Source organism: Miniopterus schreibersii, assembly GCF_964146895.1.
Source record: "Miniopterus schreibersii genome assembly, chromosome: 2".
In the NCBI taxonomy this organism is placed as follows: domain Eukaryota; kingdom Metazoa; phylum Chordata; class Mammalia; order Chiroptera; family Miniopteridae; genus Miniopterus; species Miniopterus schreibersii.
The window spans coordinates 106273353-106414861 of NC_138102.1; the positions used below are offsets into that span (position 1 = coordinate 106273353).

Here is a 141509-nt window from a genome sequence, read left to right on the forward strand (position 1 = left end):
CGTCATCCCCCAGGTCTGTATGGCTTCACTGTACCAGGTTGGGGGGCACATTGCCAATGTCTCAAGGCTCAGGGCAGAGAGGGTAAGGGGTGCCATGTACTGGGGCCTCGGGACAAGCTCTAAGTAGAAAAGTTTTATTTTGCTACCTTCAGCCTTTCTATTTGTTGTCCTTTCCCCTCCTTGGATATGTCCTCTCCCTTCTCACTCAAGCATCCAATGTCTTCCTGATTGTCCCCTACTCCTTTTCAAAACCTGTTCTCAGAGAGGGTCTGATGAATTCAACCACAGTGAGGTGTAAATGGCTGATCAGTCTTAATATGTTAAACCTACTTAGCAGTATCTGGTTTTTAACTGGGGAGAAATTTATAAGCCAAAGGAATGACTCTTTCATGGTGGCATTTCCTGCCTTAGTGACCAGAGGGGAGATGTTTTTTGGTGAGGGGAGGCTAGGGGGTCTTCTAAGTGTCTAAATGTCAGGGGTTCTTCACTTCTTAGGAGACAGAGCAAATGTGAAAACCTGAGGACATTAAACAAAACCAGTCATTGTTTTCATGCACACAAGCCAACCCTCTCACCATGCGTCACTGAGAATGCAGAGGGTGTCCTCTGGAGTCTAGAGTCAGACCTCCCAGTAGTGATCTGGCCCAATCCTCCCCTCCCCTTCCCTGTAGTGATCTGGCCCTATTGGAGCTTGCCAGATCTGCCTGAGCAGTGGCACGCTTGCTGTTTTGTGTTTTGACTTGAAACTGAATTCATCTTTGCTATGCAGATAAACAAGCATCTGCATAGCGTTGAGCCTCATTTTAGGCTCACATCCTCCTCTGTGGTTAGGGCAGTGGCATCTTCATCCCATGACGGGAACAGAGACTGCACTAGGAAGTTGGGTGACCCCAGGGCGGCCCCCGGTTTGTTGGTGGCAGCTCCTTCTCCCTCCCCAACTCCCAGTACTGTGTCTGGGGTGCCAGGGACTCATCTCATTCACAGGGTTGGGGGAAGAGCACAAAGCAAAGTGAGTCCTTCCCAAATACCCATGAGCTCACCCTACCCTTCTGTTCTCACTCTTCCCCCACTGTGCCTGGGCAGGGGCAGACCGTTTCTATGACAACATTGAGGACATGATCGGGTACCGGCCATGGCCCCTGGTAAAGATCTCCTGGCTCTTCCTGACCCCTGGACTTTGCCTGGTATGTGCCCACCCAGCTACCCCTTTATTCCCTCCTGCCTCCAGCAGGCTCGCAGGGATGAGGGATAGGATGCCTGAGTTCTGGTGCTCTGAACCTGACTGTCCAGTGACCTTGGGCGGCTGGTCCATTCCCTCTGATGTGTTACCCTGGCCCTTCCTATCTGGGGCTATCTCTCCATCTGGTTGCTTTACCATCATTATCATCTATTTCAATTCCTGCTCCTTCCCTTTCTCACAGCATCCCCACCCACTTGCTTGATTTCCCAGTTATTGGTCTCTGTCTGCTTAGAGCTCCTCCGTCTCCCTTCCTTTCCTTGATATCTCCTCCTGTCTCAGTCTTTGACATGAGTGATGCCCGGGACCACAAGTTGCAAATGGCTTTTACTCTTCCTCCTCATAGATGTACCACAGTGTGTTTAACTTGTCCTCTGTCATTGGGTATTTAAATAGAGAGGAGGGAATTTCAGTGACTCTCTGTCTCATATGTGTCTACCCCCCCCCGCCCCATTTCTAGGCCACTTTCTTCTTCTCCTTGAGCAAGTACACACCTCTCAAATACAATAACATCTATGTGTACCCTCCCTGGGGATACTCCATTGGCTGGTTCCTGGCTCTCTCCTCCATGATCTGCGTCCCACTCTTCATCATCATCACCCTCCTGAAGACCCGGGGTTCCTTCAAGAAGGTAGGGGGCTGGGGGAAGTGATGCATTAAAGAGGGTACTGAGAGAGGTGGGATCCAAATACCACCCAGCACACTACAGCTGGGGCCCAGCTCTGAGTGTGGGGCAGCCCTGCAGTCTAATGGAGTCTTAAAGAGATGGGTCTTTGAAGACCAGTCGAATAGTTTCATTTTCAGAAACATTCTAAAGTCCCAGAGTCCTAGACCTCCAGAATCTGACCTCTAGAAGATTACCTGGGCAGGTTATCAAAGGGTTAAGGGGAAACTAAGTCCCAAACAAGAACATAAATGGGCCCAGACAAAGAGGTTTCTAGAACACTGATTCCTTGCTCTTGGGAGACTGATAACTAGCTATCATGGTTCATTCCAGACACAGTCGCCTGGCTTCTTTTCTTGTCTTAACCTTGTCTAGGGAACCATGTGCAAAAAGCTTCCTGTTTAGAGTTTAGGACATGCCTTCCTGGAAGGATATATAGTCAGTGTCTCACAAAGACATTACGTCTATAGAAATCTATCTGGCCTACTAGTAGCAGAAAACTCAACCTGCAATAAGCAAATTGGCTTATGTCTTTTCTTACATATCAAGATCAGAGACAGGGGTTGCTGGCATTTAGTTCAGCTGCTTAAAGAGGCCATTAGGGACCAGATTCTTCCTATATTCCTGTACTGCCATGGTGACCATGTTGTGTCTTTATTATATGCTATCACTTCATGGTCACAAGAAGGTTGTCATGATTCCAGCCATCACATCAGCAATCAAGGCAAGAAGGGGGGAACGATGATACCAAAAATCCCAATAATGATAGTAATGTACTTCTATGACTAGTAAAAACAACAATAGATACTTATTGAACATATAATAGTAATAGTAAGAAAATAGTAATAATAAGAAGAACAAAAATAGATACTTATTGATGACTTACCCTGTGCCAGGCACTGTACTGTGAGGAATGTACTCTTATTATCCTCACTTTACAGATGAGGCAGAGAGGGGTTAAATGGGTTGCCTAAGATTGCACAGGTAACTGAGCCAAGAGTGGAACCTAGTTCACACTCTTAATCACCATTTATTGCTGCTTCTCTCTTCTCAAAATACTTATTTATTTATTTATTCGTATGGCACTGAGCCACCAGTCCCATGTTCCTGGTTCTGTGCAGGGCCCTGGAGATACAGATACGAGGAAACATCTTTGCCTCTCTCACCAACAACATCCACTCATTCCCTCTTCTCTCCACAGCGCCTGCAGCAGCTCATCACCCCTGATCCCAGCCTGCCACAGCCCAAGGAACACCTGTATCTGCATGGCAGCAACGGCCAGGACTGTGGGCCCTCCCCAGTGAAGGAGGGACTGATAGTTGGGGAGAAAGAGACCCACTTATAAGATGTGGCTGAAAGCCAGGTGGCTACTGAGCCAAGAACCTGGGTCAGGGCCACCCTCTCCCCCCCAGTGGGCAGCCTTCACCTCTGTCCCCATCACAGCCCTGCTGAGAACATCTGCGATGTCTGTGGGCACCCCAGTGGAGGCAAGACCCCCTCCTCTCCTCTCCTCAGCTGATGGTCCCACTGGAACATGCCGTGCTGTGAAGCGACTCCCTGTTGGAACACACCATCTTATTTATAAAGGAGAGTGGTCTTTTTGGAGTTTACCATGTGATAATAACACATTGCATTGTGAGGGATCTCCCGCTGCAGGGATGTTCCCTGTTCGAGTTTACTATGTTTGTGCATTGGAAGATAGTGCCAATTGGAATACATATCGTGATCTGATTCAGAGAACATGAGGGAACACACTGTGCAGGCAGGGGCAACTGAACACACCACGTTGGATTCTGACATTCCATTAGAGGGGGTCCTTCACTAGTTTTAGCGTTCTGGAGTCCAGGGGAAGGAGACTAGAGAATAGGCCAGGAGGCAAACCTTCACAGGCCATCATTGCATTGACTTCTCCAGGAGGCAGTCTCTCCAGGTGTTCCTAGTTCCAGTGCTAGTTCTACACTCTTCTTCAAATGTTATCAACTCATGGAGCGTTCAAATGGAAGGGACTTACAGATGATCCCTGGACTTTACAAATATGTGGCATGTATGTCCTATGTCCAAGACAGACATTGCTAATCAATCACCAATTCTTTCCCACCTCATAATCCTTCCAAATATAGTGCTCCAGGCAGTTCCATTTGCCATCCTGATTTTGTCCAAATCCCTGATGTCATGGATGAGGGCCAAAGAGACAAAGTGACTTTTTCAAGTTCACACAGCTCCTCAGCACTAGAGATATGACTAGAACCTGGTCTTCTGGTTCTCAGGCCAGTGTGCCTCCCATCACCCCCTCCTGCCTAAATTAACAAGCCTGTATGTATCGCCTGCCCCATATACTGCCTTCATTACCTCACCCCATTTCTGTTCAGTTACGCTGTCTTGGGCTAGGAGGGAGTGAGGTCCTTTCTGTGAAGGGTGAGCCCTTTTCCCTAGATTGGGGCCCCCACCATAGTATTTTCTCTGCCAGTCCTTACTCATGTGACCAGACTTCCTCTCTGGACCTTTCATTCTTGCCACTTTCTATGTCTCCTCCCCAGTGGAGGCCTTGGGGTCTGCAAGAGCCCTCTGGTTTCAAACAGAAAAGAAGGTGTGTGGGTGGGGTGCTGTTTTCCCCATGTCCCTACCAATCATGCAGATTCTTCCCTGGCTGGAGAAGGCTTTCTAGAGGAGGAAGGCAGGGCTTGTGTTCAGAGGGAAGTGAAGAGAGGAAGTGGAGGTGGGATGGGCCACTCAGGATAGTTTCTTGGGGTAGCACCTGAGAGCTGGAGGAAAGGAAGTCACCTGGGGAGACTGATGCGTAGGCAGATATTACCAAGAGTCAATGTCCAGTGGCCAGAGTAAAATATCTATGGTCTGGCCCGGGTGAGTTCCATCTCCAACAGCTCCAGGCCATCCTCAGATCACTCATCACCCTTTGCCCAGATATGTAGGTATGTCTCAGCTTGTAAGAGCAAGTATATTGGCACACTGGGCACAAGAAGATGCCCAGACTTCTGGGTTCTGGCATTCCCCTTCTGCATCCCTCTGGACTGCTCCATTCACCTGCGTTCCCCTTTCTTGGACTAGTCAGTGGGTGAAGAAGGAGGTACAGGAGGAAGGGATGGAGAGAAACTGCTTCAGTCAGATCACACTCACTGATGAGATGGGAGCCTGAGTTTGGGCAGGCATAGTGCTCTCTGCTGTCTCCTGGTGGCCAATAGGAGCAGTGCCACCTCCCCAGATCCCTGCCTCAGACCTCCTCAGCATCCTTTACAGACAGAAGGAAAGAGCCCTCGCCCCTGTCCTCAGGATGGATGGACAAGCTGAACAGCTCTCCTTCCCTATGTAAGCTTTCACGATCTGGAACCCAAATGCTTCCCTCATTCTTCTCCCTGTGGCTCCAGCTGGGCTCCCCAAGAGAGGCAGCTTGCTTTGGGCAGCCAGCTGCAGAGGACATGCAGTGGGCCAGCCAGGCTTCTCAGCTACCTGTCACCACCCACAGTGTGTGTGCTGTATAACCTCAGTTCTGTCAGCCTGGAGAACAGCATTTTCTGTTGTGGGCAGTTCTGCACGTTGGGGCACAAGTCTTCCCCAGCTCACGGGGCCCTAAATCTCTCTCGGTCTCTGCAGCCTGTTCACAGACACTATTGTCTTCCCATCCTCCTCACCCCACATAAATCTACCAGATCTCCTGGCTTTGAACTCACAGCCTGTCTTAGGAGGTCTCTGCTTAGGCAGAGGGACTGCTGGAGGCACTCAGTATAGAACCTCCATGGCCTGTGGGTCCACGGGATCTGGGTGGGGCAGCTCGGGGCTGGAGGAAACAGAGTCAGGGAAAGGGATTTTGGCCAACTTCACAGCTCATGGAACCCATTCATATTGGGTTCACAACATGGGCAAGGAGCAGCGATTGGACCCTTTAAAGTGCCCGGAGCACTGATACAGGTGTGTGTGTGTGTGTGTGTGTGTGCGCGCGCACATGTGTGTATACAGAGAAGGTGTGGGGTTAAACTGGGGTTCTGTTTTTATCTCATCTCCTAGGTTGTTTTATACTGGTGACCAGAGTCCTAATCTGGCAGCCATGATTTGTTTGGCCAATATGGTATTTAAAAAAACTTTTTTTTCAAGTGTATGCTTTTAGGTACTACCCAGTTTGCTGCAGCTCCATCACTCCCAATTACCCAAACCTGAGCTTTTCACACATTTGTGTCTAAAGCCATTTGAATTCATAACCTGTGTCCTAGAGGAAGGACTGGGAACCTTTGGGCAAGGCACGGAACCAGAACCCTTGCCTGAGCAGGAGGGGAACCAAAGGCTAGTAGTCTCAGGATCCCAGTGCTCAGAAGGGGGCAGTCGTAGAACAGCCGCCAACTCTGGCTTGTTCATGTGTGGGTTTCCCACTCGGTAGACTCTCTGATGTTCATGAATCCTGGTCAATTCTCACCCCTCCCACCCAGGCTCTTCCCTTTCCCAAAGAAGGGTGGTGGTTGAGTTTACTTGCAAAGATAGATCTGAAGTGTCAGGCCGTAGTGCCCCCTGTGGCACAGTAGATACCAAAGCCACAAAGACCTGTTGGATTTTCTGATGTTTAGGATCACTTCTGCCTCCCAATCTCACCAGTTCATCCAGATGTGCTTAGGACTCATCACTCCCTCCCCCTTATTTTAGGCAAAAGCATTTAGTCTGACTGGCAGTCCTCTATCTGTGAGGCTGTCAGTCCTGCTTTTCTCAGCATCCTGAGCTCCTCCTGGGATTCCCCCCATACCCACTCCCAGGATGGGCTTCCTGTGGAGCTGACTCTCCAAGGCTGCTGGTGTCTTGGGGTTTGCAGCCCCCAGTCACTCACCTTGGTTGTTCCCTGTGTCCCCCTTGAAAAGACTGAGTCTGGGTTTGGACTCTCCCCCTCTTGTCTCAATTGGGAGCCCTTTCTCCATGCAGTGTGTGGGTTGCCTGTGTGGGGAGCTGAGGAGTAGGCTAAGCTATGCTTGTACCCTCTCCACCCCCTGCCCCAGGCCAGGAGAGCTGGGGGAGCTGAAGAGGGCCTTGAACTCCGCTGAGATTGGAGCCCCAACCCCTGATGAATGGACTTCCCATGTGTAAGACTGTGGTCTGTGTGTATTAGGTCGGAAGGGTGCCTGACCAGGCAAAAGTGATCCCTGGCCTCCCACCTTTACAGCTTCTCCCACCTCCTTCTGTGCAGGGCCCAGAAGGGGCCTCCAGGCATCGCCTGGGCTTCACCTCCAGCTGACCTCCTGAACCACCCTCCAGGTCCAGGGCACCTCGAGGCTGACCCTTAACTTCAGGTCAAGGTCTCATGTCTGCTGCTTCCGTGGGCGGGAAGCATCCGTTGTGCCCTTCTGTTCCATCCCAGTGTTACCCAGGGATGCGGGCCTTGGTCTTCAGGTAGAACTCCTCCCACCCCCATCAGAGAGAAAGGGAATGTAAGCCACCCAGCCTATCAGCCTTGTAAGCCAGGTGAGGGGCAAAGCTATGGGAATGAGATTTGGGGCAGGAGAAAGGAACAGAATCATATGGAAGACAGAGGGATATAGATTAGGAGGCCTGGAGGAGAGAGGTATGAATTTGGGAGGAAGGGGCCAGGACTGGGGTCTGTGGGGAAACATCATGATCAGAGGGCTAAGCTTAGCTCACTGGACAGGCCATTACCTTGTCCTGAAATAGCCAGAGCACAGAAGGGGCTCCTTGGATCCACCTTTAGCCACCTCTGCCGCCTCCTCCCCTCAGGGCCCCGTGACCCTCACTGCCTGCCATTCACGCCCTGATGCACAGCATATGTGGAGAACCATGGTGAGGGACTAGGTCATAGAAGGCACTAAGGCTTCCACCTTGGTCTCTTGGGTCACTTGTTCTGGGGGAAGCCAATCAACATGCCACGCGGACCCTCAAGCAGCCCAATAGAGAGGCCCACGCAGAAGGAGCTGAGGCTTCCGGCCAAGAGCCATGACCAACTTGTCAGCCACATGAATGACCACAGTGGAAGTGGATCCTCTGGCCCCGGTCAAGCTTGCAGATGACTGCAGGCCTGGCTGACATCGACTGCAACCTTAAAGGGGCCTTGAGCCACAAACACCCAGCCAAGTGGGCCCCGAATCACTGATCCACAGTGAGAGAGAATAAATGTGAATCATTGTTTAAGCCATGGAGTTTTGGAGTAATTTGTTAAGCTTTCCTAAGTACAAGAATCGCCCTTTTTGAGGGGGGTATGGCCCCCTCATCAGGGCATTGTCCTCAGCACTCTAGGAGGGGAGGCCTCGCTTGGGTTCTTCCTGTCTGAGCCCTTCGCCTTTCTCCCACTTCCTCACCACTTCTGACCCTCCATAGGCCCTGGATCCTGGGCCTTGCCCTCTTCTCCCTGCCCTGAGACAGGCGAGGGCTGCCTGCCTCTCTCCCTGCTACTCTAGTCCTCACGCGCCTGCTCCCTGGTGACCCAGGGCACGTGGCTTCCCTGCAGGTTTAGCTGTTCAGGGAAGTAATAAGGGCTGATTGGACTGGGCAGGGATGAAAAGCTTGTTAACCACCCATCAGTACAGGGAGGCGGGGTGGGGGAGGACAGCAGAGGACCGATCTGGGCCAAGCCTGGCTGGTCACATGGGGCTGAAGTGGGTTGGTGCCCTGGGTCCCGGCACCTTGCATTCCAGCACATTCAGCTTCCAAGGTGATGACCAGCACTGTCAGGTCACTGCTCACATGATCTGAGGAGCAGGTCGGGGAGGCGGGCACATAATTGCGAGGTGATGCAGCAGACAGGGAGGAGGGCTCTCGGCTTGGGTTCCTCCACAGGGTCAGTGACCAACCCCATGGCTGTAGCAAGAGTTCTGCCAATACTCCTGATGCAATCGCACTCCGAGGCTTTCTTTGCCCACACCATGTCACCGGCCCTGGGGCCAACTGCAGTGCAATCAAAGGGCCCTGGTCCTGAGGCCAGACTCCCCCGTTCCACGTCAGCAACCAGCAGTGGACAAGTCCCTCCCGGCGCCACTCATTCCTTGTCTCCACTCCGCAGGTGTATGGGAAGGTGGCCTGCACCCTCCCTGGCCCAGCTGGTCCAAGTGCAGCTGGAATGGGGTGTGTTGATGAGAGGAGGGCTCCAGAGGAGGGCAGAGATGGGGACAGGAGGCCGGAGAAGGCTCACGGCTCAGAGGGCAACAGCTCTAACCCACCGCAGGCTTCTCCTCCGTATTAATTCTAACACTGTTTTACCTCTATATTCCTTAGGGCTTTTTACTTAGATAATCTGTCGGAAACAATGACAATTTTAATTTCTTTGATCATCATGCCTTTCAGTTTTTTCTTGTCTTCGGTCACTTGGTAACTGGGAGTGGTGGCAGGAGGCCTCCTCATCTCCTTCCTGATTTGGAAAGGAATTCTTACATTTAACTATGAAGTGTACTAGTTGATGAAGATTTTTGAAAGATACCATTTATTAGGCTATGAAGTTTTCTTTTGTTCCAAAGTTGCTGTTTTTGTGTTTTTTTTTTAAAAAAGAATGAGTGTTGACCAGGTTACGGTAACTAGACTTACTGTGGTGGTCATTTCACTATATATACAAATATTGAATCATGTTGTACACTAGAAACCAATGGTATATGTCAATTATATCTCAATTAAAAAAGAATGTGTTAAAAAAAATGTGTTGAATTTTATTGATTGCTTTTTATGCATTTATTGAGATGATCATATTGTTTTTTCCCTTTAATCTGTTGATATAATGAATCATATTAATAAATTTTCTAATATTTAACTATCTTTTAATTCCTGAGACAAACCTAACTTGGTTATGGTGCATCACTTTTTGTTTGCTAGTCATTCAATGCTAGATTCAGTTTCTTCACAATTTGTTTAGAATTTTGTATTTATGCTCTCAAGTGAGGGTGGCTTACAGATTTCCTTTCTCACACTGTCCTTGTCTGATTTAGAGTTTGTTTTTAAGTTTACACTAAACCTATAAAAAGAAGTTTGGAAAATTTCTTTTTCTTTTCTATGAAAGAGTCAATAAGAGACGGAAATTGTCTGCTCTTTGACTTTACAGTAGAATTTTATAAAATCATCTGGTCTGGTGTGTATTTTTTAGGGGAAGGTGTGCAGGTAGATTTTTTAACTACACATTTAAATGTCTTGAGGGGGTATACATCTCAAATTTTCTATTTGTTCTTGAGTGAGTCTTGGTAAGATATTTTTCTTGGATAGTGTTCATTATGTGAAGGTTTTCAAATTTACTGTCTCCGGTTTATAGTTTATTTGTCGTATTTTATCTAAAAGCAAATCCACAGTATAGATAGCATGTCCCTTGGTTATCTATGCTGACTCTCTTTTCATGATTAGTCTTATCAGAGGTTTGTAAGTTTATTTCATTTCTTCTACTTACTTTGGGACTATTCTGATGTTCTTTTTGTTCTTCTTAAGTTAGATAGTCCCCTTATCCATAAAAGGAAGCAGTTGGACTAACTAACCCGTCTGCTTCCAGGCCTGACATTCAGGGGTTCTGTGGCTCCCTGTACTGGTGGAAATGGCTCCCTCACGCTCTGCCTTCTGTTCCCTGCGGAGTTAGGGAGGGAGGCTACTTCCTAGCCCAGATGTCTTGGAAGGAAATGGTCCTGGGGATTCATGGCAGGGTGGGGGGCAGCAGGCCTGCCCAGGGAAGCTGGGAATATGGGAACAGGAGCCAGCTCTCCTGGTGGTTCCTGCCTTCCTTGCAGCTGGTTCCCACAGTTTTTCCAGGGCTTGCCTTGAGGTTCTTTAGGGTCATGGGAGCAGGAAGCACTGAGGTGCTAGGGCCTGGCTATTGGGGTTAGGGTGCCTGGTTCTCTAGGGAAAGAAGCCATCCAGACCTGCAGGGAGTAGGGGGAGGAAATAATTCCCATCCCTCCTTCCCATCTCCTGAACCCAGTTCTCTCATCCTCCAGCCTCTTTGGAATGGAATTTTCCCATTAGGACCAGTTCTGACTCAGAGCTGGTGTTTGAGGCCCATCCCTGGGCTTGGCTACCTTCCTGGGAAGGGGTGGGGAACAGATAAGGAGTCAGCCTGCAACTCCAGGCCACTAGGCTGTGTCTCGGCCTCACCTTCTCCTGGAGGAAACACCTCCCTTGCCCCATGAAGGGTCTCTCCCAAGGCCAGCAGAGCCTGGTTGTGGCCTCTCTGGGCCATGCTTTGCCCTGGGATGGAGAGCCCCTGAGTGGCTTCTCTGGGGCATCCCTGACCTACATCTGTGACCCGGCTGCCATCTGTACTTCAGGGGCTCTCTCTCTGGGCCAGAGCAGAGGCAGCTGGGGGGAGGTGAGTGGAGCAAGTGAGGGTAGTGTGGCTGCCAGAGTAGTGTGGAGTCCTCGAAGGAAGCAGTCCTGAGCATCCCTGGGCAGAACGCTGGTGAGCCAAGGAGCCAAGCAGAGCGCTTTCTTGAGAACAGTGGGCTGGGCCGGAGCAGCCCCTGCGCGCTTCCTCGAGGAGCTTTTCTTCCTGGGCTCATGGTCTCACAGCCAGCAGCTTCCCAAATGCCTTCCTTCAAGGTGCCTCAATGAGGATGACAGCCGGGTGGCAAGTTGATTTCATCCCAGGCGTTGACATACTGATTGATGGTGACTCTTGGAAAGCCGTGATCAATTAGGCGTGACTGTGGAGGCTGGGAAAGGAGGGAGGTGTGCGGAGGTGTTCTGCCCGCCCTGCTGTAGTAGAAATCAATCTTACCACAGTTTTATCTCATGCACGCTGAGGTGTGAAGGGTTGTCAACCCCAGGAGCAGGTGGGTAATAGGCTAGGAAGTCCACCCGTTATTTTAAATAGTGAACCTGATCCGCTTGGATTGGGGTGATGGGAGGCGGCGGACAGGGCGCCTCCTGCAGGCCGACCAGGCCCCGGGTGGCTCCTCCTCAGGACCTGCCCTGACAGCTTGTCCTGACTGTGGGCTTTGTCTTCCGGGGTCTGCACTGGTGGGCTGGGCCCTCCTGCTGCGGCCCAGCCTTTGATGTTACCTTCACCCCACTGCCTTCTCCAGCTGCCTGCTGCTTTCGACCCATTTCCTTCCCCACTGAGTATGGTGACCATCTGCCTTGGGCTTTCTAGAAGCCCAGTTTTATTTCTTTAATAAAGGTGATTGTAAAATGCATCTAAGTAAGCTTTAGCAAGAGTTTTCATGTAAGTACTTTCACATATCAGGAAATAGTCCTTTGCAGACTATCTCTGTAGACGTAGTCTCTGAAAGACTCACTGGCCCCAGGACCTGCCCTTCACTTTGTTGAATCCACCTCCTTGGAGGGGCCTTCCTTGAAAGTTTACTCTACAGTAGCCCCTCCCCATCACCTCTGTTGCACCACCATCTGCTGTGTGAAAATAGTCAGTCTACTTGTTGATTTCTGATGGCACCACCCAGTGGGAACTCCTCAAGAGCAGGAGCGTTGTTTGTCCTGTTCACGGCCTATCCCGGCACCTACCCAGCACCTGGTACACGCCAGGTGTTCATGACTTGTTGAATTTCCCTGATGTCTAGCACTGGCATCTTGTTCTGGTCCATTGCTCTCAGTCAGAAATTGCAAATCCCAGGCACCTACTGGAAACATTCCAAGTCAATGCTTGACTTTGAGTTTCCCCATCTAAAGGGTTTTATAAGGGAGCTGCCCTGACCATAGCTCTGCATCCCTATGGCAGATGGACCCAGAGGGGCCTGCAATACCAGGGGGCTCTATCAGGGCCAGAGGCTGGAGGCTGGGAGAACGGTGGCACCGCTCCACATCCCGCACAGACAGCAGCAGATCTTTTTTTTCTTTTTAAATCCTCACTCCAGGATATTTTTTCCATTGCTCTTCCAAGAGAGTGGAAGAGAGAGACAGAAACTTTGATGTGAGAGAGAGACACATTGATTGGTTGCCTCCTGCATGGGCCCCAACCAGGGCTGGGGATTGAGCCTGCAACCAAGGTACGTGCCCTTTGTTGGAATCGAACCCAGGACCCTTCAGTCCTCGGGCTGACACTCTAATCACTGAGCACACCAGCTAGGGCAGCAGCAGGTCCTTTTGACCCTCCATCCTCTCCCAGGCCTGAGCTGAGCTGGGTTTCCTCAGGGGTGCTGTCCAAGGGCCAGTCCTCAGCTTCCTGGGTCAAAGAGTTCCCAGGATGTGACAGGTCATAGCTCGCCCCAGGCTTCTCCTGGAATTTCCCTTTTCCTGGAAGGAGGGTGAGATCATGTTCCCTTTCATTTTAACAGGGAGTAAGGGGACCCAGCCTGGGGTGCTGTTGAGATTTCTGGGTGTTCAGGTTTCTATTCGCCAGGGGAGCTGGGTGCTGTCTTTGTGGGTGTCCCTGGACCAGCCATCCTGGCCAGTTGCTTTTCTCCCACAGTGCAGTGCTCTGACGCCTCAGCTTGGCTGGAAGGCTTCTTCTCTCCCGGCCAGAAGAGGTCACCCTGTGTCAAGCCAGTTTGTGGAGGCTGACTGAGCATTGACGTACCTGTGAATGCTCGCCAAGCACCTTGTGTCTCTCTCCTGCCCTGATTTCAGTCTGCTCTCTCTCTTGCATTGCAGCCACTTGGCTGTTGTATCCTTCTGCAGAATGTTGGCATCCCTTCCATCAACCAGCAGGGCACCTGGCACACCGTGGGGCTCGGTAAATGTTTGCTCCATTGCACTCTATGGCTCCAAGCACTTTCCCAACAATTTTCCCCCAATCCTTTCACCCGAGTCTGCTGCCCCCTCCATTGCAGGAAGAGCACACCCTAGGTCTCATCAAACCAGACGCTGAGATGAGAAGGTCAGGCTTCTGGAGCTGATGTCTGGTGAAAATCACCTAAGGGTGATGATCCAACATGGTCAGTAGTACCCTGACCCCCCAACATACCCTCACTCTCATGACAGAAAGCCAAGCAGGGCCCATGGGTTCCTGGCCCCTCACGTCTCACTCTGCTGGGTGCACACTGGCAGTCATGGTGATCCTACCTCCAAAGCTGTCCCTGGTCTCCACTGTCACCTGCTCAAAGCTGAGTGTGAGTGAGCGTGTGTGTGTACGCGTGTGTGTTAGGGGGCCCTGCACCCCCAGCTCTGACCCAGTGCCCACCCATCAGATGACTCCCTATACCCAAGCCTCATTAACTTTAGAGCTTCCTAGTCGTGTCACAGCATGGCTCAGAGGGGTATCACCCTGGTGTAAAGGGGTGACACCACTATGGCCAGAGAAGAGCAGCCTAGCAGCCCAGCTGCCCCTAGAGGCCCCAGGGTTGAGTGCATTAGAACTTCCCCTTGCTTCGGACTTTCGCCAGTTTGTCACTCCCACTTGCAGAACAAAAACACAACCGACACAGTTTGCTCAAGTGACATATTTCAATATAATCTCTAAAACTCTATGAATTGAACAGATAAAATACCTCTGGGCTATTTTGTTACAAAATATTTGCCATTTGGATTAGTCGCTGGGTGCAGCCACCCTGCCTTTCTCTAGAGAGGTTTCTCTCCAGCGGGGTGAAAGTTCGTCTGCAGGGAGGAGGGGTGCAGCAGGAACGTATGTTCAGCAGAACACAGGACAGACAGACAGATGGTTATCAGGATAGCCTATCGGGTACAAAGAGACATTCTGGCAGGCTGTGGGGGAACAGGTGGGGTGGGGGTAGGGTTAAGGATTTCAAGGGTCAAGGTTCCCGGGGATGATACGCGCGTGTGCCTCAGGCAGGCAGATGGGCTTCCAGGTCAAGCTGCCTGGGGCAGCGTCTCCCTCCAAGTCTGGAGGTGAGATTTGCCCAAAAGTGGGTGGGAAAGCTAGTTTCTTCTCCACTCCTGATTCTGGAGCCAAATGGATAAAATTGAGAGAGGGGTTCAGATTCCCCAAAGTAAGGCCTAGAGTTAATAGAGTGGGGCCATGTTGGGGTAATTGGGCACACAGCCAGGAGGCTGTCTGGGGGCTCAGTAGCATTCTACTGCTCCTAAGCCTTGGGAGAGCAGGAGGGCCCATGAGCATCTCCAGCTGGGCCCTCCGCAAGGGCAGGAAGCTTGTCCAAGGTCTGAGGGCTAGGCTCTGGGGATGGGGACAGAGGGGTCTTAGCCTTAGCCTGTTGGCTGACGAGGGGAGGTGGGCTACTGACCCTGGGAATTCTTGCTTCCCTAACAGTGAGGAGGGCCAGCTGTACCTTGTCCCAGGCCACTGGGGATTAAAAGCCTCTCACAGCTCAGGCTTGGCTCCAAGTGCTGCTGAGCTCAGGCTGGTCTGCTTCCTAGGCCAGGACTCCCCGTGCTGCCAGTGGGGCCCAGGGCAGCCACAGCAGTGCCCAGGGGTAAGTCCCAATGACCTGAGCATCCTGGTCCTCAGAGAAAGGGTTTGCATGCTCGAGTCCTAAGATCTCTGCTGGTCCCCATCTGGAAAGTCAGGGCCACAGCAGAGGTGGAAGGGAGGGGCCAGCTTGCTGTGCCCATCTACAGGGGGAGGGCACTTTGTCAACTAGAAGCACTATGTGAGCAGGTCACAAAGGGCCCAACTGTCAGGACTGTGCTCCTTCCTCACCAGCCCATGGCATTCATGGTCCCCATCCCATGAACGGGTTTAGTAATCTCAAAATCCCTCTCCATTCATAACTCATACTCCCTGCTGCCCCTCTGTAACTTCCACTCTATGTCCAGCCCCCTTCATTCAAGATTCATTCACTCCCATCACAACTCTGCTCCTGCTGCCCCACCTACACTCTTTCGGGGTGATCCCTGCCCTGGCCAAGGGCATCAGAGATGTGTGAATTTGTGTGCCCACCTGTCAGCCACTCCGTTCCAAAAGGCTCTGACTGGAGTGTCCCTATTACAGTAGAGACACAAGAGAGGGGCCAGGACAACAAGGATAAAAGCTGCTCGGCTGGGAAGCCACAGTGGGGGAGACAGCAAATTGGTCACAAGTTATGGATCCTAGGTTGACAAAGACAGGGCCAGAAATAAACTCACTGGGTGACATCATAATGACGTTTGGTGACCACACACATACAAATGGAACTAGGTCATCTGGAAGCTCAGAGAGGGAGAAGAATTGGGGTCTCCTAGCTGGCCCAGGGGACTGCAGTTGGGGCCCAGGGTAGGGGTCGGGAGAAGCACATTCACTTTAGATCTGGCCCACATTCACTGCCACCTCTTGGGACACTTTGATAATGGGTCCAAGTGGGAGCGGAGCTCTGTGAAGGACAGCAGTGAGCTGAGGGCACAGGGAGGAAGAGTCAAGCTTGGCTTGGGACAGACACTTCCTGAAAGGGCATGATTGGGAACCTCTTGAGGTCTTTGAGGGGAGCTGCCCAGGCTCTGTGGGGTGAACTAAAGGTTGACTCCCCAATGCTGCTTGGCCCTGAGGAGGTCAGTGAGCCCCACTTTGCTCTTCTTTGTAATTTTGAGGGTGTAGGGGCTCTTTTAGTGCCCCCCTGCAGGAGGCAGGCCTGTTGCCTTCCTGGAGGAGGCAGGAGGTGGGAGATTTAAAGGTGAGGGGCAAGGTTGGGATGGCAGCAGGGAAATGCAAGTGCCTGTGGAGCACCTGCTTCTCTTGCCCACGTCTGCATCCAAATCCCTCATGGAGGCCACAAAAGCCGTGCGAGAGGGAGCCCTGACTCTCCCAATGCACCTCCACTGGCTGCATTTGCTCCTGGGCAGCCCACTGCCCCTTCTCCCCTTCCACAGTGGAGGAAATTAATCACTTCTCACGCATGTTTATGTTTATGCCTGGTGTACACTTTGCATTGGCTGGGTATTATTGGAGGCTAAGAAACTAAAACTCTAAAAAGGTTCATTTTGTAGATAAATGACCTCACAGTTCCACAACCCTGTTGAACTGACCTATGGAGAGCTGAGACCGGTCCCCCTTCCTTCCTCCCTTTCTCAAAGCTTTCCTGGAGTCTGGGCAGCCCTGGGCAGGCAGGACCCAGCTCCAGAGAAAGAGCAGGCCCTGGGAGGAGGGGGAGGATGTGGTCAGGACAACCAACATCCTTGGGGACAGACCAGCAGCCTCCTGAGTTCTGCCAATTTTGGGGGGGCAGGTGCAACAGAGAAAGTCCCCTCCTCACAACTCTCACTTCCTTGGTCCCTCCAGGGATCCAGGGCCGACCACCTTTCAGCCACTGCAGCATCTAGAGCTGAACAGGGAGCCAGGCCACTTTCTGTCCGGTGCTTGGATACTGGCCCCCAGCCCCTTGTACCTCAGGCCCTCCTAGCCTGAGGCCCAGGGCCCAAAAAATTCAGGATCCAGAAGCTGGGTGGGTCTCAGTTCCTGTTCTCTCCAGTCTATGGTCCACGTGGTGACTGGTGGCAGGAGGATGAGGAGGCCTGGCCGTGCTGGCTGTGCAGGGCCCAGGAGAGTGCGGTGGGGTCTCCAGATTTAAGGGGCGGGGTGCTCAACTGAGTAAAGAGGCATGGTCAGGTGAGGCAAACCCAGGTGCCAGGGATTGGGGTTCTCTTTCCAAAATGATGGTGATGGTGACCAGGAACACAGTGTGCCAGGGTGTGGGGAGCAGTGAAGTGGCAGCCGGGGCTCCTGGGCACAGCCCAGGGACCTGGTGGCTGCCCTCCTGGGAAACAGTCTACACCAGGCTCCTGGAGCCACTGGAGTAGCGGCGCTGGTGCAGCAGGGAGCCTGGTGGGCAGTACTGGTGAGGGTGGTTGTAGGGGGGTGGCGGGGGGGGCAGTGGGGGCTGGTGGATGACCTTGACTGGGGAGCTTGGGCCGCCCAGGGGTGTGGAGCCGCAGGAGTCAGAGGAGGAAGAGGCGTAGCAGGAGAGAGCCTGGCTTAGCAGGGGCTCCATGCGGGCCAAGCAGGGCTTGTCCAGGACAATGACCTTGACAATTTGCTGACACTGCACCAGGGTCCCTGGGGGCGTGGGCAGTGATGATGGCAACTGCGGCAGGGCCTGCTCTCTCAAGGGGCTAGGCTGCGGGTCTGGCAGTGGCACCGGAGCTCCCCTCTCGGCCCCCAGTCCGGAGTTGTGCTGGGACGTTTGAAGCCTGTTGTGAATTGACACCTAGTTTAGAAACAGCCAGAGAAGCATGGAATGTTACAAGACTAATACCCAGCTACTAGGACTGGCTACCCTGAGCCTCCCTTCTCCCCTTCCCTGGCTCCTGTGCCCATGGGGGCTCTCAGCCTTCACTTTCACTCACTCCCATGTCTCCACCCGAGGAAAACTGGCAGCTGACGGACGTTCCAACCCTGCAGTCAAGAGACTAATGGGCTCTGCCACTATGAGCAGCCTCAGTTCTCTAGGCCTCAGTCTCCTCATCTGTGAGACGAGCAGTTGTTCCAGACTCTCAGGTTCTGCATAGCTCTGCAGTCTGATCTCATGGGCCTGCTGGGTGGCTTTGGGCCATGGGTAAACTTCTCCCTACCTTCCTCTCTACCAGCACCTGAGCTTGAAAAGCAGGGGTAAGGGTCTTTGCCCCCTCCCTGCCTCCCAAGGGTGTGTTGAGGACCAAGGGAGGACACAGGGACAGGGTTCAGCATCTGGACCTACCCCATCCCCCCGGGCTCCTAAGGCCATGATCACACATTCAAGAGCGGCCCAGAGAGCAAAGGCCAGAGTCAGATCCCCAGCTGCCTTTATGGCCCAACCTGGGTCCTGGTTAAGTTTATTCTGTTGCAGGAGCGGGTACCCAGAAAGACTCTGATCCTTGTCTCCTAGGTGGGGAATGAGGAGGCAGCTCCCTTCCCAGGCCATGGAGGTTACTAGGAACCAGCCTGGCCTCCTCTTGACAGCAGGGGGAGGGGGAGGAGAATCTAGAGGATTCTGGAAGGAGAGGGGTTTAATTCCTCACCCCTAAGTCTCTAGATACTACAACGCTGGACACCTGAGCCCTTTGGGGGTGCCTGAGACCCTTCTCTCTGAGGATGATTCCTACTGTCCTTGGTTCAGGACAGGCTGCTCAGAGTTTGGGAAAGATCCAGGTTATAGGGAGGGGACCTTATCCCCAGGCCTAGACCTGGATGGCCCAGCCCAAAACTATTTCAGATCCCTAAACCAGCAGATCTTAACCTTATTTATTGGCAAAAGGTGCAATTGCAGGCACCCCCCTTCCTGGGTCTGTGCACTGCCAGTAGACTGTGTCTCTCTCCACAGCCCCTGAGCCCTGGTTCTTTGTCTGCCCTTCAATATTCACAAGCCCCACACCACGCTCAGCAGGTTGCAGGCTTTACTCTTCATTCTCAACCTCCAGCCTTGGCAGCACTTTTCAGGCCTGAAATTCCCACAAACTAATGAAGGGGCCCCTGAGCCCTGCACTGCCCTACCAAGACACAGGGCAGGCAGAGAGCTTGGCTGGGCCTCCTTCCTCTTGGGGAGCCCTTCGTGGCCCTCACTTGGGCAAAAGGCCTCTGTCCACTGCTGCTGGAGGGGACAGGCTCCCGCCCACCATTATTCTGACCTATTTCTCAGGAGGAAAGTGGCCAAGACAGCAGGGGCAGGCTTGTGCCCCTTCCGCTCTCTCCTCTCAGACTCTACAACTGCCCTGCCCCAGGCAAGTGCCCAGCTGCCCCAGTCCAAACTCGCTGAGCGCTCCTCCTCCTCCCCAGCTGCCCCCACGTAGCCCCCAGCTCTTGGCCTCATCCTGCCCCTCCTTTCACCTCCTGCTTTCTGATTCCACCTCCACTGTCCCACCTCCCTCCTCCCCACCCCAGCCCGATCCCTTATCTTTAATAGTAAGTGAAAAGCAGGAAGTGACAGCAAAACATTCTCTAATTTTGACCCTCTTCTCACCTCCCTGCTGATGAGAGAGAGAGAGAGATTGAGGATGGAACATGAGTAGCAGGTCAGAACAGCTTGGAGAAGATGGAGAAGCGCCTGCCAGGGGGATTGGGCCAGGCAATGAGGAAATGTCAGAGAGAGGGCAGGGGACAAGAGAGCTCAGGGTCCAGCTGAGAGGCCGGGGCAGCGAGGCTGCCCTCTGTGCGGGGGAGCAGAGATTGGCAGGGCCCTGGGGCTAGCTGGGGGTGGCAGCCTTGCAGATAGCCACATGGCCCTCTGGGCAGGGCAGAAGGAGAGAACGCGCCATCAGATTGCTTGTCCTCCCTATGCAGGTCAGGCTAAGGAGCGGGCAGGGCTGGCAGAACAAACCCGAGGACTGGTAACTCCGTGTGTTTATCTGCAAGGCTAGAGAATGGGCAGCTGCAGGAAGATGGGGAGAGAAGGGGACGGGATGGAATACCCACCCTGGGGGCTTGTCAGCTGCTGGGGCAGGAAGCTCCTCGGAGTAAAGGTGCCTCCTCCAGATACAGGTGTGTGGGAGATGGGGGCCGTGGGGAAGGGGGAAGCGAGGAAACTGGGATCCCCTGGGGTATCTTAGGGCTTTCCGGAGCTTAGTCAGGCTGGTGGGCAGCAGGGCTCCTCCCTCAGACCTATACATGGGGGCTCCTCCAGCTTGGGGGGTGTGGGAAAGGAGGTGTCTGTGTGAGCAGCTAGTGGTCCCTGAAGGCTTGGCAGAAAAGGAGTGAGGGGGCTCATTGGGGCTTGAGGGGAGCCAATGCAGGATGGGCCCAGCAAGGCTTGCAGGGGCAACTCCATGCCCCCCCCCAGGTGACACTTTGAGGCCTGGGAAGGACTGGCTGCTGCTGCTGCTTCCCCAGTGCCTTCCTATGTGGCTTGAGGATGGGCTGCCCTTCCCTCTGACATGGACAGTCTTCAGAGAGATCAGCTCTCCCCCCAGGAAACCCTGAAGACCCCAGCCCTACTCTGCCTCATTTTTTCCAGCACACACCCCTACCCCATGGTCAGCTTTCCAGATGGACCAGCTATTTCAGGGAGAAGCTCCACCCTCCAACATCTCCAAGAGGCATCTGGAGGGCAGGGTCCACCCTAGAAGGGGTGACTCTCCGGAAAGGGTCCAGGCTCCCTCATGGAGGATGGGAGAACTTGGGGGAGGGGAATATTGGGCTCTCTGATATAGCAAGTATTAGGAGATTAGTGTGCTGGGGATGTGGGCTTGGGGTGTGTGGGAGGGATTGCGTGGAGGGCTTCATCTGCATGGTGTTAGTCTGAGAGCTGGACCCTGGAGGGCAATCAGCTGGGCCAGGCTAGGAGATGGGAAAAATGCTGCAGCTTAATTAGGCGCTGGAACAGTGGCATTACCCATGCTAGCAGTAACTTTTAATTGTATCTCTTGAAATTGGTAAAATGGTGAGTCGGGCTGGGGAGGCATTGATTAATACCTGAGAAGAGAAACAACAGAGACGGTGAGAAGGACAAGCTGGGGCACAGAATCACTCACCTGGGCAACCAGGCCTCCACTTACCTCCACAGTGCTCTCCGAAGGCCTCTCACCAGGTGCAGCTTCCCTTTTGGCTTTGAATGCAAAGAGCACAGGGCTCATTCTCCACCCTCCCAATACAAACCCCTACCCCCTCCTTACCCCCTCAAATTGAGCATGCCTGCAACTAGAGTACGGGGTTGGTGTGGCTGGGTGCCACACCACTCCTGACTGAGATGCAGCCAGGTCAGTGGACTGGCAGTTGGAGCCTAGTTCTTCCACTTAATAGCTGTGTGACCTTGGGCAAGATGTTACACCTCTCTGAGCCTCTGCAGACCAGAAGATCTCTGAGATTCCTTTGAATGTGGGCATCGTTGAGTCTAATTTACCCACAGTCAAAGCTTTTCCCATAGGGACTGTGTAAGTTGGTTATGAGCTGGCATTGCTTCTTGGCTCCCAGAAACACAAGAAGGCTCTACTGGGCATTTGTGGGCACCACGTTTATCGGTCTTCTTCAAACACAGGCTCCTTGTTCCTTGTTTGTTCCCATCCCTGCTGCTTAGCCCATTGCTGGGGATTCAGTGAAGTGAAGTGAGGCCCGCACAGCACTCACCACAGGGCCTGGCGTGTCAGAGGCGATAAAGGCTCTGTAATTGCTACAAGGGTGTTCTGACTGGCCTGGTGCAGCACCAGGGACCCTTTGGACCCCCAGGGACAGCTTGATGACTTTCTCTGGCTTAGTCATCTCCCTTACCCCCCCACCCCACCCCCACCCAGCAGACATTCCAGGGCTCCTCTGCTGGAGACCCACATATTTCTCACACCCTCTGGGGTGGGGGAGGTTGCCAGTTCCCACGCTGTGCTCACCCCTGTGCTCTCTGTAGTACAAAAGGGAGCTGGGCCAGCATTTGGCATCAAGAAGTACACCATGTGGAGACACCTGACAGACAGGGCCCTAGAGACACGTGGCCTGGCCTGACCAGGGGCTGCAGCTCAAAAAAGGCAGGCTGGAGTGCAGAGTGCGCAGCGGCTGTCAGGGAATCAATCACAGCTGACATTCAGCTTTGGAGTTTAAACAGCTGTGAAAACAAGCAGCTGTGACCTGATAGAAATAAAGGGGCCGGCTGAAAACCAGGCGTGTGTGTTGTGTGTGTGTGTGTGTGCGCGTGTTCAAGGAGGATCATGAATGCATGATGGCAGGTCAAATTCAAGCACAGAAGGTGACATCACAGTGAGAATCTCCACAAAGTTCAAAGAGCCCTAAGCCCTGCTTAGAAAATGAGTCACCTCTTCCAGCCGGTATGCCTTGTCCTGGGGTGCTGTGTCGCAGCATCCTGGCGTCCTGGCCTCACTGAGAGCTGTGGACCAGCATGAGACCCACTGGAGCTTCTCGGCTCAAGCTGGTGTCTTGCTAGGACCCTGGCTTTCCGGGCTTAGCTCAGGGCACACAGCAGGCACTCAGTAAGTGTTTGTTGCATGTAAGAATACGTGCCTGAATTAACTAATGAGTGCACAGTTCTGGGTCCTTTGCTGGGGGTTTGATGGGATGGGATTTAATTCTCATGCCACCTCTCCTAATTCTTTTTCGTTCAGGACTGTAAAGGTGGAGGCAAGTCCTCTCGTGCTCCCTGAAGGTGGGGGTAAGGGCAGGGCGAGGTGTAGGAAGGTAGAAGGTGTCAGCGGGAGGAAGGAAGCAGGCCTAGAGAACGTGGCCAAAGGGGACATAAAGCCTAAAGCTGGCTTCATTCGTCCGGAGTGAACAATTAACCCCCCAGTGAACAGCGGTCTCCGGAGAGCCTGGGTGTGTGAGGACAGAAGTCATCGTCACCAGGGCCAGGATCATCAGGGCTCAGGCCTGACTCCTGGGGGGGGGACAGGGATGTAGCATGTGGACGCCGGGCCCTGGTGCAGTCTCTCTCCTTCCTCTTCACTCCCACCACTGAGGCCCCATGAGACTAAGCCTGGAACTCCTCAGCAGGAAGAAATGGCCATGGAAACGAGCACTTCCCTTACCCAGATCTCCCGGAAACCCAAGCCCAGGGGCGGCAAGTGGCGTCCATGCCACCTGTGCCCCAGCCATCCAGGCTTGGGGTCCGAAACTCAGAAGCAGAGCCAAGGCTCACCTGTAGGCGATCCCTGCTTCGGCTGTGGGTCCACCTGGGCTCCTCCAGACTTGAAGGAGAGTGTCTTTGCTCCCTGCTGCTTCTCCAGCTCCCCTAGGGAATGGAGAGGCTCGTGAACAGAGAGGAACCCTAACCTCAGCCACACCGAGGTGAAGAAGGAAAGGAGGAAACAGAGCGGGAAGAGGGCAAATCCCTAACACGCTACAAAACATGGGCCTCAGGGTCGGGCACCCCACTTCATGGCAAGTTAAATACCTTCTGGAGCCTCAGTTTCTTCATCTGTATATGGGGATGACAATATCTACTTGAATGTAGAAGATGTTAAGAAGAGGAAGGTGGGCTGTGTGGGTTTGAATCCTGGTTCTGATACTTTCTCTCTGTAGCTTTAGGCGAGTCACTGAGCTTCTCCATGCCTCACCTGAGGGACAGCAGTGCCCACTTCAAAGTGTCCTTAAGGGGATTTCCATGAGGAAATACATTAAGGCACTTAGAACAAGGCCTGGCTTGTGGCAAGTGCTCACTAAATACCTTTTATTACACTGTGTAAGACTCCTTTGGCACAGTAGACCTTAGAGATGGCAAGTGAGGTCTGGCCAGCCGCCACGCTCCCCATGGCACTGAACCCCAGCCTCTGCTGCTCCCCAGGAAGAGACCCCAGTGCCCAAGGGTCTGTGGGTGCTGCACACCTGCGTGGCCAGGGCATCTGTCTTGGTACTCAACTCCAATTTCTCTCTCTTGACTGTAAAACCCGTTCCTCCTTGTTCTCTGGGTATTGCTAGAGAACTGCCAGTGACCATCCTTGGAGATTTGACAGTCATTATTAAATCACTCCTTCAGCTTCTCTCTTCCAGGGACATAACTCAAGTTCCTTTTATTAAAGCTATTCTCCTGGGTCCCATTATCTGCCTCTCCGGTTGTCTATAATCCAGGGACACAGACTGCAAACCCCCAAACCAAAACCATTTGTCCTGATTGCCTGAATCACAGCATCAATCAATGTGAAATACTTGACGGAACTGAGCTTCGTTCCTCTCCCCACAGAGCTGCTTTCTCGGCTTTGGGAAAGTGAGCAAGGAGTCCAAGGAACCTGGGTACAAGTCTTGTTTTGTCACTGACTGGTGAACTTCACAACCTCCTCAAGCGCTGTTAGATTCAGTTTCCTTATCTATAAAATGAGAACAATGCTACTCACCTCATGAAAGTGTGGCAAGAATTATATAACAGTAAGTTCAGCATTCAGCCCTGGGCTGGGCACGGAACCAGTGCTCAATAAACTGTAGCTGTTGCTGATTTTCATTTGCTCCTTTCTACTTGCCTCCCTGACTGGCCCTGCCTGCATCTTCCCTCAGCTGTTCCTTCCCTCTCTCCCCATCTGAAGACAAAGGGCTAGATGTGAGCCTCTCTCCCTACTTCCCTGCCCTCTAGTCAGCAGAAGAGGATATTCGCCTCCTGACATACAGATTCTGGTGATATCTACTCCTTTGTACTCTGGGGAGATATATGAGGTGCTGCACCCAGGCTGAGGGGAAAAGGAGCTTCTTGCAATAATGCTGGTGCCCATGGGCCCACTGTGGCTCCCCAGCTGCTCCCCAGGGCTGTGTGGAGCCACCTGTGACATTTTTTTCTTAATTTATTTTGTTGAAAATATTACAGATGTCCCCCCTTTTCCCTCCCATTGACATTTTGACAATGAGAGAAGTGAAGCCATTTCAGGGGGTGTTCTTGAGAATGTTCAAGATCAACAGTTGGCAGAAGCTGCATCTCTGAGCATCAGCCCAGTCCTCTCGAAAAGGTGAACTGGTGAACTCAAGTATGTTGACGGAGTGCAGAACAGGAATTTACACACCCTCCCTTCACCTAAGCAGTAACTGGAATTATATAGTCTGGTCTGGTGGGTTTTTTATTTTAACTTGATTTAGCTTTGGTTGTTTTCTTAGGAAACTATCAACAAAACCTCTTCTCTCCTTCCCAGAGTGGAAAGTACATGAACCTCAAAATCAGACTTAAATGCAAATTCCAGCTCCTCTGCTTTTAATATGCATGACCTTGGACACACCCCTTAACTTCTCTGAGTCTTATCTGGCAAATGGGGACAATGCACCCACCGTGCAGCATCAGTGTGAGGATTAGTGGAATATAAACAAACTGCCTAGCACATAGCAGGTGATCCCAAACACTGATTAAAAAGCAGCACTCCGTAATATGGTCCCTGCTCAAAAACTCCCACTGCCTTTCCTGTTGCCTAATGGATTTTTATGAATATATTTTAATCCTCACCCGAGGATATTTTTATTGATTTTTAGAGAGAGAGGAAGGGAAGGAGGGAGAGAGAGAGAGATGTGAGAGAGAAACATTGATAGGTTGCCTCCTGTACGCACCCCCAACTGGGGATCAAACCTGAAACCTAGGCACCTAGGTATGTGCCCTGACTGGGAATCGAACCTGCAACCTTTTGGTGCATGGGACGATGCTCCACCCAACTAAGCCACAGGGCCAGGGCAGGTTTTTATGAATTTAGATATGTTTTTCAACTAATTGGTTGTATAAGGCAGACCTGAAGTTTAGTTTTATTTTCTGTTTTACTTTCTGAATCCATTCTTATTTGTCTTAAAGGCTATCTGAAGCCACAGCAGTGCTTAAACAGTAAAAGCCTGCAGATGGACATAGGTTGCAGGTCAGCACTGCTCTTTTCTTAAGCCGAAAAGCAACCAGTAAACCACCCGGACATATGAAGAGACCGTGTTTTCTAAACCTCCTGAACTGGAGCCATCAAGAATCAAGGTTTTCCTTAGAAAAACAGAAAGACCAAGATGAGGGACAGTCAGAAACCCAGCCTGGGCTCTTCAAAGCACAACTTTATGAAAATTAAGTCGGGGGACTATTTGAGATGAAAAGAGATGAAAGAAACGAAACAACCAGCTATAATGAACCTGGACTGGATCCAGAGGAAAAGATTGTACAGGGAATTTGATGGCAGAGAAACTAGGCTCCGGACCTCTTTGGTTTGCATGCCTGCCTTGGTCAGCTTGCTCAGCGTCCTGGTCCAAACAGAGGAGTTCTCAGCTCCAAGGGGCCCACATGCAGCCCCATGGCCTGGCTAGGTGCACACACACGCATGCATGCTCTAGCCTACCTCGATGTATTGAGAAGAAACAGAAGAGCAGTGCACCCACATGGGGCCGTGATTATGCAGTGGGCTGGGGAGGGTTCAGGACTGTAGGAGGGTCCTTGGCTCACCACACACTCCCTCCAAAGTGGGGGAAGGAGTCAGAGTGTGTCTGTCTACAAGCCAACTCCATCCCTTGTTGATTGGGAGCTGGCCCATCCACCCTGCCAACCGCCTCAGAGAGCCTGGGCTGCACTGTGTCCTTACACTCTATCCGGATCTGCTCCAGTTCTGTCACCTCCGCGATGGACTCCTTCAGGTCCTCCACAAACTTCTGCATCTCGTCTGAGCCCAGGGCACAGAAATGCAGCACCTGCTTCTTCTCGGATCCCGAGAGTGGGGTCACCAGGGTGATACCATGAGAGTAATCTGGAAACCAGACCCCAGGCCCATGGGCCGTGAGCAGCAGCAGGTGAGGCTGGAGCCAGCCCAGCATGCTTCCCCCTCCACCCTCCCTACAGCCCTCAACTTCCCCCAACCATCCTCCGCCACATCCCTGGGTCCCACAGGGACTCACATTCATTCTCAAAGAGGTGGAACTGCATGCCCAGCAGGCCAACTGACTTGCAGAAGGTGTATGTGGAGGAGCTCTTCTTCTTAGGGCAAAGTTTGAGAATCTGTCCAGGAGAGGGAGACAGAGATGCACTGGCGGGTGTTCACATGCATGTGCAAGCCTGGATGCATGAACCCCAGGGACAATCCTGACCACACAAGCAAAGATACATGCACACACGTATACACACATGCACACTTGTATACTTAGGATATGTTCACACATGCATACACATACATGTGCATCTACACATACACCACACATATATAAACACCCACTATATCAAAATACGGGTTGTGTGTTTTTTACTGCAGAAAACCCTCCAGTGGCTATTCCCACTGCACTTAGAAGAAGCTAAGCCACACTTCCTGCCTAAACCAATCTAGTCCCAGCCTTACTCTGGCTTATGCTCAAGCCACACTCTCCTCCTTTCTGTAGCTTGAACAGGGCAGGCTCTGTCCACCGCAGGCCCTTTGCTCATGTTACTCCCTTTCCACAACTCTCCCTGCAGCTTTTTGCACAGTGGGGTTACTCTCATTACTTAGATATTAAATGAAATGCTACCTCCTTAGAGATTCCTTCCTTGACTGCTCTATCTAAAAACCAAACAAAAACAAAATAAATAAACAAAAAGTCCACCTTAACATCAGTCACTCCCTGTCCTATTACTGTTCTATTGTTTTCATAGCACCTTCCTCTCAATTTGATATTTGTCTTCTCAATTACTTTTTTATCTCCTTACTCTACTAAAATGAAAACTCTGTAAGCCAGTTGCTCAATACACAAATATTTCTTGAGCACCCTCCATGAGCTGGACTCTGGAGACACAGGAGAAGGGAGATATAAGGCCCTGCCCTCAGGGTGCTTATGCTTTGGTGGAGGAAGACAGTCAGGGACAATACAGCACAATAAGCAAACAAACAAACAAAAAACAGATACGGTAATTTCAGAAACTGAGAAGTGTTTTGAAGGAAATGAAGGATTAGACAGTGACTGGCAAGCTCCCTTGCTAGGTGGGCAGGGAGGGCCTGTGTAAGGAGGTGATGCTTGAATTGAGACCTGAATGAAAAGAGGGTGGTGGTAGGGCAAAGGTGGGGGGGTAGGTGGAATGAGGGGGAGGAGCTTTTCAAGCAGAAGGACCAGCAAGAACAAAGGAAGGCCTGCGATGGAATTGTGGGGGTACATGGGAGGGGCCCACGGGAGCCAGCCTGTGGGGCAAGGTGCCAGAGCAGCTAAGGAAGAAGCCAGGGCATGAGGTCAGAGGTCAGAGGTCCTGGAGCCCCGGGCTGGAAGGTGGGACTTTCTTTTCCTGCATGGCAGACAGGCCTGAAATGCATTCTGGAATGATCACTCCTGGCTCTGTGGAAGATGGACCTTAGCGCAAGATCGTTAGATTTGGGGTAATTTTAAAAGTGGTACCAATCAGATTCATGGGTAGACAGGATGTGGGATATGAAGGAAAGACAGAAACCAAATTCTGTTCACCATTGTTTGCTAGCACTTAAAACAATGCATGGCACACAGTGGACACTCATTAAACATGTGTGGAATAGATACCTGTCTTCAAAGAGCAAAGAATGAGTACCATACAGATGTGGGCATGCACACGTGAGCACACGCACACACATGCACACACACACACACCAGCATCTCTTCAGGCCCAGGGACAGCGCTTAGGTCCAGGACCAGCACCATACACCCTGGCTGTGGGACATGAAGCACATCCCTGTATCCTGCCTGCCCAGGCTTCCTCTAATACTGGACTGGAGCATCCAGGATCTAATTCATTTCCACCATGACAGTGGAAATGATTTAACCTCTCTATGCCTCCACTTCATAACTTATAAGGTAGAAATGATCCTATCCACCTGAGCTACCTCACACCTATGATGTAAAAATGCCACAAACAAGGTAAATCAGCCACTAAGTACACAGCATTTGGTGTGAAACTCTTCTGCTCCTCTTTGGGAGTCCCCGCTAAGGCCAAGCAGGCCAGCAGGTGCCTGGGCCTGTTGGCTCACCACCAGCAAGTCGTTGAAGAGGAACACCTCCCTCTGATGGGCGGCCTGCTTCTGCAGCTTGTTCACATCCGTCACCTCAAAGAGCCGGCTGCAGCAGACCAGGCGGCGATGGGGCACTGACAGCACCTGGAGAGAGGCATGTGCTCAGCAGGAGATGGCCCAGAGCTCAGGGCCCTGCCCCCACCCAAAGCACCCATTTCCCAGAAGAGCAGATGGAGGCCCAGGACACTATTACAGGGCCTGTACTTGACCCTAAACCTCCTCTCTCCTCACTGGGGCTCTTTCCCCTTCCTCACGTTTCTTAGGGAGCAATGCTGGGGGAGAAGGGCTCAGTATGCTGGAGTAAGTGAGGAGGTAAAGGAATGGGAAAGACAGTTGATAAGCACTTCCAGACTGTTCACATCCAGTTGCTGTCAACCTGTTTCCCTCCAAGACCTTCTCGAGGGCACCCCATTTCCCAGGCTGTGGCCTGTAAGATGGCACCCACCCATTTTCCACTGCACACCTAAACGCAAGTGTAGAAAATGGGGGACTACAGGGACACCTCAAGGTGTAAAAACCATCTACTCCAGTGGCATCTGTAGACCAGAGAGATGCTAAAACCTCAGCAATATAGGCTCTGGGCAGAAAAGGGCCAACCCTGTGCAGACTGGGTGGAGGAGCCAGTGCACAGCCTCCAAGGAGGTCCCCAAAGTGCCCCCAGCAATTCAGGGAGGAGGAACTGGAGACCGAACCCAGAACCTGCTCCACACCCTTTGTATTTATGGCATGAAGAGCCTCCACTGTCATGTAAGTAGAGTAGTAAACCAAAGAGAATGCTTACCTTAAAAATAACTGCAAACTCACAACATATTGCCTGTGACACAGGTCGCAACTAAGGGGCACCCCTGTGGTTTGAGATACCACAGTCTAAAGCCTACCTCAGCCTGTTCTCTGTGTCTATCCAGTGGGACTAGCCAGGAATGCCCAGTAGCCATCCTCATTCTAAACCCCCCTATCTAGCCATCCAGATGCTTCAACCCTAGAGCACTGGGCAGTCTTGCCTGACAACTCACCTCAGTCTCCCTGCTGCAGCAGCTGGGAACAGAGGCAACAAGGGTGCAGTGCATGGCACACGGTAGGGACTCAATAACTACTAAGTACACGAGTAATAAAAAGTGTTTTTGAAAGGCAAGGAGGAGAATAGGAGATGTTAGGGAGAAAAAAATGAGAGGAGATTGGCAATGGGGGAGCTTAGCAGACACAGAAGAGGACATGACCCTCCCCGAGAGATACTGCTCTGCAGTGGGCACTTACTGTCTTCATGCCCACAATGGACTTCTCCACCTTGGTGACATACGTGACGTGGTCCTCATTGGACTTGAGCTCCTTCTGCTGTATCCTTTCGTAGATGCCTACCACCAGTTCTCTGGGGATGTCTGCGCCATCATCCACGCCTGCAGTGTGAGAAGGGAGGTGGGCAGGTGGAGGAAAGATGTGTTAGAAGCCTGCAGTCAGAGAGGGGAAGCCCCTACCAGATTGATGCTCCCAAAGGGTGGCCTTGATTTTGCCCTGTCCCTGTTCCAAAGCCTTCAATGGCTGGCTGCCCATATCCACTAAATTAAAGACAAACTCCTTAGCCAGGCACTAGAACTATTATAATATGATCCCAACACACATTACTAGCCTCATCTCCTATTGTTTCAGAACCTCCACTCCCACCTCCAAATACAGCCTCCCTGCACCTGCTATATGACCTTGTTTCTGCAGTCTGTCCTCCATGCATTTGTCTAACCCCCTCTCCCCTGCCCTGCCACGAGAGCATCTTAAAGGCCAATGTTCTGTCTAGTTTCCTTTTGAATTTTTCCCTTCTTGGGCCTCCCTTCCCTTCCAATAAGGAGCACAGTGCTCAGTGATTAGTTGCTGAATGAGTGACAAGATTGTTCCCTCGCTGGGAACGTTGGGAGAATTAGACATTGATTGAAGAGGAGCAGGGCAGCCCATGTGCAATGCAGGTAAGGAGGCCCTCTATCCACCTCCTACTTCATAGTAATGGTAAAACTCTGGTAACAAATATTACTAGCAGGAAATGTATCAACATGAAAACAAATTTCTTTGGAAGTAGAAACAGAGGCAATAAAGAACTACTTTTTCTAAATCTTTAATGACAGTACACTTCTTTGATAAGAGGAAAAAACTGAAAATAAAGCAACCTTGGCAAGTGTCCTCAAAGGAGTTTTCTTATGACTGAAAGGACATTCACCTTCTATGAGCAACTCTCTGTATTGACCCTGTTTCTTCCACATCTGTACTTGGCTCTTAAAGGTGGGCTAATGGGCCATGCAGCACCCCTGGGGGCCTGAAAGAAATCAAACCGGGGCAAGAAAAAGCAGGGATCAAGACTGATTACACAGAGGCTCCCAGGTAAAGATGGTAGGTTGCACACCTGCTCTTTCTGAATCTTCTGGTAAAAAGGAATTTTTAAAAGAGGATACATCCACAATATAGAGATCCAAGATGGCAGTGGATTGAATGAAAGCTACACCGACACTCTTCCAGGACCAAAAGGGAATCACAACTGAAATATAAAAAAACTACCCTGAATAATCAACTGCAACTGAAGAAGAGCTGGAGACTACCCTCATAACCAAGGACCTTTAGGAGTCTGCATAGACTGGTAGGAAGTGTGGAGGCACAATAGGGCTAGCCAGGCTCCCATAGGCAGCAGCTGAAGGTCCAGAGGGATATCTTAGGTGTTGGGGGTTCCCCCACTGAGGACTCTGGGGTCTAAACCCCAAACTGGGCTCCCCAGCCCAGGGCACCAGAACTGAGAAAGATGCCGACATAACACCTGGCTGTGAAAAGCAGAGGAGTTTCTGTCTGTCAGGGAGAGATGTCTGGAAATGCAGGCACCCTCTTAAAGAGCCAACACACAAAGTTTTGTGTGAACTCACTCACCTTGGGTGCCAGCAGAGGAAAGGCAGAGTGGACTAGAACAATATGAGGAGAATCTAGGGGGGTTGGCTGGGGGAATGGGGTTCAGAGGGCAGCCATCCGGACCCTGGTGCTAAGTCTTTCTCCCATACAGCCAAGGACATCTTTCCTGGGCAGACATTTACCTTCCAAGCAGCTTTTGGCGAGGGGGGGTGGGGAATTGCCTCACCCTGCTGGAAAACCTCTGGCCCCACCCTGTGGCCTTTCTACAGCCTGAGGCTTATTAAGAGACTGAATAACAGCCTCTGGGTGCTTTGAGTCTTTGCCTAATTTGCTTCTGGACCCAGGGCTTGGAAACGCACATCGTGGTCCCGTCCAAACACACTCAACCTCAGCAGAGGAAACCAGAAGCTGTGGAGTGTGGAAAACTTCAAACAGGGTACACAAGGCTAGTCACAAACAGTGTTGAACATTGGTCTGCACTAGAGACCATCCAAAAGACTGGGAGTCCTAGCAGATCTACCTAATATATAGAAACAAATCCAAACAGGCAGCCAAAATGGGAAGACAAAAACAAGCCCCAAATGAAAGAACAAGAGAAGTCTCCAGAAGAAGAGCTAAGTGAAATGGAGATAAGTAATCAATCAGATATGGAGTTCAGACTACTGATCATAAGGATGCTCGACAGCATGAAAAAATATAAAGAAACTATGAAGAAAATTAGGAATGACAGGAGAAATAAAAGAAAAAACATTGGAAGGAATGAACAGCAGATTAGGGGAAGCTTAGGATTGGATCAGCAAATTAGAAGACAAGGTAGAAAAAATCAATCAATCAGAGAACCAAAAAGAAAAAACAATTAAAAAACAGGAGGATAGTTTAAGGGAGCTGTGGCACAACATGAAACATAACAATATTCACATCATAGGAGTGTTAGAAGAAGTGAAAGCAAGCAAGGGTTAGAGAACCTGTTTAAAGAAATAATGGCAGAAAACTTCCCTAACATGGTCAAGGAAAAAGTCACTCAAGTTTAGGATGCACAGAGTCCCAAGCAAGAAGAACCCAAAGAGGCCCACACCCAAACACATCATAATTAAAATGCCAAAATTTCAAGACAGAGAATCTTAAAGGCAGTAAGAGAAAAGTAATCTGTTACTTACAAAGGAGCTCCCATAAGGCTGTCAGCTGATTTCTCATCAGAAACTCTACAGGTCAGAAGGGAATGGCATGAAGTATTCAAGGTAATGCAAAACAAGGATCTGAAACCAAGAACAGTCTATACAGCAAGGCTATCATTCAAAATAGATGGTGAAATAAAGAGCTTTCCAGGCAAAAAAAAGGCTAAAGGAACTTATCAGCACCAAACCAGCATTGAAGAAATGTTAAAGGGACTGCTGTAATAAGAAGTTGAAAATGTCCCAATCAAAAAACAGAGGGTAGCTGAACAGATAAGAAAACAAGATCCAAATATGTGCTGTCTACAAGAGACCCACCTCAGTACAAAAGACTTACACAGACTGGAATAAACCCACAAACAAAAACAAAACTTCTGGAGACTTTAAAGGAGAGATCATCAGCAGTACAGTCATAGTAGGGAACTTTAACACCCCACTGACTTCACTGGATAGATCTTCCAGACATAAAACCAACGGGGAAACAGTGACTCTAAATGACACACTAGATCAGATGGATTTAACTGACATTTACAGATCATTCCACTCCAAAGCTGCAGAATAGGGATTCTCCTCAAGTGCAAGTGAGACACACTCAAAGAAAACCCAATTAGAACACAAAACAAGTCTCTACAAGTTCAAGAAGATTGAAATCATATCAAGCATCTTCTGGGACATTTACACAATGGAACACTACGCAGCTATAAAAATGAAGGATCCTTTACCCTTTGAGACAGCATGGTGGGACCTGGTGAGTATTATGCGAAGTGAAATAAGCCTGTTGGAGAGAGTTGAGTGTGTATCTTACTCATATGTGTAATCTAATGAACAAAATAAACTGATGAACAAAATAGATCCAGAGACATAGAGGCAATGAACAGATTGATGAATCTCAGAGGAAAGGCAGGGGTGGGTGGGTGGGAAGAGATTAACATAAGAACTTATATACATATATGCAAGTGTATATACACAGACAATAGTGTGGTGAAGGCCTGTGGGGAGGGGTATATGGTAGAGGAGATCAATGGGGGGGGGGGGAAAGGGGACATTTGTAATAAGTTCAACAATAAAGATAAATTTTTAAAAAAAGGAGGCTACACCCACAAAGACAAAGAGGACAGGGAAGAGCGATGGCACCATGGAGCCTGGAAAGCAGACAAAGGAGTAAATGGGTAAGGAAACCTAAGAAAGTAGACACTGAAGCGCCACAGAACCTAGAAAGGCTCTAGAATTGGTGGCAATAGGAACTCTTAAAGTGGAGGTGAAGGTGGGCTGGAAACAGAAAAATAGTTTGTAAATCTAGAAAACATTTAGATTTTCCTATCCCTTCCTTTACTACAGCAAAACACTCTAGGTTAATCCTCTGAAAGGGATGAACCAGGAACTCTTGTTGGGGGTCCCCCAACCCAGCCAAAGGTGGGAGTCTGTGTTGAAAACTGGAAGATGGAACTGATGTCTAAGTATTAAGAGACCCCCTCAACCCTATTTATCCACAAAGGTCTCAGAATTTTGGAAGCCAGACTCATAGCCTCTGAACAACAGATTGGACATTTCTCTTTTGGGGAATCAACCAGCACAAGAGAAACATTTAGAGATACTGCAGTAGGGGCCCCCAACAAAACAGCTCAACTAAACCACCCTATGAGAAAGTCCACTATTCAGCAGCCCGCCATACTCACAGAGTGTTTAATCAGCTATTTAATGGCTCACTCTTAAAAATAAAAGGACAATCAAGTTTTGTCAACTATATATGAGAAAGAAGTATGGGAAAAACAGAAAACAAAAGCCAGGAGAAATAAAGACAAGCAAGAAGAAACGGAAACAATCAAATAAAAACATATCATTAATGTTTTCAGAGATAATAAGAAGATATCGCATCTACAAAACAAGAATAAAATGCTACAGAAGAGGAACATTTAGAGAACAAAAAAAGAGTTATTTAAAGTGAAAAATATGACAACAGAAATTAAAAACTTAGTAGGAGACTGGAAAGGTAAGGATATCTTCAAGAAAGTCAACTAGAAGACAAAGACGGCAGATAGAAAATTGTAAAAATTAGAAGATCAAACTAGGAGACCTAACAACTGAATAATAAGAGTTCCAGAAGAAGAGTACAGAGAAAATGGAGGGGGAAATGAACAAATACAATATTTAGAAAACTTCCCACAATTGGAGAACTTGTGTTTCTACACTGAAAGAACAACTCAGTGCCTAGTACAATAGAGGGGGTGTGGAGGGGTGGGGGAGAAAAACTTAACAAGGCACGTCATCATAAAAATTCAGAAAACAAAGGACAAAGAGAAGAACCTATGCATTTTCAGAGAGAGAGCAAGAAAAAAATAATAGCAAAAGATCAGGAATTGGAATGACAGAGCGTTCTTTAACATTGTCAGTTAAAAGACAATGGAGCAACACCTTCAAAATTCTGAGTTCAATGTTTCCAATCTGGAATTCTATTCCCAGCTAGACTCCCAGAGTGAAGATAGAAAAAGATACATTCCTTCACACAAGTTCTCAAAATGTTTGCCTCCACAGTGTACTTTTCTTCCTGGGGGAAAAAAAGTGTGCCTTTCTCTCTCAAAGAAGCAGCTATGAAATCTAGGCAACATGAATCTAACACAGGAGCAAGGTGAAGGAGATCCCCAGATAACGGTGAAGGGAGATATCAGAATGACAGCTATGCAGCTATCCAGATCAGAGCAGAACTAGAGGCTCCAGGAGAGACAACTCCCAGAAGATGAAACTCATGGAATACCTGCTGGGACTCAATGTGTGTAGAGGAACTTGACACTTAAGGTGGAGAGTTTAGAGATGAATTAATGGTAGGTACATAGAGAGCTAAGCAAATGGACAAAGAACACAAGTATTCATTCCAAGGAAAATAGAAAGGATGTGTAATCATTATATACTTCAAGACTCAGCTTTGGATGTGTTTACCTAGTCTTAATAACATAAACACTGATGCAAACAAAATGATGCTATAACTATACTGAGAGCATGGGGCTATGACGTAGTTTTAGTGGGAGTAACTTGGGGAAGGTAAATGAAAGAGAGTTAATCTTTATAGTCTATAAGGGGAGATTGCTGTGGTCTGAATGTTTGTGCCCCTGCCAAATTCATATGTTGAAATCCTAATGCCCAAGGGTATTGGGAGGTGGGGCTTTCAGAAGGTGCTTAAGTCAGGAGGATTGAGTTCTCATGAATGGGATTAGTGCACGTATGAAAAGAGACCCCACAGAACTCTCTCACCCCTGGCACCACATGAGGACACAGTGAGAAGCATCAGCTAGAACAAGGAAGTGGGCTCTCGCCAGACACCGAATCTGCTTGTGCCTTGACCTTGGACTTCCAGCCTCCAGAACTGTGAGAAATATGTGTCTGTTGTTTATAAGCTACCCAGGCTGTGGTATTTTGTTATAGCAGCTTGAACAGATTGAGACAGAAATTAATAGATAACACTCAACATTTTAAAAATGAGTAAGTAGCAGAATGTGAAAGAAACCACATACCAAAGTATATATACTGTATAATCCCATTCATATGAAGTTCAAGAGCTGCCACAGCTAGTCAATGGTGATGGAAGGTCAGGAGAGTTGTTACTCAAGGGCAGGGGTATTGAATGGAATGGAATGTGAGAGAATGTTCTGAGGTGAGGACAGTGATCTATATTTAGATCTGGGTGTGATTATCTATCTGTATAGGAACATAAACATTCATCAAGATCTCAGATTTATAGACCTTACAGTATGCATTTTATACCAATAAAAAAGGAGTAAGAAAAAAAGAAGCAGAAAGAAGCGTGTTATTTAGTGAAATAGAGGAAACACAATAAAGAAGGAACAGAATGAAAGTGGTTGCCCCTAAGGAAGGAGAGTGGTGACAGGGGCAGGGACTAATGTTTTTAGTAAGCCTTATAGAACTATTTGACTTTATTAAATTATATTCATGCATAACTTTTATTTTCAAAATGCTAAAAATAGAAAAAATCAATTGAGCACACATCACAGCCTGCCGGGTGGTGCCCTGTATCCTTTAGAAAAAAACTTGGCCGGCAGATTCCATTGGTTATCTGCAGGGCTGACTTAAATGGACCCAAGACTGAAGAGCCCTCAGAAGTTGTGAGGTGGGAAGGGCTGCTACCACCTAGGCTGCAGCTTCGTTGTCAGGGGCCTAGAGGTCAGCCGATGGAGGACAGCATGCAGGGCAAAGGACTTTGCCCAGGGGCTCTCGCTGCTTAGTACAGGGAAGCGGCAGTGGCTCCCGGAAACTCCCCAGACATCCGGCATGCAAGCAACTCTCCCAGGCTGCTACGCAAGACCCGGCCCAGAGAGCAGCGTCCAGCTCCTTTGGCTGCTGCAGTGACGATCTACAATGGGGCTCAGACTCACAGAATTAACACTGAACAGAAGAGGCCAAAGTAGTGGCCTGGCCCACCCCCTGCCCCCACCTCCTCACCTCGAAGGTTCCGGATGAAATCCTCCAGCATCATCTTCCGGTCAGGCTTGATGTTGGGGCTGTACATGTCGGTGTTGAGGAGGATGATGGCAAAGGCCAGGATGAAGATGGTGTCAGGGTTGTGGAACTGCTGCACCACCTCGGGGTTGCACATGCAGTAGCGCTGGCTGTGGTGATGGACACAGAATGGGGACTGAGGCCCCTCCCCAACCCTCCCCAGCCCCAGTAAGTAGGGGGGGTAGTGGGGAGGGGAATCCGGCTCTCTGCGTGCCTTAGATCCAGGCAGCACCCCCTCCCCCCGCTCCACCCTGTTGATCTTTCCGGCAGCCTGGTCTTCTTCCATCTGAGGGGACAGGGCAGGTGTCACACACCCACGGGTCCTACAGCACCAGCCTTGCACAGGTGCTCAGTAAAGATTTGCTCGTTGATGGGATGAGTGAGGTGCATCCAGGCCACCTGAGGGCCCAGTGCTGTTCCAGCTTGGGGAGCTCGAGGGATCCTGTCCCTTTTCTTTCCTTTCCTCCTTTCTATCCAGCCCACCTCTCCCACCTCACCAGGAGGGCTTCTCCCAGCCTTTGACCCTCCATCATCTCCGGACCCTCAGGCTCACAGCAGCTCTTTTTCCCCACCCCAGCCTCTCCCATGCCCCAGGTGTGTGTTTTGAGGGTGTATGAAGGAAGGGGGCTGCAGAAGGGGATCCTACCTGAAGGCCTCTATGAGCCGCTCCACCTTCTGGGCTTCCCCCTGCACACGGATGTGAGCCTGGAACTTGCGCAGGGCCTCGTCCAGCTCCATGCCGGAGAAGTCCATCTCATCCACCACGCAGCTGAGGATAGGTGGGAGCAGGGTCATGAGGAGTCTGCCCCCAACTTCCCCCACCTCACTGGTGGCTGGAAGACCCCACCTTGCTGGGGTAAGGGAGGAGCTTTGCTCCCTGGGACCAAGTAGGAGGGGACTGGTGGGCCTCCCAGGCTTTACTCATCCCCCAGGGGTTTCCCTTGAATTAACTTAAGAGACCTTTGTCATACCTCTCATCTAACACAATGGCCTGCGGGGCCTGTTGTTTCCAGTTCACAGTTAAGAAACCGAGGCCCAGAGAGGTCTGTTGGCTGCCCAAGGCCACAGAGCTAGGTGGAGGGTGAACCTCCAAAGCCCAAGTCCTTTCTTCTCAAGTTCAGAGAGTCTCAGTGTTAGATTAAGGTCTAAGACTTCCATAAATACTACTACTCTCCTATTCTTCCAGAGACCTGTTGGGAGTTTGCATATCTCCGGAGCTTCTCTTTCCAGCCCCCATTTGGGTTTCAGGTGACAGAACCTCCTCCTGCATGGCCCTCCCAGTTCTACCATGGGCTCCCAGGCCCTTCGTTTGCAGCCATGAAGCCCCAGCTCTCAGGGGAGGCTGTGGCCATTGAGAGGAAATGACATATAGTCTTAATGTGGGAGGGGACAGTGTGGAAAACACAGACTCCTGGCCAACCACTGGATTTTTTGTGACTTTAGTTTGCAGACTCACCACTTGGAGCCTCAGTTTCTTCTGAGAAGGTCAGAGTCTTGTTCCCTAAGGTCACTTCCATCTCTTAAATGCCCCCTCTAACCCTGGAGAGTTTGCCTCTGAATGTTCCCCTTTGGTGTGTGGGGGAAGAGGAAGTGGGGGACATGTGCAAATCACTCCCACTAGGCAGTGTCGTTCTTTTGGCTTGGGCTGCTCCTGGGAGCCCTCCCTTCCCCCGGGTCCTGCTTTACCCGCTTTGGGGAGCCTGTCCCCAGGGCTGTGGGCAGTGAGGCAGGAGGCTAGGCCTGGTTCAACCGAAGACCTGATTCTCCCTAAGAATTGCAAAAACTCACACAGGCCAACGAGGCTCTCCGCGCTGATTCCTCCCCTTTCTGCACCCATGCTCTATTCCAATCCTCTCTCTTTGTCCTTTTATACCCAGCCCTCCACTGCCCTCTGGAGGTGAGCAGCCCCCTCTCTGCTCCCACAGCCTCTGGAGACTCCACTACAGTGTCATGACCCAGGAATCAATGCCTTGTCACTGCCTGCCAGTCCATGGAGGGCTGGAGTACAGTGTGTGGCTCAGGACCCAGCTGAGGGACCCAGGAGAGTGGCTGCCCACTGGCAGGGATGAGCCCATTAGCAGGCCCACTCTTGCCATCATCCTGGCTCCTGTGTTGGGCCCGCTGCTTGTGCAGATATCTCAACTCAACCCTGGCTTTGCTCTCAATTTTTAGGAGAAAGCAAGGGGAAACATCCATGTGGTGGTGGTCGTGGATCTGGTGGTCCATGGGCTCTACCTCTCCCACTCTTTTCAGGGGGACCAAGAGGAAGAGAGCAACACCGAGGACTCCTATAGAGGAAGGGCCTCTCCTTCTCCCACACCCTAAGGGCAGGGAGGATGGCTATCTTCGTGCTCGGAGCCCTTCCTGGCTTGGTCCAACCCAGACTTCTCTCAGGCTCATCCATCTGGGTAGTGAGTAGGTCGGAGGGTGGGGCTGGGAGAGGAGGCAAGAATTTGGCGCAAGCATGAGAATTTGCAAAGTCAGTGTCTGAGCACTTGAGACGGACAACTGGGTAGTAAGGGCCAGCAAGTTCAGCCTGATTTCTTGGCAGCTCTTGTCACCTCCTCGTTGACCCCCTCCCCAGTGGAACATGAGCTGTGAGGTCAGCATGATGGGGCCCACATCTGCATGTCCCTGTAGCCCAGCCTAGTCTGGAGTAATAAACCCAGCACTATTGAGCCATACAGGGATGCCCACTGTCCGGAGGAGGTGAACCAGTCATTCCTGAGCCAGGGAGATAGCAGAGAGAGGGAGGAGACAGAGACAGTGAGAGACTCAAAGAGTTAAGTGAGAGAGACAGAGAACAAAGAGACAGAGGGAGAGAGACACACAAAGAGAGTAAAAGAGAAGCAAGGAGGTGGAGAGAGACAGAATGACAAAAAGTGGGGGAGAAAGAACAAGAGAAAAACAGAAACAAGGGGAGAAAAGGGAAAGGAAGGGAAGGAGAGGGGGAGAGGGGAGAGGGGAGAGGGAAGAGGGGAGAGGGGGAGGAAAAGAACATAGGACAAGACAGAGGCAATGGGGGGAGGAAAACAGCAAAGCCTGGACCTGGTGGGCCTGGGAATGAAGTGAGGGAAAGGGGGAAAGCAACGCTGCAGCCTCTCACCCCAGGGGCTCCCACCCCGACTCTTGCAAGACCAAGGGGAAAGACAGTGAACTCTAGCTTGGTCAACCCTGTCTGTGGGGCCTGCCTCCCTAGGGGACCCCAGAATGCCCCCTGGTTCCCCTGGTCTGGCGTCTGGCTGAGCCCCAGGACCACTTGCTTCTGTGGTTTATCTGTTTACTCCTTACTTGGCCCATGACCTCTCCCTGCAGGCCCCTGAACCCTGAGATCCTAACACCCTGTACCCTTCACCAGTGTCCCTCCCAGAGCCTCTGTGCATTTATTATCTGCCCCAGCACCCCGGTCCAGGCCTCACCCATGATGAGGAGAGTGGGTGCCCAGAGGCCCAACCACTGTGGGCAGTCGACAGAAGGAAGCGGTGGAGCAGCTGGGAGAGGGTGGGCTCTGCTCCGCCAAGCACGATGGCCTAGTTTCCAGTCCTTCACTCAGGTGACACGAAGCCAGCTCACAAGCTCTCCGGGCTGCAGCTAAAGGCTCCAGTAATGAGCCCAGAGCCTGAGAGTCAAAGACTGAGACAGGAGATGCAGCCAGGTGGAAACACCAGCCCACGAATGGGGAGCATTACATAAATCAATAACTGCCCGGGGATGATGACTTCAGGGGAGGATACCTGGGCAGTGGGGCAGGACAGTCTCCACATCTCACATCTTTGAAAACCCCATGGAAGGAGGTTTGTTAAAATGTAGGTCCCTGGACCCCACCCCAGGTCTACCCACTAAATATCTGGAGGCGAGTCCTGGGGACAAGCATTCTTCAAATTTCTCCTGCTGATTCTTAAAAAATGTAAACTAATAGCTGAGCTGAGTGCAAGAGTAGAAGGGAATCCGGCCCATGTAGAAGCTTTTAAAATGTGAATCTAACAACTCACGGGCCATCAGGGCAGCAGCTCATGGAGGCTCGTGTGCCCCCCCCCCCAGCTCTCAGGGGCTGCTTTTGCAGTGGGGGTGGTGAGGGAGGGAAGGATGGAGGTACAGACAGACGGGGTCCCCCATCACATGCACACACACATTTCATGCCTTCCTCCTTGCGGTTGCCACCATGGGGCAGCCGTGGTTAATGGGAAGCTCGTGTCCTGGGATTCTCAGATCCTAGTGGGAAGAAATCTCAATGTTTTCTGCAAAACCCCCAGGTATAAGGAGGAAGCCATGCTGAATGGTGGAGACAGGCACTACTACCCCCCAGCAGGCAAATCTCTTCCTCTGTGTAGAGTTGGAGTTGGGCCAGGTGACCTCTCAGGGCTCTCCCCACTCTGACATTCTCTGGCAAGGACCCTGCCCGAAGCAGAGGGCCCCAGTCATTGTCTACGGCCCCATAGGGGCTCCAGGGATGGCAGGAGAGTGAGCGTCATTTCTGGCTGGCTTTGGAACACAGCTCCCGATGACTGCTTCTCCCCATGCCTCCCAGAGAGCCATCTCGTGCCTTCCTGGTGGGGCGAGTGTCTCCCGGGCCAGGTGGCTATGCTCTCTAACAAGCCTGCTCTTGTGGGACCTCACCTCAGGGGTCTCCATCACCCTGGGATCACCCATAATCCTTGCCTCTCCCTACAGCATGATTTTTTCTCACCCCCTAAGTAAAAATTTTGGCCTGTACCTTGACCTCTGCTCTCTCTCCTCTACTTTTACCCTTTTCCATTGCTTCCTTTATTTTGCAGTATCTACCAGCACTTAAAATCTCCCCCTCCCTATCTTCTTTGCCAGCCTGGAATTCTTGTGGGGAGCAGATTGTTGATAGTTCTCCAAATCCACCCTGTTGCCTCTAGCCTGGACAGTCAACTACCATCTCTCCTCTCTGATCATCTTTAAGGTGAAAAACAGCACGTTTCTGGGTGGCATTTTCTGGTGTATAATCTCCCCATTTTACAGAAGCCAAAACTGAGACCACAAGGGGCTTGCTCCATGTTCCCACAACTAGGTCTTCGCATCTCTGTGCCCTCTCCACTTTACTGGGGGGTCCTAACACTAGTGGGGAAGCTCCTCTGTGCTCTCATTTACTGAGTAGTGTTCTTAGTGCCTCACTAAGCTTCCAATGACAATCTTCTCAATCCATTGTTAATGCATTGTTAATTATCTTGTTATTTTTATCACACGTGGGAAACTGAAGCTCACAGGAGAGCTGGCCCTGCAGGGGGACTGCATACACAGAATTCCTTGCTGGCATCTCCAGGGCCAGGCAAACCTGCCCCCGGCCCTCCAATGCCTGGTGCTAATGTGTCTCTCCCTGGGGGCTGCTACCTTATCCAGAGGCATGATAGGAGCCTGTGAGGGGCCAAAGGGGAGGTGCCACTTCTCTGACAGCAGTCAAGATGAGGCTGTGCGGCCACCCTCAGTTTTAGAGCTGGCCTGGGCACACAGCCCACAGCAGGGGGCTAACTCCTTGCCCTCTTACCTTCCCTTTTCTTGTCTGCCCTCCCGCCCTCCCGCCCTCCCGCCCTCCCGCCCTCCCTTTTTTCCTTTCCCCCTTCCTTCCAAGAAACATGCAGTTAGTGTCTCCTGTGTGCAAGACACTGTGCTAAGGACTGGTATAAGTGCAAACAACATGAACACAGCCCCTGTCCTGATGAGAGACACATGGAATTTAAAATAATTATTTCTTTATAATTGTGACGAGTCCTATGTAGGCAAAAGACAGGGTTCCATGAGAGGACAAAGGAGACGTGTTTTATATTGGCGTATTTAGAAAGGCCTCTTTGAAGATATGGTATTTGAGCTGAGACTTGGAAGACAAGTAGGAGCTGACCAAGGGAAGATGAGGGCCAGGGGAGAGCTTTCAGGCAGAGTGGGGGAACCATATGCCAAGGCCCTGTGGTAGGAAAGAACTTTCAAGGACCTAGAAAGGGTGAATGAGGCTGCAATGCAGAGTTTAAAGGGGAGAGTGGAGAATGGCGGACTGTGGGGCCAGGGAGGTGAGCAGGGGCTTGACCAGTCAAGAGCCTTGTGAGTCAAAAGGAGGATTTTGGAGTTTATACTGAATGCAGTGGGAGACAATGGAAGGGTATGATCGGAGGAGTGATGTGATCCAGTTCGTTTTAAGAAAGCTTTCTGGCTGTTGGGGAGAGAATGAACAGGGGAGAGAAACAAGAACAAAGCAGGGGGCCCAGTTAGGGTGCTACTGCAGAGTCCAAGTCAGAGGGGATGGAGTGTGGGCCAAGGTGCAAACAGTGGAGACACACCGAATGCACAACCTGAGATACATCTTGGAAGAAGAACAGATGGAACTAGGTGAGGGAGGGGATTCGGGAAGTGGGACAGAGGAGTCAGCGATGAGTCTCAGAGCTCTGGCGTGGCACCTGGGGGCCTGGGCTCATGTTTTAGGATGAGTGGGTGACAGGGTGGACGCAGATGCTGGAGGAGAGGTGGGGACTTCAGTTTTGGACACATTAAGTTTGAGATGTGCTTTCATATAGTATTAGCTTTTCCCTCTCTACTAAATCATTCTCATTAACACCTAAATTATTTTCTATTTTACAAATTAAAACCCTGCTCTGACCCTTCTTTGCTCTCTAGAAACTTAGTCCTTTTCTCTATTTCTCTTTAGAGCTAAACTTCTAGAAGGTATCCCTTCCATGCTGTCTCCACGTTCCCAATCCCATTCACTTTCAGCCAACTCCGGCCATGCATCTACCCGCAGCATTCCACGAGAAGTCTCTTGCCAAGGCTGCCAAGTCCAGTGGCACCAACTTCTGTCCTTGTCCCACCAGCCTCTTGGCAGCATCAACCTGGTTAATGCTCCTGCTTAAAACGCTCTTCTCTCTTGCTTCCTCCACACCGCCCTCCCCCAGTTCACTCTTTCCTCTCTAGAGGCACCCCTCCTCCTGCTCCTCCCTCCTCCCCCTTCCTCCTCCCCCCCTCTCTCCCCCTCCTCCTCCTTCCCCCCCTCCTCTTCCCTCCTCCTCTTCCTCCCCTCTCCTCCTCCCTCCTCCACTTCCTCCCTTCTCCTCCCTCCTCTTCCTCCTCCCTCCTCCTCCTCCTCCTCCTCCCTCCTCCTCCTCCTCCACCCCTGCCTCCTCTGCCCAACTTCTAACTTCCGGCTGGGCGGGCCTCTTAGCAGCTCTTCTCTAGGTGGCCTCACCCATTCCAATCGCTCTAAATGCTGACTTCATGCTGACAACTCTTATGTTTATCTCTTGTGATGAATTCACCCTTATTATTTTATTACTAGTCCCTAACTAGTTAATGTCCTTTTTGGTGTTGGTATATTGTTTATAAAAGACTGTGTTAAGTAGTGGTGTCGCTGAGCGTGGAGGGCTCATGTAAACTATCAACTCTGTGCCTTCGACTGGAACTTAACCAGTCCCCTTCTGTGTTCCTCCTGCTGTCTGAATCTGGGTGCTCTTATCTGAACATCATGGGCAATACTCCGACGACCACAGGTGGTGCTAGCATCTCTTGCAGAGAAGTCAGGTTGTATATATTTTATGTTTTACTTGGTATTTAATATTTTAACTTGTTCTCAGTAAATATCTGACAATGTCTGGTTTGAGGAACTCTTCAGATTAAAGTCCCCAAACCCAGCATCTTCCTCCACCCCCAAACTGAAAATATATGCATGTTTATTTAGCATGATTTGTGCACATTACTGCACTGGGCTTGAAACACAAACATATTCATATGCAAAGACTGAGTATTCTGAGTTCTCAGCAGCTCAGGAGGCTGCCCACCAGGATCTGGCCACCCCTGTTCTTCTACACTGGTCACCAGGCCCACTGCTTTTCCATGCCTCCGGGCTGCACTGACTCCTACCCTCCCTGAGGCCACTCCTGAGATTTAAGGCATCATTCCCTCCACAACGTGTCTGCAATAGCCTCCTAACCAGCCTCGCTGCCTCCAAATCATACTCCAGAACAATCCTTCTAGGACACCATTTGGCCCTGTCACTCATTCCTCTGCTTATATTTTTTCAAGGGCTTCCCACATCCCTTGCAGGAAACGCGACCTCCTCAGCAGAGCAAGCCAGGCCCTGTTAGCTTCCCAGCTCCCCCTGCCCCTTCGGCACACTGGCTCCCCTCCTGCCGTCTCACTAACATGCCCCCCCACTTTTGCACACACTGTTCTTTCTTCCTGCCACCCAACCCCAACTTTGCAGGCCTCTGTTCAGTGGGCAGTCTCTCAGTATTCCTCGACCCCTGCTGAACCCTGGGCACGCCTTCTGCTTGCCACTGTAGTTGTGTTCTAACATTCACCTGCCTGTCTTCCCTCTAGGCTATGCCCTCCTTCAGGAAGCGGCAGTGCTCAGAATCTCTGCATCCTTATGTATGAACCCAATAAACATTTGTAGGATGAGTGAATAAGTGAGAGACCAACTGAGTAAATGAACGAGAACTCGAGCAACGTGGTCAGCTGGGGAAGGAGTCCAGTAGCTTGTGCCTTTGGAAGCTCTGCCTGGTTCCCCACGATGGCTAGGCCCACCAGCCTGCTGTGCAAAATCATCAGGAGTTGACCTGACACTTGGACAAGCTGCCAGGGAAATGGCCCCGTGGATTCCGTCGTGTGGAGTGACATCCTTCCCTCTCCCCTCAGCTGCATATACGAGTGAGTGAGTGATGAGATCCCGGCACACGGGGGCTGACTAGACAGCTTCCAACAGTGCTCGTCTGGACCTGCCTCTGCAGGTGCCGCTGAGAGGTGCGTCACGAGTGTTGTGAAGCTCCTTCTGCGCAGGCCTCCCTCTTTCCTGTGGGTGTCTGCAGGGGCTACAGCAAGTACCCCACAAGGTGGGGGAAACATCAGCACAGATGTTCCCTGCATCTGTGTAAAGAGGTACAGTCGTGTATAGAATGGCTCAGCACTGATCTGTGCGTGGAATCAGTTTGTGTTGCAGGGAGTTCTACATGATCTGTGATCAAAATGAATTTCGTCATCTCGACTTTTTTTTTTTTTTATGACAGTAAAACAATGTCTGGCAGACAAAGGAACTGGTTGGGAGCTGAAAGTAGGTAATGACAGCAGCAGGGATTTCTAATTGGCCAGAACAGACAGTAAAGATCTGGAAGGTGAGGTGCAGGCTGAGGCAGGGAGGAGGTGTGTGCATTACAGACCTGGGACTTGTGCTGCTGGTAGAGACAGCTTTCAGGTTTCAGAATGAGGGTGGAAAATGAAACCACCCACTGCCATGGGATGTAGGAACCCTGGTTTTATTTCTGCAGTTCTTGGCTCATACAATTCAATTAAAAATATCCGCATACGCCAGAAAGTTATTTTTGTTAGCCGGAACTCATAACATGCCCAACAAAGGTCAAGGCTTTTTGGAAAAGTGCAGTGTGGCTAAGAAAATGAAACAGAGGGAAGCTGACGCAGGAGGATCTGCCAGTGTTCCTGGTGATGACATGAGGACAAATAAAATCTTATTTGAGGGGGACCCAGAAGAGATGGCAGCCAGTCAGACCTTGAGAATTTAGGAACCGAAAGAACTCCGTGTAAACTTCCTAAACACATTAGAAGCCAGTGTGGATGCCCAGAATGATTTTCCTTTTTCTGGGCCTGGCAAGCATCCCTGTTTGCCAGTGGATCTCAGACTTGAGCAGGTATCAGAATCAAATGCAGGTTTATTACCACACAAATTGCTGTCCCCAGACTTTCTGATGCACTGGGTCTGGGCTGGAGTCTGAGAAGATGTTGCTAACAAGTTTCCAGGTGCTGCTGCTGCTGTTCTGGGGCCCACACTTTGAGAACCACTGCTCTATGCCAGCAACAGAAGGTGGAATGAGAAGGCAGGCCTCTGGTGTCAGATGCCCTTGGGTTTGAATCTTGTTTCTACCATTTAGCTATTCAGTCACTCAGCCTCTCTGTGCCTCTCTTTTCCCATCTGTAGAATGGAGCTGATACCTATAACACCTCATGGGCAGAGTGGTTATAAGTTTTAAAGGAGATAATGTATGTAAAGTTCTTAGTATAAAACAAAGCTTAATAAATGATAATTTTCTTTATGTACCTGGAGACCAAGTCTGGATTGACATGCCAGGTAAGTAAGTGGACTTGGAAAGTTCCTTCCCTCTAGCATAGGTATTAAGACCCTTTCCCTCACCACCAAATACTCTGCCTGAAATTATACTACTAGACATTCATCCACCAACCCTTTAGAGGAAACTGAATCTAGCTCAGTCTTCTTGAGATTTATGAATCAGTTTCTTGGCTCTGCTTCCTTCTCAGATGAAAGGGTCAGAGCATAGCAAAGGTAAGTCAAGGGATAGTAACTGATACCATTCATTTTCTCTTCCACTGGCCAGGGAGCTAGTCATTTCTTCTTTCTGGGCTTCAGTTTCTGCCTAGGTAAAATGAGGGGGCTGGACTAGTGGACCATCCAAGGGATCTTCCAGTACCACGATTCACACCTGACAAGGACTATAAAGGCATCAGGTTCACACTGGTCTTGGGATACAGTACAGAGGTAGGAAGATGTAGGCTTAGAAGCTCAGGTTATGGAACCATGCTGCCTGGCTGAAGATCTCAGCCATTGATTAGCTCTGTGATTGTGGACAAGCTACCTAACCTCTGCTCTTCAGGTCCTTCATTTGGCTCAGCTTAATAGCACTCACCTGGCAGAGTGGCTGCGAAGATGAAATGAGGTTTTGCATGGTATGGGTCTTGGAACAGTGCCTGCTGGCACACAGTAATTGCTTGATACGTACATGTGAGCTGTCACTGCAATGTCTCGAGGCCTGCTCACTCAGAGCCAGCCCTCCTAAAATCCCAGGAGAGCATAGCTTCCAGGAAGCTTCTTCTAAAGTCCCACTTCAAAGAGTGGCCAGTCTCAGCCACACCTGAACATCACACAGGGATTAGGACAGACCCCTCCAGAGCTAGGGCCTGAGTAATTGGGAAGGAACTGGGGGGTAGGTATGTTCATTTTTGTGTAAAAGCCCAGTTTGTATGATAATGTGACCAAGCCAAGGGGAGTCTGAACTCTGGACTTGTTCACCCCACACTCGGGGCCCCAAGATCTCCAAAGGAGTAAGTAGTTCTTCAGTGCTCATGATTCTTTACTGTTAAGGGGTAGCTCTCATTTATGTGTGTGTGGGAGGGGGGATAGGTGGGTGAGTGGTTGGGGGTTTGGGGGAGGGCACTGGAAAGGTAAGAGGTCAAGGCCATAAAATCCCAGACATCACTTTCAGAAGAGATCCCCTCCTTCCATTCCTCTGGGTGGTGGCAGCGTGAAGTTTGCAGAGCAAACTTGGGAAATAACCCCAAAGTCTATCCCTTTCTGCCCCAGGCCTCTCTCCACCCTCTCCCCACACTTAAGGGTTTGCCTGGGCCCCAGTGGACTCTCCTCTTCCTCGCAGAATTCCTCAGGAATAAGGCAACAGTTCTGAGGCACACACGGCACTATGGGCAGAATGTTCTCAAATAATTTCTTCCTAGTGATGAAAGGCCGAAGCTTTCTAGCCTGTTGAGTACGACAGACAATCTGTCTTCATTTCTGAATGTCCCCTACGAACAAATCTATTAAATTCTGGCCAACACATTTCTATGGAAATGAAATCATGAAGTCTGACTAAAATGTCAAACTCTAATATCTAACAAAGAATGAAGTAGACAAAGTGAGAGTAGGAACATTTGGGAAACTTCCTTCTGGCAGCTCAAACCAAAACCTGCCCTTCGAGCATTTCTGGGGAAATGACAGACACTAATGCCCTCCATGTGTATGAGATGCCCATTGCAAAGATCACTTGGGCCAGAAAAGAGACTACTCACAGCCAGCACAGAACAGTCCCCATTCACAGCCTTCAAACCTGCTGAAGCAAACATTTCAGGAAGGAAATAGAGCACAGCCAAATTTCCCAGCCATGTGAAAACTGCAAGGGAGAAGCTTTCAGCCCCAAAAGATCCTAATCCCTGCTGCTGTCTGGCTCCCGCTGCTGGGCCAGCCACTCCCCCTGTCTCCTCAGCACCCAGAGGACTTCCTCAGAGTATAGCATGGTCCCCAAATGAGCTCCCTTCCTTCCTCAGAAGTTCTTGCTGTCTAGGGAGTAGAACTGAAGAGTCTTTGGTTTCCCTGTGTTGGGGGTGGGGTGTATGTGGGGTGGGTTTGGGGGACGTATATCTAATGCCCTGTGCTTTCAAGTGGGAAAGATAATAATAGAAATAGCTAACATTTAAAAAAGAATTTACTAAGCATCAGGTGCTGAGTTACGCATTTTATGTGCATTGAAAATATTTCATTCATATTAGATAGGTACTATTTCCCCATTTTACAAATAAGGGAAGTGAGGCTGGTTTCTCCTTAAAAAGAAAAAATGCCCTTTCCAGGTAAACACAGATGGACATGATCCTTTGAGCTCAGAAGGCCTTCTATTATTATTTGAATAAAGCCTGGTTGAATACGTTCCTTCTTGGAGTGTGTTGTCTATGGAAGTAGGGCACAAAGGGATGGGAGGTCAGCTTCTAAGAGCCCCGAGGGCCTGATGCTGGAAGCAAATGTTACTGCATCTATGATGCTCAGACACAGGTCAGCGCGGAGGCAGATTCTGCTCAGGCTCCCCTTCCTTCTCCCACAGGCATAAGAGTTGGGAGGGGGTATCTGGGGGTCCCACCCTTTCCTCTTCCAGAGGCCTCTCCCCTTCCTGTCTGGCTGCTCCTTGGAGAGTGCTGTGGCTTGTCTTGTCTCAGTCTCCAAGGGGATGGGTGATTTATGTCCTTTTATTCAGCAAACAGCCTTGTATAGAACGGATGTAAGTTGCTGAATGTCACCAGGCGGGGGCAGGGGAACTGTGTAGAATCCCAATGAAGCCTTCCAGGCCTGGGCAAAATGGCACTGGTGACTTGGTTATTGTGTGTTTTCTCTGGTGGAAATAAGGAAGAGGCAGAGGGTCCTGAAAGGTACCAGAACAGCTGGCTTGAGAGGCAGGGATGTGTCAAAACCCCAGCATGTGGCTCCCCTGCTAGTGCCTGCCTCTTCCTGCGTCCCCACCTTCTTCCTCCTGGCACTTTGCAGGAGACAATCCAGGTGGTCAGCAAACTGTGGCCTTGGGGGAGGAGGGCTCCTTTCTGTGTGCAGAGGCTGAATGTGCCGAGCCCTCCGAGCCCAGGGCCCGCGTGGCTGCAGAATAAAGCATGAGGGATGAGGCATTCACTGGGGCAGAACTGGGGCTCAGCTCTGTACTCAGTCTCCCCCAAACCCACAATGCTGGCTGGAGCCTGCTTGGTCCTCCTGCCTCCTTTTCCATGCTTCTCCATTCTTCTCTCCCAATTGACACCTGGGCCTGTAAGTTCCCTGACGCATGAGCCATTCCTATTCTTCCCCCATCCACATACATACACAGGACAGCTAGCTCAGCCCCGTTTCCAACATGTGGTAGGCACTCGGTGTTCAATGAATGCGTGATGAATGGTCATCTTGTTCTCCCATGAACTCTGGTGCCCTGCACTGCCCTGGAGCCTGAGGAATGCTCTGGCAGGATGACAAAGCAGGGCCCCCATGTTTAAGGTGAATGATTCTGCACGATGCCAGTGTGCTACAGATGCAATGGGAAATGGGGAAATTGATAGATTCACAGGAGTTGTAGGGACCTCTGAGATCACACAGCCTAATCCTCTGGTTTTACAGATGGAAAACTGAGGCCTAGAGGAGAAGTGCCTTCCAAAAGCTACATAGTGTGTTAGGAGCAGAGCCAGGTTCAGAGATGGGCCCTTCCTCTCAGGTCCAGCCATCTCTCCTACCCCGCCACTGCCTCCTGGGCCCAGGCCTGGCCCTGCCTCAGCTGCTAGCCCAGACCCCAGCCCAGGTCTCCCGCCAGCACAGGCTGCACGGCTGGTCTGAGTCTCCAGCCCACACATTCCATCTCGCAGGGAGGGTGGCAATTAGTTTTCATTGTGCTGCTCAGCGTGACCTGGGCTGGAGAAAAACCGTAGGTTCCCAGTACTCCAGGTCAATGTGAGCCTGGCAGGTTAAAATTCCAGGGTCAGGTGACACGGGGACTAGGGAAGCAGAAGAGAGAGAACAGAGCAGACAGTCAGGGCCTGTGAGTGAAGCAGTCGCCCCTGTACTCAGAGCACAGAGACAAAGCAGGGCCCCCCGGGGGTGTGGAACAGTCCGAAAGAACAAAGCCATAGGGCACAACACCTCCACTCGCCCTCCTACAGAATGGAAAGGGGACAAAAGCCAATGAAAAAGCCAGAGAGGGGAACCAGATGGAGGAAAAACAGGGGAAGGGAAGCGTCTGAAAAACCTGATCTTTCTCCTCTTCAGCAGGGGTGGTGGTGAAGGGAAAGGGGAGTCAGAGGCAATGGCAGAAGAAGGGAGGGTGACAGGGAAATGCTGCGCATTCATCAGTTTATTTTCCTTTGTGAGGCACTCAGAACATCTCAACCATCGATGTGAAAGGGACAGCAAACTGTCCAAAGCCACTGAGAGTCAGAGGCAGGAGCTGGGTTCTGGGGATTTCATGGTCCCTCAGATGGACCCAAGTCCCCATTCTTCTGACTGTATGCAGTTAGACAACCACCCTACCAGTAAATTTAGGAATACGACAAGGATTCCATGGGGCAGCTGGTCCACTCCTCATCAGCCAACATCCACACTCCACAGGCAGGGAAACGCGGGCCCAGACAGCACCAATACTGCTCCTTAAACTAAGCCAGGTCTCTGAGCTCCCACTCCAAGGACAGTGACTACCTTTCCGGTCAGGTTGGGTGACTCTCACACTTCCAAAGCCTTGATTAGGAGCCCTCTGCCCCTCTGCAGCAGGCCCTTGCTGCTCCAAGAGCAAGGACAAACAGGAGAGGTTCTCCTAGGACCCCAGGGGAAACACTTCTGTTGACTGTATCCAAGGAGAAAAGGGGAAGGGAAGTGGGGGTGGCTCCCTACAGAATGGTGACCTTCAAGAACATCTGAGCCTAGGGGGCCCAGTGGGAGAGAGAAGGTACATCTGGGGAGTGGCAGGGGCCTGGAACAGACTTCCTGGGACCTCACCCTCTCTTTGCCAGGGAGGGGTGCTCCAAGTCCTGCTCCTCAAGTAATGCCACCCCTGCCCGGCAGCTCGAGAGGGGCAGCGAGTGTGAAGAGACTCTTGCCTGTTCACACTGGCAAAGCTGAACACTAGCAAAGGGAGCCCCCTCACCCCACCCCCCACCTATTAGACTGGAGAGCAAGTTTCTTTGATTGTCGTGATTTGGGTGGTCAGTCCATCTTTATGGAATCATAGTGTTTTCCTGCTCTAAAACCCCTCAGTCTAACCCCTTCTTTTTTCTGCCTCATGTTTGCCTCCACCGATATGAAAATGATCCTAGGTGGGGAGCAGGTAGATGCTTGGGGGGGGGTCTGGGGGCTCGACAGGTGGCAAGGAGAGGGTGGGTTGAGGGGTCTGTTCCCCAGGTGGAGAAGGCCCCAGCACTGACAGCCCTCTCCTCTCCAGGCCCATTTTCTTGCCCCTGAGGGTGGGAGAGAAGGTGGCCTTTTTGTCTCCTTTGACCATTTCTGTACCAATGGTACCCTGCACATAATGTGCTCAATAAATAAAAGACTTTCTAGGGGAAACAGGCTGGTCAAAATGCAGTGATTGGCTAAAGGCCATGGGGATTCTGGTTCCTGGGAACAAACAGGAAACTGCTAGGACTAGGGAGAGGCTTTCTGGGAAATGGACAAGACTTCAGACATCCCTCTTTCTTCCCTGAGTCCTTCCTAGCTGAGGTCCCCCATCCCAGTGGGAAGGAGGGAATTGAGGGAGGGGGTGGGGAGCCCCGGGGGTGGGGCACTCACTCCAACACGTCGTGGTTGAACTGCTTCTTGTTGTTACCCAGGAACTCTCCAATCATCTGCCGGCTGAGGCCTTTACGCTGGAGCAGGAAGTGGGCCACTCCGATGGGGGTGTCAGGGATGAAGCCACGTGAGATCAGGAACTGGATGCCCTTGTCTGGGTTTCTGGGGGTGTGGATGGGGGTGGGGAGAAGGAGTGGAGAGTGAGCCAAGGCTATCCACGGCTTCTTTCTCTGTTCTTCCAGCCCATGGAACCCATAAAAAGTGTCTGGAGGTCCTTGGAAAGAATTCTCAGGAAATGCCAGGATTCTTTCCACAGAAGAGGGGATCCCCATCAAAAGCACCTTTCCCCTGAGCCTCACCCTCCTGAACCATCCCACAAAGGAGTGAAGATAGTGTGGGGCGGGAAGGGGGGAAGGGGAATTCCAGAACAGGTGAAGAGGTGTCTTCCCTCTTTCTGCCTCACTCCCACCAGATCTCACCCAGAGGCCTGTCAAGAGGTCCCCAAGGTCCTGTTGTCTATATGCAATACCCATCCTGGAATTTGGAGAGGATGAGATTAGGAACAGCGGTGAGATCTCCCCCACATTCCCTGTTCCCTGTGGATGGTGGATACACAAGAATCCTGTTCTCCGGCATTTACAGTCCCAGGCTTGAGTCTATGTGTGGGTGTGGGTGTGGGTGTGGGTGTGGGTGTGGGTGTGGGTGCTGTGTCTTAAGGCAGTTGTGCTCACAGTGTGGTCTGCAAATCCATGCTCTTCCCTGAATTGTTTCTTACTCGTCCAGGAGAAGATAAGTACAGAAATAGAGGGTAAGCATTTAGAACCTTTTACAGCACTTTGACATTTTCAGGACAACCAAGAATGTGTTTCTAGCAGTTCATTTTTATTGTATTTTACAAAAGTATTGGCCCACAATGTGTTGGGTAAAAACCAAAACTGGTCCTTCACCATAGATAGTTTGAGAACCACTGTCTTGAGGGATCCAAGAATCTGTGTGAACATTTGTGTGCATGTTGAAATGATGCCCTGGATGTGTCAGGTGGGGGCTGCTCACCAGGACGGCAGCCTGATGTAAAAGAAAAGGCAATGGATTGGGAGTTAGACAGATCTGGCTTCACCTAAGTCTGTAGCTTACTAGTTGTGTCACAGTGTGCAACTCACTCACTAGTGTGAGCCTGTTTCCTTTTCTGTAAAATGGCATAACAATGCTACCTTTAATACTGTTGGGAAGACTGCAGATGCTTTATGAACGGTAGTTATTCTCCCCAGGACACACGCTCCTTGAGAGCAGGGGATGTGTCTTACTCATCTTTGTGGTCCTGGTGCCTGGCACTCAGGAAATAATGCGTGTGGGCAGGAGGGATGTTGTGTTTCCTGGCTCAGGGCTATGAAGAAAGGGTTGAGCGGAGGGTGGAGATCAGTGCCTCATGTACTTGAAATTTCCATGTGTGCTCCCTCTGCTTGCCACCAGCTGTATACATTCTGGTTGTGGGAAAAGGTTTGGCTGGGGCTCTCCCTGGGGGCTCTGACAGTCGTTCATTTCTCTCCTTCATTCCCCTGTTCTCTTTGTCCTACACCCCAGCCTGCTTCACACTCTTTCCGTCTCCCCCCCCTTTGCCCCTCCCTCTTCTGCTTTCTACTTGAACCCCTTAAAGTAGGTCTCTTCTCTTTCCCCCACCCGCCCCTCATTCCCCTTTCCTCATTTTCCCCTTTGCTCACTGTCTGTCTCTCCTCTTCATCAACCCCACCCGATTGCTGTGGGCCCCTAACTTCATATCCTACCTGAATGATTTCTGCGCAATCCTCATATAATCTGTACCGTTATTTACTTAATACTGTATTTTCTTTTCAGTTCTCTCACTTTTCAAACTCTAGCTTCATCTTAGGCAGTAACAGTGGTGAAAGCATGGGTTTGAAATGCCATTTTGTTCCTAATGTTTCTTAAATCAATAACAATTAAAGCTAAAATCTGTATTTGTACACCGAATCTCAAGGAGCAGGCGTGGCACAAACGCCACCTGCGAGGGCCCTGGGATGCTGTGCTGAATTCCGTGGCTCCCCGCTAGCCTGCCTTCCCTCCCCGGGACCCGCTCCGGAGCCCAGCCTCACTTACATGTTGAAGAGGTTGAGGCCGATGCGGTAGAGGCGCTTGCGCAGGGTGTCGGTGGAGAGCGTGGGCGACTTGCAGCTGGCCGGGTTCTCGCAGTGGTAGCGCGGCAGGCTCAGGATCATGGCCTGCAGGGCCTCCTTGGAGGCCGATGCCGAGGCTTCCGAGCCGGACTTGGCGGACTTGGTGGACGTGCTGCTGCTGCTCAGCTGCTCCGAGCTGTCGCCGGCCTCGGCCTCGGCCTCGGCCTCGGCCCCTTTCCCCGCGTTCCCCGTCTCCTCCGCCTCCGCTTCCTCCTCTCCCGGTGCGGCCGGGGCCTCCTGCACCACCGCACCCGTGGCCGCAGGGGAGCCGGCCCTCGGGGCCCCGCCGGCCCCCTCTTTTGCGCGCGCGATCAGGGCGGGCGCGTCTCCCGGGCCTGCGGCTGGGGCCGCCGGGGCCGCCGGAGCCCGGGCCTCGCCCAGCTCGGCGTGGCCCGCAGGGGACTCCGCTGGGGCCTGGGGAGTCTGTGGGCCCAGACAGTTGGCCACAGACAGAGCGGTGGAGGAGGAGACAGAGATGTTCTGGTTGGCGATCTGCACGGTGACATCCCGGAAAGCCATCATCAGGGTGCTGCTGTGGCCCTGGGGCAGGCCCGCGGCCTCGGCGGCCTCCTCCCCGGGTCCCGGGCGAGCGCTCTCGGGCTCCCGCATCTCTGCCTCCAGGCCGGGCGGCCCGGCGCCGCCGTGCAAGGCCTGGTGGATCTGGTAAGCGCCGCTCTCCTGCAGGGAGCACATGGTTTTGAGGCTCCAGGTGCTGAGGGCGTCGTCTATGGACTTGGCCAGGGACTGCACCTGCTCGGTGAAGGAGTCCTCCAGCTCGGTGAGCGTGCCCGCGAAGGCGGGCGGCAGGGAGGGCGAGCGCACCAGCGGCAGCCCCAGGAGGCCGTAGCCCTCCATGAGCGCCTTCTCGGCCGCCAGGCTCTCCGCGGTGGGCGCGCGCACCTTGCGCAGGGAGATCCTACGCGGCAGGCGGCTCTCCAGGAGCGAGTTGCGGATCTTCTCGAAGTTCTTGCTGAGCTGGTACTGGCGGAAAGCGGTTTGGATGGTGCAAGCGGCCCGCCGGGATACCAGGTGGCCCCCGTACTTGTGCTCTAGCATTTCAATCTGCAACAAGGGCAGAGGGGAGGAAAAGCGCAGTTAGGAAAGGTGTGTCACAGCCCTTCTAAAAGAGGGTGCTGATGGCTGTCCTTTAATGCGGGGGAGTCACCTGGCTAAACTTTGCAGGGGCCCAGGAATGCACAACTGTGGGGCACTGAGGTCTGAAAACAAGCGTGCATGGCAGGAGAGAGCAGGTCCTTGGCAAGACCCCTAGAAGTGTAGGATGTCGGAAGGGATTCCAGGGCTTGGTGAGGCCTCAGGGCAGGGGAGAGGTATTGCCGATTATAGTAAGATATTGCTGGTTTGGTGATCATTTTAAAACGTTCCTATCAGTGATGCATATGGAAGTATTTATGGATGAAATTCATGTCTTGAATTTGTATTAAAATACTCCACCAAAAAAGTGTGTTAGATGAAAAAATATTAATAAAAGTTGTTGGAGCTGGGTGATAACCATAAGACAGTTTATTACACTATTCTTTCTAGTTTTGTGCACATTTAAAAATAATTTAGCCCGGCCGGGCATGGCTCAGCAGTTGAGTGTGGACCTGAGATCCAGGCAACCAGGGTTCGATTCTGGTCAGGGCACGTGCCTGGGTTGCAGGTTCTATCAATGACTCATCATTGATGTTTCTCTCTCTCTCTCTCTCTCCCTCTCCTTTCCTCTCTCTGAAATCAATAAAGATATATTTTAAAATAATTTAAAAATTAAACAGAAATGCTTTTTAAAAATTGCTGCTACTACTCCTTTCATCTGCTTTTCCTCTTAGCATTTATGTCACTGCATTGGGGCAGTCCCTGGGACATCATAAGGGCTGGGATTGGGGTTTGATTATCTCTGTGTTCCCAGTACCCAGCCCAAGGGCTGGCACACAGTAGGTGCTCAATAAATGTTAATTTAATTCAAAGTTGGGTGGATGGATGGATGGATGGATGGATGGATGGATGGATGGATGGATGATGGATGGATGATGGATGGATGATGGATGGCTGTATCAAGAGGGGAAGTCCCCTCCAGGCTACCATGCTTTACAATTCGAGTCACCTCTGTGCTCAAAAATGGGAGCTGTACAACCAGGGCTGGACTTGGTGGGGCTAGCTGGTAGGGGCATGCGGCTTCATCTGGGTAGATCTGATCCCAGGAAAATGTCTGACAAGGGGCCAATTTATCTTCAAGGCCTTTACTTACATCCTCTCAGCTCTGTCCCCTGTCTATGATCTTTTCTATCCCTTATTATGCTCTTACTTCTCTCTTATCAGAACCTCTCAGGAAAGGATGAGAAAGATATTCCCCCTGAGATGTGAATGACCAGTAACATTTAACCATGCCCCTTCCTGGAGGTTTTTGCATTTAAATAAGGGACAAGTGCTGCGTTAAGGAGATGGACAAACAGTAGCATTGTGGGCACCAACCAGTCCTTAGGGAAGTTTAGACAGTGAGGAAGTATTCCTGGGCCCTGAAATTATGTCCTATTCACAACCATACACTCCACTGACACCTAGTGTCATTCCTGACCTAAGGATAGAGATAAATGGGCTGAGATAAGCAACTTATGGCAAGAACAGCATCATCCCTCCCATGTTCCCCCAGGACCATGGGTGGGGAGGGGGATAGATAAAAAGACCAATTTTCATTCTTCAGTAGAAAGAACCATTCTACCCACTTCCTGCTCCACTCAACCCACCAGGGAATGCAGCTGGAGTGACTGCCTTCCCACAGCCCCAGCAATACCCTTTGTTCCGCCCTGTGGGTACCCACAGCTGGACCAGTGGAGGCACCCTCCTGCCCAGGAGACCTCACAGATATAATCCCAATCCTTAGGGACAAGCCCTGGTAAAATGAATGCCCTCAACTCTCGCTGCAGGATTCTCTGCTAGTCCCACCATTCAGTGCCTTGAGCCCTCCTCAAATCTAGTGGCATTATGCTCTCTCTCCACATCCAACACTCTTCTCTGAAGATAGCTGGAAAACTCCTTATTAAGGTTTGGATGGCCAAAAAGGCTTCCTACAACTCCTCCCAGAAGTATTTGCATTTCACAAGGTGCAAGGCTTTAAGCAGAAAGCAGGAAGCTCTCCCATCCTCATAATCTTCATATTGTACGTAGGAATATTTAATATTTCTCTTTAAAAAAATCATACTAAATGTATTAGTTATCTATTGCTACGTAGCAAGTTCTCTCAAACTTAGCAGCTTACAACAACACCCATTTATTTTTTCACAGTTCTTTATGTCAGTAGTCTGGGCACAGCTCAACTGGGTTCTCTCCTTGGGATCTTACCAGGCTGAAACCAAAATGTCAATCTCATGTAAGCTCAGAGTCCTCTTCCAAGCTCACTGTTGGTGGCAGAATTCAGTTCCTTGAGATTTTTTAAGACTGAGGACTGTTACTAGAGGCTGCCTGCTGTTCTCAGCCACACCGCCCTCTTCGCAACAGGGCTGTTTGACCCTTTGAGGCCAACAGGAGAGAGTCTCTCTGATGCTTCACCTGATTAATTTAGGCCATCCAGAGTGAAGGAAACTGACCACTTACCTGCTTCCTTCTCTCTCAATTTCTGTCTCTCTCATATCTTTCCCCAAGCACCAAGAGAAACTGACATCGGACAGGAATTCACATCTCTTTCCTACCTGGTCTATTCACACTTTTAGGGAAACCCCATATCCAAGAGCATTCCTTTCAGGTTATGAGATGCTATTGGCAACAGAGGAAAAGTATGAAATCCCATTGCCTGAAATGTTTCCAAAACAGTTAAAGAGGTCTATCCTTTTTGCATGGTATCATCCTGCTTGGAGGCAGGACACTGGCTGAGGTAACCCAAAGAGACTTCTACCAGCCACTGTCCATGTTTTGGCCAAGCAGAGGAGAAAACCTGATTTTAAATTCTTGAATCTGTTCCATTAAGTCCTCCACTAGACTATAAGCCTCATGAAGGCTGAGACTTTGCCTGCTGTGTTCGCTGTTTTATCCCCAATGCTTGGAGAGTACCCAGTACATAGTAGGCCTTCAATCAATATTTATTGAATTAATTAAAGAATTAATTCCAAAGTTATCTTTGTGATTCTCAGAAACCTTCCTAATCTGACCTGTAACTTTCCTCTCCCAGAGCTGACGATCTCACCCTCTCTTTCCTCCTTTGTAAGTTTACTTCATCCTCTAGTCTCTCTTTTGCTTGTATTTCCAACCCCCACCCTTCCATTGGCACCTTTCCACTTGCCTACAGACTCTCCCAGATCTCCCCAGGCTAAAACACAACTCAGCTTAGCTCCCCTGCTTTGGGGCACTAGCCCAATTTCTTTTTATTTCCACCAAAGCTTTTGGAGAACCGGTCTACACCCTCTGCCTCACTGCATGAGCAGATGCCAAATTGCTGATCCAACCCTGCATGCCCTGGCTCCTTGAAGTCTGTCTCCTGCTCCCACCAGTCTTCTAAAATGATCTTTAATCACTAAATCTGATGGCTCATCCTCAACCCTCCTCCTTCCTCTTTTCTGCAGCTCTTGATATTTTTATCACCCCGAGACTCTGTCCTCAGCTCTCCAGTCTCCATAGAGTTCCTTAATCCTACATTTTGATCACCAAATCCCTAAGCATGCTAGTTACAAGCCAGATATGTGCCATCTTCTACTCTCCAGGCACATTTTAATTATTTTTCTATACACTTCTGGACATTTTCCATGATTTCTATGTTGGAAGTCATTAGACAAGCCTCTGGTAGTTGATAATTAACAAGTAATTAAGAGGGAAACTATCTCTGGCAAAGCCTTTGTGGCAACTCTAAGGATGTTCTGCAGGCTGATGTCTTCTTACCTCTTACCTAAGAACCTCGTTTATAATTTTATAATTTCACTCTACTTGAATGGATTGATGAACAAGCCATAGGAAATATGCCCAGTCCCAGATCTGCCTCTTCTTTGCTGGTTGACTTTGGACAAGTTTCCTAATATCTCTGTCTCTCAGTTTTCTTACCTGTTGTTAAATAAGGCTAATCCTGCTGACAATCGCTTATTGTGAAGCTTAAGTTATTTCACATAGCACATGGCACATAGTAGGGGATCAGTAAGCGGTAGCTATCTAATGATGTCAATGATGACTATGAATGACTCTCAAATCTCCATTCTTAGCCTTGACCCTGCATTTCCAACAGCCTATGGGTCCCCTATCCACCTATACAAAGCCATCGTCTTTCCCCACCTCACCCAAACCAGCTTTCAATGACTTCCTTATTTGCCTAACTGCACCTTGGCTGTATTGTCATCCAGTTTGGGGACCTCTCATTTGTCCTTGGGTCCTCCTTTGCCCCATCTTCCACATATACCAGCCCCAAAGTCCTCAATATTTGCAATCATCTTGACCTTTCCACCAGACTATTGCCACGTGGGGCTCCCTTTGACTCCCCACCTGGACCACTTCTGCAGCCTCCTCCCTGCCTCCCTGCTTCCTTCCCACCCCCACCATCTACCTGATACACCAGTACCCTGATCAATGCTCTCAAAAAGCAGATGTAAACACAGGCTTTTCGTTGCTTGAGACCAGTGCCCAAAAGAAGTATAAATGCTTCCTCCTGACATTCTGAAGCTGAGCAATCTGGCCCTGCCTGCCTCCCAGCCTCCACTGCACAAAGCCCATGCACACAGCAGCTCCACTCTGCCTGGCTCTTCCGCTCTGAGCATTTGCTCAGCCTGCAATGTTCTCCCCTCCCTCGAATCCCATTCTTGCCCCCTTCCCTCCAGGTAAAGCATGTCTCCTTTCTTTAAGACCTGTCTCCAATGTACCTCGTCCACAAAGCCTTCTTAGTCCCCCAATAGACCAGATCTCCCTGCCTTGGGCCCCACAGAGAATGCTGTTTTCTCCACTCATCTTTGTAATATTTATCTAACCCTGCTTTCTCTCCCCCAGACTGCAACGGAGCACACGTTATTCGAGGCCTCGATATGTTTTAGTCATCTTCAGATCCATGTATAGCACCCACCACAGAGCCTGGCACAGAACAACTGCTCACTGTGGTATTTGAATTCAGTTATTGGATTTTCTCCATTTGTTCTAATGCATTGAATGCAACCATATCCCATTTAGTCCAGCCTTGTGCCTGCTGCACCCCAGCCTGCATGTCTCCCGCTGCTTCTTTCCCCCATCAATGCCCTCTCTGTACCTACAGACTGTACCTACAGGCTGGACAGTACTATCTGTCTCTGTACCCCTGGTTCCCAACACTGAGCAAGAGCCATAGTCGTGACTTACATGTTTGCAGACATGAACTAAACTGAACTCTCCTCTGTCCCAGGGGAAATAAAAATCCAGGCTCTCTTCCGGATCTGGGCTTAGAGTCAAATGCTTCACCCACACCCTCCTCCTGCTTCCCATAGGGCTTGGGGGCCTGACAGGGCCTCAGGTCAGCTCCATCCACCCTAACCCTGCTCTTAACCAGGGCCACGTCAGAGAGTTGACAGATAGATGGGAGAAGGGAGGACAGCTCTAGGGGAGGGAGGGGCCTCTGGGCCCACTGACCAAGGAGCAGCTCTGCTCACCTCTCTCTAAACCCCATGAATCATAGGTAATTGTGGCCTCTCTTCCTCCCAAGAAATCAATCTCTCAGCTCCTGCCAGAAGAAGCAGTGGAGGGGGCTCCAGGGCTCTGTCTCTCTAATGAGCCTCTCAGTGTTAATTAGAACATGCTCCCTCTCTTCAGGTTGCCACTGAGAGATGGCCATCAAGACAGGGTGGGGAAGGAAGAGCAGTTAGCTGGGAGCCACAGTGCTGAGGAATGTGGGGGAGCAGGGTGGGGATGGGGAAGGTGACGGGGGCTTTCACATGTGAGCAAGGATTTCCTCTGATCCAAGATTTCTCAACTGAGAACACTGAAACAGTACATGGAGCAAACCTCACCTGAGGCTGAGGGGCGGAGAGTCTGGGGAGGGCAGAGGAGCTTAGGAGATGCTCAGGGCAGCACGGGAGAGGTCCATCTGACTGGGCAGGGTGTGGCCCCTGAGGCCTGCCTACCCCTAGGAGCCTTCCCTGATTACAGCCAAGCAGGAGTGGTGGGTGCTGCAGCTCAGCTACTCCTAGTTCAGAGACTCCCTCAGGTGAGCTGCACCGGGAAGCCTACTCTGAACTCCAGGTTGGGCTGCTGCCCTCTTCAGTGCTCCCACAGTGCCCTGGGTGCTATGCCCTTGGAATTACCCTTCATTGGAACAGGAGACAGTGGCAGGTGCTGGGTTAAAATCTTAGGCTGTGGGGTCCAAGTCTTGGCTGCATGAGGGATGACCCATACCTGGGATGTATCCTCGGGCAAGTTACTTTACATCACTAAGCCTTAGTCTTCTCACTCTTAAATGGGGAGAGGAACAGTACCTCGCTCACTGGGATACAGTGCAGATCTGAGGAGGTAATGCGTAGAAAATACCTAGTACTGTGCCCACACATAGTGTCCTTCATGCTCGCTAGTACTAGTTACATGTCAGTGCCCATCACTGGAATGTGGGCTCCCTGAGCACGGGGACTGTGTCTTTTGCACTGTGGTGTCCCCAGGCCTCTCACAGGCCCTGGACAGAGCAGCTGTGCAATACTGTTCCCTGAACTGAATGCAATTGAGCGGAGGAAACCCCAGTGTGCCTTGCCATAGGCTGGTCCTCTGGGGCTCCCCATGCCCATGGTAGAGTTCTCATCTTCAGAGTGAAAAGGTCCTTAGATATGTCTGGCATAGCTTCTTGTGTCACAAATGAGGAAACTGAGGCCCGCAAAGTTGGAAATGCAGCCACCACATCTCCCCTTGAGAGTTACCCCATAGTAAGGCCGGACCCTGAGGCTTGGGTATAGGGGATCCACTGGGGAACGGGCTGCTCTCCAGAAGGAGATGTGGTTTCCACCCAGAACCCTAACTTGGGGAACAGGGCCTGGATGCCACTGACTGCAGCTCCACAACCCCTGGGTTGGACAGCATGGAGAGGTATATAATGTGGACATCTGAGATGGGCTCCAATGGGCTGTTTCTCCACAGCGGCAGGATACAACTCTCTAGAGAGCCTGAATGAATTTGGAAATCACTCCTCTCCCCTCTATATCCTTGCCACAGCCACAGTCTTTCCTAAAGGGCCCCAAAAGGGATCTGCATTCCCCCACGGTGGTAGCTCCAAGGAGCACTGTGAGGTGGAGTGAGGGCAGAGGGAGCTACGCAGGGGACCTGCTCACTGTGCGACCAAGGGGAGGGGACTGGGAGCAGGGAGAGCAGGGAAGCCTGGGGAGGGCCTCTTCTTTCTTTCTTTCTTTCTTTCTTTCTTTCTTTCTTTCTTTCTTTCTTTCTTTCTTTCTTTCTTTCTTTCTTCTTTCTTTCTGTATTCCTCCAATGTTGAGCATTTCCTAAGTGGCAGGGACTGCACTGGGTGTAGGAAAACAATGGTGGGCCAGGGCAGGGCAGCACCTAGTGCCCAGCTCTAGGGATTTTTTGCTCCTCACACAGCCTATGAAGTGAATAGCACCCCTGGAAGTGTTCAGTGCACAATCTGCTCAACTCCGTGATAGCCCTGAGAACAACACAGACCTTGACCCTAGAGTGGGGCAGCTACCAGACAGACAGTGCAGAGCCGGCAGTGGGGCTCTCAGTAAAAGCACACAGCCAGGTTCAGGGACAGCTGGGCTGAGACTTGAAGTATGAGGAGCGATCACCCAGGGGAAGGTGATTGGGGGACAGGTAGGGAGCATTCCCAGCAGAGGAAATAAAATCCCAGGACGTGGGGTGGCAGAAGAGCCTGGAGAAGTGTTTGTCCTACACGGATGAGGAGCCATGGAAGGTTTTCACGCAGGGCGAGGGGGGGTGGGTACCATAATGAGACGTGCCCTTTGTAAGGAGGACTCAGCTGCAGTGTGGCGATTAGGTTGGAAGAGGCACAGCTTGAAGCAGGGGGATCCGTGGGGGTTTGCCCAGGTGTGCAGGCCAGAGATGATGGTGGGGTGGCTTAGAGTGGGGCAGGGGGTGGCAAGAGAGGGTGGTGTTTGGAAAATAGTTAAGAGGTAGCATCAGTGGGTATGGGGATGAAGAAGATGCAGGGGAGGGGGAGGAGCCTCAGGGAATGACTGGGATCCTAGACTGTGGGTGGAGCAGGGCTGGCAGGCTGGTGGACTAGGGAAATGATGACTGTCCAAGATTCCTTCCAGCCCAGGGACGACGAGGATTTGTGTGACTGGTGGAGATCACAGGATCAGGATACTAAAGCCTAGATCTCAAAGAAAGCTAAAGTGGAATTAGGTCTTGGCTGAAGGCTTCATGCCCATCCCAACCCCCCTTCAGGTCCCTGAGTTATTAGTTTCCCCTTTTCATCTTTCCAGCATCTTCACGCCAAGCACTGTGTTCAGCACTAGGGATATAAGTCAAGTGTCCTGCTTTCAAGAAGGAGCGAAGGAAACAAGAAACGATGATATAGGGCTGAACGGCGATGACAGGGACCTGGGCTATGGGACCGCTGAGAAGGGGCAACCAGCGCAGTGTAGGGATGGCGGGGAAAGCTGCCAGGGGGAGGGAGGAACACCAAAAGTTAGTCCCAAATAAAGAGGAGTGATGGAGGCCAAGTGCAGGAGTATGGAGGGAGTAGGAACATCAGTAGTGGAGGCAAAACCCCAAAGAGATATGAGACAATGAGGCCCAGAGGAGTTAAGCAACTTGCCCAAGGTAACACAGTTCATTTGCAGAAGAGAAAGGAGCAGAGCTCAGTCTCTTAGTAAATGTGTGCCATGTTTTTAATCACTTTGCTCTAGCTCATCAATCCCTTTTACCCCTTCTTCCCACCCCCAGCCTACGCTTGGCCCAGACAGATACATGAGCCGGGGAGGTGAGCTTTTCCCATGGTTGGGTCCACCTAGCATGAGGACGCCGCCACCTCTAACCCTCACCTTTCTTGCCTCACTCTTGCTGGCCTGCTATGCAAACCCATCTATTAGAATTATGTCCACTATAAAAAAAGGCCCATAGTACTAATCAGAACCTATACAACTCTCCATATCCCACCTAGTCATCAGCATTAAAGTAATTCTCCTGCCCAAGATGAAGCATGAGTTTCCTTTGCTGTTATTAACTGGATACTCCTTAAATTGAACTGTAATCTCTTGGAGGAGCAAGTAAGAACCATGCTTCTCTTCTTTTTGTACCCCACTCCCTTATTGCTTGGCATATCATAGTTATTAAAAAATATTCACTCAGTGGGCTCTTACTATGTCCAAGACACTCTGCTAGATGCTAGGGGAAGGGTAAAAAGATGAATAAGAGATTGTCTCTGTCCCCAAGGAGCAGTCATGGGGAATTGAGAGGACTCTCTCATCCGGGCCAACTGGCCACTCTGATCACACTGTGATGCTCCCGGTGGGCATGTGCCAGCCGCTGCATGGAATTCCCAGTAACACAGGACTCACTACCTCACAAGCAAGACATTCCATGTTTGTAACAGCTCTAGATGTTAACCAAGCTAAAATCTTCCTCTCTTATAGCTTTCATACATTAGTACCACTATTTTTGTCTGGAATGATAGAAAATACAACTAGTCCCTTTATCACATGGCAGCTCTTCCATATTTAAAGCTTGTTTTCATGTCTACAGTTTCTCCATATGATTCCAGCCAATCCTGTTTTCCTTCTTAGGATAACCACAGGATTCTCATTTCCCCCTCAAATGTAGCCCCAGACAGGCTCCAGACAGGCCCTGAGCAGTAGTCAGTGTGGAGCTCCAGCCGGCTGCTCGCTTATTTTGGGGTCTTGTCTACCCTTCTGTGAAGGCTGCTGTCCTCACTTCTCTGGCAGCTGCTTTACCAGCTGTTGATTCATCTTAAGCTTACAGTGAATTGAAGCCCTAAGGTCTTTCTCCCAGGACCAAGCCTGCCCATCTTATACTAGTGCTGTGGGCTTTTCAAAGCAAAGAGCAGAACTTTAGATTTTTTTCTTATTTAATTTGATTTATTTCATTTAAACCATCTTTCTGTCCTGAATTCTATTATCAAGGTATTAGCTGTCCCCTATTAGCTGTGTCATCAGAAAGTACTGCCACATTAAAATTATTGAACCAGACAGGACCAAGGATAGCGTCCCACTCACCTAGGAATTGGCACTGATGGAAAAATAAAGGTTTTTGAGAATTCTGTTTGAGAACAACCCACCTGACTATATAGTGATCTAATCTCCTTTCTATCATGTCTACATAGATATCATAAGAGAATTTGTCAAATACTTTATGAGAGCCAGATGCACCAGACTACAGCTGGCCTCGATCCAGGATAATAGATTGGCATTGACACCTAAGGAAAGACATGACGTTGGTTTGGTTTGGCTCAGTCTTAGTAACTGTTCTACTAGCTTCCTTTCCCAAGGACCTGTCCACTGGGTTAAAGATTGGTTCCTTAGAATCTACTCATTTCAGAGCAAAAGAGACCTGAGAGATGACTCAAGATCAGATTCCCAATTTTGCTGATGAGAAACCAATGCTCAGAGTGTGTAACTGGCATTCCTGCTGTCACAGAGTTAACTAGAGCAAGGACAAACTATGGCTCCAAGTTCAAGGCTCTTTCTTAACAACATCAGGTAATAATATCTTTCTCTAAGCATGTTCACACACGTGTGCACATGGGTGTGCACACACACATACACACACACACACGCACACACACACTTATAGATCTTACTTCTGGTCTGTTAACTGTCCACCAAGAAAAACTGGCAATATCACTTGGGGATCCTGTGACTGACCACTTTCTCCTGCTTCACAGAATAGAAGGTAAGGCCTAGGGCCCCTCAACGGAACCTGTTCTCTAATAGGGGAGCTCTGGGCGTCTCCCAATCTGGGTTAATCTTGGGAATCCTCAGTCTACCAGGAGACCACTCTTTGAACCTCATTTGAGCCTGTGTGCACCTAGGCATGGGGCTTGCCTCTTGAGTGGGCACGTAAGCTGGGCTATCTCTTATAAGTAGGAAGTGGAGTGGGACTTCCCCAGAGAACACTGGGCCACTTGCCTAATGCTTTGTGGGTCAGTGTAGGTGTCCTGCACATGGTGAGAGGAGCAGAGCCCTGGACACACTGCCTAAGGGCCTGACATTGCAAGAATGTGACCCTTCTGTGTAGAGGCTGCTTGCTTTGGAGATTGGGCTGCTGGGAGGGCGGATTACTTAGCTCATTTTGAGAGAACTGGTGCAAAAGGGGTGTCGCTGCAGCAGAAGAGGGCCCAGATGGGGAGATCCCTGGCACCCTGGACAGCTCCCAAAGGCACAGCCCCTTCACCACCCTTCCCACCCCCCTTGGAGGCCCTGGGTACCTGTTGATTCTTTAGGTCAAGGGAGAGCTCGTAATCGGAGGCAGCAGGGGTGTGGGAGCAGAGCCCTGTTGCCAGGGCAGGCTGCTGCTGGCCAGGGGAGGCCCCACGGTGCGGGCCAGCCCTCGGGGAGGCACCCCCTGCCCCTGGCCGCTCCTCCTCCTCCTGCAGCTCCTGGGCTTGAGCCTTCGGGGCATGGGCACTGGGTCTGCCGGCTGCCACGGCTGCTGCTGCCACCACGGAGTCCTCCATGCCCCCACTGGCCTGGGCGCAGGAGCCGTCACTGTGAACAAAAGGCAACGGTGCTCGGTTGGGGAAGAGGGGGACAGGGTGCATGTGGGTACAGGGGTGGGGGAGAAACCGGGCAGTCTGGCAGCGATGGGCCTTTCTAGTGGTGGGGGCTGCTGAAGATGTCTCCTGCAGTCCCCTCTAGGGAAGGGCTATCTTGGCAGGGAATAGCCCCAGCAAGAAGGAGGACCTATACTTGGTATCCCACACAGAGGGAAGAAGCAGTTATGGCCAGAGCTCATGAACTTCTGCTTGGAAGAAGAGGAGCAGAGAGGTTAAGAGTAGACTGCCTGGGTTAAAATGTGGGCTCTGCCTCTTACTAGCTGTGGGACTCTGAGCAGATTATTTAACCTCACTGTACCTATTTCCCCATCTATAAAATAGGCATAATAATAGTGTCTACCTCATAGGGATGTTGGAAGGCTTAAATTAGCTAAAATTCTTAAAACAGTGCTTGGTTCATGGTAATTGCTGTGTATAAGTGTTAACTATCATAATTATCAGTGGGCTGACTCTCTGGCCATTGGCTTAGGTAGCTGGAGGAAGATGACCCACACTGATTCAGCTCCATCTTTTGTCCAAACGTGTCTGGGGGATGCTTATTTGCCCGGTTGGGGCATAAAGGGCCCCCAAAGCAGGTGGATGCCAGCTTTTGTGGGCTGTGTCTATGAAGAGGATGGTTCTTGCTTTGCTGGGTTTGGGAAGCATCTGTTCTTCCCTCACTCTTCCTCTTCTTCCCTGAAGCAAGCTGATCTGTAGTTGCTATCTATCCTCCCCCTATAAGAAGACACCTGCTAGCTGGACCACCACACTCCAGCCTGCCCTGGAGCATTAGTGCACTTAGGTTGCTCCCTTCCCCAGTCAGCCTCCAAATTCTGCACTTTCCTCAAGGCTCAGTGTTAAGCCACTTCCTCCATGGAGCCTTCCCAGGTGACTCCAGCTTTTGCTGCTCTATCTGCTAGAATACTAGGACCTGCACTTAGAGAGTCACTGTCTATTTCACAGAGGAGGAGAAGCATTGTGGGCTCAAATCCAAGCTCTGCCACTGTGTGGCTTTGTTCAAGTTGCTTTTTCTCTGAGCCCTGGTTTTCTCATCTGTGTAATGGAGGTTCTAGTACCTACCTTACTGGGTTATGATTGGGGTGTGGGTCAAGGAGTCAGTATATGTAAGGCATTTAGCACAGTGCCTGGCAGAGTAAGTGCTCGATAAACATTAACTCCTGTTTCTCTCATCAGTCCCCTCCCAGAGGCCAGAGCCTGTATTCCATCTGATTCCCTTCCCCCCACTTAGTGCTGGGCAAAGGATGAGTGTTCAATAAATATTTGCTGATGACAGAATTGAAGAGAACCCAAGGGCCAGAGGATGGCCTCTGCAGTGGACAGTGACAGAAGGTCAGAACTGGAAGGGACCCTGAGGTCATCTAGTTCAGTCTTCCAATCTCCTTTTTCACAAATGAGCAGGGGTGCAGGGAGGTGGGGTGGCCCTAGTTAGAGAGCTAGGCAACCTTAGGACTTGCTTATTTCTTCCAAGGCTTTGCCTCCATGTAAGAGGCCCCAAATCATACCAGAGAGGAGACCTTTTGCTATTGCTTTCACCCAACTTTGGAGCCCCTGGTGCTAGAATAACCAAGGGCAGGGTGAAGAGCCCTCTCTTCACTAAACCTCCATCTGTCCTCCCAGCATCCCCCCGATAAAGGAGAGCTCATTGGATTGCCTTGGAACCAGGAGCCTCAGACTCCCTAAGGCACCACTCCTTGCTATGGCATATTCCTTTGCTCTGTCATTTCTTGTGTGGCCGCCAATGAAGCTACATAGTTGGGTGAACTCTAGATATCAGATGTGTGTGTTTTTTAAACTAGTATCACCAGGAGGTTCTTTCACAACTCTTACTTGAACTCCTCTTGCTTAAAGCTCCTCTTGTCCACTCTCCCTTCAGGGCACATGGAAACAGCCCCTTCCCTCTGTGAGCACAACCGGCCTCTGGAAGACAACATCTAGTCCCACCTGCAACTGTTTTTGGTACTGATGCCCAAGGCCTCCCCAACCCAAAACGTTTCAGGACTCTTTAGAGAGCCGGTGGCTACTCAGGGCTGCAGACACCGTTTAAAGTAGCCTTTAGTTTTCCCTGATTGCTGGAGTGTGCTTGGCAAGAGGTTCTGGGGAGTGGATGCCACTCAATAGCAGGCTCAACCAACAACAATAGAGGTTGGTAGATAAATATACCAGCTTCCTCATCCCTCAGGCAAAACAACTCTAAGGCACATTCCATGCCACCTCCCCAAAGTGCCCAATGTGATGGAGCCCCAGTTGGCCAAAGCAGTGACCTGATCATTAATGAACCTGTATTGGCTTCCTTCTTTTCTGTGTCTCAGTCCCAATTCCCCTATTGACACTTCTTAGAGTTACCTTGTGCCAAATAAACTACTTATATTAAAACAAAACAAAATTTTAAAATAGCCTTCTTTGTGGGCCACCCTTCTGGATATAGACAAAGGCTCCAAGGACTTCTCACCTGAACTCATTCACAGGCCTAGGAGTTAGGCTACCCCACTGCCATTTCCACTCACAGACACACAACCCTCCCACACACACCTCCCCCCCCACACACACTCATGCACACGCAATGCTTCTAAATAGCTGTGAGGCTTTGAGTAATTCATGTCCTCCTCCTGGGTCAGTTTCCTCACCAGTCACCTGAGGGGAGCTTACTCATCTCTCAGGACCCTGCTGACTCAGACATTCTGGGAGCTTGGGTTGCAGTGCTGAGACCAATCCAACAAGGCCCACCGACCCCAAGGATCCAGGCTTTCTGGCTGGTGCAACCAACTCCACCTTTCCCACCTATGTGCACAGGGACCTAAGAGACTGTGGCCCTCCTCCCAGGTATACGATTAAGAGTGTAGAAAGGGGACCCTGTCCTTGCCTTCCTTCCTTAGACTTCTCCGTGCGTGTGGTAGAAGGTGACTATGGAAACCCAGGACTGCTGTCATTAATATGGCAAAGTTTAAAGTTATATAATGGAGGGCAAAGAACATACGTTTTGGTTTCAGGACTCTTTAGAACCAAGGTCTGCTATCTACTATGTGACCTTGAGCAAGTTATCTAACTTCCTCATCTACAAATGGGCATCCTAATAACTCTTTTACAAGGTTGCTGTGAGAAATAGACGTAGCTTGCAAAGCACCTAGTACAGTGCCTGGCACACTGAGTCCCTGATAAGTGGTGATGGCAGAGATGGTTGTATTTTGAGCTGGGACCCTACAGCATGGAGTCTCAAAGGAATCCCAGGAAATAACGTGGAGAGTTCCTAAGTGGAAAGGGTTCTCAACATTTAGTCTTCCTGTCAACCTTCATGAAACAGAAACAATTGGAGTTTTTTCATCACACCTTCTGGCCTTTCCCAGTTCTCCAGACTAACTCCCAGGGTGTTTAGGGAGAAGACTGAAGATGGACTGGCTTCCTCCCACCCCTGTTCTCCATCCACAGAAGCAACCACACAGTGAAGGGCCTTGCTCTGGGATGTCACCAAGTCACGGGATACATGGCCTCTGAGGAATCTGTTGTGTATTCACCACCTACAGGCAGTCCCTTTAACTGTCACCACCACAGTGTGGCATCCCCTGGGTGGGCATTTATCCAGTGCCTGTTGTGTGGACTTGTGCTTTGGTCACTTTGTCGGGGAGCAGTGGAAGCCTTTGTGTTCAGCACCTCTATTCATTTATTTATTTATTTATTTATTTATTTATTTATTATTTATTTTTGTTAATCCTCACCTGAGGATATTTTTTCCATTGATTTTTTAGAGAGAGTGGAAGGGACGGGAAGAGACAGAGAGAGAAACATCGATGTGAGAGAGACACATTGATTCGTTGCCTCCCACACATGCTCCGACCAGGGCCGGGGATTGAGCCTGCAACCGAGGTACGTGCCCTTGACTGGAACTGAACCCAAGACCCTTCAGTCTGAGGGCCGACGCTCTAACCACTGAGCAAAACCAACTAGGGCTCCTATTTAAAGGCTGAGAATCAACAAGATGTTACCAGCCTCAGTTTCCCGCTCTGCACTCCATCTCTAAAGATGGTCCGAGGAAAGAGGTTTGAATCTTCATCTTACATTGTCATAGCTGGAAGGACCATTGTCCTTAATCCATAGTCGCTTATGGAATTGGAAGCCCATTGTTCCAGTACCTGGGACATCATTACTCCCAAGACATAATCTATGTGTCACTTAAGCTTCCAGAGTTTGCTGGGCTGACCTCACATCATGAAACTGCCGTCCCTAGTGGGTCAGATTCCAGGCAGCCTGGCACTTGGACAGGAATCATGTGGAATTCACTCTGTGACCTGCATAGCTTCTTGTAAGCCCTTCCCTTGAGCTCCTGGAGAGGGATCCCGGTGATCTTAGCTGTACTGGGCTCATATCCAGCTGCAGAAACTGATCTCTTGAATGGCAGTCCACTAGCCTGGAGAAATTTAAAGTCACTGCTGACATATGGGAGATGCTAGTCACAAGAATCTTCCCCTGGTTGGGGCATCCATTTGAGAAGGTAATAAGTGGATGGCACCAAAGTGAGAGGTTCTTAGAAGGCTTTGGTTGTGCCCAGATGGTATTAGGCTGATACATATACAGGGCCCAGGCCATCCATGGAGGTTATTCTACATATGAGAACACAGGATTAGAGTATGGGAAATGAAAGTCTTTGAGAAATTGAGGGAACAAGAGTCACTCAGAAGGATAATACATGTGCCCAAGAGCAGAATGACCTGTATGTTGAAGCTGAACATCACATTGGGGAAGGGTCACTAATGTGGAGAGCCAGCTTGTGCTCAGAAGGGTGCTGGGTCCCTGCTGAGCATGCCTCGTCCTGGCGCATGTGCGACTCTCTTGGGGTTCCAGTGACCACCCCAGCCTACCTACCATCTCTGCTACCAGAGTTGACTTTCTAAAATGCAGCTGCTATAATGCCTGTGAGCATTTCTGAGTTCTAGCACCTTTGATAAGAACTCTGGGCTCTCTTCCCAGAAAAGTGCGCATTATATCATACACACCAAATTTTATCTCTGTCTTCAGAGGCCTTACAGACCCCGTGGATCCAGGCTAGAAACACTATTCTGAAGAGATGATCACGGATTATCTTCCATATGCTGAGGACAGTGCCAAGGGCTGTAGGCAGCTCTGCTAGTACAGACAAAATGTTTGGGTACCACACACCACAGAGCTTTCCGACACTGGTCACCGTGACCTCAACACAGGGAATCCTCGTTCACAAGTAAGAAAGCTTGAGTGGAGTGAGGTCCCTGGGTCTGCAACTTACTAACTGGGTGAGCTTGAGCAAGATACCTTACTTTCTCATCTCAGTTTTCTCACTTGCAACATGGGGACGTGAAGATCTCTTTTCCAAGAGAGTGATGGAGGTAAAATGACTTCCTAGGTTGGCATGATGGCCACCACAGGAAATTTAGCCTTTCTGTAAGAGGAAAGAGCGAGAAGGGGGGTACCTGACAGGACCCCAGCATCTGCGCTTACTCAGCCCCTGACAAGAAGCTGAGTCCCTGTGAGGAGCTGGAGGGGACAGGAGCAGCTGAAGAGCTGTGTGAGGGTGAGGAGAGGGTGTGGGCCCTGCTTGGAGAGACCTCAGGGGCCGAGGCACCCAGGCTCACACTTCCATAGCAGAGGCTGGCATGGGTGGTGGTGGCCCTCGGCACTATGGTGGAGAAAGGATGAGGGGGAGCCTGGAGGGCCAGCCACTGAGGCTTGTCGGTATTGATGGGGGTGGGGGCGGGGGAGGGCTGCTTTCCCATGGGCACGGTGGCTAGAACAGTAATTACTAGAGACTTGCTAGGAGTGTTTTGAAGGCTGCAGGCCTCCTCAGACTGGAAGATCCTCCCACACTAGATTATCCCAGACTCGGCCAGCCTTTCTTAAAGCTCTTCTGGGACAAAGAAACGAGGCATTTTCCAGACAAAAGCTAATAACATGCCTCACATCTCAAGATTTTTCAGCCTTTACTAAAACACTTCTTTCTCTCCCTTGTCTGAATCAATAAAGTTATCGTAGGTGGTCAGAATAGTCACTGAACGATGGAAGCCAAGTACCCTTTGAGGTCCCAGGTGGTACTGGGGAGGGTTGAGGTGAACAGAGGGCCAATGTTAAAAACAAATTCACTCTGTGCCCATTCGAAGCACAGGCTGGAAAATGCTGCTTGAGGTGGTGGTAAGAGCACTGAGAGTCAGGGTCTAATCTCCCCTCCGCCCGCAGCGTTCGGTATAACTTCAGGTACATGGCTTCTCTCTGTACCTGTTTCCTCATCGTAAAATTGACAGTTCGAGCAAGACGCTGTGACATCTGGAAGGAAGGAGGGCCCAGCTTCCTCCCTCTCCCCTTCCTTCTGCACTAGCCCAGGGCTCACGCTGCACCATCCCTGCTGATGCCCACCAGTCAGCCCTCAACACCCAAGAACAGAGCACAAGCCTCCCTTTGCCTCCCTATGTCATTTAATCCATGCCAGCACCTCCTCTGTGACCTCCATTATCCGAGCTGGAAGCCAGGTCTCAGAATAGAATGCCCTGGAGGAGGGCAGCTGTGGCTTTCTGGGCTCCTCTTGCAGACCCTGCCCTGATTTCATTGGTTTTGACAGAAGCAGCTCCCTCCCACCTCCCAAGGGCCCTGAGAGAATAAGTTATTCTCTCTCCTGTCGGCTCTAAGGAGACTCCCGCCTTTGGTCTCACAGCTGTTCCAAAAGGTGCTGGCCAGTTTGGTTTGTCTGTAGGGCTTTCTGTCGAAGGGATCACAGCACTTCTCTGAGCTCGTGCCCTCCCCACACCCAGGCCCACAATACCAAGGGTGCCACTCAAGGAGCAGTTCATGCAGCCTGTCCCCAGAGGGCCTATGTGGAAAGCACCCCTGCTTAGCTCACCCACGGTGCAATCTTAGCCCCTGGGCATGTCAGAACATGGCACGCCCCAGAGAGGCCTCATCTAGAAACTTCCTCAGGACAGCTCCCTCATAAGCCCCAATCTGGTCACACTGACTAATGCCATTTTACTGCCCCTGGACTCCTAATATTTTTGAGTATTTTATTTTCTCACAAATAAGCATGGATCTGGTAGCAAAATCAAGCTCTAAAGACATCCTCCCTCTTCTCTGCCCCCTCCACACACGCAGCACACAGCTTCACACATGCGGGCCGACGGAACTCAGTGTGCACCTGAATATACCTGCATTTTCTCACTTTTATGCCTGCTTGTGCTACCGCCCCTAAGATAAGACAGTTCCTCCTCCTGTTCTCATCTCACTAGCCTTAAGATGAAGCTCAGAACGGCTCCCCCTCACACGGCTCTAAAGCCATCTCACAGCACCTACTATTTACAGCCTCGTGAACTCGGGTTTCTTATTTTTTTTCTTTTTTATGGACAATTCTATAATGCACAGATGAATAATATGCGTGAGGTATAAAGAAAAATGCACACTTGCACCCAGCTAGAGAAACAGCACATCAGAAGCCTTTAATACCCATGTGCTCCTCCTCCCTCCTCAGAGGAGTCGCTGTCCTGCATTTGTGTTCATCATTTCCCAGGTTTTCCTTCGGGGCAGATTCCCTCCTGTCTTTATGTAAGCGGTGGTGGCTGCTGGCTGGAGCACACGTGTGCATAGTGAGCTGGGCAGGGAGGCTCAGGAACACTCCAGGTCTTGCAAACTCTAAAGGGGTGAGGAAGCCCCTTTGGCACACAGTACTGTGTGTGCCCATTACTTCAGCAAGGCAGACTTTCAGGAAAGAAAATGGACTTGTCCCTTAAGGACCCACACCCTGCAGGCCCTCTGTGGCCTGGATGGGCAATGATCTTCAAATGGACCATCGTGACTGTTTGGAGTCACAGAGGTGATGCTGAGAGAGGTGTACTGAAGAGCAGCATCAGCTGGTCACCATCTGGGAGCTGGGTCCAGGGTGTGATTGCTTCTTGGGTCCCTGAGAGGAGGAAGCATATGAGGCCATGGACAGTGTCCGCCAACTCCTGATTGGGGCCAGCACTGTGGCAGCGACAAGTGTGGGCTCGGGGCCAGGCTGCCTAGGTCTGAATGCTGGCTCTGCCGTTCACCTGCTGTGACGCCTTGGGCACGTTGCTCAACCTCCTTGCGCCTTACTTTCCTCTCTATGAAAGACATATATGGTGATATATGTCTAACGCTCAGCAAGCCCTATATAAGTAGTAACTATCTTTTTCCTTTTTAGGATTTCCAACATGCTATTTTGCTAAATAAGAAAAATTGTTAAAAGCACTCTTCTGTTTCCCTATAATATTATAAAAGAATATGAAAAGTAAGAAGGATGTGATTTCAGAATAAAGAAATAGTCCCTTAACTTGAACTTTCATCTTTTATGTTCTTGGTGTCTTGTGCTAGAGTTCTCTAAATGGAAGTATTGGACTTTTCTGTATGGTGTAATTACTGAAGCTCTGAGTTAGAGATGATGCCAAGAGAAGCTTACCAGAAGGCAGCAAGGGCTGGGAGGCAGCAGAGTGTAATGAATATGAGATTAAGAACCAGACAGACCGACCGTGGTTAAAATCTGGCCACCCCCTATCTGTGTGGCACTGAGTAGTTCCCTAACTTCTCTGAGCCTATTTCCTCATGGGTGAAGTTAAGACACCTACCTCATGATTTTGCTGGGGGAGTTAGCAAAATAATGTCCATAAAGCCTCTGGCACCCATTTGGTGCTCAGCAAATGTAGGTTTCCTACCTTAATCTGGGCCTGTTGTGCTTCCCCTCTTTCTGGTTCATGAGCAATTGCTCCCTGAGAACAAAGCCCTCTTCTTGCCCTTCTTGGATCTCTCAGAGAGCCCTCTGATGGCCACCTACACAAACCATGTGTACATACAGCCCAACCCAGAGGGCATGAGACCTAAAGTCTCATCATTTCACCCTCCTCCTGGTCCAACCCAGATCAGTCCTACCTCGCCCCAGCAGAGTAGATGTTTCTTTTGTCCTGAGCCATTTCCAGGGAAGGATAGCCTTCCAGCTCCTCATGGGCTCAATTTCACCACACGCCAGGGGAAATGTATCTGATGGCCCACAGGTGCTTATGGCGGACAGGTATGTGCTTGCCAAAACAGGAGTCTTGTGACACAAGAGATGGAAATGGCAAATTACCTGTAGTGTAGGATATTGCTCTGGACATCCATCAAGTTACTATGGAGCAACATTCCTACCTGTTTCCCTACAATCACCTTCCTTATCTTCACCTTTCCTACTAGAAGTCCTTCCTAACGTCTAGCTTCAATATTCCTTGCTGCAGTAGGAACCATTCACAAGCTTACAGTATCAGAATGGCCCTACCACATCCCACATGTCTGTGGGTTTCACAGGCCATCTCCAGAAATGTTTAGGGGGAAGGGACAATGCAGCACACACTGGCTATCAGAAGAAGCCACAGAAATCCCAGCTTGGGGAGCCCTCCACAGGCAGGGCGGAGTCAGTGCCAGGCCATAAACCTTTCCTTGAGGTGGTAAATGGTCTCCTTTCTCTTAGGGTAACAGACAGTTAGACTGACAAAATTGTCCTGATAAAAATGTGGACAGCCTGGTGCTGGGTTAAATCATTTCCTCTCCTGCCCTGATGTCTCGAAAACCTCCTTTTCCAGCCTGTGGCCCTGCTTGATTGGCATTCATCTGGGCCTTTAGCTTCTTTGATCTCTTCCCCAAATTGGTCCCTCACTTCTCAGAGTCAGTCCCTGTCCCTCTTTCTCTGTCTCTCTCTATCTCTTACTCTTGGATATTGGGCTCTTTCCAGCCAAAACTCTGTATTTCATGGGCTAGGTTTGAATAGAAATATCTGAAAGGCTGTCTCCTCCTCCATGCCCATTGCCCACCACCCAAAGGAGGGACGGACCGTCTCTGTGAAGGACATGGCTCAATGACCCTGAACAACACGCAAGGTAGTGTGTCCCCTGCTGCATGCTATACCAAGGGCTCTGCCACTACGACCCCACCCCCTGAAGTAGTAGCCCATTCTCTTTAAACTGAGTTTCTAGACCCCGTCTCCTGGGACTCCTGGATCTTAACTGATTTTCCCCTGTCTGCTCTTAAAAAGAGTGCTGCCTATATGCCAGACACCTTGCCTTGCGTCACCTCATTTAACTCTCCCAACCACTCTAAGAGGTAAGTGGTATTGTGATCCCCATTTTACAGATAAAGTAAATTGAGGGTTAGAATGCTTAAGTAATTTAACCAAGGTCACAGAATTTGTAAGTGACTGAGCCAAGACTAGAACTTGGATTTGAATTGCTCTGTCTATGCTCTCAACTGCTCGGCATTCCAGTGCTTCCTTGAAGTCTTTCTGAATTGGTCTTTTAGCCCAGGGTTTCTTTACCACCTCCTCGCCTCTCTTCCTTTCCAACCTAGAAGGCAATCCGTGGAAATCACCTGGTGCTCAGCCCTCTGCCCTTGGGAAGAAAGGGGACTCTTATATTTGAAGTTATTTATTGATCAGTAGTTAAGAGTATCCTGTTTTCCAGGATCATTTCTCATTATGAATTAGTAAATCCATACTAATATGATAAGTCAGTCTCTTATGAATTTGTTTCCGGTGAGTCAGTTTCCCTGGAATCAGAGGGCCTAGGGTAGCCTAACTGATCTCCAAAGCTGCAGAACTTCAGCCTAGACTTAGAACATGGTGACAACACCAAGCTCCCACCAGTCTGTGTGGGTGGTGGCACCTGGTGTGTGACCAAGGCAGCACACTCAAAGAGTGAAAAAGAGGACACAAGGCCTTAACGTCACTGCTCCTGTGGCCCACTCTTCGTGCAGGCTCTCACCTTAACCTCTGCCAACTTCCACCCTCGGACCCTGAACAAGTGGCTCCTCTTCTCCAAGTGTTTCCTCAGCTCTAAAAGGGACACAGTCATTCTTGCCCTCGTGACCTTTAACAGGCTTGCGGTGAGGCTCAAGTAATGAGCAAAAGGGTGAGAGGGAGCTCTGCCATCTGGAAAATGCCCGCACACTTGAACTGTTAAGGTCGTGGCTGACTCTCCACTTCAGCCTCCTTCTTTCCCCATCGTTTCTGTCCTGGGAGTGAGTGGAACTGCATCAGGGTCAAGGACCAGCGCTGAAGCCTCCAGCATGGGGGGGGGCATGCTCTCCCTGTGGCATTCTGGGGGCACAGCAGTGCCCAAATGTGTAGAGAATGGGGAAGATGAAGGGAGCTGTTGTGTAAGGGTTGTCGGTGATGAGTGAGGTGAGGATTTTCTCCTTTTAAAAACTTCTTTTTGTGTTTTAACAATACGTAAAACAGAAAAAGAAAAAAACATGCCCTGGCCTACCCAACACTTTTTGTTCTCACCTATGCTCGTACTGGTTCTAACACTGCCTTTCCCATCTGCCTCTCGGGTCTACTGTCTGTAGCATGTCACTTGCTCCTTGTCTTGCTGGTGGATGCTCCTGGTCCCTCCTTGTGTATGTCTCATCCTTGGCCCAGGCACAGTGCCTTCTTACAGAATCGCTGCCTTACAGGGGGGCCTTGGGCATTAGACACTCCCCCTTATGTCATAGCGAAGGACACTGAGGCATAGGGAAGGCAAGTGCCTTGTCTGAGTGAGGTGCTGGGAAGCACCAGCTTTATCAGGAAGCCTGGCTTCTCCCTTGTTGTGCATTTCACCAGCTGCAAGGCCTTGGGCAAGGCACCTTCCTTTGGTCCTCAGTCTCCTCTCTGTTCAATAAAGGGCCGCTGCATGCCTTGGCTCATTTCCAGCCATGACATCCCCAGGTTCTAAATGAACAGACGCTTTCTCTTTGCTCCCGCTGGCACCTGTCCTTGCTGGAGACAACACATGCCAGTCTTCCTTCAGACATAGCTGTCTTTCCCGTTTTGCTTTTTAATTGTCACAAAAGAAATCTCGGAAAATCTCCTTTCTTAAGCCATTACAAGGCCTTTTAAAGGCAGGAAAGTCTTTAAGAATACCTGGTCTGATTAAACCACTCTTGCTATAGATCAAGACTATTTCCTCTTTTTTGATTTTATAAAACAAATTTAGAACACCTTTTGTCATACATCAGAAACACTTATTGGAATTATAAATTATTTTCATGGTCATAGTATTGGTTAAAAGATAAATGAAGCCCGGCTGGTGTGGCTTAGTGGTCGAGTATCGACCCATGAACCTGAAGGTCATGGTTCGATTCCTGGTCAGGGCGCATGCCCATGTTGTGTGCTCAATCCTTGGTAGGGTGCATGCAGGAGGCAGCCAATCAATGATTCTCTCTCATCATTGCTATTTCCATCTCTCTTCCTCTCCCTTCTTTTCTCTCCCTTCCTCTCTCTGAAATCAATAAAAACATTAAAAAAAAGATAAACGAATAAGTAAAGATGCCCTTTCAGAGGAGAAAAACAAAACAAAACAGAACAAAAAAAACCACAGGAGATAGTGAGGTTAGAAATACCTCTAGGCCTGCAAAGAGAGTTGACTCTTTCTGGGAATGAAAAAATAATAATATCCAAAAGGCTCAAACAAAAACTTTTCATTTAATGAAAAAAGAATTTGTTTCCCAGAAAATTGTTCAAAACTCTGCATTAATGAAGGCTGACTGAACAGAGCTAGCCAGACATTCCTTGTGGTATATTTTATTTTGTAGTTCTGGAAGTATTATCTTTAGTTATGTTTATTTCTTTAAATAATAAAGTCTAGAGCTTTTTAATCCCTAAAAATGTCATCTGGGTCATTTTGCTCTCCAGCTTGGTTGCCCTGATGTGTTTACTTAATTTGCCTGAAGTCTGAAAATAGCCTCATGCACAGGGTGGAGGGGCAGGAAACAAAGGCCTGGCCTTCTCAGTCTCTGAACAAGCTAAGTTTTCTGAAAGAATCTGACCCTAAGCAGCTCACTTCCTGTGGTTAGGGAGGTGGGAGCCAGCTGTTCACTCCTCCTGCCTCACCTTTCACTTTGTGTGCTTTAAAAAGCCTCCCTTTTGTTACCTGACTCGAGTGTAGAAGCTACAACAGATGCTTGGTTGAAATCCTCGCTCTGCCATTTGCCAAACATAAGGGCCTTGGATCAGTCGTTCATTATCTCTGATCCTCAGTTTCTTTGTTTCTAACATGGGAATAATAATAATAACGTTTTATAAGCTTTTAGTGAGAATTAAAAAATACTTGTGTAGCCCATAGCAAGTGCTCAATAAATGACAGCTGGTATTCTCTTTCCCTCTTTCATGGATGGGGGAAACAAAATACAAATAGTGAATGAAGAGGAATTCTCTGATCACCTCTAAATGCCACTGAAAGGAAGTTGTCTGTCCTAACTAGCAGCTTTTTGAAGGTGGGCCCTTTGCTCGCCCCCATAGTTTCCTAAGTACCCTTGGGTGACAACCTAGGCCTCATGAAGAGACCAGTCATAGAGGATGGCGCACGGGCTGGTAGGGAAAATACACAAGGAAATTGGCCTGGAAAAATACTTAACTCCAAACCCAAGTTTCCCAGCTAAGAAAAGTCCTCTGAACAGAAGGTCAAACATCATGACAAGACAAAGCTTTCCTAACACTTTCTGCAAGGTATCCAGTGTTTTGACATCTATTTTATTTTTGTGCCTACTGAGTCTGGCAGGGAAGACACAGGTGGGGCACAGAGAAGTAAAGTGACAAGCCATACAGTTCACTGGGAGGCAGATTTCACTAGCTCTTGGGTCAAATTCTTCTGCCATCTTGTTGTGGTCGCCCTTAGGTAAGGAGCCCATCCAAGGAGGATTCTGATGTAACTACATGAGATCCTCGGGAGACTGGTGAGCAATTCTGCTCAAAAGCCCAAATAAGAAGGGACAGCCCCTCCCCTGTCTCTGCTGTGTCTCATACCACACAGCGTCTTCAGTCCCTGGAATCCCACGTGGGCCAAGCAGGTGGGATGCTCCACTCCAGGGCATGGGAATTTTTACAGCCCTGGGTCAGGTAACATGATCCCAACACTTGCAAAGGCCTCTGGGAACTTACCACTGGACTCTGAAGCTTACCAGGCAACCTCCCCTTGGCCTCACTCACCCCCCACCCCCACCCAGGGGCCTGTGAGGGAGGCTGGGGCTTTTCTGTGTCTCTCTAGGGACTGAGAGGACACAGTTCTGCAGCCAGAGAACGACTCCTCCCCCTTCCACCGGTGAGTGGGGCAGGTTTCCCAGCAGCCTCTGAGCCTCAGATGTGACAAATGGAGTAGACACTGACACCAAAACTCCCAAGCCCAGCGGTCTGAAGACTAAACTATATTGACTGAGAATTTAATTGCTCCATAATGGCTGAGTAAACACTGGCTAGTCCATTGATCATGCCTCAGGCCGCTGGGAAGAGGTGGAAGTCTGCCTGATGCGCAGGACGGTGCTAACACAGGGCTCTCCCTGACAGCCAGTCTTGGAAGGGTGCCCCTTCCTGAGGACCCTGCAGCCTCTGCCACACACATTCTGCAGGCTGGTTAGCAGCTGACAGACAAGAGGGGTGGAGGCGCCAGGAGGTTCTGGTTAGGGCCGGAGGCTCTCTCAATGCATGCAGTGGGAAATGCAGGCCACAAAATCCTTTTTTTTTTTTTTTAAATGGGGGGGAAATGTTAAACCCAGTGCACAGAAAAATAAAACCCCAGAAGGTTGCACACTAATATATTAAGAGTGGTTAATTCTGCTTGACTGGATTCAATTTTTATTTTCTTTATATTGCTGTATTTTCCAACAACTAGCAAGTGTAACTTATAATCAGAGAAAATAAATGTTATTTCAGGTTAAATGAAATGTCTCAAAGAATTTCTCCTATGCTATTAAATAAAAAAAGTCCTAGCAGCAGCTCCGTGGAAAGAGGTTGCCTTTTGGAGTTAGGCCTGGGTTCACCTTTCAGCTCCAGGATGATTCTCAGTAGCCCCTCTATCCATACACAGAACTTCTCTCCATCCCAGATTCCTTATTTGTAAATGGGAGTAGCAGCTATCTCACAGAATTAAGTGAGATAAAATATTGAGAGTGCCTAGTGCAACATCCCTGGTATGTTCAATAAATATTGTGTTCAATAAATATCAGCATCTCTTCCATGCTGGAGCAGGGCAGGGTGCTTGAGGAGGAAGGACCAAACACTGGGGGTGAGTGAGTTCAGGCTGCTGGGGCCCAGAGTGCCCCTCCCCCTCCCCCCACAACCCTCCTTCTCAGGGCTGGGGGTGTTCTGTTTCCTCCCTAGCACCTCCTCTTTCTGACCTCCCCTTCCCCCCAGCTTCCTGTCATTACCCTAATAAAAGCCAATCTTCCTCATCTTGCCCCACTGCCACCCACGGAGACAAATGGGCTAGATGCTGGGAGGCAGCTGGCCAGCTCCAGGGACATTGTTCTGAATGTCACCGAGAGCCTGAGAGGGAGGGGAGCCCTGGGATAGAAAGTAGGGCTGCAATTACTAGCCTATTCAATTCCCCAGAATAAAGTCCTGCCATCAGCCAGCAGTGGAGGGAGGTAGGAAGGGGGATGAAAGACCTGGCACGACTTGTCCCCTGGCTGGCTCTGGGCCCACTCTCCCAGTTCTCACCTGAGGGCCTATTGCCCTGGAAAGCATAGCTGTTTGCTTAGGGGTGTGTGAACCTAAGCACAATGGAGTTCATGAAAACTCTACGCCACCCCATAACTGTTCCATCGTATGCCAGTCCCCGATGCCTACCACTCAGCCTCCCCTCTCACACACACACAGCTTCCAGACTTGATTAACTTTAGGTCTTCCCACTTCTGAGGGCATCACTTCCTGGCAGGCTCCAGATCCCAAGATAGCTTTCTCCTGACCCCAGCCCCCTAAAGGCTGCTCTACAAGTGGCTGGGCACCCCCATGCTAGCACACACTAACAGGGCTGGAGCTTCCCGCTCTCTGGGAGGGGGTGAGGATCTTTCCTGGTCCCTGGAGCTCTCCCCAGGTCTGAGGGTTTGCCTCAGGCCACAGCAGCAGCTCCTCCCCACCCCTCTGATCTGGGGGCTGCGGGTGATCAGCTGCCACTGCAGCCCCCAGGGTCTGAGCCCAGGGGCTCAAGGAAAAGGATTCTTACTTAGTCCCACAGCTTAGGGTGGAGGCAAGGAGGGAACAGACCCTTCAAACTTGTGCTGACTTTGGTTACTACTGGCTTCAGGGTACAGAGGAAGAAGGTGAGGGGGCCTCTGTGGCCAGCTCTGAGATCACACAAGAAAGGCCCCAATGACCCTGAGATCTGATGATTGGTTTGGATTCCTTAAATTGGTGACTCTTGTAGAGATCAACTGGCTTATTCCTAGAAATGCTCAGAGGAGGCTGATTTGGCTGGAGGCTTGCTGAGCTGGTGGGAAACCAGACTGACCAGTGAGGAGGAGCCTGGCTTGTCTTGGAGGCCTCTGTGACCCACCTACTCTGAGCTGGCCCTCAGCCTAGTCTCTGACCTCTACTTTCTCCTAGAGAAACTCATGGGGAGGTTTGAGCTCCACTGAAGGTGGGAACCTGGCTAAAGGGAAGGGATTAAGGTCTGTGAAGGAGCCATGGATAGGTTTGAGAGCAAGGATGTTGGGAGTCTGATGGGAGAATATTTATCTCAGGATGGAATCCCCCCAAGAACCCAGGAATAGACAGACTGACTAACACATCCACTGTCAGAAAACATCTAGATAGCCTCTTCCTAGAGAAGCTGAGAAACTGTCATCAGACAGACAGACAGACAGATGGACAGACATTAACACACTCTAGGAAACTACAAACCAGACAGGACAACTTCGAATAACTGGGAACAGACACAGACAACAGCGGGACCAATGTGGGTGCAAGTCTTCCTGCCCCACTTACAGGGGAGGACTGCAGTAGCAGCACTTACAGCCCCTCCATGAACCAATGGTCAAGAAAACCATCCACCTTCCACCCTCCCTCCTTAGAGCACCTCTGCCCCCACCTCAGTTGCCCTTCAAGGGGAAACTGAGACAATAGGTTTCCTACCATCACACCCCGAATCTTGGAAAATAACCCTATTCCCTTGGAGCCCAGGCCCCATGAGGGGCAGCACCCCTTCCTGCCCCCAAATATACCAGCCTCTCTCCCACCCCTTCCCACCAGGAGACAGACTGCAGGCGGGGGAGGGGGGTATCCAGCCAGGCAGAGGAGTGTTAGCACGTGAAACAGTGGGAGGGGTGCGTGTGAGAGAGAGGAAGGACCAAGGAAAGCCCAAGGGAAGATCTTTGCTGCTGGGGCCCCCAGGACTGACTCTGTGAGGGTATGATGCTCCCATCCTCACCAATGCCTGGTGCTCGGGTAGCAGCAATTAAGTGCCCACTGAATTGAGTTGGATTGATGGGGTAGGAGGCAGACTGGACAGCTTCCCTTGCATCTCCTCCCCTGCCAGGGAAGACATTTTTAGGAGGAAGACTCAGCCACCTGTCTGAACAGGGACAGCTCTTGGGAGGAGCCAGGGTCCCCTGCCTCTTTCCTCCCAGACCACCCTTGCGCCACTCTACTCTCTGTCCTCTCTCCTTTCTCCCCCACTTTCTCATTCTCACATTTCTCTCCTTCCTTGCAGCTTCCAGGTGAGCCATTTTCCATTTGGAGGCATAACGACGCCCCACTAGATGGGGAGCTCCTCAAGGATCCTAGTGGCCTTACTTGTCCTGTGTCCCAGCACAGAACTTGGCACAGAGACCACCCACGGCGTGACACAGAGCCTGGTCCTTCCCTTTGCCTTCTATCCTCCAACGTGGTCGGCTGCAGAGAACAACCATGCCTCCCACCACCCTGGATTGAAGGACCTGGAGGTGTCATTGTGGCCCGACTGCCATAGTTCCCTCCTCAGAGTCCTGCCTCATGCCCAACCACCTCTGACTTCCCTGTATGGGAAATGAGTATAATGCCCTTCAGGGGGTCGTTTCTGTCCTTAAGCTCGATAGCCGTCATCTCTGATAGCCACCATGTCTGATTATTATCTAGTTATTTTTCAAAGAAGAAAGGGAAAGATCGCGGAATTGTTAAATCTTAAACTTGGAAGTGGCGAGCAGGGAGTCAACTGCCCTAAGTGTGCATCTGGGCCCCGGTGCTTACTGGCTGTGTGACTGTGGGCAAGTCCCTTGAGTGCTCTGAACTCACTCACTTCTCACATAAGACAGGGATTATAAAACCTGCCTGGTCTTATTTTCCTAAGCAGGTGAGAGGCTCAGGGAGGTTACATGTAAATGTTATTTTCTAGACAGAGCAACCCCTTCGTTATACAGGTGAGGAAACTGAGGCTGAGGGAGTTAAGTAACTTGTCCAAATTCATTCTGACAACAGGAGACTGTAGATGGGGCAAATTTTTGTCCAGAATCGAAGGACAGTGACTCCAGAGGAAGTAAAGAACAAGAGAAATGTGCAGAACTGTGAGACAGAAAAATTGGTGGAAAAAAGTAAACAAACTGTAATAAGGAACAGAGACTGACAGCACACAGATCAAGATGAAAGTGAGCGGAAACTGATGTGGGCGGGGAGGAGGGGACTGGAGGAGCAGAAGGGCAGCCAGATAGGCGAATGTGGGAGGAGAAAGACGAAAGCGTGATGGAGAGAGCACAGGGGAAGGAGGCAGGAAGAGAGAGGGCAGATGGATAGCCGGAAACAGATGAAGGAGAAGGCCTGGCACAGGGACACCAAACCTGGCTTTTCAATACTCCCCTTCCTCCCGGGGTGTCAGCTAACTCAACGAAGGTTGAAAAATCCCTGCAATTAAAGTCAGTCATCCTCGCTCCTTTACGGAAGGAGAAAGATTCGGAAGAAAAATGTGAATATTTGATATAAGAGGGAAGATGGGCATTCTCATTGGTTGAGCAACTACTGAGTGCCGGACACCTACTGTGTTCTGTATATATAGTCACAGTAATTTCCTCTGACGTTTAAAAATGTACTTTATATAAGCCATTTAGAGGGTAGGAGTATAGGACTGGGATTTGAACAAAGGGGCATAATGACCTCAAAAGTTGGGAATGGCTCATCTGGGGTCCAGAGAAAGCAAAGAGAGATGGAAGTATGAGGAAGGATGTAAAAACCAACAAGCAAAAGCACAAGACTCAAGAGTAAGAGGCCAAAGGGTGCAGTGGTGTGTGCTTTGCTCCGAGGGGAAGGATGGTGGGGTGGGCGGGGAGGACCATCCACCAATTACTTCACCTTTGGGAGGCCAGGTCGGCGCAGGAAGGCTTCTGCTCGGCATCGGCAGCTGGGCAGCAGAACTGGTGCAGCACGGTCTCATTCCTGAGGGAAGAAAGAAGGAGAAGGTCAGAGGCCTCCTTCCTGAGGCAGAGAGAGGGAGAAGGTCACAGCCCGGCGGAGACAGGCTGGGCTCAGCTCGGCTCTCTGACACCAAGGCCTTTCTGTCCTGAAACCTTGCCCCTGTGTCACGGAAGTCACCAGCACAGCTCCAGGAAAGGAAGTGCAGCATGGATTCTATCATCAAGGCCTCTTCAATCACCCATCAGGCCCAATTCAAACACAACCCCCTGTATGCAGCCCTCCTGACTTCCTTTCAACAGAACTCTTCCTACTTCTGCACCCCCAAGCCCTCAGTAGGCTCTTCTACTTGTATGAGCCATTTATTCCCTCTGTCTTTTATCATTACCATAGTTCTCTTTAACCCTGTTCCCCACTAAGGCCTGGCAGGGCAGAACTAGGTCTATCCACCTGCGATGCACAGAATTGCACACAGCAAACATTTTAAAGCTGATCATATGCAAAGGTACAAAGCATTCACACAGAGACTTTAGTGTTGCTAGCTGAAAATCCAAAGAATGGGGCTTCATGGATTTGTTTGACCCAGATGAAAAAGCCAATCCAGGAAGCAGAGACCTGGATTCCAGTGCCAGCTAGCCGGCTGGGTGATACGTAGTTTACCTCTTCTGGGTCTCAATTTATTCACTGGTGAAACGAGGGAGTTGAGCTGGAGAAGTGGTTCTCAACACTAGCTGCTTATTAGAATCACCAGATTTAAAAATCAACCCCTGCCTACCCCCAAGGACTGCTTCATGTTGTCTGGCCTGGCTTGGGGGCACCAGGATTTTTTATAAGCTCCAGGTAACTCTCAAGGTAGCCAGAATTGAAAGCAATTAGGCCAGATAATTTCCAAGGTCCCTTCCACCTCTAAAATGCTGTGATTCTAATATCCACTTTCAGCCAACTTGGGATCTAATATTGAAATTACTTTTTCATAACTAATGCTGTCCATTGCCTTCTCTCTTAGCAAGTAGCCGCTGAACTGGGCATTGTGGAGTCAGAGAATGTCAGATCTGGGAGGGCTCCCAAAGATCACCTGAAAGGGGTTTTTAAACTTCTTTAGCTTCAAAATACTTTGCCCAAACCCAATCTTTACTGGAAGCTGCTGAATTTGGCTATCCTCATGGAAGAAAATTACATTTGAAGCCTACCTTTATTTGACGAAAATAAATTCCAGAGAGGTTGCACGTTTAAACGAAAACAATAAAACAAGAGGAAATAAAGAAGGGAACTTAGGAATATAGCCTATGTGTTAAGGAGACTTAAAACAGAAAACTGAAAAGTCAGTAAGTAAAAGATGTCTTTCTTTTGTGTATCTGACTACACAAAAGAAAGACATCTAGTATGAAAAAAGATATCCTATTAAATCAAAAGACAAATGACAGAATGGGAAAATATATTTGCAACACATATGACAGAAGGCACGTTCGTATCCTACTTTGAACTCCCACAAATTCATAGTGCAAGGACAAACCCAGTAAAAAATATGGATAAAGGATATGAATTCCGGTTGACACAAAGGGCAATCCAAAGAACCAATAAGTATATGGAAAGATGCTCCACCTTACAGTAAACAGGCAAATGCAAATGAAAGCAACACTGAGATGCTTATTTCCCATCCACCAGACTGACAAACATTAAAAGACTAATAAATACAAGTGCTGGTGAAGATGTGGGGCAAGAGAAGCCCTCATCCATTTTCTGCATAGATGTGATTTTTTACAGCTGTTTTTGGAAATGAAAAAGAACACAGATCTTCTGACCCCGCAATCCCACCTCTGGAATTTTATACCCTAGAGATGCAAGTACCCTTTTATAAAGGCATTTGTACAAAACGTTATGGCAGCTTGGTTTTTACTGGGCGGAAAACAGAACCACTGGAAATAACCTGAGTCCCAATGAGTCAGGGAATGGCTGAGCAGCTTCATCCCTACCATGGAATTATGTGCTGTGTCTCTACATGGGACTACTGTGCGCCTGTGGAATTATGTGCTCTATCTCTTGGCCTAGTTTGATTTCCACAATATATGGCTAACGTATAAAAGCAAGTTGCAGAGAAATGTAGTTTTATAAAATGAATATTAACCCTTCTCCCCAAAGGGCAAATTCTATACATTGTACTATAGTCATATATGAGTGCACATGTAACTAAGCTATTAACACTGGTTACCTCAGCAAGACTAGAATGGGGGGAAAAGGGAGTGTAGGTAAAAAAAAGGAAAAAGAAGAAGTGTTTGGCTTAATGTTAACTGAAAATGTTAAATATAAATTCCTACTTAAGCTATTACTGTAAATACATTAAAATAGAATATGTACCTGGGCAAGGACTAGAAAGTGTCAGGAACCAACATAAATATTAACATCATTTCAGGATGGATCATAGGCAATTTTTATGTTAGATTTTTAATAATTTAATAGATTATTGATTATAGATTATGTATAGTCTATAGATTATAAATTAATATTTAATGAAACTGATATAGCTTTTTAAAGGGCAGTAAAGCAAATAATTGAATCTGACCCCTCATTTTACAGTTGAGAGGGCTGAAACCTAGAGTTGGGGAAGTGATTTGTCTAGAGTTGCTCCCCGACCAAAGTCCAGTCTTCTGGTCACCCCCACCGTCCCCACCCGGCCCAGGCATTCTGGGGCACATCAGAGCCTTTAGAGAATTGTCTTATGATACCCCCGAGGGCTGCCTGGCATGAGTAGAAGGGGAAGAAGGAAGGAGGAGACAGGGAAGATAGGCTCAGAGCCCAAAGAGTGGAGGGGTGGTAGACCCAGGTGTGTAGATCAAGCAGAGAACCTACTCCTACACTCCAGTTCCTACCACCAGTGCACCTGTGCCCCAGAGCAGGTTCAGAATTTTGGCAAAAGCCGATGAGAGGTGAGGCAAAGAGGTGCAACTTGTTCACCACCTGTGACACTCGCACCTTAGGAAAGAACACACACAGACACCGTCACAGGCTGCTTGATCCTGCCTGTTTCCCAGAGGCATCCTCCCAGGGTTGGGAGCTGCTCCTCTGACCAGACACTGAGGCAGGCTCCAGATGGGCTTCCCAGGTCCCCAGACTCAGCTGTGTTGGCCCACGCAACGGGTGACATAAACCTGCATATCCCCAAGTACTTCCACACCTCTGGCTTGCGATGGCAGTGCTATTGGGGTTGTACTCTTTTGGGGTTCCTGCTGATGGGGTCCCTCAGGCAGTCCAGCTGCAAGGAGAAGCTTTCCTTCAGCCCCTTTCCAGTTTCTCCTCTATCTACCTCCTGCCCCATGGGCCTCCTAAGCCTGGGCCAGGACCTCCCTTCTTGCCTTCTCTTGGGCTTTAGTTCATGATGAATTATAAGTTCTATTCTGCCCACCTCTGACCAGTCTGTCCACCTCTTCTGCCCAAAGTCATGGTCCAAGTGCCCTGACCTGGGCAAGTCTTAGCTTAAGTTGGCTGAATGTTGCTTTCAGCCTCCCAGACTTCCCTTCCCTCCACTCGAAAGGAGAATCCTAAAAGGACCCAAAGAATTAATTGCCATTAAAAGTAAAATTGGACCTCTGGTCGGTGTGTCTCAGTTGGTTGGAGTGTCGTCTCATACACCAAAAGGTTGCTGGTTCAGTTCCTGGTCAGGGCACATACCTAGGTTGCAGGTTCTATCCCTGGTCTGGGAGTACACTCCCAGACAACCAGTTGATGTTTCTCTCTCACATCGATGCCTCTCTCTCTCTCTCTCTCTCTCCCTTTCCTTCTCTCTAAAATCAGTAAAACATATCCTCAGGTGAGGATTAAAAAAAAATAATAATAAAATAAAATAAATAAAATTGGAAATGTGATGAGAAGGGCACCTTACCTCTGGTAGTATTGGTCCCCAAAACCTATAACCCCAGTCTAACTGTGAGAAAAACATCAGACCAACCCAAATTGAGGACATTCTACAAAATATCTGACCAGTACTTCTCAAAACTGTCAAGGTCATGAAAATCAAAAAGAGCTAGAAACTGTCACAGACCAGAGAAAACTAAGGAGACATGGCAACTGGAGACAAGGAGTCGTGTGGTACCATAGATGGGATCATGGAACAGGAGGAGGTTAGTGAAAAAAATAATAAATACAAATAAAGTTTAGAGTTTTGTAGATAGGTAGGTAGATAGATGATAAAGTTGGGGCAGCAAAGTGCTAATAATTATATTTTAGCACTTCACTTTATATACAGTATTTACTATATGGCACATAGTATTCTAAGCACTTCCCATGTGTTAACTTGTTAATTCTCACAAAACACCCAAAAGACTGTCTCATCACTCTACAGATGAGGAAACTGAGGCATAGTGAGTTTGTGAACTGCTGATAAAATATCATGCATTCAACATATGCCTCATTTCTTATGACACCTCTTACGGTATGTTTTATTGTCTCCTCCCTTTATTTTACAAATAAGAAAACCAAGACTCAGAGGAGGTAAGTGACTTGCCCAAGGTTACACCGCTGGTTGGTAGGAGAGCCTGAACCCCAGTCAGGCTTTGGAATCATGTAGCCCTCAGCTCAGCCCTGAGTATGAGACTGGGAAGGGCCTTCTCAGAGCCACCATGTCGCACAGTGCTGGAGGCATCATCCACATTGTGGTCTGTGGGATTCACAGCCTAAGGCTGTGGCCCTTGGGAATTCTGGAGCTAGAGGGGACCCAGGAAATTTGGCAGTAGAAGAGCCCCTCTAAAGAAGGAACATGACCCATTCTAAGTCCTTGGCTCTTGAAATTCCAAGGAGGGAAGTTTGTGGTATCCAGGTCAAAGATTTATTTCTTGGATTCTTAATCCCAGGGCTCATGACTTTAGGTAGAACTCAGTGTTGACCCGTATACCAAAGAAGGTTGTGGGTTAGATTCCCAGTCAGGGCATATACCTAGGTTGCAGGTTCGATCCCCAGTCAGGGTGCATATGGGAGGCAGCCGATAGATGTTTCTCTCTCTCCCTTCCTCTGTCTCTAAAATCAATAAACATATCCTTGGGTGAGGATTTTAAAAAACTCACACAAGATACCACTACACACCCACGAGAATGACTAAAATTTTAAAAATCTGACAATGCCAAGTGTTGAAAAGGGTGTGGGGCACTCTCATACACTTCTGGTGGGAATGTAAAATGGTGCGGGTTTGACCTCCAGCCCCGGTAGGGTCCATGTGGGAGGCAACCAATCCATGTGTCTCTCTCACATGGATGTTTTTCTCTCTTTCCCCTGCCTCACTTCCTTCCACTCTCTCTAAAAATTAATGAAAAAAAAAAAGAATCCTCAGGTGAGGATTAACAATAAATAAATAATCTAAAGACTTAAGTAAATATTTCTCCAAAGAAGACATATAAATGGTCAATGGGCACATGAAAAGATGCTCAAAGTCACTACTCATCAGGGCAATGGAAATCAAACCATAATGAGATACCTCATACCTGTTAGGATGGCTATTATAAAAACAAACAAACAAGAGACAAGTGTTGGCAAGGATGTGGAGAAATTGGAACCCTTGTACATTGTTGATGGGAATGCAAAATGGTGCTATGGAGGTTCCTCAAAAATTAGAACTACCATATGATCCAGAAATCCCACTTCTGAGTATTTATCCAAAAGAATTGAAGTCAGGATCTCAAAGAGATATTAGCACCCCAATATCATGCAGCACTGTTCACAAAAGTGAAGATTCACAACTTAAATGTCCACTGATGGATGAATTAATAAAAAATATATATATGCTTACAATGAAATATTATTCAGCCTTAAAAATGGAAATCCTGCAATAGGTCACCATATGGATAAAATTTGAAGATATCCTAAGCAAAATAAGCCAGTAACAGAAGGACAACTATTACATCATCCCACTTACATAAGGTATCTAAGATAGTCACACTCATAGAATCAAGGACTAGTGGTGTTTACTAGGGGCTAGGGAAGAGAGGGGAAATGGGAAACTGCTTATCAATGGGCATAAACTTTCAGCTATGCAAGACAAATAGATATCTGCTGTACAACATTGTGCCTATAGTTACAATACTGTATTGTACACTTAAAAATTTATTAAGAGGGAAGATCTTATGCTGTGTTCTTACCACAATAAAACAAAATAAAATAAAATAAAAAAGTTAAACATCGATGTTTTAGTTTGAATATTTGTTTTTTGAATTGTATGACTAAAACAAGTGGTTTCCACTTTGTGAGCACCTGAGCCCTGCCAGGAGAGTAGGAGTTGGGGGGAGCTGATTCAGAGTTAATGCAAGGAGTGCACAAATACATATGCATACCAAGCATTGTCTGTAAATTAAATAAATTATATATCCTGCACACATATGGGTGGTGTGTTCTAAATGTATGTGGAGGAGTTATTATCAACAAAATAAAGATTCCTGTTATAAAACAGCAACAACCTAAATATCCATTAACTAGTAAATGGATAAACAAGTTGTAGGACATCTATACAATGGAATACTAGTGAGCAGTAAAAAGGAATGAGCTTACGCATACATGCACCAATGTGGATGAATTTCAAAAGTGTTATACTAAGTGGAGGAAGCTAGATACAAAAGTCTACACACTGTATGATTCCATTTATATAACATTGTAAAAGAGGCAAAACTATAGTGACAGAAAGCAGGTCAGTTTCATCGATATGAGAGGGGAGAGGTCAGACTACAAAAGGGAACAGGGATCATTTGGGGTGATGGAAAGGTTCTATAGCTTGATTGAGATCATGGTTACACAACTATAGACATTTGTCAAAGCTTATCAAACTATACACTTAAAATGGGTTTTATTATATGTAATAAAATTATATGTGTATATATGTATGTATGTATACAGCTGACATTTTAAAAAGACCAATATATTTTACTTCCCCTTCTCACTTTTTAAAAAATATATATGTTTTTATTGATCTTTAGAGAGAGGAAGGGAGAGGGATAGAGAGATACAGACATCTACAGAGAGAAACATCATCCATCGGCTGCCTCCTGCAAGCCTCCTACTGGGGATCGAGCCCGCAACCCGGGAAATTGTGCCCTGATGGGAAATTGAACCGTGGCCTCCTAGTTCATGGGTGGACTCTCAACCACTGAGCCATGCTAGCCGGGCGCCTTCTCACTTCCTGATGCTTCAAGAGGCTTTAGAATAATTTCTTTTCTAACTTCCCTCCTCCCATTTCCCCCAAATCACCTAATTATTAACCCCCCTCTAAGCAGCAGGAAAAAACACTGTATTTTCCCTTCCTTGCAAATGCTAGATTGGATTTGCAGAGACCAGATGGCTCATGACTGAGCCAAAGGAGTCCAGGAGGCCAGAAACTAGGACAATGAGAAAATCAGGGGTGGGGACGGTTGAATGGGAAAAGGCTGGACCTGGGCCTAGGAGCTGGGAGTCCCTGGGAAGTGCAGTAGTAACTGTGCTGGGAAGGAGATGGAGACCCAGCCCCCACTCCATTACTGCTGGCCCTCAGGAGGGTGGTTTCTTTCACCGAGTTGTGGGGATTCAGTACGACTTTGAATGTGAAACTGCCTTGGGAGAAACATAGTAAACCCTGCACAAATGCAAAATCTTGTCATGTCTATTATTGATATTATTAGTCTTTGCTACCTCGGAACTGAGTGACCCCCTCTCTGCTGCAAGCAGAGGCCTACCAGAATGTCACCTTGATGTCCTCCTCCCTAGTCCCCCAAACCCTCCTCCAGGCCTGGGGCCTGTGGGCGTGGGCTTTCTTTGCTAATTGGTAAAATCCACCACTGCACAGTCCTCCACAGAAAGTTTTGGAAAGATCTTAATAAGGCAAGTGATTACAAATGTTCCAGCAACCACAGGCAAAAGTCAACAGAAAATAATTGTCCTGATGGTACCCAGGTCCGGAAAGACAACCAGTTCATTGTTCATTGTTCAGTCATGACAAAGTCTGGGATCTCTGCGTGGACAGCATACACACCTGGATTCACTTCTTTCATTCTTTGCCCACTTTCTTTGGGAGAGTTTTAAAGGTCACCTAGTCCATGCTCTCAAGGAATAGAAGGTTACAGACTTCTAGAGAGAGTTGCCTGTCTCTCCTTTTCAGAGAGGTTTTCCCTGAAAACACGCTGCAGGCTCTTCAGATGTTCATATGAAGCAAGTGCCTTTGGTCTTGCAGTAACCCTGTTTCTCTCCTGTGTTCTCAGGAGCCCCAGTGCCCCAGGGGCTGCCCCAGGGCCCACTCTGAGATCAGAGGAAAGTGGAGAGGGCCCAGCATAGAACCTCACACTGCAACCCCGGCAGCTCTGATTTGGTCTGCTTTACCTACTAGGCATGTCCATTAGTTTTAACTTGGGGGGAAAAGTTTCCTTGTTAAAACACACACACACACAACCTGCTGGGAAAGCCTTCTTCTAACCCAAAGCCCTCCTCCTGCAGCTACTGAAGCTCCCTAGGTCTCGAGAGGAGCTGTTTGCTACCGTCCCGAAATGGCCTCCTTGGCCCTCCCTTTCTCACTGCCTGGAGGAAGACTTCTTGAGTAATCCTACCTAACTCCTTTGTATAAACTGCCTTGGTCTCCTCATCTGTAAAATGGGGTTAGTAAGAGAGCTTCTTTAAAGTGCTGTTTTGAGGATGAAATGCATTAAAACATGTAAAGCACTTAAAAGAACTCGGCATATAGTAAATGCTTAATAAATGTCAGCTGTTATTAATGTCCTATTTCTGCCAGCTGTGCCTCTCTCCCTTTGACCTCAGGGGAGAGGTGGTCCCTCTTCTCCAGGCCCCATCCTGTCTCTACATCTCTTCGTCCTGTGCCCCCCCCCTTCAGTGCTGTCTTTTCATAGGCGTTTTCAGCACCTAAATGGTTGCTCAAATCTCTCATCGTAAAAACATTACTTTCCCCTACAACTCTTCCCTTCCTTCTACAGCCAGCCTTTCAGGAAGAGCTGCTTCCAGGGACTTCCTTTCATCTTGATCTCCTGCCAACTGGCTGAAATACAGTTATTCCCCCAGAGCCCTGATAGAACTCTCACCAGGGAGGTCCCCAAGGATCTGGTTGCCCAATCCAGTGGAATTTCTCAGTTCCTAATTGACTTTTCTGCAGTTATTGATTGGCCAAACCCTCCTTATTGTAACCCTCCTCCCTTGACTTGCAGGGACGCGGTCTGCCTGCTCTCCCTACTACTTGCTTTCATGGTAATAGGAGGAAACCAGCCACTGTGCCAGGAGGAGCACAAACGAGTCCACAGAGAGGTCCATGTGGGAAGGAACAAACATCCACCGCCAGCTCACCAGCCATCTGATGACCATCCTGAAAACAAATCTTCCAGCCTTAGTCAAACCTCTCAACCTGATGCCACATGGGCAGAAAAGAGCTGTTCCCAACAAGCAGATTTCTAAACAAAACAGATACGTATTGATGTATAAGTTCTGGGGTGGTTAGAAGACACTAAGTTGGGTGCTTTATTATGCATATCAAAGTGAATCATAGTTGTTGGCTTCTCTGTCTCCCTAACTAGACTGTAAGCTGCTTTAAGGAGAGACATCCCTGCGTCGGATACTGACTGAATTAATATAGCACTCCCATGCCTATCAGCCCTGTGAGGTAGGTACCAATGTTGCCATTATCCCCTTTTTACAGATAAGAAAATTGAGGCTGAGGGAAAAGAAATGGCTCAATTCAAGCTGCAAATGGTGGACCCCATCCCCTTCTCACAATTCCTTAAGAAGGCACCAAGGTACCCTTTCCCCAGCAGAAAAGATCCTCTCTCATCCTTACTCAGTGTCTCCCCACAGAGCTCAGAAGACAATGAGCACTCTGTTAACAGCTCGCTTGTTCATTTATTTACTGAGCACTACTGCCTCCCAGGCACTTGACGTACAGTACTAAACAAGAGTTACATTTTACAGATGAGTAGAGAAATTTACAAGGTCGAAGTCACACTGCTAGGAAGAGGCTGACATAGGACTCGAACCCAGGCCTGGTCCACGCCCCCACATTATTCGACTGCCACAGAAGAGGTTGTGATGGAGGATGGACCAAACAGGAGGCCTGGGTTCCAATTCTAGAGACATCTAGCTGTGTGGTTTGGGGCTAGTCACTTGAGCTCTCTGAGCTTATTCCCGTATCTGTGAAGTCCATCCACTACCATGCCCTTCTGAAAACAAGATTATATTTCAGAGAGGCAGCAGGCACAGGGGAATGACTTTGGCTTGGAATCAGGCCCATGTGAATATACATAGCACCTTTGCCATTTATAGCTCTGTGACTTTGGGAAAGTCTCTTAATCACTCTGAGCACTTCACTTATCTCTCAAACATAATGATGGTAGTACCTCCATTCAATAGTTGAGGAATTAAATAAGAATATGCACCTTAGGAATTCAGCCCACAGTAGTGAATAATAAATGATAGTCACTCCATTCTTGAATTAGTTGCTGTTATTTCCCAAATGACATACTCCATGTCTTAAGTGTCTCTTTATCCCCATGCACAGGCACAGGCATGATTACCTATTCTACATTTGCTGAACTGAGGGCAGAGTCTGCCTGGGTCAAGTGCATTCCTTTTTAAAATTTCACTTATATAATGCAGTGTTACCAACTATGGTCATCATGGTTTCCATTAGATTCTCAGATCTTTCACCTAATAGCTGAAAGTCTATGTCCTTTTACCAACCTCTCCCTATTCTGCCACCTCTCAGACCCTGGCAACCAATTTTCTATTCTTTGTTTCCAAGTTTGAATTTTTTTTTTAAGATTCCTCATATAAATGATACCATATTGTATTTGTCTTTCTCTGGTTTATGTCACTTAGCATAATGCCTTCAAGGCCCATCCATGTTGTCTCAAATGGCAGGATTTTTTCTTTCTTGTGGCTGCATAATATTCCATTGTATGTGTGTGTGTATCTCACTTTTTCTTTCTCCATGCATCCATTGATGGACACTTTAGCTGTCTCCATGTCTTGGCTACCATGAATAATGCTGCAATAAACATATGAGTGCAGATACCTCCTCAAGATCCTGTTTTCCTGTACATATATATAGCCAGAAGTGGGATTGCTGGATCATATAGTTCTATTTGTAATTTCCTGAGGAACCACCATACTGTTTTCCATAGTGGCTGCACCAATTTACAATTCCACCAACACTTGTTCTCTCTTGTCTTTTTTATAATAGCCATTCTAACAGGTATGAGGTGCTATCTCATTGTGGTTTTGATTTGCATTTCCCTATGATTAGTAATGTCCAGCACCTTTTCATGTACCTATTGGCCATTTGTAAGTCTTCTGTGGAAGAACATCTACTCAGCTCCTTTGCTTATTTTTTTTATTAAGTTTTAGAGAGAGGAAGGGAGAGGGAAAGAGAGAGAAAAACATGGATGTGAGAGTGAGACTTCGATCTGCCGCCTCCTGCACATGCCCTGTGAGGGATGGAGCCAGCAACCCGGGCATGTGCCCTGACCAGGAATCAAGCCGGCAACCTTTTGGTGTCTGGGACAACACCCAACCAACTAAGCCATACCAGCCAGGGTATCTTTTGCCCATTTTAAAATCAGATTGTTTGTTTCATGTTAATGAGTTGTCTGAGTTCTTCATATATTTTGGACATTAACCCCTTATTAGTTATATGATTTGCAAATCTGTTCTCCCATTCTGTCGGTTGCCTTTTCCTTCTGTTGTTTTCCTTTGCTGTGCAGGAGCTTTTTAGTTTGATATGGTCCCCTGTTGATTTTTGCTTTTGTTGCCTAGTGTATTCCTCATCACATTTACCACACTGGTGGGCACACAATGCTGCTGTCTCTTCCTTTCGTTACAGCACTTCACAGTTTATACAGCATTTTCTCACATAGCTTCTTTTAATCTTTGCACCACCTTGTGAGTTACACCTAGCTATTCCCCTTTGCAGATGAGGAACAGAGCTGTGACCTGGTTTTCCAGTGGGCACACAGCTGGTAAGACATGGAGCCATCTGCATTGAGGTCCTCTAGTCCTGGGAGTGCTCTGTCATGAAGCAGCGAGGGAGGGACAAATACCCAAAGGAGGAATTTCATCAAGGCTCTTTCTCAAACCACAGGAGGTAGCAAGGTTCCACAGAAAGCCCGCAGGTTAGAGGTCTGGCCACTGGGATGGCCCTGGAATCTTAGGCAGATTATCTGACCTTCTTCAGCCTCAGTTTCCCTAGCTGTAAAGGAGAGGTCATAAGAGAAATGACCTCATAGGGTTGTTGTGAAGGTCAAACAAGATAAGCCATGCCATGCTCAGTACACAATACTTAGCATGTAGCAGGGCAACATAGAAAATCTGGACCATGCACTGTATGGGGTACAGGAGGTCTAGTGTTCAAAGGCCAGTTTTGCCACTTTTTAGTCAACAGCTTGGCCTGCCTGAGCCTCAGTTTCCTTACTTATAAATAGGGTACTGTTAGCATTTTACCTTCAAGTGTGATTGTGAGGATTAAATGAGCAGATATATCTACAGTGCTTAGAACTGTGCAAGGCCCAGTTAGTAAGCCCCTGCTGCTCCTAGACCTGGGATTCCTCGCCCTCAGCCCTGGAGTTGAATACTCAAGGGCCTCACAACCATGCTGTGCCGATGGCACAGCTTCTACCTATATCTGAATTTTATGGTTAGGAAACAGACTAAAGTGGATGGAAGCCTAAATCGGAAATCCCAGGCTGCCCCAATCTCCAAATCTCCAAATTTTGCCCACCCTTCAAGGCCCAGCATTAAAGACATTTCCCCTGCAAAGCCTTCCCCAGATCATTCTTGTGCCTGCCCCCTCTGCCCCAGCCCCGGCTGGAAGCACTCACCTATGGACTCCCACAGCAGCCTCTCTGTGACACTAGCAGGCACCAACATCAATTTTTCCACATCGTATTGCCAATGTCTATATACATGTTGCGTCTTCTAGCTGTGAGTTTTCCAGGACAGAGCCATGACTGTGACCAATTCCTGTCTACATCCAGTACAGGATGTAGCCTGGCTCGCAGCAGTAAATACCATTTATCCACTCAATGCGTGAATAAGTCTCTATTACTGAAGATGCCGGAGAGTAATGGGGAATTAAACATGCACATACATGAAACGGGCACATGCATGGAAAAAGCCCATGTATGTACCACACAGACACCATCATCATATGTGCAAGGCAGTGTGCAAGCACTTTCCATACATTCCCTCATTTAAATCCTCATTTTAGAGATGAGGAGACTCAGAGAGACTAAGACACTTCTTTAATATCACACAGCTTTGGCATCAACCTGGCAGTCTTGGGGAAGCTTAACTCAGACCAGGAAACTCAGCCTATAACTTGAGTGGGCCAGGAGGCCCCGAGTCCCTTCTCTTCTACACTCACCATCCCAGCCCAGCCCTAGAACTGTCAGGCTTTCTCTCAGTCCCCAGGCTACAGGTTGCCCTCTCTCCTTCTTACCCAGGGGGTGGCACTGCCAGCAACCCCAGAGCCATGCAGTTTCCTAGCTCAAGCCTATTTGTGCGAAGTCCAACACCTTTGTAGGCAGCCAGGAGGGCGCCCAGCACCAGGCAGGGTGGCTCAGTGTGAATGACAGAACTGGGAGCTTGGTTGCACCTTGCCAGCTTCCCTCACAAGAGATCTCTTTATTACTTGGCAGACGGGTACCTAGCTGCTGGGCAAAGCCAGCTTGAGAGGACAGATCAAAGCCATCTGGCCCACACCAGCCTCAGAGGCTGCTTCACACTGTGGCCTCCCTCACGACGCCAGAGCAGCACGCCTACATGGCGTTACTCACCCACCCTTAATCAACTGTGGCCTGCATTGTTTTTCCAGGAATAGTGAAGATAAGTCCTCATCAGTATAATGACTGCATTTGTGCAGTAGTTCTGATTTATGGAAAATGGTAATAGTAGTAATAATAATATTATATATTATAATTATAACTAATGTTAACATTAATGCCACTTGACTGATGAGGAGGCTAAGGCTGAGCAAAGTTTGATGACCTCCTGAGAGCCCACAGCTGAGACTCCAGCCCACACCTTTCCACTGCTGCCTGCTGCCCCTGGCACCCACCCAACCCCACAGCGGGCAGGGGAGGTAGCCACTGGGCTGTTAATGGAAGAACCTTGATCTTGCCCGCCATAGCACAGGCAGATTCTTGGAGTTAGACAAACACCTAAAACCTCACCCAGCCAATCCCCAATCCCACATCTTCAATTGACCTCCTAGCCACAGCTCATGCATACCCACCCAACTCACATACCTACAGAAACACCTCTTACTTCTGGTAAACCAACTACATGCTAACATGCAACATGCTTTTATACACCTGCTTGGGTGTGTAAAGATTAATACACATAAACTTGCATATGCATGTATGCACGTGCACACACACACACACATACTCCTTAACATGCACACCTCACTTCATGAACACATCCAGAGGTCTCATAAAAATGCACAGCTGTCCCTTGGTATCTGAATATACAGATGCCCTTTGGTATCTGCAGGGGATTGGTTCCAGGACCCCCACAGACACCAAAATCTGCAGATGCTCAAGACTCATATATATGTAGTATTTGCATATAACTTACGCACATCCTCCCACATATTTTAAATTATCTCTAAATTGCTAATACAGTGTAAATGCTATGCAAATAATTGTTATACTGTATTGTTTAGGGAATAATGGCCAGAATTAAAAGTCTATACATGTTTAGTACACACACAATCATGTAGGCCAAACCACATAATACACATCAACAACATAACTTTTTTTCTTCACAAATATTTTTGACCCACAGTCAGTTGAATCCATGGACGCAGAACCCTCAGATATAGAGGGCCAACTGTAGTCCCAGTCTCACACTCAATATAAACTCCCCAAACCTATGCACACACAATCCTGCACACACATGCACGTGAATGCACACACACTTCTGGATGTGTAAACACACATAGACATATTTTCACATATAATCCTGCATGTGCAGGTGTGTGCACACACACATGTATACACACACAGGACTGAGACCACGAATGTCCCATCCCCTATGTGGGCCCTCCAGAGTGTGTGGGCCATAGAAGGATGTCCTGTCCCATGAGGACCTGTAAATCACCCATCTTCTGGCTGCATGTGGATGGCATTCTGCCAGTCCCCTAGTCCAGTCTTGCATGGCATGACAGAGATGAGTGGGCCAAGGGCCAAGTTCTGAGCTACAGCAACATAAACAACTCTCATATGGGCATGGTGCCTCCAGCCTTTTTGTCCCTGAACATTGAGCCATGTTCTGGACCAGGCCTTGCCCAGGGCAAGCACTTCCCATGCCACAGGGGATGCTCCTAGAGTGGGGATAGCTATGTCACAGTATAAGAGGCTAAAGCTTGCATGTGAATCTTGAAGATGCCACTTTAGCTGTGTGACCCTGGGTGCGTCATCTTAACCTCTCTGAGTCTCAGCACATCTGTAAAATACGATTGTGTGGATAAAATGAGATAATATACGTAAATACCTAGCACAGAGCAGAAATTAGTACATTGATGTTGAAAGACTGAATAAATAAGTGAATATTATCCCTGGCCAGGTGTGGCTCGGTTGGTTGGAGCGTCATCCTAAACACCAAAAGGTTGTGGGTTCGATTCCCAGTCAGGGCATATACCCAGGTTGTGGGTTTGGTCCCTGGTTCCTCCCTCCCTACTTACCTCCCTCCCTCTCTTTCTCTCTCTAAAATAAACAAACATACCCTTGGGTGAGGATTAAAAATTAATTAATTAATTGACCATCAAATGATTGTGAATTGCATACCAGGGCTCTCTGTGTAGAACTGCTTTCCCTCTTTGGCCCTTTGACCCCCATTTTCTCTAGTAGTGGATCATATTGCTTCCTTGCTCAAAGTCCCCACAACCATGATCATTATTAAGCTATTATTTCTCCCATCTTAAAGAACAATCTTTGATCTTGAACCCACTTCCCCTCCAGCTACCACTCCATTTCTTTATTCCTCTTTGTAGCAAACTCATCAAAGAGTTTTCTGTACTCACTTTCTACAATTCCTCTCATCCTGTCATCTTTTAAACTCATTAGGGAAATTTCAAACATACATTTTGCCAATCTTCTAGCCCCAACATTTTTGTTGGAGTATTTTAAAACATAACCCAGAAATAATATCATTTCACTCAGAATGTATCTCTAACAGGTAAGAACTTTAAAAAGATATAACAGTATCATTATTACACCTAAGTTAACAATAATTCTTTAATATCAACTAATAAGTCTTCCGTGTTCAAATTTCCCTGATTGCCTTAAAAATGTCCTTTTAGTTGCTTCATCTGAACCAGGACCTAATCAAGGTCCACATGTTTATTTGGTTGACTTGCCTCTTACGTCTCTTTTCCCTTCTCTCTTAAACCCGCACTAATCAAGCTTCTGCCCCAATGCTCTACCAAAACTACACTTTCAGGGTCACCCATTACCTCAGTGTTGCTAAAGCCAGCAGACAGTAGTCATTCCTCACCCTGCTCCAGTGTTTGACTCTATTCCTGCACCCCTCCCTGAAACATCTCCCTTCCCCCTCCCTCTCAGCTTCTATCCCACCTCTTGACATCAGAATGCTCCAGGGCTCCATCCCTGCTCCTCTTTAGTCATCTAGTCTCAAGGCTTTAAAAGCTGTCCCAAATTTATATCCTCAGTTCTTTCCAAAAGCCAACTGATTGTCTCCACCTGAATATCCAATAGGCATCTCCAACTTACCATGTCTAAGACTCCATCCATCACCTTCCCTCCCACAGACTTCCCCAACTCATCCTTCCAATAACTTTCACCCAAACTCTCGGACTCGCTCTCAACTTGTCTCTCTCACACCCCACATTAATCCCTCAGGAAGTACTGTTGCTTTGACTGCTACTTCCATCTCCTACCTGGACTTTGCAACAACCTCCTACCCGATCTCTCTGCTTCTGGCTTTCTTCCACTTCAGTTCATTCTCAACCCAAACTCAACGAGCGGCTACAGTTGCCTTTAAGCATTCTCTGCTCAAAACTATCCAGTCGTCACTGGTTTTTCTTACGTAAAAGCCAAACTCTTCACAACAGACTCCAAGGTTCTACCAGTGTTTCACAACAAGAAACATTTACTTGGGGCAGGAAAACTCTTTCCTGTGGGTCTGTCCTGTGCACTATAGCGTGGTCTGACATTGTCCTTGTCCCCCCAATGCCTGCAGAGCAACACTTTCCCCTCATGTGTCCAGTATTGTTTCGCTGTAGCATCTGTGCCACAAATATATTCACCACAAACATTTTCACCCCATAACTGATTGTCCATGAGGCAATTTTGCTGTAAAAAAAAAAAAAAAGATAAGTTCACAACAAATAAAAGAGGGACATTAAAAATGAGCAACAAAATGAAAAAGACTTTAAAGTGAAATACAGAATGTTTGAATACATTTAAAATGGGTGTAGATTCATGGTAATACTGTGCAAATAACCGATTTTATATTGTGCATTGTACCTAAGCACTTGTTTTCATTCTATGGGAAATGTGGGTTCAACTCTGTACCCTAAAAGCTGCCCCTTGGTGCCTCTTCCTCCTCCCAGTATAGTGTGTTTCAAAATAAGAAACCTCTTGGGGGTAAAAATCTTCATGTGAAAGAAATGCTCACTATTTTAAAACACCACTATATAACTATTTTCTCCACCATTTCCTCAATGGAGAGATGAAACCAACCTGATCAATGCCACCCCCTAGGCCCCACCCTCATTCCCACAACAAAACCCTAAAAAACTGTCAAACAGTTATTTTATCTTTTTTACAGAAAAACTGTCTTATGGCCAATTAATTTTGTGGTGAAAATATGTGCAGCAAAAATGCTTACAACAAGATGCCTATGGCAAAGATGCTATCATGAAAGCACCTACAACCCCCCCCCCAACCCTGCCAGCCATTGTGACAACTAAAATGTCCCCACACTTTTCCAAACACTACCTGGTGGATTTGGAAATCCCAGCTGAGAACCTCTTACAAGATTTGCTACACCCCTTCCCTCTCCCGCCCTCCCTACACCCCATGGATGGCTCTGATTTGGCCTCAAGACTACTCTCCCAGCGCTCCTGCTCTTACTGGACCAACCAGACCGGCTCCTGCGCAGCCTTCGTGCTGGTTGCTGCCTCGGCCAGGAATGCTCCTCCCCCTTGCAGAGACCTCCCTTCACCAGGTCTTTGTTCAGGCATTATCTTCTGGGCGAGGTCTTCCCAGTACATCCTGTTTGAAATTGCAAATCCCTTTAGTCCCAGGCTCCCTTCTCTAGAGCACTTAATCCATCAGATGTAGTATATGTGTTAATTATTAATTTTGGGGTTTTTTTAGTCTGCAAGCTTCATGAAGGGATTTGGGGGGTTTTGGTTCACTGCTGTACCCAGTGCCCGAAACAGTAACTTGTACACAGCAGACAATCCATAAATATTTAAGTGAAAGAAAAGATACAGATGCCATGAACATAAACTTATGTAGAGAAGGAAACAAGCACTTTTAAGTCACAGGAATAAAGAATAATTTCATTCTCAGAAAGAACTAGAGTATGTCAGCCTGGGGTGGTAAGTAGGGGGAGAGACTATGAGAACCTCAATTTATTTCTCAGATCAGTTCAGGAAAACTTCCTGAAGAGATGGCTTTTTAGGACTCACCTTCAGCTCGTTTTGAACCAGATTATAACACCCTGGCAGCTCCCCCAGCCCCAGGGAACAAAAGTGAATCAAGCTAGAAGAGTGTTGAAAAGTTTTCAGGCTGGGAAGCATACTCCATGAATCTTATTTCTACCGCAATCTACCAATGTCTGTAGGAGACTAAAGCAGCAAGTCGGCAGCTGCAGGGCCAAGTTCAAATGGAGACCCCCAATAATATCTGCCCACTCCCACCCTGGACCCTCAGAAAAGCCCATCCCAAATGATCACACAGAGGCAGGCCACCCAGAGTTTGCTTTCCATACTCTCAGCAGACAAGAACCTAGATTCACAGCCATACAATGAAATATTTTGCAGTTAAAAAGAATGAGGCGGTTCTTTTTATACTGGAGATGGAAGGATCGCCAAGACAGACTATTAGGGGCAAAACGCAAGGTGCAGAACCGCATATAGTATACTACAATTAATGTAAAAGAAAGTACACACTCACACATACATGCACTTGAATGTACATAGAATTCCCTGAAAGGATACATGAGAAATTGCTGACAGTGGTTGCTGGTGGGGTGACAGTGAGTGTGAGTGGGTTGGAAATGGGTGGGGAGACACTTGATTGTAAATTCTTGTATCCTTTACATTTTGTATTATGTCAGTATACACCTACTTGAAAAAAGTGAATTAAATTTTCAAACAATACAACCAGATTGACAAAAACCAATAGGCCCTTGTGAACAGTTCTGCATTTTTTGGTGTTAAAACTTAAGCCACCTGCATAACTATAGGTGGCCTGAAGTCAGAGGACAGAGTCCTTCAAGTGGAAAGAGCCCAGGAGCTTTAGCTGACCTGTCCCTTCTGTGGCCTGGGGCTGAGAAAGCCAGTGGGTTCCTAGGTGCCATCCAAAGCCAGGCTGGGTCAGAACTTGCATGGTTGAGATAGGAAGTTAAGGGGTGGTCTGGCCATACCCCCTGGACAGAAGGGCTCCCTTCTTGCTTCTGCCCTAGAAGAGCAGTGATGAGATAAGGCACAGCAACCCACAATGCCCCTGCAGCAGAAGTGGTAGGCTTAGGTGTATTCTCTTGAAAGAAAAGGCGACTGGGGATGGGGAGATAGTGGACAGGAAGACCAGGGAAGGAGGTATGACTGTCTTCAAATGCTTGTGGGGCTGCCAAAGAAGAAAAGAGGAATCCTGTTCTGAGTCTTCTAGAAGACACAGAAAAGTAAGGAAGTGTACTCTACCTTCAAAACCACTTTCTGGCCCAGATCTTGCCAGAAGGATCCAAAAATAACAGCAACTACTCGGAGTCCTCACTGTGTGCTAGGCACTTGGGTTACTTGGTGATTTACTGGCATTGCCTCTTTATTTTCACATCAATCCTACCAGGTTAGTGCTAATTGTATCCCCATTTTACAGACAAAAAACCAAGGCTGTCACTGATCAAGATCACATAGTAAATACGTGCCAGAGTCAGGATTCGAACCCAGTGCCACACTCTGAACTATTAGGTTTTATCATAGGTTGGGCCAGAATTCTTAGACTATGTGATCCATTGAATTCAAATATAAATATGGGGAGGCTAAGGTAGAGTTGGGCTTCTCTTGCCAAGGTGTCTTGGGAACAAGGAAGGCTATGGAAGGTGGATGCCGAGTAGACGTTGGACCTCGGTGACACCATCCTGGTCCCTGACCCTCAGCCGTCTCCACCACCCCCCTTCTTCAAAGGGACTCATCCACTCGCAGATGCCCGGGCTGGGACCTACGCAGGCCAGGAAAGGAGAGCCCATCAGCCCCGAGGGCCCGCTCCCGCGGGGGAGCAGCCTGGGCGGAGGGTGAGCGGGCTGCGCCCTGGGGCCCCGGAGGCCGCCAGGGTCCCGGGCGCGGCGGCAGGAGCCGCAGGGCAGGGCGGTGACGCAGCAGGGACGCCCCCTTCCCTCCCGGGTCCTCGCTCAGGGCGGGAGGCGGCGGGCGCCGGGGGTGCTCCCAGACGCCGTGGGCGGGCGCCAGGCTGAGCCCGCGGGGGCGCGGGGCGGGGGAAGACCGCGCGAAAGAGCCAGGCTCCGGAGAGGGCCGGGCGCTGGGGGCCCGGGTAGCGCGGGCGGGGTCGGGGGACTCGGGGGAGGACGGGGAGCGTCGAGGGCCCCGGAAGCTGGGCGGGGGTGCGGCAGCCCCTCGTTCACCCTCCCGCCCACGCCCACGCCCACGCCGCGGGCCGCCGGGGCGGGGACCGCGCCGGGGCTGCGCTGCCTGGCCTGTGACTCAGCACCGCCCCGCCGCCGGGGTGCGAGGGCGCGCGCGGTGCGCTGGGGCGCGCGGCTTCCCCGCGCCGGGGGCCGGCCGGACGGGGGTGCGCGGGGCTTGTGTGGGCGGGAGATTCCGTGCTGCTCCGCGGCGAGCCTCACCCCGCGTCCCCCTTTCCCCACCGAGAAGCCTCGGGGACGCGGCCGGGGGCTGAAGGGCTTTCCCCGGGCTTTTGGAGCGAGTCTAGGGGCAGACGACGGAGGAGGTGACCCGAGGTGGGGAGCGGCTGGAGCCTGAGCTCTGCCTTCCAGCGGCCCTCGGATTTTCAGCACTAATGGCCAGAAGGAGCCCAGTGGAAATTCCTGAGGTATTTAGAGCTGGAATCCCCTGCAGAATTCACGTCATCCTTCCCAGACCTGCAGGGCTGCCCTACATCGGGCCCACTGGTGTCTGTCTCCCCCTCCCTTTTTTTCCCCTTGAAAGGAAGCGTGAATTGAGTCTCCCTCTGTCCCCCATCCTGAGCTCCTTTCCCAAGGCTCTTATCATTTGAAAGTCACTTTTCACATCTGAGCCAGGTCCTTTGTGCTGCAGTAACCTCTTAACAGCTCTGCTTTGCCACAGACTTGGTGAGCTGAGGGGAGAGGGGGGCAAAAAGTGATTGTTCCCGTTGGCCTAGAGAAGGGGAGGGGTTTGCTCCAAGCTTACACTTGGGGTCTGTGAAGGTGGGCACAGAAGTCAGGAGTCCTGGCTTCTTGGTGGAGACCAGCTGATTGGAAGGAAAGTATCTCCCTTATCTGTCTGTGGAATTCCCTTTGGCCTTCCCTGATGTGCTCTCATGAGTTAAGTAGCTCTAAGAATGTCAAAGATGCAAATGAGCCAGTTTGGAGGCATTGTGGGCATCTGTTTGCAGAGACCAGGCTATGCACAGGAATCACCAAAACTAGACACAGGCAAGAGGTTCCCAACTGCTTTGTAGAGTTTTTGTTGCTGTTTTTAAATCATTGTGTTGAGTTGATGTGTTGAATGAAATTTGTGGTTGATTCAAATCATTTATCAAGAAATTAGGGCCCTAGCTGGTTTGGCTCAGTGGTTAGAGCATCTACCCTCAGACTGAAGGGTCCGGGTTCGATTTCGGCCAAGTGCACCAAAATCGGGTCATGTGGTACAAGGCCATAGCCACAGCTAGGCCAAGTTAGGTGCAGGGAAACACCACACTGCAGCTTTCCCTGCATCTTGTGCATTTCCCTGCTGCCCAGTTACTGAGCTTCCAAACATAACAGCTCAATAGAGAGTCCCAAATTCCCCACCCCTGCACCCAACCACCCTCCCTGCGGCCTTCAGCTCACGGATTCCAGAGACCTGGTCTCCTTGCTTGAGACAGAGTGAGGGATAGAAAGCCTAGAGCCAGGCACTGTAGACTCACCCCATTTTACAGAGGGGAAGACCCAGGAGAAACTGGCCAGCCAAGAGAGATGAAACAAGCCATGCAGAGAAAGAAGAAGGAACCCTGAGTCCTGACAGGGTGACAGGCCAGGGTGTCATGGGGAAGCAGAAAGAAAGCCTATGCTAAGCTTTGCTGTGAGGCCCATACATGTTCTGCATGGAGTGGGTGACATCAATCTCCCCCAGCCCAAGTCAGTAATACACTCACGCATACACAACTGTATCCACTCAGTCCCACACACACATCCATACCATACACACACCCACTTACCCTCCCGTCAGTGTCCTAACATTTCCGCGAACAGAGCTGACACTGCCTGATTGAAAATAGGAAGGAAAGGCCTAAAGCCTGGGTGTTGGTTTCTGCTGTGTCTCCAGGCTAGATGGTGATCCCAGAATCCAGCTCTCTCTCCTCTGTCTGTTTCTACCTGGAGACATGAGTACAATTTAAGCTTCCTTTCCCTCCCATCATCAGAGACCCATTACCCATTTCTAGTTCAACCTGCTGACACGCTGTGTGTGTGTGTATCACTGAGATGAAACACTCAAAATGCTTTGTCATGCTTAATAATGCAGCTTCCCAGGCTGAGGACTGGACTGATCAGAGGCAGACACAGAGGGAGAGGAGGGCTCACCATGCTTATGGATAGAATTAGGGTAGGATCTGTTAGCTGGAAGGAGCACCCATGTCCCCCTCACTCCCCAACCAGCCTTAAGAGGTGAGCTTCAGATCCAGCTTTTCACACATGCTCAGCTGCAGAAACTGCTGTTGGGCCTAAGCACAACCTATTTGCCCAGTGGGGCCTCCCTCCAGCTGAGATCTTCTTCAGCTCTGACACCATATTCTCTCCTCTCCCTCCACTCAACCATCTATGAGCTTTCCTGGTCCCTACATGCTAAGCGTTTATTCATTCAAGCAAAGTTTATCAGATACCTCCTAGATGTTGACTTAGCCTCTCATCCCCCATTCTCTTCGGGCCCATGCAACACCAGCCTCTACTACCTGCTACTCTTCTTGCCCACATCTTCCTGCCCCATAGCTAACCCTGATAGAGTTGTGTGAAATTTTTCCATCCAAAAAATTATTTTGTTAAGATCCTAGAAAGAATCAAAAGAGCTTGCCAAGTACCAGGATGCTCCTTAAATTCCTGCCTCATGACTTTACACATGAAGCTCATTGGGACAGTGTCCCTTCTATGGCCTAGATAATTGCTTTTCCAAAACACACCAATGAGGGAATGCCCCAAGGCCCTCCCCTTTGCTTGCCAGGTCCAGGCAAGGCAGTTCCAATTCCCTGCAAAATATAGCAGAGATAAAGATCATTTAGGTTCTGGACAGTCCCCTTTCATGAGCATTTCAACTCCTGAGCCTCTTGTGCTGGCTTTTAGTCAACCAGTGTCACCATGGCAACCTCCTCCCTTATCAAATCTGCTCTCAGACATGGCTCAATAAACTCTTTTATGCTGAAGTGTGAAAGGCTGATATAGCTAAATGTGTTGTTTTTCTCCCATCCTGGGATAATTTACATTTTAACAAGGGTATAACCTTGAAGAACCCAAAGGAATCCCTAATTGTGGGATATCTGGCATAGGCAAGATATTCTGGAAGGCAGAGAGATCTCCCTGAGTCCCCTAAACCCCATAACTAGCTGTAAGTTTGGCCCTGCACACCAATGGAGCAGTCCTGCTTGGCTCTTTTGGTACGTCACTGTATATTATGAAGAGCACTGGATGAAGAGTTCTGCCACCAACTAGCTTGGAAGCACCGTCACTTCTGACTCGGGCCATAGTTTTCTCATTTGCCAAATGAGAAGTTTGGACCAAATGACCTTTTATAGGACCTTTCTAGCTCTGACATTCACCTGACTCTCAGAGGGGCTGGGGACCCTATTCCATTTCCTAAAGCCCTCCAGCCCCTGCAGCTGTGGCCTGATGCCAGCACAGAAAGTGGGCAGGGACTTGGACAGGTCTGCATGCCTTCTGTCCACAGTAGCTGCACACTCACCGAAGACAAGAGGTACCACTCAGTGCATACGCCAGTCTTGCAGTGTTACATAACCCTCCTGGATGGGATAGTCCAAAAAAACAGCAACAGCAAAACAGCACCCCCCCACATACACACACACCAGTACCCCAACATGCACACGGAGCAAGCAGTCTTTGCCTATGGTGGCCTCCCAGCCACAACCACCCTGGGAGAGAATTTTAGAAGCTCACCATCTTTTCTTTTCCCGTTGTTTTGTTTATCCTAAGAAGGTATTTCACCTTACGAGAAGAAACTCTTTTATGCTCTATGCTTGACCAGATAAAGCAGAGTCCTCCCCTAACCTCCCATTTCCCCAACCACCACCAAAACCCCCACAACAACACATCAGGCCTCTCCTTTTCTCGGTTACTCCCTGCTGTTATCTCCAGCTTTCTGACCTCAGAGTCCTGCAAAGAGCAGGTCTACCCTTCCATCCCCAGATGGAAGAATTTGGAGAAGTGGATTTAATTTTCATTCATTTTAAGTGGAAGGCATTCTCTTGGTTCAGGCTCCATTGCCCCCACCCTCCCCTTTTGTCCTTGAAAAGTCCATATACTGGATGAGACTGTAGTTTCCTCATTTTAAAACGAGGAGACCCTTTTTATCACCGTGGAGCATTGGGTGATAACTGAAATCCTTTCCAAGTCCTTAAGAAAAGTACAAATAATCTCAAAATGCAACAGATGAGATTTAAATTGGGCTTAAGGAAACATTTCCCATCTATCAAGTGAGCCTTCAACACAGATCACTAACGGATGGTGGATTTGGCCTGCCTGGCTGCATTTCAGTGCAAGCTCCACATTCATGTATCTGGAATAATGGGTGCACACTGTCCAGAGGCAGAGGAGTAGATGAGGAAAGGGCAGATGGAGATAGCTGGCCTGGAAGAAGGGAGGGACTGCTGCCTGGATTCCAATCTATTGCTATGTTCTCACTGTGGATGAGCCCTGGGCCCTGGGTTCTCTATCTGTAGAAATACGACAATGTATTGAGCACTTGCTTGTGTCCAGAACAGTACTAAGCAAATGATACTATTTAACTTTTAAACTTTACAACAACCTTTCAAAGTACATATTACTTCTCATTTTATAAATGAAAAAACAGAATCTTAAAGAAGGTAAATAATGAATGTAGGGTTTCACGCTGGTGGTAGAACAGGATTCATACTCAGCTATGCCTGACTCCAAAGCCCATGTTCTTACCCATCTAGATCTTGAAAATTCTGTGGTTCTCTGGTTTCCTTAAGTTCCTTCCAGTCTGAAAAATCTAATTTCTCTCTCACTGTACTCCTGATCCTTTTTTGTTTGTTTGTTAATTCCCTTGTTGCATGAAATGGAGATGACTACCCTCTACCACCATTGAAACAAGAAACCCTTTGCAGCCTGTGTGGGAACCTGCAGAGGAGGAAGGAGCTGCAGTGGCCCAAAGCCTTGGAAAGCCTTCCAGATGGTGTTGTATTTGGGGATCTGCTAAGTGCAATGAGAGTCCCCAGACCTCTTACTAAGAAACCCCTTACTAATCTGCTGCTACCCTGTGTCCAGGGTCACTGAGGATATGTTTGCACCCCAATGAAAAAGTGTTTAGGCTCCCCAACAAAGTCTGCCTAAAAATCTTTACATGGGATTTAAATTCAGGATCCAAGTCTCTGTCCAGATCATGAGCGTAACTATTTGTCCCAGCTCCCTCCCCTTCCTTTTTCCTATCACCCTCCCTTTCGTTGGCTCTCCACCCAAACCTGACCCCATCTGCCTTTTTTCATGAATGACCTTTGAAACTCAGGCTGCACAGATATTTGCTGAATCAGCAGGACAACTGCTGCTCCTCTTGCTTGGTTTTAGTCCAACAGGAAAATGTTCTCGAATGCCTTTGTGAGGCCCTACAGTGTTGACTGTGTGGGTCTAGGAAGGGCTCAGGAATAAGGAAGGAAAGAGCAGTGGTGGAGCAAGTCAAAGGGGGCTGGTGGGAGGAGGAAGGCCATGGGCATTTCCCAGAAGGCAGGGGTGATGTGTTTTCTTGAATTGTGTTCTTTTGGGATGAATGGGAGAGAAGAGCAGCAGTCTGAGCCGTTGGAAAGGAGGAGACAGCAAATCTTTACAAGTGCCCACTCCATGACAGCTTCCAGGTGAACAAAAAGACACGCACGCCCTCCTCTCAGTGAGCCTTCATTCTGGCCCCATTTCTGAGCTTACCAGCTAGAAGTCCTCTCCTTGACGTGGATAGAGGACAAGAAGGAAAATAGGCAGGTTGGTGAGCATTGTCCATAATGTTTCCTCAGCAACCAGGCCTTCTAGGCATGAGACCGACAAGGACCTTGCATCCTCGGGCTCTCCTCACCCTGTTGATAGGATTTTGCCTGGCAGGAGGGGATGAAGAGAGTGGGGACTGTACCATCAGAGGATGCGATGATATGCACATGCAATGCAGGTATCTCCATGCATTGAATCTTCTGGGCTCTGTCCTTTATCCAGCTATCCTTAACTCTTGCTGTTCCTGACATAAACTCTTGACTCCAACCAAGAAAACTTTCTCTTTGGGCTCTGAATGTGATTTGTATGCTCACCCCTTTCACCATTCTGTTCTGATAGAGGGTAGCTTTAGGCAGCTGCAGTCTGCTTACATTTGTTTATATGTTTCCAGATATGTGTCTCCTATATGTTGAACCAGAACTGTTTGCTATTTCCTCCTTCCACAGCACAGAGTGCAGGGTTTTGAATGGGCTGGACAGCTGATACAATAAAGTTGACTGACTGACAGGCTTTCATACTCTTTTATTAGCTCCCAGGGTGGGCCAGTCATGAGCTACACCTCCAAGCAGAGACATCTACTCCAACCAGCACCTAAGATAACAGGGTAAAAGCACATCCAATGATCTTATAACCAAACTCCAGCCTCCAGTCTGTATGAGAGCTCAAAAGATGACCCAAGATTTATTTTATGCTGAGAGGATGGGAGTAGAGAGGGGGGACTTCCTTATGCAGCTTAAGTAGAAGCAAAGCATAGAAAGAAGACGACATGGGAGAAACTGTGTGAGGGGAAGGAAGAAAAGTGGAAGAGAGAAGGAAGAAAAAAGAGAAAGGGGGGGATAGTGAGGAAGAAGTGTATAGAAAGAAGACAAGAGAGGAAGGAAAAAGAGGACAGGAGGTACTGAGCCATTCAGACTTCAGGGCCACTTGGAGGTGGGGAGTTTGGGGTAGGAGCTAAATTTAAATTATAATGCAAGGATTTTGCCCAGCCTCCAGTAATCCTCTGCCCATGGGCTTGGGGATGTGGGCAAGCCCTGGGGTCCAGTAGCTCTAAATGCATAGCTGGATGGCTGGGCAAACCTGTGCTCCAACAGAGAAGCTGGGGTCACACTGAAGCCAGTAGCTTCAGGTAGGGCCATGTGCTTCCGTGGCAAGGAGGAGACTGCCAGGTCAAGCTGAGGCTCTGGCTCCAGCCAGGAAGGGCATAATCAATTCTGCAGATGCAGTGAGCCTTGATTGAAAAAATAAAGAGGAGGAAGCTAAGATTGCTGCTTTCATTAAGAGGCAAAAGCAGTGGGGGCTGGAGCTTAGCAAGAGTCAGGAAACATGCCAAAAAAAGAATTTTAACCCCTCAAGCCTTTTTTCCCATGATGTCTCTGCTCTCACTTATCTCCATAATGTTGCTTCCTTGGCCTGATCTCCAAGGCCACCATCGTTCTATCTCCCTGAGCCAAAAGAGGGAGAGAGACCAAGCTGCATATTAATGCAGATCTGATGACAATTAAACAATCCATTACTTCCCAGTCCCAAGTTCCCCAGGGCTTCTGCTTCTCCTGGATTTGAGCAGGAAGGGGAGTTCTGTGGCTAAGAGACAACTGTGTGATGAGATAATGTATCTAACACAGTGCCTGGCCCCTGGTAACCCTCACCTACCCCTCAGCAACCTCAACAGGGCTGCATTCTCACTATAATGAGGCCAGAGAAGGGGAAGTAAGAAATGAGAAAAGATTTCAGCAAAATTATAGTCCAAAGACCCCCTGTGCCATCTCTTCCTTCCACTCCAGTACCCCTAGTAGAGAACTGATTCAGCAGGGAGTTCCCCAGGAGAAACACCAGGGAGAGAGCTGCTGGCCCTGCTCTTCTCCTCACCTTACCCTATCCATGGAGATCTCTCCCTGCCTGCTGGCTGCATCTAGCTCTGCAGCATTGAGAGGTATGGGCAGAGGAGGACAGGCATACAAAATGGGGGTCATGGGTAGAGAGCAGGTTGAGGTCAAATGTGTAGTCAACAAAGATGATTCCTTCCTGAGGTCCTATAGGGGAAATTGGGGGTTGAAGTTAGGCAAAACAGTGGGGAGAAATGGGTGGTCCAAAGGCATTCAGCAAGCCAACATGCCCATGATTTCACATCTATGGGAAGAGAGAGCCGTAGGGAGGAGGTGAGGCATGCATGTCCATGCCAAGCTCTCTGTCTCTCTGTCTCTGTCTCTTCAGACTTGGGGAGCAGGAGAAAAAGCTGGAGGATCTGGAGAAGTGAAGGAGCTAGCAGTGGTATTAACCCTTTAGTGTCTAGCACAGCATCCTAAGTGAGAGATTTGCAACAATATCTACTCTCTTCCACCATTCCAATTATTTCTTATTTTTGTTCTGCTTTCTTGGGAAGCAGAAGCAGGACAAGGGAGAAGGAAAAATGATGTTTCCTCTCCAGTTTTTGCCATATGAGGCTGGATGGAATCCAGATGATTCCTAAATCCCTGAATTCCCAGCAAGAGCATCTGGGCAGCAGAGTTTGGGCTCTCTAAGCCACTTTGGGGGCCACAGCAAAGTTATTATCCAAGAAAAATTATATTTTCTCAACCTCTCTTGCCCACATAGTATCCTGAAGCGATACAAAGAAAGAGGGACAGAGTGGAAGAGAAGGAGACGACAAAGGACATGAGGAGAGGAATCAGGTGAACCATCATTATCAGGAAGCTGTGGCTGCCCCCGGAGAAAGGGAATGGGATAATTTTTATCCCCCTATTTGGGGAAAAAGCCACATAGTGCCTTGGGCCTTTTGACAAGCAGTGAGCATGAGGGAAAAACTGACTTTCTGCTTTTTACGCTAGATAAGGAAAGAAAGCTGTGAAACTGAAGGGAAGGCAAATGGACCACTGAAGGAGCTTGGGGCTTGAATCAAGTTCTTTAGGTCTGTGAACTCAAATCATCCTAGATCTTTCCCCCTCAGATCCTATGGTTCCGGTCAAATCTACCGTTAGCTAACATGTCCTGACCCAACTTCTCTAACTCTACGATAGATGTGAGGAGAAAATGAGTTTTTAAGAAATATATAAAATCTCCACAAGTATTCCCAGACCTAAAGCACACCAAGACTGGATGAAGATGAGATCCTTGGCTCTCCTCCCTCTCTTGTCTGCCTAACCAACTCCTTTAGCATCATCATTGTCAGGGTCAGGTGCTGACCAGGTGCTGATTTCCCCAGAGCTGTTCTTTCCTGCAGTTCTCCCATCACCTCTCTAATCAGAGAAAGGAAGCTGACATGATCACAGCTTTCCCAATACACAGGAGAGAATATTCCAGTCCCCTTTCATCTCTTCTTTCCATATTCCTAGTTTATAGATGTTGGGTGTGAAGAAAGAGCTCAAAATCCTAGAGTTCCTCATGAGGGGGTTAATGGGCATATTTCTCTCAGGACTCAACATGAGATTTCAGTTATCACCAAAAAACTAATGGGAAACAAAGTTGGCAGTTACTAGCCATAACAGAGTGATTTAAACAGGGATTACATTCAAATACCAACTCCGTTTGGCAACTGTCTCTCTCCCTCATTGTTCCCTTTCCACGACTGCCAACCACCCTGCACAGAAATCTTCCTTGATTCAGAGGGAAAGCTATAACCGGTCTGAGTCTCGCGCTATAACTCAGTCCTACACTGGCTTGGTGGGTTGTTATCTTGCACCCTTTTGGTTCTATGGGGACTCATAATAAGAGCACCCGCTCAGGTGAGAGCAGAGCAAGCGTCCCTAAATGAGCCACTCCTGGCTTTGACTCCCACTGCATCAATTAAAGAGCCAGCTCGTTCCTCTGGGAAATACTTTCTCCCACCCTTCACCTTCTTCTGTCTTCAGGCCCCCCTGACTTTTTATATCATCTCTGCTTTTCAGCCTCTTCCTCTGCCTCCTGAATGCCTCAGACCCCAATTCTACTCTCCCTGGACCCTAGCCATTTTAAAGCCCGTAACGTGCCTGTTTGCCAAGCCTCTGTCTTTTTCATCTTACTCTTCATTCAAATAATTTTACTACCCAAACTCTCTCATAAGATTTTTCTAACTTAAATACATTCTCCAACTGTTCTCTTTTCTTCAGTTTAATCTTCAACCCAACTTCCTCTCAATATTGTCCCCATTAAAAACTGCTAGTTTCCAGCATCCCCAATCTCTTAAACCCAATTTATTTCCTCTTTCCCCCCCAGTGATGGTATGGATATTCCCTTTTGCTTCAGCAACCCCCAGACGCTCTCAAACACTGATATCACTCCCTCCTTTCCCCCAAATCTCCTTGACACACTTCTACCCCCAAGCACCTTCTCGCCCCATCACTCCACGTTACCTTAGTCCTTCAGACTCTTAGGTGCACCCGATTTCCCCCTTGTATCCTCCTCATACCCGTTTGCTCCCCTTTCTCCCACCACGACAGTCCGCACCCCCTCTTCCCCACTCACTCAGGTCTCCTGCTCAGGACGCCCTTGCCGAGGGCAGCGGGGGATTTGTGCTGAAGGAGGGTTCCGGCGGCAGCGCAACAACTCGGGGAACGCTCCTTCTCCTTGTTGGCGACGGCCCCCGGCGCCACCGGGTGCTGGTGGGGCGACTGGGGTGCGTGCGCCCTGCCGCTGGGGCCCGGAGGGGGCTGCGCCAGGAACTGTCCGTGGTGCTGAAGCGGCGGCTGCTCGGGCGCTGCCTGTGGCGGGGAGGGCGGGAGCTGTCCGTGGTTCTGGAGCGGCTCCTGGGCGGCGGCGGCGGCGGCGGCGGCGGCCGGGATAGCCGGCAGCGGGGCTGGCGACGGGGGGACCAGCCCGGGCGGAGGCTGGGCTTGCAGCAGCTGCTGGTGCTCCCACAGGCTGCGGTTCTCCGCGCTGAGCTCGTCCAGCCGCCGCTCCAGCTCGTCGATACGCTGGCGCTGGGTGTGGATGAGGCTCTGCTGGTTCTGCACGATGGCCGTGAGCTCCTTGAGGTAGAGCACGGCACGCACCGGGTTCTCCAGCAGGCTCTCCATGCCGCCCGCCGCCGCCTGCGCGCTGCGTGTGCCTCGGCGGGCGGGCGGGCGGGCGGGCGGCGGGGAGCGCGAGGGCGCGCGGGAGCGAGTGGCCCCGGCGATCCGCTCGCCGCCCTCTCCCGCGGGCCCAGCCTCCCTCCCGCCGCCGGCGCCGCGTCACGGCCACACATTCACACACGCACTGAGGGGCGGGACCGTGGCACCAGGTCCCACCCCCCGCCTCCCACCTCCAGGCGTCGTGAGAAGTCTCGGCTTCCTGCAGGGCTGACCAGAGAGGGGAGAGGCGAGTGAGACAGTGGGCAGGGAAGCAGCATACACGAAGGGTAGCCAGATAAGATCAATCTGGAGAGAAGGGGAAAGCGGGAGGGGCAGAAGCACAGGTGCTGGGAAAGTGCCGAGGGACCGGTAGGAGAAGAGGCGCAGGCAGGAAAGAGGGAAAGAAGAGGGAGAGGCTGGGAGAACAAGGGAGCAGAAAAAGGAGAGAGATGTATTTTAAAAGAGGAATTCATGGGTACTCTGAAAGGATCACACATTCTTTTCCCGATGCCCAGCCATCCCCGAGGCAGAGGTCCATCTTAAAGACCTGAGGAGAGGTCACACTTGCGTCTTTTGTACTCAACAACCTGTTCTGCTGGGGAATTCCCTGAACACAAGGATCACAGGACTATAAGAGACCCTAGAGAACACCCAGTCCTAACTCCTTCGTCCAGTGAAGAGTAAACTTAAGGATGGAAAGGTTGTTTATGCTGAGTTTTCTCTGGGAATTGAGCTCAGGACAGTTTTGACCACTCGAATAGGAACACAAAGTAAATAAACCAGGCTTTCTGTGTCATGGGCTAACTTCTGTAGGGATCATATAAATGTTTGAAAACATTTATAAAATGCATGCTACTAGCCAACACCAGGCTAGGTGGTGGTAAAATAAGGATGACTAGGATGAAATCTTTGGCCTCTTGGAGCTTATGGTAAAGTAGGTGAAACAAGTAATAAATATTTAATTTTAATATACAATGGTGGTCGTTAAGTGATAAGATAGGGAGATGCCCAGAGTGCTATAGGGGCCCAACAGCTTGGGAATCTAGGGAAGCTTATTGGAGTAAATAGCACTTGAAGTGGGAAGGATTTTCCAGAAAAGGGGAACAGTGTTAGCAAAAGTTCAGAGATATGAATCAGCGTGGACTGTATCATTCATTAATTTCTACAATAAATGTACACAAAACACCCACCAAGTTCTTAGTAATGTCCTAGAAAGTATACAGGCTACGCCTAGCATAGATAATAAGTTATAGTTTCTATAATCAACAAAATTACAATCTGATAGAGTAGATATGGTGTGCACATGATGACTAAAATACAAATCAAAATTTCTGTAAGAGCACTTCAGGCCAAGTGCCATAGGAGTTCCAGGAAAGGACTATGGGACCTGATAAGGAGGAGGTGTTATTCTAGCTGGGCCATGAAGGTTGAGAGGGATTTCAACAGGCAGACTAAACGGGGAGCGGGGGTGGGGGGAGCAAAAGATATGTCAGACAGCAGGAAAAGACTAAGGAATGGAAATAGAGCACCTAGATTTAATTTGACAGGGAAATGACCCTTATGAGTGCTCTTAGCGTATCTATCATAGTACTGTTCTGTTCTCCACACAGGGGGTCCATCAGGCTCCCTGGCTACCTGCTATTCACCAGGGTATATCCATAGATACCATGTGTCCAGTGCCCTGGGCCAGCCACGCCCACCTGGTACCAGACTTGAATGAACTTATGAGACAGGATCTGTGCTCTGAAAATATATCGGCTTCTCTTCACTTGTTATGTGTTTTTAGTTTTATTTTCTCCCATTTATTTTCCTAGGAAAATTTCTTTTGTAAAGAATGAGTGCAGAAAGCTTATCCACAGCTGAGCCAGCTGCTGGGAGAACAGAGCACCCAGGAGGATACTCTGGTAGTGTGGAGGTTGGGGATGGAATGAGCACACACAAAAAGTCACTTTTCTTCTGAATTTCTTTTGTTTACCTGGTTGATTTGTTGTCCAAGAGTTGGGTGCTCAGAGAGACCAATACTATATCCATAATTGAATATATCTTTTTATTGATTTCAGAGAGAGGAAGGGAGAGGGAGAGATAGAAACATCAATGATGAGTCATTGATCAGCTGCCTCCTGCACGCCCCCTACTGGGGGATCAAGCCCTCAACCGGGGCATGTGCCCTAACCAGGAATCAAAACTCGATCTCCTGAATCAAAGGCTGATGCTCAATCGCTGAGCCACGTCCAGCTGGGCTGTTTTCATTTTCTAATTGTTCTTTCTTTTATTAGATAAATCAATTCTGTTGAATTACAATTTACATGTAATAATATGCACCCACTTTAAATGCACGGTTCAATGAATTTTGACAAATATATACACTCATGTAATCAAAATTTCCATCACTGCAAAAAGTAACCTCATGCCTCTTTGCAGTCAATTGCTCTTATTCTCAACCTCAGTCAACAGCTGATCTGCCTTCTGACAAGATAAATAAGTTTTGCCTGTCCTAGAATCTTATATAAATGGCAATCATAGAGAATACACTTTTTTGTGTCTTTCTTTTTTGCTCAACATAATGCTTTTGAGGTTCATCTATTCTGTTATAAATATCAATAGTTTGTTCCTGTTTATTTCTGAGTAATATTTTATGGGATGGATATACCATAAGTTATCTATTTACTTGTTGATGGACATTTTTATTGTACAGGTTTTGGTTATTTGAATAAAACTGCTATGATCATTAATGGACAAGATTTTGTGTGGACATATGTTCTCATATGTTTTGTTTCATATGTTTTGTGTAAACATGTGTTTTCATGTTTTATCTAAAGGAAAATCTAGAATTGGAATTGCTGGGTCATATACAAAGTATATATTTAACTTAACAAGAAACTGCCAAATTGTTTTCTAAAGTGTTTTTTTTTTAATTTTAAATTTTATTTTTGTTTAAAATATTACAGATGTCCCTTTTTCTCCCCAAAGACCCGTTCCACCCCGTCCCATCCCCCTCACCAGTCCCTCTTCCCACCATTGTCCGTGTCCTTGGGTTGTGCATATATGCATATAAATTCTTTGGTTACTCTCTCCCCCTCTACCCACCTACCCTCCTCTATCCCTCTGACCTTCATCAGTCTGATGCATGCTTCCATGTCATTGAATCTATTCTGTTCATCAGTTTATTAAGTTCTTTAGATTCCACGTATAAGCGAGATCATGTGATGTTTGTCTTTCTCTGCCTGGCTTATTTCACTTAGCATAATTTTCTCCAGGTCCATCCATACTGTCCCAAAGGGCACGAGATTCTTCTTTACAGCTGTGTAGTATTCCATGGTGTAAATGTCCCACAGCTTTTTTATCCACTCATCTACTAATGGGCACTTGGGCTGTTTCCAGATCTTAGCTATTGTAAACCGTGCTGCTATGAACATCGGGGTACATATATTCTTTCAGGTTAGTGTTTCAGGATTCTTAGGATACATTCCTAGGAGTGGAATCACTGGGTCAAAAGGCAGCTCCATTTTTAATTTTTTGAGGAACCTCCATACTGTTTTCCATAGTGGTCGCACCAGTCTGCATTCCCACCAGCAGTGTACTAGGGTTCCCCTTTCTCCACACCCTCGCCAGCACATGTCGTTTGTTGACTTGTTGATGGTAGCCATTCTTACAGGTATGAAGTGATACCTCCTTGTGGTTTTAATTTGCATCTCTCTGATGATCAGCGACGTTGAGCATTTTCTCATGTGTCTCTTGGCCATCTGTATGTCCTCTTTGGAGAAGTGTCTATTCAGGTCTTTTGCCCATTTCTTAATTGGGTTGTTTGTCTTCCTCTTGCTGAGTAATACAAGTTCTTTGTACACTTTGGAAATTAGCCCCTTATCAGATACATCCTTGGCAAGTATGTTTTCCCAGACCGTGGGCTCCTCTGTATTTTGAGGCTCTTTTCTTTTGCTGTGCAGAAGCTTTTTAGTTGGATGTAGTCCCATATGTTTATTTTTTGTTTTGTTTCTCTTGCCCTAGGAGATGTATCAGTGAAAATTCCACTATGTGGGATGTCTGTGACTTTACTGCCTATGTTTTCCAGGATTTTTATGGTTTCGTGACTTACACTTGAGTCTTTTATCCATTTTGAGTTTATTTTTGTGTATGGTGAAAGTTCATGGTCTAGTTTCATTTTTTTTTTGCATGTATCTGTCCAATTTTCCCAGCACCACTTATTGAAGAGACTGTCTTTACTCCATTGGATATTGCCTCCTTTGTCAAATATTAACTGACCATAATGGCATGGGTCTATTTCTGGGGTCTCTGTTCTGTCCCATTGATCTATATGCCTGTTGTCACTGGTAGGCAGAATGATCTCCCAAAATGTGCATGTCTTAATCTCCAAAACCTGTGAATATATTACCTTACAAGACAAAAGCGACTTTAAATGTGTAATTAAGTTAAAGACCTTGAAATGGGAACATTATCCTGGATTATCTGCTTGGGTCTAATATAATCCCAGGAGTCTAGACGAATGAGTCAAGAGTGTCAGAAAGGAGATGTGACAACAGAAGCAGAGGTCAGAGTGAAGCAATTGCCATCTGGGAAACAGAAGCCAAAGAATGCAGGTAGCCTACAGAAATTGGAAAAGGGAGGGAGACGGATCCTCCTTCAGAGCATCCAGAAGGAGGAATTTAATCCTGCAAATACCTTTATTTTAGCCAGGTGAAACCCATTTTGTACTTCTGACTTCTGGAACTGTAAGATAATACCTTTGGGTTGTTTTAAGTCACTATGCTTTAGGTAATTTAACAACAGCAGTAGGAAATGAGTACAAGTATCTTTCATGAATGTATCTATTTCATCTGAGTTGTCAAAGTTGTTGGCATGAAGTTGTTTTCTTTAGCTTTTTAATGCCTGTAAGCTGTGTAATGATGTCTCCTTTTTAATTCCTGATATTGGAATTAGAGATTTATCTATCTTTACAATATTTTCAAACAACCAGTTTTTGGTGCCACTGATTTTTCTTTATTGCTTGCTCATTTTCTATTTCATCAGTATCCTCCCTTACCTTTATTTTTATCCCTTTTCCTGCCTACTTTTATATCTAATTGCTCTTCTTCCTTCTTTTTAAGATGGAAGCTTACATTATTGAGTTTAGCCCTTTCTTCTTTTTAAATATAAGCACTTAAAAGCTCTAAAGTTACCACTAAGCATTATTTTAGATGCATTCCAGAAATGTTGTTTTTATTTTCATTCAGTGCAAAATATTAATAATTTCCCTGTTACTTTCAAATCTTTTTATTATTGAGTTCTAATTTAATTCCTTTATAGTAAGAAGACATACTCCATGTGACTTAATCTTTTTAAGTTTATTGAAAATTTTGGAAATTTTATATGGTACAATTTATGGTCTATTTTGATTAATGATCCATGTACAATTGTCTGATAGCCACTCCAACTTGCTCATTAATAATGTTTGCATGCCATGGCTTGGTGGCTCAGTTGGTTGGAGCATTGTCCTGTACACCAAAAAGGTTGTAGGTTCGATCCCCAGTTGGGGCACTATGGGAGGCAACCAATTGATGTTTCTCTCTCATATCAGTGTTTCTCTCTCTCTCTCTCTCTCTCTCTCTCTCTCTCTCTCTCTCTCTCTCTCTCTCTGTCTCCTTCCTCTCTCTCTAAAATCAATAAATGTATCCTCAGGTGGGGATTAAATAATCCTATCTTGGGAACCTGTGAATATGTTACCTTACTTGGCAACAGGGACTTTGCAGATACCATTAAAATTAAAGACTAAATGTAAATTCACTGAATTCACCAATAAAAAGGCACAGAGTAGCAGACTGGATGAAAAAAGCAAAACCCAATGATATGCTGCCTTCAGGAGACACATCTAAGCTGCAGAGACAAAGACAGACTCACAGGAGACACATCTAAGCTGCAAAGACAAAGACAGACTCACAGAGAAAGGGTGGCAAATGACTCTCTAAGCAAATAGCATCCACGGAAAAGCAGGTGTAGCCATACTTATCTCTGACAAAATAGATTTCAAGATAACAAAGGTAACAAGAGATGAAGATGGACATTTAATTTTTCTGTTTTTGTTGACTTTAGAGAGAGAGGAAGGGAGAGGGACAGAGAGAGAAATATCAATGTGAGAGAGAAACATTGATCGGTTGCCTCCCACATGCACCCAGACCAAAGACCGAACCTGCAACTGGACCTGGAATTAAATTAGCAACCTTTTGGTGCACCAGGTGATGTTCAAGCAACTGAGCCACACCAGCCAAGGTGAAGATGGACATTTTATAATGATAAAGGGGACACCACGTCAAGAAGACATAACACTTCTTAATAGCTGCACCCAATCAGGGAGCACTGAAATGTATAAAACAAACTACTAACAGAACTAAAGGGAGAAACTGACAAAAATACAATTGTAGTTGGGGACCTAAATACTTCATTACCAGCTGTAGACAGATCAACCAAAAACAAAAAAATCAATAAAGAAATATTGGCTTTAAATGACACATTAGACCAAATGGACATAATTGACATTTACAGAGCCTTCATCCCTGAACACCAAGTTATATCATTTTTCTCCAGTGCACTTAGAACAATCTCAAGGATAGACCATATGTTGGGTCACAGAACTAGCATCAACAAATTCAAGAAGATTGAAATTATACCAAGGCATGTTTTCTGACAACAATGCTTTGAAATTAGAAATCAACTGCAAAAAGGAAGTATAGAAACCCACAAATATATGGAGATTAAACAACATACCACTAAAAAATGACTGGGTCAATGAAGAAATAAAAGGGAAGATCAAAAGATATATAGAGACAAATGATAATGATAATACGACATACCAAAACTTCTGGGATGCAGGAAAAGCAATAATAAGAAGAAAGTTTATATCATTACAGTCCTATCTCAAGGAAAAAAAGAAAGCCAAGAAAAATAAGAACAAAAGCACAAAAGCAACCCAAAGTCAGAAGAAGAAAAGAAATAATTAAAATTAGAGCAGAATTGAATGAAATAGAGAACAAAAAGACTATACAAAAAAATTAATACAACAAAGAACTTGTTCTTTGAGAAGATTAATAAAATTGACAAATACCTTGTTAGACTCACTAAGGAAAAAAGACTCATATAAACAAAATCAGAAATGAAAGAGAAGTTACCACAAACATCATAGATATACAAAGGATCATACTAGAATACTATGAAAGACTATATGCTACCAAATTCAATAACCTAGAAAAAATGGATAAATTCCTAGAAATATACAACCTTCATAGAGTGACTCATGAACAACTGGAAAATCTAAATAGACTGATTAACAGAGAGGAAATTGAAACAACCATCAAAAACCTCCCCAAAAAAGAAAATTCCAGGACCAGATGGCTTCACTAGTGAATTCTACCAAATAGTCAAAGAAGATTTAATACCTAGCCTTCCCAAACTCTTCCAAAAAATTGAAGAAGAAACAACACTTCCTAACACATTTTATGAGGCCAACATAACTCTGATACCAACACCTGGCAAGGATAACACAAAAAAAGAAAACTACAGACCAATATCTTTGATGAATACAGATACAAAAATCTTAAACAAAAGATTAGCAAAATTCAATACAACAATATATTTTTAAAAAAATAATATATCACAATTAAGTGGGGTTTATTCCAAGGGCACAATGACGGTTCAACATATGCAAATTGGTCAATGTAAATACACCACATTAACAAAACAAAGAATAAAAATTATATGATCTTAACAACAAATGCAGAAAAAGCATTTGATGAGATAAAACACCCATTTATGATTAAAACACTCAATAAAATGGGTATAGAAAGAAAGGCCATATATGACAAACCCTCAGCTAATATCATACTCAATGGTGAAAAACTGAAAGCCTTCCCTCTAAAATCAGGAACAAGACAAGGATACCCACTCTCACCACTCTTATTCAACATAGTTCTGGAAGTCCTATCCAGAGCAATCAGGCAAGAGAAAGAAATAAAAAACATCTAAATTGGGAATGAAGAAATGAAAGTGTCACTTTTTGCAGATGACATGAGTCTTCATGTAGAAAACCCTAAAGACACCACCAAAAACTATTAGGAACAATACAATAAACAAATACAGTAAAGTTGCAGGATACAAAATCAATGCACGAAAATCCACTGCTTTTCTGTATACTAACAATGAAATTTCAGAAAAAGAAATGAAAAAAATTCCTTTTGCAGTTGCAACCAAAAGAATAAAATACCGAAGGAATAAACTTAACAAAGGCTGTGAAAGACCTATATATTGAAAACTACCAAGCATTATTAAAATAAATTGAAAAAAACACACAATAAAATGAAAAAATATTCCATGTTCATGAATTGGAAGAATCAACATAGTTTAAATGGCCATATTATCCAAAGCAATATACAGATTTAATGCAATCCCCATCAAGATCCCAATGTCATTTTAAAAAATTGAATAAAAAATTATCAGATTTGTATGGAACCACAAAAGATCCTGTATAGCCAAAGCAATTGTTAGAAAAAAGAACAAAGCTGGAGGTATCACACTACTTGACTTTGAATTATACTATAGAACGATGATAATCAAAACAGCATGGTATGGGCAGAAAACAGACACACAGACCAATGGAACAGAATTGAGAGCCCAGAAATAAACCCTCATGTATATGGGCAAACAATTTTTGACAAAGGAGCCAGAAACACACAATGGAGAAAAGAAAGCCTCTTCTTCAGTGGCTTTTTAATTGGTGCTGGGAAAATTGGTAGGCCACATGCAAAAGAATGAAACTAAATTACAGTTTGTCCCCATGTACAAAAATGAATTCAAAATGGATCGAAGACCTAAATATAAAATCTAAAACAATAAATTACATAGAAGAAAACATAGGTACTAAGCTCATGGACCTTGGTCACAGAGGACATTTTATGAATTTGACCTCAAAGGCAAGGGAAGTATGTAAAGGTAAAATAAATGAACAGGACTATATCAAACTAAAAAGCTTCTGCACATCAAAAGAAACTGACAACAAAACAAAAAGGCAACCAAGCAAATGGGAGATGATATTTGCAAACAACAGCTTCGACAAGAGGTTAATACCCAAAATATATTTAAAAATACAACTCAACACCAAACAAACAATCCAATTAAAAAATGGGCAGAGGACTGAACAGACACTTCTCCCAAAAAGACCTACAAATGTCCAACAGATATATGAAAAGATGCTCAACTTCACTAATTATTAGGGAAATGCAAATCAAAATTGCAATGAGATACCACCTCACACCTGTTAGAATGGCTGTTATCAACAGGACAGGTAATAAGTGTTGGAGAAAAAGGAACCCTCATTCACTGCGGGTTGGACTGTAAACCGGTACAGCCACTATGGAAAACAGTATGGTGGTTCCTCAAAAAGTTAAGAATAGAGTTACCATATGACCCAGCAATCCCTCTTCTGGGTATTTACCTGAAAAACTTGAAAACATTTATTCACAAAGATGTATGCACCCCTGTGTTCATTGCAGCATTATTCATGGTGGCCAAAACATAGAGACAACCAGTGTCCTTAGATAGAGAATCGGATAAAGAAGGTGTGGTACATATATACTATGGAATACTCTTCAGCCATAAGGAAAGATGAAATAATGCCATTTATGACAATATGGATGGATCTTGAGAATATTATGCTAAGCGAAATAAGTCATTCAGAAAACGTTAACAACCATATGATTTCACCCACATGTGGTACATAAAACTAAAACTCATAGACAGACAGGAAGGGGAGAGTAGTAATGAGTAAAGGGGGCCAAATATATGGTGATGAAAGATGATTTGACTTTGGGTGGTGGACATACAATACAAAATACAGATCATGTATCATAGAAACGTACAGTTGAAACCTATATGATCTTATTAACCAATGTCACCCCAATAATTTTAATAAAAAATAAAATTCACAGGTAGTAGGGGGAAAATTAAAGACTTTGAGATGGGGAGATTGTCCTGGATTATCCAGGTGTGCCCAACCTAACTGTATGATTCCTTAAATATGAAGAACCTTTCCTTGTTGTGGTCACAGGGAGATGTGACTACAAAAGAGCGGTCAGAGGAGTATGTTGTGAAAAGGACTAGACTCTCTTTGTTTGCTCTGAGGATGGAGGAAAGGGCCATGAGGAATGTGGGTGGCCTCTAGAAGATGGAAAAGGCAAGGTAACTGATTCTCCCCTAGCGCTTTCAGGAAGAAATGAAGCACTGCCGACACCTTAATTTAGTGAGACTCATGTTGGATTTCCCATTTACAGAACTGTAAGGTAATTAATTTGAATGACTTGAGCCACTGCATTTGTGTTAATTTGTTATGGCAGCCATGGAAAACTAATACAGAACATTACATTTTCCCCACCCTTTTACTTTTAACCTGTATCTTTACATTTATAGTGTTTTTTCTTATAGATAACATTTTGTGGGATCTGGCTTTTTAAGAATCCAGCCTGACAATCTGTCTTTTAATGGGAATGCTTAGATCATTTACATTTAATATAACTTATCAACATGGTTAGATTTAAATCTGTCATCTTGCTATGTTATTATTTTTCCCATCTGTTCTTTGTTCTTGGTCACCTTTCCTGCCTTCTTTTAAATTGAGTATTTTCTGGTACTCCATTTCATCTCCACTATTGGCTATTGACACTACCTATTCATTTATTTTTAGTGGTTGCTCTAGGGTTTACAATACTTGTTGTTAAGTTTCCATTTTCTACTTTCAAATACAATAACATTTTACATGTAAAAACTTACAATAGTTTATTTCCATTCCTCCATCCTTAGTGCTATTATTATATTAGAGTTACATTTATGTATGAGTCCCACAATGCATTATCATTTTTGCCTTAAAGAATCAATTATTTTTTCAAGAAATTGAAAAAAATATCTTTTATACTTACCCATGTATATACCATTTCTGCCACTTTCATTGCTTTGTAGATCCAAATTTCCATTTAGTATAATTATCCTTCTACCTGAAGAACTTTCATTTTTTGTGTTTTTTTTTAAATATATCCTTATTGATTTCAGAGAGAGGAAAGGAGAGGGAGAGAGAGAGAGAGATAGAAACATCAATGATGAGAGAGTCATTGATTGGCCGCCTCCTGCAAGCCCCCGACTGGGGATCAAGCCCGCAACCCCGGCATGTGCCCTGACCGGGAATCGAACCGTGATCGCCTGGATCCTAGGTCGACGCTCAACCGCTGAGCCACGCCCGACCAGGCATGAAGAACTTTCTTTAACATGTCTTACAGTCAGATCTGTTGATGATAAGTTCTGTCTTTTCCTATGCTGAAAAAAAGTATTTATTTCTTCTTATTTGTTGAAATTTCTTTATTCTGGATATAGAATGCTAAGTTGACTTTTGTTTTCTTTCAGCACTTAAAAATATTGTTCCAATGTCTCTGGCTTGCCTTTTCTGGCAAGAAGTCTGTGAACATGCTTATCATTGTTGTGATCCAAAATGAGGAGAAAAATAATTAATAGAAATGAAATGTTAAGTGACAGAGGGGTAGAGTTAGCAGACAAAGATTTTAAAACAGCTATCATAAACACAGGGTGAGGCAAGAGTAGGTTTACAGTTGTGAGTACATGAAACACAGTTTATTTTTGTATTATTATTGATTAATTATTGCATTACTTTTCATACAAACAACTGTAAACCTACTTTTGTCCTGCCCTGTATATTTAAAGATTTAAAGAAATACTTGAACACAAATGAGGAGAGAAATGGATGATACAGAAAGAACTAAAAATAGAACTTCTAGAGGTAAAACTATAACATCTGAAATGAAAGTTTTACTGGATGGGATTAAGAGCAGATATATACTGCAGAATTTTAAAAAATCAGTAGACTTAAAGATACAGCAACAGAAGCTATCTAAACTGATTAATATTGCTCTACAGGTCACTGAATCTCTATGCATTTTTTTGTCCTGTCTTTTTCTCTCTGTGCTTCAGTTTGGATAGTTTCACCTTAGACTTTCCATTTAGTTCTTTTTTATATCTTCCATTTCTCACCTCATTATGTTTTTGTTTTCTCCCAGTTTGGGCTCTCATTTTCCTGTCTTTCCATGTCTAATTTTTTTTTATTATTCTCTGCTGAACATTTCGAGTATGACTTTATTGAGTGCTGAATTTTGTTGTTTTCCCTTAAAGAGGGTTGGACTTGAACTTTGTTTTTGCAAGTAGTTAAGGATCCACCTGATCCTTTCAAAAGAGTTATTTTTAAGCTTGTTTTTAGGGCAAGCCTAGAGTAATCACTATTACAGGACTAATTTATTTCTACTACTATGGTGTAATCATTCTGTCATCTGATTGAATGCCATCAAGGTCTTTTCAGTCTGGCTGGTCAGAACTCTAATTTCTTCCAGCCTTGTGTGAGCCTTGAGCATTTTTCAGCTTAAAATCCCTCAGTCATTATTTTCTCAGGCTGTGGCGTTTCATGCTACACATGAGCAGCTTAGTGTTCAGCAACAGATTCAGGGAGGGCTCTCTGTAGACTTCCTGGAGCTCTTTCTTTATATACCTCTACTCTGCTACTCTGCCCTATGAACTCCAGCTACCTCAGCCTCCCCAAACTTCAATCTCTGTGTCCTCAACTCAGAGAGTCTATTATGCTCTGCTTTGATTACCCTCCCTGCACTGCAATCTTGAAAGTTCCTCAGGCAGTAAGCCAAGGAGATTGAAGGGCTCTCCTAGATTTCCTTTTCTCAGGGATCATAGTCCTATGAAGCTAGTTCTCCAGTGTCAGAAAATTGGTTTTAAAATGTGTGAATATATTGGAATATAACAATTTCTAGTTGTTAATAGTAAGAGGACAAATGCAATCCCAATTTTTGGTTTCTGGCCAATTTTTCTTAGCCAGAAGCCAACAACTACATCTTTAACAAGCACCCAGGTGATTCTGATGCACCCTAAATATGGTGAACTCCTGGGCTAGTTAGAGGGCAATGAAAATAATGCCTTACATCTCTGTAGCACTTTCCAGTTTGCAAAACATCTTCATATTTATTATCATTTAATCCTCACATCACCCCCTGAGGAAGGCAGGGAAGAGACTATTTACTCCCCTCTTAAGACACAAAATTTGAGGTCCAAGGAAGTCATGACTTTCTTGTGTTGATAGGTAGGATGCTGAGCTGGAATTCTAGTCTTCAGAACTTAATGCACAGACTCATCTCCCACAGATCGGAAGAAGTCAGGACCCCTGGAGGAAACAGGCCTAAGAGTGAGCTTGGGATCCCCTTCCCTGAGCCATGCCATGTGCTCGCTCCCCAGCCTCTCCTCCAGCACTGTGCCTCTCGCCCCACCCCAATGAACATTAGGCTCCAACCAAATTGGACTATTTGCTCCTCTTGGATCCAACCATGTTCTTCTGTTTTTCTAGTGTTTACTACTGTCTGAAGTGCTCTTCCTGAATTCCTGCATGTCCAAATCCTGTCCCATGAAGGCTCAGTAGAAATGCCCCTTACACCATGAGTATCTTCTATTTTCTCTTTTTTCTTTAGATTCTCATAGCACCTTATCTTTGTCTCCCTCTGGCCTTCTCCCCTCTGTTGTGTAGTTCTCTGTGTGGTTGTCTTCTCCTCCTGGACTGCAGATCCCTTGAGGGCAAGAATTAGTGCCTTATCCCAGGGCCTTGGACACAATAAGTGTTCAAGGAAAGAATAAATTAGTGGTTGTGATAGTGGGAAAGGGCATGTAATAAGAATAGAGCCACAGTTGTTTAATAATCATTTACCTTACTAACTATAAATAAAAGGTTTTCTTACAGACCCTGGGAAACTGGAGGATGAAACAAGGCTGTAAAAAGATAAGATGCCTCAGTGGGTCCATTACTCAGAAAAGAAATATATTTTGAGAACAGACCAAGGACAGGATACACTTTGATTTGGTTGCTGTGCCCAGACCCTGACCCCCTCTGGGAGTTTGCCTTAGGAACACTGGCCACTCTTTTGTCCCAGGAATGAGCTGAGCTGTTCGTAACATCATAGAAGATTAGCCACCTGGTTATCGGACTTTGAGCTCCTGAAGGCTGGACCCCTCCCGTCCCCTTTCTCTGTTACACTTGTAGCTCGAAGCTGCATGTAGTTATCTCCTCCCTCACTGGTATATAATCGGCCAACTGGTGAGGACAGTCAGAGCAGAATTACCAGGGTGACCGACTGTTCTCCCATTTTGTGGCAATAATGCAATAAATGCTCAAATATGATTCAACCCGGTCTCTGCTTGATTTGGCTCAAGTAGTGACAGGCGGCCTCGGACCCCTTGTGTCCGGTTTCAGTTGGAAATGGAAAAAAGAGGACAATGAACAATTAAGAAGAATTCAGCCATAGATAATGGCACTTTACCCCTTTGGGCTTCAGATGTCTCTCTTTTAAAATAACATGATGAAAAAAATCAAATTTAAACCTGATCAAGCTTCTAGATTCAACTATTAATTTACAAAAAAATGTTTAGAAGAAACAGAAACATGTCAAAAATAACTAGGGAATGTAATCAGCAAAATCCAGGCTAAGGGAAGCTGTAGAACAAAATAAATAAAATAAAATGACATGATGGGACGTGTGTGCGTGTACTTTTCTGCAAGTATATATATAATCAACAATAAAATGTTTCAAAATTGAGACTGTAGAACAAGGTAATTTCCGGATTTCCTCTTAGCTATGACATACTTTTGTAAAATCATAATTCTGGGGTAATTTGATGGGAGCAGAAGAGATACTGATGAGAGCTTTGATGCCCAAACAGCACCTGCAGGAACATCAAGGCGTTCGGTTTTTCCAATCTAGGGTAATAATTCAGTGCCTCTTTCCTCCCCCAACTAACTGACAAGAACAGAAGGTGCTGCCACCTTTGCCCACAAGCTGCATCACCCTGAGGGGAAATCCTCTCACTTTAGCTCAGAAGGTTCACAGGTTTCACGCCTGGATTTGATTGGACAGTTCTCCAGATGGGCAAGTGGGGCTGAAGAAGCAACGGTGTCTGTTTCTGCTCCTGCCCAGAAGATTCAATGGATGCTGGACTAGAGAGGGCTTTCAGGATCATGTCATCCTGCCCTCTGCCTCTGGGAAGAACGGCAGTGAAGCCCTCCCCGCCCCCAGCCAGAACCTCTCTTGGCTCACACATGCTCTTATGTATTCTGTTGCCAGAACTGGCACTAGATCCGGCTATCAGCCTATAGAGAAGTAAAGCAAATATGGCCTATCCTTGTGACTTTTTGGGTCTGTTTTCACAGACCTTTGCCTTATTGTTATATAATAACAGTGATGGTACTCCTAGCCAGTATTTGTATTTCACTTTACAGTTGAAAATATCTCTGGGCATTGGTTTCCTCAACTGTGAAATGAGAATAATAACTGAATCCACATCATAGGTTATTGTCAGGATAAATACGTAATACATGTAATGCGCAACCACACATTTTCATTGTATTTGATGTTCTGTGAGTGGTGAGCAAGACATATTTTCAGATGAGGCAAATGAGGCTCAAAGAACGTGGATAGCTTTCTGGAATTCACAACCAGCAAAGGCAGAACCAGGACCGGGACCCAAGTCTCCCGAGCCCCTACATCTTTCCTTCTTCACCACACGTTAGGACATCCAACATGAAGCAAATACTTTGAAGGCGGGGGGGGGGGGAGCAGCAATGACCTTATACTTGTGTGTGATTAAATGAGGTAACGCATGCTGCCTTACTTAGAACGATGTCTGGCACAGAGCACATGTCCAATACAATCAGCTTTATTCTTGAGTGGTTAACACTATACTATGCATAAAGTACTTTTACAGATATACAATCTCATTTAGTACTCACCAAAAACCTATAGGGTATTTTTATTAACCTCATTTTATAGAAAAGGGAACAGGGGCACACAAAAAGTGACATGCACAAGACTAGTAAGTAGCAGAGTAGAAAGCCCACTCAGACCAGGCTGCTCAAGGTTTTCTCAACCAGGGCTCCTCTTAAATGCAGCCTTGGAAGTGAGTTCCACACCTTGCAGAGCAAAGGTGGGTTGAAGGGATGCAGTTCATAGCACAGGCCTCAGAAGGAGCCCCTGAGGCTGTCTTGCAGCCATGGTTTGGACTGGGGCAGCCCTATTCATATCTAACTGCCCGCCTGCTGGATCAAGCTAGTCCTACCAGGCTCTGAGACAATCTGAAGGCACCCCAAGCTTTCTGGCTTGAACAGAGTCCTCAACCCTGAGATACCATTTCCTAGGGGCTTCTCTGGATTTAGGAATGGAATAGAGTCATAGGAAAGGAACATGGGTTTTGGAAAAGGCAGACATGGGTTTAAACCCTCACTTTGCGCCTCCCTACCTATGTGACCGAAGTTGTCTGAATCTCAGTTTCCTCAGCTATGCAATGGGTATCTTGGGGTTGTAGTGGTAGCACAATATCTGGCATAGATAAATGTTTATTAGCTTTTAGCATTTAGTAGGAGCAGTGAGATTTCCCTAGAGTCAGAAGCCTGTGTTAACACCTCTTGTCATGGTTCCTGGGTGAGTTACCTGCTTGCTCTTCCTGAGCTTCCCCACCCTCACCTGTGAAATGGAGAATCCCCTGAGCTCACACCTGTGAATGTTCCATACGAACAGGAAAGTGTTTGAGGCATAAGCCCAGACCCAAAGAGAATTTGTGGGCCCAGGTGAAGGTGGGAACACCCCTTCCTCATTGTTTCCCTTCTCCAGCCCCCATCAATGGCTGGCCTTAAATTTGAAGAAGGTCATAGGCCTCCATGACAGGCACATTGTGACAATCCAGAAAGCTCTGTAGTGAAAAGGGCATGGAGAGAACCTCCCTCTTTCTTGGGGGTGGGGGAGGCTTTGTGGGGGTGTCATTGAGAATACTTGAGAAAGTTTCAAGTTGGAGCCACAGGTCTGAGAACCTTGCTTACTGGTTCTAACCTGCCCTCTCGCCTGTAGCAAGCTGCATAAACTGGGGCCAAGGTCTGCCCTTCTCTGGAGTCCGGCAGTGGAGTTGGGGGCTGGGGTAGAATCACTGGACCTAGGAGAAGGAAGGGCCCGCGAGTTCACCTACTCTAGGACACCCTGCCACCCAAATGCAAGCACCCCCACCACATCATTCCTGACCACCAGACTCTGCCCCAAGTTTCCCAGGACAAGAAGGGCCCTGCGTCTCAAGATGGTTATCTAGTTTTAGGATGACAAAGGGCTGGGAGGACTTTTCTTACATTGAGCTGTGATCTGCCTTCCTTTACCTTTCTCCCATTGGTCCGACCTCAGCCCTCTGAAGTCTCATTCTGTAAGTCCTAAACTCCTTCCAGGAAGAGATGGGGAGATAAGAAAAAGAAAAGCAGAGAGGAAGCCAGGTCCCAGCCAGGTCTGAGCTTTCTTATGGAGCATGTTTACACAAGCTGTAAGCGTCACATTTGACAAATTGTTTTAAAATATCTTTTTCTGATTGCTGCCAATTCTTCCTCACCCTCACCCACAGAAATTGCTCTAAGGATGACCCAGGAAATGGGAAGCAGTCACAGCACCGCACTCACTGGGGCTTTTCCAGTTTAAATGGCAATAGTCAGTAGTTTTTTAGTTTTTACAATTTTTAATAATTTTTCAGAAGAATACTTTTCTCAAATAAACTCTTACATGAAACTCAGATGAATGGATGGATGGGTGGGTGGATGGATACGTAGGTATATAAAATGGGGAGGGTGTATTGCAGTTATGATATACTCCAGAGCCAGACTACAAGGTTCAAATTCCTGCTGTCATTTACTAGCTGTGTGACCATGAACAAGTCAATTAACCATTTAACTCTTAAGTTTCCTCATCTGAAAATGGACAAAACAGTTAAAACTCATCTTGTATTGTGAACTACTGAATGAGCTGGTGCATATAAAGTACTTATGGTAACACCTGGAGCAGTTAGTGCTCTGTAAGTGTCTGCTAATAATAATAATAATAATAATAATAATAATAATAATAATAAACCACTGACTAAAGTTGGAGAGACTCCCCCTTCCTCCAACCACTGTGATTCCTGAGACATTGGAAGTTCTGGGAACACTACTTATGAACCATTTATGTAGTTCACTTTCTCATTTGACAGAGGAGAAAATGAGGCCCAGAGAGGGAACATTATTTGCCTAAGGTCACACAGTGGAGTGTTTACAGTAAAGCCAGATCTTGAGCTGAGGTCTCTTAACTCTTGGCCTTTGCAGGTCTCAGAGATCTTTCTGCACGTGCCAAATTGGACTGGAAGTCAAGGCCAGAGACAAGAATTTGAGCATCCCCTAAGCAGACAGTGGCTCTGACCTTGGCTGACCTGCCCTGCTTGCCTTCTCCTCCAGGATGGGTCCCAGAGGTTCTCTGCTAATAAAGTAGCAACTTCAGCTCTCTCTTGCAGCCAGGGTGGAGGCTGAAAGGGGTGGGAGGGAGTGGATAAAGGCAGTGAGCTGTGAAACTTAATTCACACTTAGGCTCTGTCTTAAGAGCTCAGGCTACAAGGTGTTACATGCTGTATGTGCAAAAGTGCAGTGATTAACTGACAGGCAAGACTCGTCAGGCTTCCTCTGCCCCCTCACTTCCTTCTCTCTCACTCTCACTCTGAAATATTGGAGGAAGTGTCTCTCTCCAAGACAGGCAATTATAGGCAGTAGTGCCCCTCTGAAGCTTATGTTGAATCTCCAAGGTGATAGAAGAGGGAGGTTTTTACCTTTTATCAAAACCAAATGAACCATTTCTCTTTTATCAAGTCACAACACTTCATTTATTCATTTAACACATTTATTGAGTATCTACTATATGTGTTAGGAAGGGCCGCCTCCATGAGTGTGTAACGTGCAGTATTTGGCTCAAATGCTCTGTTGTCACCATCTCAAGGTTATTAATAAATTTATCTTTACATTTGTGCTTTGTAAATGACATCCAGCAGGACAGTGGAGCAGGTACACAAACAGAGTAGATGCAGGGCAAGTGAGTGTCTGCCATTCCTTGCCACCCCATCCACCTACAGCCTTCTCAGTATCCAATGAGCACAGAATTCTGGTGGACCCACACCCCAGGGGGAGCACTGGGACACTCAAATTGAGAACAAGGCAAGGATGTTGGATCTATGACTGATTGAGTGGGATGCTCAAAAGCCCGAGAAGCCATGCTTCCCATTCAAACCGGAACTTACTCTGCACAGAGGAAGAAGACCCTGGCATTTGAAGAAGCAGAAATGACTAAAGAGCCTTATCATCTCCTTTCCTACTGTTGTTAATCCCTGTATTAACCAACACCCCTGCTGAAATGACAGGAGAGGAATGGCTAGAGTAATATAGAGCTCCTTTCCCTTCAGCCCTTCCTCATTCATCAGTTCCCCAAAGGTAGAGTGTGTGGGTAGAATGTGCACGTATCAAGAAGTGAAACAGAAACATCTGAGTTCATCTGTGCACATTTCCACTCTTCTGGTAGGAACAAAATGCATACACACAGATGAGCTACAAAATGTGAATTGTGTCATTTTGCTGACTTCACATATGAGTTAAATACTCATACTTCCATTTAAAATTTGTACCATACAATATAAAGATTAATGATAGTTAAATTAATGATAATAATTTAAATTTATTTTTAAACTTAGAATTACATTAAATAGCAAATTAAAATACCATGACTGTTGAGAGGACACAAAAGAAAAGAAAAAGCTGTATATTTAAACACCTTTCACAGCACTTTTTCCTGCTTTTGAACAGGAGCACTGCATCTTCATTTTGCACTGAGCACCACACATTATGTCCTTGGGGTGAGGTACCAGGGACATGTGATGAATAAAATACAGTCCTTGTTCTCATAAAGCTTACTAGTCTGGTGAGAGAAACATGGTAATTGAATAATCACCAAAATATATCATTATCAACTGATAAGTACCAAGTAAGAAAATTATAGGGTTCTCTGAGGGCATGAAGTAGTGGCAGGACCCACTCTAGCCTTGGGGTCTGAGGAGACCTTTGTGAAGAAGTGATGTTTGAATTGAGATGTGAAGAATAAACAGGTGCTACTGAGGTAAAGAAAAGGGAATGAGTGTTCCAGACAGAGGGGTATGTGCAAAGGCCCGACCGAGACAGGAGGAAGCCTGGCATTACAGCTAAAAGATAGCCATCTGGCTGAGCGAGGTGTGCCCAGTCTTATAAATCACATTAAGGAATTGATCTTTATCTGAAAAGTCATGGGAAGCCATTAAGAATTTAAACAGGAGAGTAATGTGATCAAGTCTGTGTTTTAAAAATGTCTATTACATGTTAGAACAGCCTGAAGACAGCAAGACTAGTTAGAAAGGAAGCTATTGCAGTAATCCAGGTGAGAGATTATAGTGGCTTAGGCTATGGTGAGGATGAGAGAATTGAATGGGTTCAAGAGATAGCTAGGAGGAAAAGTGATGGAGTGGATGGGGGTGAGAAGACTAGAGAAGATAAGGTATCAGAAATGACTTCTGAGTTCTGACCTGTGCCACTGTGTGGATAGTGAGGTCATTTACTAAAACATATATCAATAGTGGAGGCCAACATCTGAGAGAGGAGGAAGAGTGAAGGAGAAGGTTATGAGTTTACCTTTATGTTCAGTTGAGGTCCCTTTGAGACATCCACAGAGGGGCCTCAAGAATGCCATTGGAGGCTATCATTAATAAATCATCAAACAACAAGGGTTGGCAAAGGTGTGGAGAAAAGGGAACCCTCCTGCACTGTTGGTGGGAATGCAGATTGGTGCAACCACTGTGGAAAACAGTAGGAGGGTCCTCAAAAGATTAAAAATGGTACTTCCTTATGACCCAGTGATTCCACTCCTGGGAATACATCTGAAGAAACCCAAAACACTGATTTGAAAGAATATATGCACTCTTATATTGTAGTGTTATTTACAATGGCCAAGATATGGAAGCAACCCAAGTGCCCATCAATAGACAAGTGGATAAAAAAGCTGTGGTACATATATACAATTGAATATTACTCGGTCAAAAAAATAATGACATTTCACCATTTGCGACAGCATGGATGGACCTAGAGGTATTATTCTAAGTGAAATAAGTCAGTCAGAGAAACACAAATACTATATAATTTCACTTAGATGTGGAATCTAAAAAACAATATAAATGAAAGAAAAAAATGGAAATAGACTCATAGATACAGGGAACAGACTGATGATTGCCAGAGGGGAGCAGGACTGTGGGACTGGGTGAAAAAGGTGAAGAAATTAAGAAGTACAAATTGGGCCCTGGCCAGGTGGCTCAGTTGGTTGAGGACATCATCCCAATAAGCTAGGGTTGTGAGTTTGGTCCCCAGTCAGGCACATACAAGAATCAGCCAATGAAGGCATGGATAAGTGGAACAACAAATCAATGTTTCTCTCTCTCCCTTCCTCTCTCTCAAATCAATCAATAAATTTTTTTAAAAATTAATAAAAAAGAAGAGCAAATTGGTAGTTACAAAATAGTCACTTTACAGGGATGTAAAGTACAGCATAGGGAATATAGTCAATAGTATTGTAATAACTATGTATGGTACCCGGTGGGTACTTGAAATATTGGGGAAACACTTTGTAAGTTATATGATTGTCTAACCACTATGCTGTATATGTGAAACTAATACAAAATAATATTAAATGCAAACTATAATTTAAATATTTTTTTAAAAATGTAAAGGCCATTGGCATATTTATCCAGAGCCCAGAAGTGAGCAAGATTTGGACAGAAGAAGTTAACTGGTTACTAAAAGTTGCCACCATGCAAAAGACTTAAAAAGGCCCTTCACAAAACAGATTATCCAAATCACCAATAAGTACATAAAAAGTGCTCAACATCAATAGTCATTAAAGAAATGCAAAATTAAAACCATAATGAGATACCATTTTATTAAAATAGTTAAAGTTTTAAGAGCAACAAAACCAGGATGTTGAACAACCAGAACTCTCATACATTAATAGTGGACACGTAAGATTGCACAACTACTTTGGAAAACAAGCAGTTTCTTCAAAAGTTAAACAGGTGTCAGGACAGGGTGCATTCCTTGTTTGGGCGTGCCTTTAGCTGAGGCAGTGTGCATCTTTCATGGCTAAAGCGTGCCCTTTGGGAGCCTGCCGTTTCCATGCCCAACCTGTTAGGTGCTGCCCTCTTCGATCATGTCCAAGTCTCTGAAAAAGTTGGTAGAAGAGAGTTGGGAGAAAAACCAGCCAGAAGTGGACATGAGTGATTGCGGCATTTCCAACATCCTGGATGTCAATGGCCTGTAACATTATCTCAAAACACTCTATGAAATGTGATGCTGGAGAAGAATGTGTTTGGGAAATATTGGTTCATATATCATAACAGAATAAAATTGAATTACATCAAATGGTACTGTTAGAGATTAAAGATGGTGGCAAACTGAGTGGAAGCTACACTGATACTCTCCTGGTACCAAACTGAAATTACAACTAAAATTTAGAAAAACCATCCTGACTAATCAACTGCAACTGAAGACAAGCTGGAGAGCACCCTCATAACCAAGGACAA

General features: G+C 47.8%; 2 protein-coding genes across 5 annotated transcripts in view; one reads left to right on the forward strand and one right to left on the reverse strand.

The window, feature by feature from the left end:
* Positions 1-4034, forward strand: part of SLC6A12 (solute carrier family 6 member 12) — a 24262-nt gene extending 20228 nt beyond the window's left edge. For all 3 annotated transcript variants that reach the window (XM_081128397.1, XM_081128399.1, XM_081128398.1), the window contains exons 14-16: positions 1084-1184; positions 1698-1868; positions 3103-4034. In XM_081128397.1, coding sequence (XP_080984523.1) covers positions 1084-1184; positions 1698-1868; positions 3103-3246 — 416 coding nt within the window. In that variant the 3' untranslated portion in view covers positions 3247-4034. The remainder of the gene's footprint in view (positions 1-1083; positions 1185-1697; positions 1869-3102) is intronic.
* A 10163-nt stretch (positions 4035-14197) lies between these two features.
* Positions 14198-118919, reverse strand: IQSEC3 (IQ motif and Sec7 domain ArfGEF 3; the record flags this gene model as incomplete). Of its 2 annotated transcripts, none has more annotated exons than XM_081130144.1 (14): positions 14198-17851; positions 21111-21160; positions 23189-23281; positions 26562-26723; positions 26872-26971; positions 28929-29054; positions 30225-30364; positions 37469-37635; positions 38172-38294; positions 53340-53501; positions 55452-56590; positions 67866-68145; positions 87271-87354; positions 118369-118919. In XM_081130144.1, 14 exons carry the CDS (start codon positions 118917-118919, stop codon positions 17414-17416), a joined length of 3615 nt encoding a protein of 1204 aa, XP_080986270.1. In that variant the 3' UTR covers positions 14198-17413. The 2 variants fall into 2 exon arrangements, with proteins under 2 accessions (XP_080986270.1, XP_080986269.1); XM_081130143.1 differs by having other exon boundaries at positions 21087-21160.
* Between the last annotated feature and the right edge of the window lie 22590 nt (positions 118920-141509).